This window comes from Electrona antarctica, assembly GCF_951216825.1.
Source record: "Electrona antarctica genome assembly, chromosome: 3".
NCBI classification, from domain to species: Eukaryota; Metazoa; Chordata; class Actinopteri; order Myctophiformes; family Myctophidae; genus Electrona; species Electrona antarctica.
The window spans coordinates 60933634-61077812 of NC_136808.1; the positions used below are offsets into that span (position 1 = coordinate 60933634).

A 144179-nucleotide genomic window follows, 5' to 3' on the forward strand; every position below is an offset into this window, starting at 1 on the left:
CAGCGGGGTCTGCAGGACTCTATTTGGACCCGTGGACCACGAACAGCTGAGCCGGGACCTGAACGCACGGCTCCGGGACATCTCCGAGCAGGACGCGCGCCGCTGGAACTTCGACTTCCAGAGCGACTATCCTCTGGCTCCTCTGCCCGGACAGGGCGGCTTCCAGTGGGAAGAGGCCGAATCTGCCGCTCCGTTCTACCGGGAGACCACGGTGGTCTGTTCCAAGAAGTCCAACCCGGAGGAGGACAGTGTCCGCTGCGGTCGCCAGAAGAACGCGGACGAGCCGGCGGCTCTGTTGTTGTCGGAGGAGATCATCAACCAGGAGAACTGCTCCAGCGTCTCCAATACGCAGAAGGTGATGATGATGATGTCCGCTGCTGAAGTGATGCTGCCTGTCCGGCGGAAGAGGACGTTCTCTCAGGCAGCATCATCCAAGGCGTCAATAAACGGCACCAAAATCACAGGTAGGCAGTGGTTCTTTGAAACATTCTGTCAAACAAATTTAAGACTTCACAATTCAAATATTGTTTGTGTCATGGTAGCCTTTTTTTCTTTTTTTTTTATACAAATGTTTAGGCTATATGTGACATGTTGTGAGCTTGTAGATCTTCTATTTTCGAATAGCCAACGCATAGGGTTAAACTGTCTGTTACTTATTGTTCTGGGAAAGACCCCTGGGGGTCCCCGGACATTAGGCTACTGGGCTTATAGGCTAATTTGACATTTTAAACTTCTAATTTATGTTGTTGTAACAGTAACAAACTGTACATTAAGTGTAACATTAACATTTTTTTTTTGTTCTCCATAGATTTCTTCGTAAAACGGAGAAGAACGTCTGAAACCAAGAACATGAACATCCTCAACCCATCGATGCCAATCAGTGACCAGACTCGTTCCCAGAGGATATAGATGAGCTCGCCTGCAAGCACTTGATCCACATGTTAAATTATTATTATTATTATTATTATTATTTTCTGTAGGCATGTCTGCTGTTGCAAAATGCTGTCATTGTCTTTGTTTTATTTATTTAATTTAAAATATAATTTAATTTCTTCTTAAACTGGCTTTATGTTCATTGTTTGTGTAAACAAGAATGTTTTTTTTCCTCCCTTTTTATATTTTTTGTGATATTGAGACAAAATATACAGTATTTTTCTATGTATGACTGAATAAATATTAATAAATATTTTTCCTATACACGTTTTGCCTGTCATGAATAATCTTCTTTAGTTATTGTTGTTTAGTTTAGCTATAATAATAACTGCTCAACCATCAAGGTTGGTATAGCAGTGTTGTTTTTAGCAGCAAAATTTGATTTTAGTTTTAGTCAGTCTTTTGAATAGTTTTCATTTAGTTTTAGTCACATTTTAGTCACCTGGAATGTTTTAGTGTTAGTCTAGTTTTAGTCGACTAAATGTCATGAAATTGTAGTCGACTAAATCTACAGTTGATTTAGTCGACTAAAATGTATTTTGGCGGGCCTTGATGCTGTCGTAACGACAGTTTTTTCACTTGCTGAAAATAGACGATCTACAAGCCCACAACGCGTCGCACTGCGACACGTGGGCTTGTAGAGCAGCTATTTTCAGCATGCAACTAATTGTAAAATTACTTATACTGGATCTCTTGTCCACTAGTCCCTTCCTATCATTTTAGTCCAGTTTTTATTTGTTGACAAAATTGTCGGTATATTTAGTCTTAGTTTTAGTCATCATAGCTTAGTTTTTAGTTTCCATTTAGTTTTCGTCAGTGAAAAAAGGTTTTTGACGAAAGTAGTAAATAATACTATTGAACACCCTTTACGTCGGTGTGTTGGTTAAAAAAATATGGAATCAATAAAAAGTATTAAAAAGTGCTCCTAACAAAACCAGCTAACTCCATTCTTGGCCCCTCAAACTGTCTGCTAAAGCAGCTGATTAACTCCACCCCCTCTCATGCAAATTTCTGACAATACCAACTTTCATGAGGCAGTAGTATTGTTTTAAAAAAAAATATATAAGCCTAAGGTTTTCTTAATTTCCTGACTAAATATTATTTTTAATTTCCTGGAAAAATGAACTTTTTGGAGTTAGCTTGTTTCAGCACGACAGCAGAGATATATAATTGAAAAAATGTGCCTCCTAAAGACTCTAGAGCCTCAGTTGTTGTCTCCACCAGGCCGAAGGCATGGGGAGAGAGTATGTTTTGCACTCCGTCCGTGTGTCCGTGTGTCCGTCCGTCCGTCTGTGACCAGCTAATCTCCGGCACCGTTAACCCGGTCGATGCCAAATTTTGCACACACACTCCCTGGATGCCAACGATGAACCTCTGCCCCAAAATTTCCAGAACGGCCTGTTATAGCACCACCAGGAGGCCGCTTTGTGCAAAGCAAGTTTTTGGCATGGGGAGAGAGTATGTTTTGCACTCCGTCCGTGTGTCCGTGTGTCCGTCCGTCCGTCTGTGACCAGCTAATCTCCGGCACCGTTAACCCGGTCGATGCCAAATTTTGCACACACACTCCCTGGATGCCAACGATGAACCTCTGCCCCAAAATTTCCAGAACGGCCTGTTATAGCACCACCAGGAGGCCGCTTTGTGCAAAGCAAGTTTTTGGACAGTACATCTACAGATTTTGTCCAAACATCACGCAAATTGGTACACAGTCTCTCTAGAGCCATTCAACGAAACGGGTCTTTCAGATTTCTCAGACTCCATCCTGATTGGCTAAGATTGGCTTCCAAAGTTCGCAGGAGTGCTCAGTTTCAAACTAAATGCTGCAAATCATGAACACATTGTGTGATTTCCGTGAAATTGTGCACGCACATTCCCACTAGGCTGAGGAAGAAATGCCACATGAACATTTTCAACTCAGCCTCATGGTGGCGCTATAACTGGCCGAAAAGTGTTTTTACCTCTAACTGCACGGATCTGTGGATAACTTTGTATGCCAACTCCCTAGAGGTCAAAGAAAAACCTTTTCCTGGAATTTTTCACATCTGCTCTTTATAGCGCCACCAGGAGGCCAACATATGTAAAACACATTTTCTAATATTACTCCTTCAGATTTTATCCAAAGTTCACGCAAATCGGTACACATGCTCTCCATAGTCATGTGATCAAGACAGGTTTGTTTGATTTCTCATAATCCACCCTCATTGGCTACGATTGGCTTCTAAACTTTTCAGGAGTAGCCCGCTTTGTACCCGTTTTGTACAAATCGCCACAACTACTCAACGCAGCGTCCGATTGTGGTGAAACTGTGCATGCATATTCCCACTAGGCTTTGGAAGAAATGCCACTTGACAGTTTTCAAATCAGCCTCATGGTGGCGCTACAACAGGCCAAGCCCGCCATTTCTTCCAGTTAATAAGGGGGAGTTTTTCCGTTGCCACTGTCACAAAATTGCTTTGCTCAGGGTGGGACTGTCGGCTCTGTAAAGCGTCTTGAGAGACAACATGTTGCGATTTGACACTTTAATAAAAATTTAATTTAATTGAAAGAATGTTCTTGTATTTGCAAGCAAGGACTCATGCCTTCTGGCATGGAATATAGTATATTGTCACTGTCGGTGTCGGGTATATATTAATATCTCCATATATATAGTCTAACCTTTTGTGTTTTTCCATAAATTAATGCCCTACTTGATCATACTACAGCCGTACAGCGTCACACACAAAAGCATGAAAAGTAGCAGATCTGCCACTTTTGCTGTTTTTGAAATTGAATCCTGAAAAGTAACAGTTTTGGAGATATGGTATGTTGCAGTTTTAACACAATGCAACACTAGGCGTTTCACGTCTCATTTCCATGTCCAATGTGTGGCCCTTCGCCAGTGGTGGAGAGTCTAAGTCAGGGGTGTCAAACTGGTGATCCGTGGGCCGCATGCGGCCCAGGGAGAGGTCCAATGCGGCCCTCAAGATGATTTTCAAAAAGGAAACAACGCTGCTACTCCCATTCCCCCACCTACCCTGCTAATGGCCCTGCTGTGGACGGCTTTGTCTCTGCCCAGGTGCGGAATGGTGTCACTGATGGGCTCGTTAAAAGTCTATTCAACTACTTACTACTAGTTGAATAGACTTCACACTCTGATACAGCAGGACATGGAGAGGCTAACCATAGTTGTTACAGCTCAGTAGAGTTTAATTTCCCTTACCAAGTGAGGAATATAGTCTACTTACACACGATAGTCAAAGCAAAGAGATGCAAAGTGTCAGATTTCATGATGGCTACATTTTTGCCATTTTGGATATTTTTGATAATATAATGATTGGATTTTTAACTATTTTCGAGTGGTTTATTGGGTATTTTTCCACCTCTCATACCAAACGTCTTGTAGCCTACAACTGTAATACAAATAAAGTCAATTTATGTCAATAAACAGTCTAGAAAACAAAGCCAAGTGACAACTGTGTGAGTCAACCCACGTGAGCTGCAACTGGCTGCGGCCCTCATCAAGTCACCTTTCGCGCAACTTAGAGTGAACATACTCTTAGTGTACACATACTCAACCCATTTTGACCTGATGAAAAAAAATATATATACATTTTTACGATTTTTCAAAAATTGGCACAAGCTCGTAGCGCGCCACTCGGTGGCACGCTATGAGCTTGTAGATCTGCTATTTTTGAAAAATAGCTAAAGTGTAACATAATGCTTAAAACACCAAAAGGGGTTCCCGCCCAGAATGGGTACAATTCAATTTTGAGGTATTTTTTACTTCAATTTCTTCAGTATTTTATTTGAGGAAAATATTGTACTTTTACTCCAATGTTGAAAACTTGAGTTACTAGTTACTTTGTAGATTTTAATTATTTTAAAAAAACACATGCATTAAAAACCTCTGCCCAGTATAACAGTATTTTGGCCATTTAAAAACACATTTATATTGTGTTATAGATTGAATTATGTCGGCATCCCATTGACTGAATGTGCAGATCCTCAGTTAACATTATCTCTGTTGGCTTCTGTTTGTTTGTTATGCTATTCAACAACATTATAAGCTATTATATTATAGGACTTTAGAGCTAAGTCCACTTAACTGGGGTGCACACACACACACACACACACACACACACACACACACACACTTATCCCTTTCTTCTTTTGGGTTTGTTTACCCCCCCCTAAGCCTATAATGGGAGGGGGGGAGTATAGCCAATAAACAAGGCCTTCCTGCTGTGTAGCAACAGCCGGCGTGCTCCCACCACCACACCACTGCCCTTTAAAAGGACAGACCCACACCGAGGAGTGACATTTAAAAAGCCCAGAGGAATCGAGACTCATACAACCTCCTCCCAAACTCTTCCCCCAAGAAAACGGAACTTTGACTGAAAGATCATGACGCTCATTTCGGGGACACCACCGACCACCACCACCGTGCACATCAGCAGAGAAGCTGCCCTGCTTCGCTCCAGCGGGGTGTGCAGGACTCTATTTGGACCCGTGGACCACGAGCAGCTGAGCCGGGACCTGAACGCACGGCTCCGGGACATCTCCGAGCAGGACGCGCGCCGCTGGAACTTCGACTTCCAGAGCGACTATCCTCTGGCTCCTCTGCCCGGACAGGGCGGCTTCCAGTGGGAAGAGGCCGAATCTGCCGCTCCGTTCTACCGGGAGACCACGGTGGTCTGTTCCAAGAAGTCCAACCCGGAGGAGGACAGTGTCCGCTGCGGTCGCATGAAGAACGCGGATGAGCCGGCGGCTCTGTTGTTGTCGGAGGAGATCATCAACCAGGAGAACTGCTCCAGCGTCTCCAATACGCAGAAGATGATGATGTCCGCTGCTGAAGTGATGCTGCCTGTCCGGCGGAAGAGGACGTTCTTACAGTCATCAACATCCAAGGCGTCAATAAACGGCACCAAAATCACAGGTAGGCAGTGGTTCTTTGAAACATTCTGTCAAACAAATGTAATACTTCACAATGAAAATATTGTTTGTGTCATTGTAGCCTATACACTTAACAAGAATTTTATTATTATTATTTTTTTTTTACAAATGTTTCAAAAATATGTGTGACATGTTGTGAGCTTGTAGATCTGCTATTTTCGAATAGCCAACGCATAAAATAAGGGTTAAACTGTCTGTTACTAATTTTTCTGGGAAACCCAGGGGGGGGGGGGGGGGGGTACTACCATAGTAGCTATGCATAGGCTACTATGGGCTTGTTAGGAAGAGACATGGCTATAAATTGACATGACATTTTAAACTTCTAATCTATTTCGTTGTAACAGTAACAAACTGTACATTAAGTTTAACATTAATGGCATTTTTTTGTTCTCCACAGATTTCTTCGTAAAACGGAGAAGAACGTCTGAAACCAAGAACATGAACATCCTCAACCCATCGATGCCAATCAGTGACCAGACTCGTTCCCAGAGGATATAGATGAGCTCGCCTGCAAGCACTTGATCCACATGTTAAATTATTATTATTATTATTTTCTGTAGGCATGTCTGCTGTTGCAAAATGCTCTCATTGTCTTTGTTTTATTTATTTAATTTAAATTTTAATTTAATTTCTTCTTAAACTGGCTTTATGTTCATTGTTTGTGTAAACAAGAATGTTTTTTTCCCCCTTTTTCCCCCTCCCTTTTTTATATTTTTTGTGATATTGAGACAAAATATATACAGTATTTTTCTATGTATGACTGAATAAATATTTTTCCTATACACGTTTTGCCTGTCATGAATAATCTTCTTTAGTTATTGTTGTTTAGTTTAGCTATGCTCAACCATCAAGGTTGGTAGCAGTGTTGTTTTTAGCAGCAAAATTAGATTTTAGTTTTAGTCATATAGTCTTTTCAATAGTTTTCATTTAGTTTTAGTCACATTTTAGTCACCTGGAATGTTTTAGTGTTAGTCTAGTTTTAGTCGACTAAATGTCATGAGATTGTAGTCGACTAAATCTACGGTTGATTTAGTCGACTAAAATGTATTTTGGCGGGCCTTGATGCTGTCGTAACGACTGTTTTTTCACTTGCTGAAAATAGACGATCTACAAGCCCACAACGCGTCACGCTGCGACACGTGGGCTTGTAGAAATTACTTCCACTAGTCCCTTAATTCCTAACATTTTAGTCCAGTTTTTATTTGTCTTAGTTTTAGTCATCATAGCTTAGTTTTTAGTTTCCATTTAGTTTTCGTCAGTGAAAAAAGGTTTTCGACGAAAGTAGTAAATAGTAAATCAATACTATTGAACACCCTTTACGTCGGTGTGTTGGTTAAAAAAATATGTTATCAATAAAAAGTATTAAAAAGTGCTCCTAACAAAACCAGCTAACTCCATTCTTGGACCCTCAAACTGTCTGCTAAAGCAGCTGATTAACTCCACCCCCTCTCATGCAAATTTTCTGACAATACCAACTTTCATGAGGCAGTAGTATTGTTTAAAAAAAAAATATATATATATAAGCCTAAGGTTTTCTTAATTTCCTGAATAAATATTATTTTTCATTTCCTGGAAAAATGAACTTTTTGGAGTTTCTGCACGACAGCAGAGATATAATTGAAACATGTGCCTCCTAAAGACTCTAGAGCCTCAGTTGTTCACATTATATTTCCACTAGTTTGGAACGTTGGGTCCCATGCAGGGAGAGAGTGCAGAGCCGTGTTGATTTCGTCAACTAAAACTAAGACGAAGAATGTTCGTCGACTACCTATTTTCATTGACGGAAACTAAATGGAAACTAAATGAAAACTAAGCTATGGTAAATAAACCTTAGACTAAATATACTGACAATTTCGTCAACAAATAAAAACTAGACTAAAATGTTAGGCAGGGACTCGTGGAGAAGAGATCCAGTATAAGTCATTTTACACTTGGTTGCATGCTGAAAATAGCAAAAACGGTCATTACGACGGCATCAAGGCCCGCCAAAACCCATTAATAATCTTATGATATTTAGTCGACTAAAACTAGACCAACACTAAAACATTCCAGGTGACTAAAATGTGACTGAAACTAAATGAAAACTATTGAAGAGACTAAGGCTAAAAGTAACTCAAAATCTAAATTTGCTGCCAAAAACAACACTGGTGCAGAGAGTGCATGCAACTCAATTCAATTCAATTCAATTCAATTCAAAGGGCTTTATTGGCATGAGAAAACATACGTTTACATTGCCAAAGCAGAAAGCACAATACAACAATACAGCAATACAATCAAAACAAAAAATATGTACATTTGAAAGTCAGAATCTTCAATAGATCAATTTCTATGTACCAAGATCACTGGATGCAGGTATAGTGCAGGAATATACACAATGATTAGTCTTTAGGGTGGTTGTGTTCCGTTTGATATCCTTCTCCTATCACAGCAACTCACAAATCTTGCTGCTGTGTTTGCACATTGTTGTACTTCGCCCAGCAGATATGGGAGTTTTTGTCATTGGTCATGTTTTCAAAATCTCCGTGTGTGGTTTTAATCTGTGGGAAGTATGTGTCTCTGATGTCTTGGTACAATGGACAGATGGTTAGGAAGTGTAGCTCGGTTTCCACTTCATTTTGTGTGCAGTGGGTGCATATAGTCTGTCTTCTCTCGGGATACAGGTCTGCCTATGACGGCCTTTCTCGATCGCAAGACTGTGCTCACTGAGTCTGTACCTAGTTAAGATTTTTCTTTGTTTTGGGTCGGTCACGGTGCTCAGGTATTCTGCCACTGCGTATTCTCTGTTTAGGCATCTCTCTAAGGAACTGAAGAGGCCATCTGGCCCAGTGTCAGGCTGGTTGGTTGGTATCTGGCCCAGTGACCGTCAGGCTGGTTGGTTGGTGGCTAATGGCCACACAACAGAGTGTGCCGTCCTTTTCACCTGCAAATCAGGCTTTGTTCCTAGTTTGAGCTGTCTGACCCCCCTGTGTCTTTTCCTCCATTCATTTCTTTTCATTCGCTATGCCTTTTCATAGGCTAATCAGGATACTATCATCATTAACCCTTTGCCCAAAGCAAAACTACATTATGTGTATTTTGAAGTTTGTTTGCAAACAACCACATGCACTATTGTTTGATTTTATAGGCTGATCTAGCCAGGGGCTGGGGCATTAAAGACAACAAACAACAACATTAAAGGGGAAATTGGATTTATATGCATTTTTTACTCCTCTATATGCCATTGCAATGATATGGAATAAAATTCTGTCTCTTCGTGAGACTAAAACTAAATGGAAGCTATTCAAGAGACTAAAATCAAAACTTCCTGCCAAAAACACAACACTGGTGAACAGCAAGTGCAGCGTAATGAAGGGGACATGCATTACTGCACCGATCACCAACAGATGGTCCCATGAGGAGACTCATGGAGAGACTGATAAATAAATATATTCACTAGCTAAGTGGTTACAATCACTATATTAACTAATCATGCATGGGGACCCATTGGGGGTCCCCATGCAGACCACACTTTGAGAACTATTCACGCACACATATTCAGTACAGTAAAACACTGTGCTGGTGTTCCACGCATTTATCAAATTCTTGTTTTGAGAGAAATAATTGAACAAAATTACTTTTCCTTCCTTCCTAATATTGCTTATTTTTGGATTATATACCAGTTCACTTACTCATACAGTATAGTTTGAGATGCAACAACTTAAGCGGAGACAAAGAGACACCTAAGTCATCGCAATACAGTACATCTGTTGTAACTATAAATATATACAATGCATAGCAAATATGGTCAAAAGGGGATGTGTAGCCTTTATTATTCCTTATAGCACAATAGCACAATAATGCATATAACTTATAACAATGTGTTAGTAATCCAAAAATGTCTTTGTTAACAATGTGTTAGTAATCCAAAAATGTCTTTGTTAAATAACGCAAACAGTGTGTAAATTCATCACAGGCAGTTTACTGTTACAGTCTTTTACTTATAAACTTATTAAACCCATTGTATTTCATTAGCTTGGGTATCCCACAGGGGTTTATACTCGGTCTGTTCCTTTCCCCCCCTCTACAACAAATCTCTTGGCCGAAAACACCAATCTACAAAGTTCCCAACTTGTAGATCTGCTAATTTCGGGGGAATGTTCACCTATTATTTTCTCTTTTTCTAGGGGAGGACTTCTTCGTATATGAGCCCAATAGGGTTTTATATCTCTCCTACACATATACTTTTGTCATTATCTTTGTCTGTATATTTCATCATACACTAACATAATAAACAACAGTATAAAGTCTGACGAAGAGCCTCCCGGCTCCGAACGTTACCAATACATTAACCCACAACGGGAGCAGCATTCTGGTGTGCAGATTTTTATTGTTTTTCATTATTGTTTTCTTTTCTCCAAATAATAAACATATTCATATTATGACATTCTCAGAATATAGGTTGCATTTCCATGACATTTCAGAACCTTCTCTGCTGCAATCGTTTCTTGACACAGTGCCTTGAGACTTTATTTATTTTTGTCATTACATATATACTTAAAGGAGAAGTCCATGCTAGAAGGCTTTCTTACCTTTATTTGTAGTGGTTATTGGGGTGCTAATTTGCTTATTTCCATCGCTCAAAAAACATTTTTTTTAATATATTCTCTCTTCATAATGTAAATAGTATCCCAAGCGGCACACTTTACTACTTATTTCGATGAAAATAAGCGAGTTAGCACAAAAACCCAACCCCCATAGAGGGCTTATATTAGGGGAAATAGCCAATAATGCACTTTTGCACAAAATAACACCTGGACCTCTGGGGATGTAGAAATAAAGGTATAAGGAAGCCTTCTAGCATGAAATTCTCCTGGAAAATGTTTATTTTATTTGAAAGTGAAATATCCATTCAATATGTTGGGCATTAGCATTAGGCTACTTGTGAAGTCTATCCACCACAGATATATGAGTATTCTGTGGACAAAGAAAGCCTTTTGAATCCCTGAACAGCACAAACAGGAGAAACAACCCAAACCCTTTCAATCCCTCGTGACCAGTACGTGTTTCCAGATCATGCAAGAGAAATATGCAACAAACATTATGCATCGGCTATTCGCGACGCATTGTGAGCTTGCAGATCATCTATTCAAAATAAAATAAAAGGGAAAATGTGGAATATTTGGGACGATTTTAATATTTTAACAACACAACTCTGGTATGGGGCTCCCCGGCACAAAACATTTTTTCATTTTTTCATTTTCTCAGATGGGGTATTAGGGACAAATTAATTGGCGGTGCATGACATGTAAATATTTGAGAACTGCTGGTTTAAATAAAAAAAATAAAAAAAGATGTGGCCCACAACTACCAATATTTACAAACAACTTTACAGATAAACAAGCCCAACTTCGCTTATGGTAAATGGTGCATTTATATAGCGCCTTTATCCAAGGCGCTTTACACATAGTTTGTGCATCAATTCACCCATTCACACACACATTCACACGCCGATGGCGGCGGAAACCATGCAAGGCACTAAGCAGCACATCAGGAGCAATCAGGGGTTCAGTGTCTTGGACACTTCGACACTAACTCTGGGGGAGCCCACAGGGTTCAAACTAGCAACCTTGCGGTTACCTAGCCTGGCTAATAAGCCAGACTAATATCACACAACACTGTCGCCGGCAGGCAATTCTTTTTGCCAACGGCTGATTCGGTCTGGCTTATTAGCCAGGCTAGCGGTTACCATCCAGCCACTCTACCCCTGAGCCACCGCCGCCCCCTTATAATAAGAGGACATGGCAACACTGCTCATAACAATGCTCTTCTCCCCCCCAGCTACCTTTATACCGACACAAAGGCCATCCACACTTAGCACACTTAAGGAGGTGGCGCTGCTCCATTGTTGGGGAGACACAAGAGGCAGAAGGCCAGAGTCCAGATGGCTATCTTGGGGTGCTGCTCTGTGGAGGAATGCCAATGGGTCAGTGGGGATGAGGTCACCATCTGCTGCCCCGAGAGGTCACCTGACTAAAGACCACTGCATTAGCTATGCTGTCCCCCCCCCCCCCCCCCCCCCCCCACACACACACACACACACCAAACACCCGCCAAGTCAGCTGTGTGTGGAGAGTCTTATAAACTATCTGCCCCCTAAAATAGATTTATTGGACGCTTCAGGCTGCTCTCACAAGAGAAAAGTTCAACCATTGTTAGAACAATATATTCAGCTCCAGAACAGAGCCTCCCTATTCTGGAGCTGAATATATATCTGTTCAACAGAGCATCCCTATTCTGGAGCGAAGGTCCAGAGAAAATATAGCAGATCTACAAACTCACAATAACGCATTGTAATGCTATGCATTGTGAGCGTGTATAATCTGCTATTTTTGATTAGACAAAACTAAACATACATAGGGCTTGAAGGGATTTTTCATTTTCAAAAAGGTTTGGGGTCATTTTAACGTCTACTTGGGCTTTTGTGAGCAACCCAGACAGTTTTTTTTAAGTTGTTTGATTTAGTATTTATGTTAATTTAATCAGTACCTCAAAATTGTACTCAAGTACAATACTTGAGTAAATAAATGTACTTGCTTTCCACCAGTGCACTGCGCAGTGGTGGAAAAAGTACTTAAGTAAAAGTACCAATACTGCAATTTAGAACTACTTCGTTACAAGTAAAAGTACGGAATTGAAAATGTACTTGAGTAAAAGTACAAAAGCATCGGCATCAAAATGTACTTAAAGTACTAAAAGTGTGTACAAATGTGTACAAAGTCTATTGAAAATAGCAGATCAACAAGCTCTCAATTGTGAGCTTGTAAATCGGCTATTTTCAAATGGCCGAAATGTATAGGGTTGAAGTGGTTAATGTATGTTTTCTAATCAAAATTAAAATCTCCAAAGTAACTAGTAACTAAAGCTTTCAAATAATTGTAGTGGAGTAAAAGTAGAATTTTTGGCTTTGAGATGTAGTGGAGTAGAAGCAAAAGTAGGCCTACTGGAAGTTGGAAATACTCAAGTAAAGTACAAATACCTAAAAATTGTACAGACAGTACAGTACTTAAGTAAAAATACTAAGTTACTTTCCACCAGTGCACTGGGCATGTTTTATGTCAGATTTTCACATTTTCTCTTCACAAAAGAACGACAGATTCAGGTTAAAAATGCAACGTTGTCCTTTTTATTAACCTTGATAAACATGTGTGTTACGTAGCTCTGGTCCATAGCTCTAATGCCTTTGCAAAGGCATTACAGCTATGGACCAGATCTATGTGCTACGAAACATACTGCAATTTCATTTCATTTATTTCAGTTACTATTTCAGAGACTTTACAAAACAATCGATCAATCAATACATCACATCATTTTGATTACGTCTAATTTGAACTCACCTCAAAAACCGTTGACCCCAAAATGAATGCAATACAATTATTGTATCAATTACTTCTAAAACACATCACATACAGTATAGGAGATTGTCACAGTAGCTTTTATGATGTTGTTGTCAATGACAATAACATCTACCTTCATGATGTTGTTGTCAATGACAATAACATCTACCTTCATGAATTATGATGTTGTTGTCAATGACAATAACATCTACCTTCATGAATTATGATGTTGTTGTCAATGACAATAACATCTACCTTCATGATGTTGTTGTCAATGACAATAACATCTACCTTCATGATGTTGTTGTCAATGACAATAACATCTACCTTCATGATGTTGTTGTCAATGACAATAACATCTACCTTCATGAATTATGATGTTGTTGTCAATGACAATAACATCTACCTTCATGAATTATGATGTTGTTGTCAATGACAATAACATCTACCTTCATGAATTATGATGTTGTTGTCAATGACAATAACATCTACCTTCATGATGTTGTTGTCAATGACAATAACATCTACCTTCATGATGTTGGTGTCAATGACAATAACATCTACCTTCATGATGTTGTTGTCAATGACAATAACATCTACCTTCATGATGTTGGTGTCAATGACAATAACATCTACCTTCATGAATTTCAAGTACAATGCAGAGAGAGAAAAAAGACCAAAACAAAATAAAATAAAAATTATGGAAATAATTTCCAGCTAAACCATCGTCTTTCAAACGCAATACAATATAATTACAATACGATAAATAATAGTCAAGAAGAGTAGGTGAAGGGTGGGTGAGAGAGGGGGGTAGGAGTGGGGGAGAAGGGTGGGTGAACCTGGAAGTTATGCGGGAACGCCCACTGAGTGGCAAAAAACTACTTTCTGGCCTCGACAGCCCATTCATCCAAACAGATAAGTCCTGTCTGATTGCATTAAACAATGTTAAACTCACCAACATTGCAGCTGAACGAAAAGCTTGAATTATCCTCTTTCTATCTGCTGAAGTTTTTGTTTCATGAAAATCCACCATAGAAACGTTATGAGCTACTTTCTGTCAAGAAATGCCCTGCATTTGATTATTTTTCTAAGTGTCAGAGTTTGGAAGTGCTTGTTTTCAATAACACAACATTTTGCTGCCTCCTGCATTATGTGACATTTAGAAACAGGTGGATTTCATCTCAGGAGTGATTTCCAACGAGCGCTTCCAAACAGCTGCTCAATGTTTTGCCACTCAGTCTAGGTGAGGGAGGCGTGTCCTGATGGGAAAATCATGCCTGTGCATACTCTCTATTGCGGAGGGGAGGCCTTACAAACAACAACAGACTCTGTCTGGCTCTGGATCGACGGTGGTATTATTATTCTTCGCCGTTAGAAAATGTTCGGGTGTTCTGATCTGATAGCCGCCTCCCCTCCCCTCACGTCAAAACAGTTCTCAATGTTTACATCTTACTTGACGAGAAGACATGTGGACATATGGAACCAGGGAGACAGGGAAAAACACAGGTGATCCGTCAAACATGTGTTCTCTCCGCAGTAAATAAATAATCTGTCTGTATGCGATCTGACCATTATTATTTTGATTACACTGTCATGCTCGTTTGAGGACAGGTACATGTGTTTGGGAATGTTGCTGAAGGTTATGTTATTTTGTCAGCTGACACCCAAATCAAAGAAACCATACAGCGTGTATTTAATTATTTGATATCTCCGACAGTCAACACACTGCAAGGCTATAATGGAAGCATAATTCTGACGGCCCGCGGTGGAATGGACAAGTTAGGGTATCAAGGTTATGTTATTTTGTCATCTGACACCCAAACCATACAGTGTTTATTTAATTATTTTATATCTACAGTGGTATATGTCTCCACAGTGAGGCTGGAAAATGTAGCCTAGCAGCCTACTACTATAGCCTACTGGTAGGCAGGATAATGTAGCCTAGCAGCCTACTACTATAGTCTACTGGTAGGCAGGAAAATGTAGCCTAGCAGCCTACTACTATAGTCTACTGGTAGGCAGGATAATGTAGCCTAGCAGCCTACTACTATAGTCTACTGGTAGGCAGGAAAATGTAGCCTAGCAGCCTACTACTATAGCCTACTGGTAGGCAGGAAAATGTAGCCTAGCAGCCTACTACTATAGCCTACTGGTAGGCAGGAAAATGTAGCCTAGCAGCCTACTACTATAGTCTACTGGTAGGCAGGATAATGTAGCCTAGCAGCCTACTACTATAGTCTACTGGTAGGCAGGATAATGTAGCCTAGGAGCCTACTACTATAGTCTACTGGTAGGCAGGATAATGTAGCCTAGCAGCCTACTACTATAGTCTACTGGTAGGCAGGATAATGTAGCCTAGCAGCCTACTACTATAGTCTACTGGTAGGCAGGATAATGTAGCCTAGCAGCCTACTACTATAGTCTACTGGTAGGCAGGAAAATGGCAACCAGAATAACCCGTTCTGAGCGAAACTCCTCCCTACGCTCTGGCCCTATAAGCTCATAACCCGTCACAAGCTCATATCTGCTGATTTCCCGCTATTTCTGAAAACTTTTCAAAGTATAACTTGGAGCGTTACATTGAAACAACACCAGAGTCTGTGAAATGCATCAAACGGCACAGCCTGTGGTTGCGTTTGCTGCTCGTGGCCAAAAATAACGATTTAATTGAGTGCGCTGCGCGCCGCAACTTTCTGTGCACATGAGTCCCCATAATTTCAGGAGCTCTCGTCCCGGCTGCTCGTGGTGTTGAGGGGAAGCTGTAGGCTGGTTGGGGGGGGGGGGGGGGGTGGATCTGCTGGTGTTAGGAGGGGAGGCGTCGGTAGAGAGCTGCTCATAGCTGGGGAGGCTGTAGGCTGGTTGGGGGGGTGGATCTGCTGGTGTTAGGAGGGGAGGCGTCGGTAGAGAGCTGCTCATAGCTGGGAAGGCGGCGTGGTGTTGAGGGGAGGCTGTAGGCTGTTTGTGGGGGTGGATCTGCTGGTGTTAGGAGGGGAGGCGTCCGTAGAGAGCTGCTCATAGCTGGGGAGGCTGTAGGCTGGTTGGGGGGGTGGATCTGCTGGTGTTAGGAGGGGAGGTGTCCGTAGAGAGCTGCTCATAGCTGGGGAGGCTGTCCTGGCTGGGGAGGACGGTAAAACTCCTCCTCCGTCCTGTGCCCGGTATCACCCTTACTCCTCCCCCTGCGTCCCCCTCCTCCCCTGCCCCCCTCTGGGCAAGAAGGGTGACCAGGTTGTCTGCGATGCGGTTCAGACACTGGTCCATGCGTGTTATCTATGCAAAAAAAATTAAATAAAAAGTAGAAATGCAGTCAAATGAAGCACAGGAGAAAATCTACAAGCTATTGCACGTGCCTTGCTTCGAAAATGCTTTTCCACTTATTAAAATGCATTTGGATGTCTTGTTTCTTTGGATAGATGGCGCCAAATATGGAGATGAGATGCCAAAAGTCTCCCAAGTACATCTCTAGCTGTCATGCAGACACCACGCGACTAACTCCGAAATGTTTCTTTTTCAGGAAATGAAAAATATAGAACCACATTTTTCAGCAAATGATGAAAACCTTATATTTTTTTTAATAAAGCAAAGCGATGAGTGTTACATAATACAATTATGTAACACACATCAAAGTTGATATTGTGACTTTCACTTTATATATATTGGCAATTACTTGGATGAGAGGGGGGAGCGGGTTAGGGTTAGGGAGCGGGTGGAGTTAGCTGCTTTAGTCAACAGTTTGAGGATCCAATTAATGGAGTTAGCTGGTTTTGTCAGAAACACTTTTTAATGCTTTTCCATTGCTTCAATATCACCCCGCGCTTCCAGCTTGCAGATCTGCTACTTTTGATACTTTTGCACGATGCTGTAATATGATCAACTAGAGCAGGGGTGCCCAAAAGGTAGATTGTGATCTACCAGTAGATCACAAAGGCTGTGCAGGTAGACCACATGACATGCTCCTAAAGGCTGTGCAGGTAGACCACATGACATGCCCCTAAAGGATATTTCATTTAAATATAAAAAAATAAATTGCATCTGCCACTTGAATTAAGTTCACTTGATTGATTGACATCAAAAAGGGCCTGTTAGCTCAAACCCATAATGCAATATACTTTGTTTTCAAGAGTGTTGCTGCTCACAAATGTCGGTAGAATTACAAATGAAATGACAGAAAGTCTCTACCCATTCCATTTCCCCCTTTCCCAATCCAAGTGCATTTGTCTTAAATGTAATGCCAGCGCCGCTATTCCAAAGCCATTTTCAGCAATGCTATTATAATGTTTTCAGGTGGGTAGATCTTGTTGAGCTGTCATTTTGAAAGTAGCTCTCAAGTCAAAAAAGAGTGGGCACCCCTGAACTAGAGAATTTACGAGAAAAAAATAAAACAAGAGTTAAAATAGAAAAGAGACAAGAGGTTTGTTTCTGCCCGGCCAGCAACAAATTGGTACTGACATCATAGATGCCCGATGTCATAGACTGGCCTCTGTGTCTGACTGGTTGTATTGGACTTGCCTGAAAAGTAAGTACAGTAAGTAAGCCTTGCCGAGCCATGAGGCCCATGGGGCAGGAGCCATGAGGCCCATGGGGCAGGATCCATGAGGCCCATGGGGCAGGAGCCATGAGGCCCATGGGGCAGGAGCCATGAGGCCCATGGAGCAGGAGCCATGAGGCCCATGGGGCAGGAGCCATGAGGCCCATGGGGCAGGAGCCATGAGGCCCATGGGGCAGGAGCCATGAGGCCCATGGGGCAGGAGCCATGAGGCCCATGGGGCAGGAGCCATGGGGCAGGAGCCTATGGTTCCATTTTCGTCACCACTAAACCCCTTATCCCTAATCCTTTTTTTTTTTTTTTTTTTTTTTTTTTTTACTATTTTGCAAAATATTTTTGGATCGTTAAAATGGCCAGTCGACAAGCTCACAACGTGTCAATGTAGATTGGCTAGTTTAACTATTCAAAAATGTTTTTCAAGATAGTAAAAAAGGCAAAGAAGTTTAGGGATAAGGGGTTTAGCGGTGACGGAAATGGAGCCCCAAATCTCCTGTTTCTGTAGCGTAAGGCAGCTTGATGTATACAGTAAGTACACACCCTGGACATGATATACAAGTACACCCCCTGGACATGACACTAGTATGTCACAGGTACTTACCCCCAATCCAACCCTTGATGCTGAGTCTTTGGTATGACCCGGCCGGCCCAGCGATTGAACCCCGGCCTCCCAGTCACAGGGCGGACACTCTAACCACATACCAGTGGCGTGCACAGATAGACACTAGGGGGTGCTAGAGCCCTTATGGCAATGTGCCCTTTTGAAAAAAGAAAAAAAAGAAAACATTTTTTTTCTTTTTTCTTTTTTCAAAAATAGCAGACCTACAAGCTCGTAGCGCGCCACTCGGTGGCGCGCTATGAGCTTGTAGATCTGCTATTTTTTAAAAGCTAAAGCATAACATAATGCTAACACCAAAAGGGGTTCCCGCCCAAAATAGATTAAGGCAACCGGCCGGTTCCACGCGCTGCACAAGGTGCCCTTTTTTAACTTGAGCACCTGCCCCTCTAAATGTCTGTGCACGCCACTGCCACATACACATACTTTGTGCCCAGTGGCACCCATTTAGACCTGAGGACGATTCTACAAATGCCTTCTAAATCCTGACAGTTTTCTCAAACTATTTCATGTCAAGAAGCCCCAGAATTATCTGTATTTGGCCGCGGACCCCAATCTTAAAATATGTTGTTCCAGGGACGCCCCCAGAAGCACAGATTTGAGTTAAAAACGTTCGCTCTGAAAGAATATATTCAGATATCCACCACATTTTCACGATTTTTCAAAAATAGCAGACCTACAAGCTCGTAGCGCGGCACTCGGTGCCGCGCTACGAGCTTGTAGGTCTGCTATTTTTCAATAGCTAAAGCATAACATAATGCTTAAAACACCAAAAGGGGTTCCCTCCCTGAATGGGTTAACCCACACGGTTACCAGGGATACCGGCTACTGCACTGAGTACTCTGACAATGTGTACAGATGTCTGCATGTAGGCTATGTAGTTTTACCCCAAACAGTGGTTCGGGACCCATTTGTGGGTCACGGAACAATTTGTAGCGGGCCACAACTTGAGTAAAAATCCCATTTTCTTTTCCTACATTAAATATATATTTCAAAAATATGTTTTTTTTAATTAAAACAAATTATAATAATTTATCGGGCTATGATAGCCTGATGAAGTTCGCATACAATGAACAGTAACGTTAATAATAAAGTATTTCACTGCATTTGAAGACAGTGTGAGTTCTTTCCTTTTTTCAGTACGTCGGGCTGATAAATATACTGACAATTTCGTCAACAAATAAAAACTAGACTAAAATGTTAGGAAGGGACTAGTGGACAAGAGATCCAGTATAAGTCATTTCACAATTAGTTGCATGCTGAAAATAGCCGATCTACAAGCTCACAACGCGTCGCGCTGTGACACGACTGTGGCTCAGGAGGTAGAGCAGGTCGTCCAATGATCCATGGGTCGGCGGTTCGAATCCCGGCTCCTCCTGTCTACATGTCGAAGTGTCCTTGGGCAAGACACTGAACCCCAAATTGCTCCCGATGTGCTGGTTGGTAATGGGTGAATGTAATGCACAATCTATGTAAAGCGCCTTGGATAAAGGCGCTATATAAATGCACCATTTACACGTTGTGGGCTTGTAGATCAGCTATTTTCAGCAAGTGAAAAAAACAGTCATTACGACGTCATCAAGGCCCGCCAAAACACATTTTAGTCGACTAAATCAACTGTAGATTTAGTCGACTAAAATCCTACGATATTTAGTCGACTAAAACCAGACTAACACTAAAACATTCCGGGTGACTAAAATGTGACTAAAACTAAATGAAAACTATTCAAGAGACTAATGACTAAAACTAGAATCTAAATTTGCTGCCAAAAACAACACAAGCGTCAATCAACTTCACACTTGGCGTGTGTGGTTGAGGACCCATGGAAGTGCAGGTCAGGTGTGGCCTCTGTCGGCAGTTCTGAGAACCAGTGTGTGGCAGGTTTTTATGCAAATGGTTCAATCATGCCGGGTGTCGCAAATGCCACTGTTGAAATTGACATGACACCAGTGACGTGATGAATAATACCAATGCTGGGAAATAGTGCAAATAACACACAGTTAACACGAATCGCGTGAATTGACGTGAATGACGCAAGTGACGTGTGTGTGTGTGTGTGTGTGTGTGTTTACGTGGTGCTACTGCTAATCTTGAAAACTTGTGCATATAATTTGTTTTTGAGGGGCGCTACATTCAGCTATTAGTGTAGATTTCCGTCTTAAACAAACATTGTTTGTACTGTTATTCCGATGATGTCCAGATCTACATGCCACTCACAGTCAAAAATACTAAACTGCCTTCATGACATAAAAATCTGGATGGCCACACATTTTCTTCACTTAAATGACAGCAAAACCGAAAGAATTATCCTTGGCCATGACACCCCTATCCCGCCCCATACTGTTGGCACTTTCACCCCCAACATCCGTCCCCATGTTAATGGCATAATTGGCATAATTATCGACAGCTCTTTCAAATTCTACAAGCAAATATCCTCTGTCATCAAAACCAGTTTCTTCCAGCTGCGTTTGATTGATAAAGTAAAACCATATCTTCCCCCCGAAGCAACTTGAAACACTAATTCACGCTTTCATTTCCTCTATAGATTAGATTATTGTAATGCTTTATAGTCCTTGGTCAGACGACTGCAGTTAGTACAAAACGCTGCCGCGCGCCATCTCACAGGCACAAAAAAGCTCAACCATATCTCCCCTATATCTTGGCCTCACTCCACTGCCTCCACTGGCAAATTTAGGATTGATTTTAAAATTTTAATGATTGCTTTTAAATCCCTCAATGGGCTGGCCCCCTTTTACTTGGCAGAACATCTTGAACACCATAAGCCAGTCAGAGCCCTGAGGTCAGCGCACCTCTCACTATTGACCCCCAGAACAGCCCTACTTAAAACCAGGGGAGACTGCCCCTGGCCTCTTCACATCAGATCCGTTTTTTCGACCTGGCTTTTAATTCACAGCCTAGTTAAATTCCAACCTTTTATTTGGTCACTTCTTATCTTAGTGTCTTATTATATCCATATGAACCCGCTTGATATTGATGTATTGATCTTATTAGATTGTATTGTTGATGCTATATGTTTTTTTGACTTGTACAGCACTTGTACAGTCACAGGATCGATGACAGTCGTTTTTAAATGTGCTTTATAAATAATGTTTGATTTGATTTGATCTGATTAAATTCCCATTGACAATGAATGGAGAATGTACGTCATATGTGGACGAGCACATCGGTATTTTTGTCCTACACAAAGATTAAATTCCCATTGACAATGAATGGAGAATGTACGTCATATGTGGACGAGCACATCGGTATTTTTGTCCTACACAAAGATTAAATTCCCATTGACAATGAATGGAGAATGTACGTCATATGTGGACGAGCACATCGGTATTTTTGTCCTACACAAAGATTAAATTCCCATTGACAATGAATGGAGAATGTACGTCATATGTGGACGAGGACATCGGTATTTTTGTCCTACACAAAGATTAAATTCCCATTGACAATGAATGGAGAATGTACGTCATATGTGGACGAGCACATCGGTATTTTTGTCCTACACAAAGATTAAATTCCCATTGACAATGAATGGAGAATGTACGTCATATGTGGACGAGCACATCAGTATTTTTGTCCTACACAAAGATTAAATTCCCATTGACAATGAATGGAGAATGTACGTCATATGTGGACGAGCACATCGGTATTTTTGTCCTACACAAAGATTAAATTCCCATTGACAATGAATGGAGAATGTACGTCATATGTGGACGAGCACATCGGTATTTTTGTCCTACACAAAGATTAAATTCCCATTGACAATGAATGGAGAATGTACGTCATATGTGGACGAGGACATCGGTATTTTTGTCCTACACAAAGATTAAATTCCCATTGACAATGAATGGAGAATGTACGTCATATGTCCCTGATGATGTACGATGAGAAGAGCGCCCCTCACTTCACATGGGGGTGATTTTTATATAATTATTTAACTTTCATTTTATTATTATGATGAAATGAAAGTGAATGGATGTCAGATCAAGACAGAAACCTTGAGCAAAATATGGAATCATACTTCATAATTTGATGTCACACACAGTCTGGCCACTTGGGAGTCCAAGATCCACATGTGGTCAAATCAGCCATTAATGATGAATGACATTTGAACTACAGCAATACTGGACAATAATATGTTTCTATCTGTAGTTGGCCTCCTCCAGCTACCAGGCAGTGAGCATGTTATGCACTCACCAGGAAACATGACCATGAATGAATATATATCCATGTATATATTTATTTGCTGTTCCAAACATTTATGATGTAGTATTGAAGTGTAATATTATTTCTGCCTCTTGGCCAGTTCCCACAGAGACGTTCCCACTTGTAAAAGAGTCTCAATGTGTTTTTACTGGTTAAATAAAGGTCAAATAAAAAATAAAAAATATATATTATATACATCGTCGCTGTCGGGCCAAAAACTTGCATCTTTTTAATTATTGTCATACTACATATCAGTTTTCCACCGGACAGAGACCATATCATTTATTGACTTAGACTACAATAGCATATAATGTGATATGAATTCATATGTAGGCTCACACTCTCACAGTAGTTGTCGTGTACGACACTGTGCGTTGCTAGCACTATGAACAGACAACCCGGTATGTATGGAGAGCATCTTTATACTTTAACTATGAACAGACAACCCGGTATGTATGGACTATGGAGAGCATCTTTATACTTTAACTATGAACATTCAACCCGGTATGTATGGACTATGGAGAGCATCTTTATACTTTAACTATGAACAGACAACCCGGTATGTATGGCATTGGAGAGCATCTTTATACTTTAACTATGAACATTCAACCCGGTATGTATGGACTATGGAGAGCATCTTTATACTTTAACTATGAACATTCAACCCGGTATGTATGGACTATGGAGAGCATCTTTGAACACAGAAAACGTACGTAGCTTCATTGTGTTGCCATACCACCAAAACAATTGGTGGTATGGAACTATGGATTTGAGCTTTAAAATTGCATGATTGATCCCACCTTGTCCTCCATGCGGGAGAGCCTGGCTCCAACTGTGTTCGTGCCTTTGTCTTTTGCCCTGTCTTCAGAGGAAGAGGGTAATAATATTAATACAGTGAAATGCTGTTTTCCCGTGGAAACATACTTTAACTTTGGATGTTCGTTCAAAATGTATGGTACCTGTGCCAGACTGGAAGAACGTCAGCTTCCCCAAAGACTGGTCCATTCTAGGAGAAAAGATCACAGCATTCATAACGCATGCATTCAACCACGCATTTCCTACAGCAGTGGTTCCCAAACCTTTTCATGTCAAGGACCCCCAAATTGACACTAATTAGCCCCGCGGGCCCCCATTTGAAAAGATATGCCAGGGACCCCCATAAGAGAAGATTTTTACGGCTCTAGCAGTGATTCTCAACCCGTTTAATTTCAAGGACCCCCAGTTTGAAATGCATTAGTCTACGGACCCCCCATTTAATGACATTTTTATCTCTGGGACCCTCAATGTATATTGTAAAATCAATGTTAGTTTAACTCTGAGAGTGTACAAATGGAACCAAATGGACCCGTTAGGTCCATTTGGTTCCTATCCTACAGTATGTAGGAGAAGGGGGGAGTACAAAAATGGCAAATAAGTTTAGGGATAAGGGATAAGGGTGGCGCAAGATGGAGCCCTATGCCTTTACAAGTCATTCTCAGAGTCTACCCCTGGTGGTCCTCAGACCCCCACGCTCAGAAACACCGGGTTCAGGTGACCATCTCACCTTCTCTGCAGCTCCTTGATTCTCACCATGAGGTTGAGGTGACCTTGCGAGTATTGCTCGATGACATCTCGCACATCATAAGGCTTGCGGGCTTGCTGCATAGAATATGAGCAAAAAGGATATTATGGAAAAACGTTTTTTTTTATTTTTTATTTTTTTATACAAAATCTTTAGCATGATTAACCTTATATATGACCTGCAGTTATCTCCATGAAACGTAATGTGTAATGTTTTGGTGTTAAAACATTCATAAAGGCCTGAGGCATGTATGCAAAGCATCAGACTAATTCTGTTTGTTTAGCAATGGCTGCAGCCACACCTGAGGCGTCAAAACCTGTTGACGACGTCCTCTCAGAGCGCTGTGCTATTCAGGAGCAGCGACGCGTTGGCACAGAGCACCAGAACACAGAGAGGACAGCGTTGGCACAGAGCACCAGAACACAGAGAGGACAGCGTTGGCACAGAGCACCAGAACACAGAGAGGACAGCGTTGGCACAGAGCACCAGAACACAGAGAGGACAGCGTTGGCACAGAGCACCAGAACACAGAGAGGACAGCGTTGGCACAGAGCACCAGAACACAGAGAGGACAGCGTTGGCACAGAGCACCAGAACACAGAGAGGACGCGTTGGCACAGAGCACCAGAACACAGAGAGGACAGCATTGGCACAGAGCACCAGAACACAGAGAGGACAGTGTTGGCACAGAGCACCAGAACACAGAGAGGACAGCGTTGGCACAGAGCACCAGAACACAGAGAGGACGCGTTGGCACAGAGCACCAGAACACAGAGAGGACAGCGTTGGCACAGAGCACCAGAACACAGAGAGGTCAGCGTTGGCACAGAGCACCAGAACACAGAGAGGACGCGTTGGCACAGAGCACCAGAACACAGAGAGGACAGCGTTGGCACAGAGCACCAGAACACAGAGAGGACAGCGTTGACACAGAGCACCAGAACACAGAGCACCAGAACACAGAACACCAGAACACAGAGCACCAGAACACAGAGCACCAGAACACAGAGAGGACAGTGTTGACACAGAGCACCAGAACACAGAGCACCAGAACACAGAACACCAGAACACAGAGCACCAGAACACAGAGAGGACAGCGTTGGCACAGAGCACCAGAACACAGAGCACCAGAACACAGAGCACCAGAACACAGAGCACCAGAACACAGAACACCAGAACACAGAGAGGACAGCGTTGGCACAGAGCACCAGAACACAGAGAGGACGCGTTGGCACAGAGCACCAGAACACAGAGCACCAGAACACAGAGCACCAGAACACAGAGAGGACAACAGAATGACCCACGTATGGAACATCTCCGGGCAGTGTTGTTTTTGGCAGCACATTTCTATTTTAGTTTTAGTCACATTTTAGTCACCTGGAATGTTTTAGCGTTAGTCTAGTTTTAGTCGACTAAATGTCATGTGATTTTAGTCGACTAAATCTACAGTTGATTTAGTCGACTAAAGTGTATCTTGGCGGGCCTTAATGCCGTCGTAATGGCTGATTTTGCACTTGCTGTAAATAGCCAATCTACAAGCTGACAACGGGTCGCAGCGCCACGCGCTGTATTTCCATTCCATATAAGAACTGTGTCTGAAAAATAAACCGATCATCCCGGCCTTTTCACTCAAATGGTTATGAAGCATCGACTGAAGGTGGAAATGTACAAATATACCCAAAGAGTAACACAATAAGCGCTAGAAACGAGTCAAACAACCCAGAGACTACATTTTGCAAGAGACTACAAAAGTACATCTTGCTGACTAATAACATGCAGTATAACTTTGCAAACATCAAGTCATAACTAACAGATTTATCATCCCCAGAGCAGGCCAATGAGTGGAAATCACAGAAGAAGAAGGACTACAGTGATAAGGATTAGAAGACCTTTTTTTTTTTAAATGCTCACCTGAAATCCTTTCTTAGCCACAAAGTATCTCATTCTCTGGATGACACGGATGGCTCTCCTGTGGGACTCGGTCATTCTGTGTGAGAGTGAGATTGTTATTTTGAGCAGTAGTTACACAAGTTGTTACACAAATCTTCCAATTCTAGAGGTCCCTACTAGGACAAAACATTTCCAGATGGGGGTCAGCAGCCAAATATATATACATTTGGGGGTCCTTGACACTAAAAGGTTTGAGAACCACTACTTTAATAGCTATATGTATATTCTAAAGACTGATTTTACACTGTATACTACACCGTGTCGCTTGCCAAAAAGGACGGAACTACAAGCTAGATCCGTTCTTTTTGGCAAGAAGTATAAAGTAAGCTTAAGCGTGATATAATGATCAGCAGTTATATCTGTACTCAAGCACATTCTTCAGTTAGTACCGCCATTAAACTAGATCCACCTCTCTAACATGGACCCACTCACACAACCCATGTCTTTAGTTTGGTAACAGGTACGGTCGCCCCTTTTCCATCTCGCCCCACTACTCAACAAACATAATTCATGTTGGTGATTATATAAAAGGTATTATCATATTAATTTATCATTGTTAAGTTCACTCTGTATATCCATGGGCCTACCATTACAAAACATGGGCTACATATGGAAGAAATGTGTTTAATAAAACAAAATTAACTGCTAGAAGGTCCTCATGTTATTCTTTCTTAATTTTACATCGACTACTATACAATCAAATAAATCTGTATACAAGATCATTTCAGATTTCAGAGAGGGAGGGAAATACTAAATATACTGTTAACTACATTAACACATTTCGTGGGGCGAGTTGGTAAAGGGGCCAGTCGTGCGGTATTCTTTAGTTTATAGTGAACTAGTTTCTCCAGACAGACTTTAAATGCCGAACATTGAAGACAAAAGTGAGGATGCAAATTGTGATAGGCCGGAATGAGCTCTCAAAGGGCACCTACGGATGGCTGCAATTCGAAACTGGCCCCCGTAAAATCTGAATCCCCCACCACCAATGAGATGACGTATGATGATAAGAGCGCGTTTTGATACGGTAGATTCATTCCATGCTTTTGTATGTAGCACTTTTTCCAGTTTTTCATGTGTCTAATTGTCTATGAGGTGACAGTACTTCATTAGACACCATGGAGTCGGTTTTATGTGCAATGGTGTATTAACTTTGTATTTAGGGTTTCTTCATGGAGGCTGAACCCTTGACAGTCAAATGTGCCAATGAAAAAAACTGTAATATAGTGACATCACATTATCAGCCCCTCCCCTAACCCCTCCCCCTTTATCATACAACTACAGCTGAACTACCTTCAGTTCAGGTGGATCACCACCCATCACCACACCCACCAGGCAAACGTAATGAACTGGTGGGGGTGCCCACATAAAAACGACATTTTAACAAATACTGTACACCTTTTTGAAAAAATGTCTTCCTCCTTATATAACAATAAGACCTGATGATCATGTTTAGGGTGGAAAAAATCATGGCACATCTTTAATGAAAAGTGCAATACAAATAAAATTTGACAAAGTACAAGTATGTATACATAGAATTATGTACATACTTTGTACCCTGAACAAATGTATCAAATAAAATAAAATGAAATTCACATGTTAATACATCCTCAATGAGCTAAACTGTCTAGATTGACTTATTCCTAATCAGTGTTGTTTTCGTTGACTAAAACCAAGACGAAAAATGTTCGTCGACTACATTTTTTCACTGACGAAAACTACATGGAAACTAAATAAAAACTAAGCTATGATGACTACAACTAGACTAAATATGTTGACAATTTCGTCAACAGATAAAAACTAGAGTAAAATGTTAGGAAGGGACTAGTGGACAAGAGATCCAGTATAAGTCATTTTACACTTGGTTGCATGCTGAAAATAGCAGATCTAAAAGCTCACAACGCGTCGCGCTGCGACGTGTTGTGAGCTTGCTATTTTCAGCAAGTGTAGAATCAGTCATTACGACGGCATCAAGGCCCGCCAAAACACATTTTAGTCGACTAAATCACCTGTAGATTTAGTTGACTAAAATCCTATGACATTTGGTCAAAACGCGACGATGCGCGTTTTTCATCGCTAGAAAGGCCAAAACGCGACGATGCGCTTTTTTCATCGCTAGAAAGGTCAAAACACGATGATGCGCTTTTTTCATCGCTAGAAAGGTCAAAACGCGACGATGCGCTTTTTTCATCGCTAGAAAGGTCAAAACACGATGATGCGCTTTTTTCATCGCTAGAAAGGTCAAAACGCGACGATGCGCTTTTTTCATCGCTAGAAAGGTCAAAACGCGACGATGCGCTTTTTTCATCGCTAGAAAGGTCAAAAAGCGATGATTCGCGTCAAAGGTCAAAACGCTTAAGGTCAAATCATCGCTAGAGGTCAAAGGTCCAACGCGAAAGGTCAAATCGCTAGAGGTCAAAGGTCAAAACGCGACGATGCGCGTTTTTCATCGCTAGAAAGGTCAAAACGTGACGATGCGCGTCAAAGGTCAAAACGCGAAAGGTCAAATCATCGCTAGAGGTCAAAGGTCAAAACGCGAAAGGTCAAATCGCTAGAGGTCAAAGGTCAAAACGCGACGATGCACGTTTCTCATCGCTAGAAAGGTCAAAACGCGAAAGGTTAAATCGCTAGAGGTCAAAGGTCAAAACGTGAAAGGTCAAATCGCTAGAGGTCAAAGGTCAAAACGCGACGATGCACGTTTTTCATCGCTAGAAAGGTCAAAACGCGAAAGGTCAAATCGCTAGAGGTCAAAGGTCAAAACGCGACGATGCACGTTTTTCATTGCTAGAAAGGTCAAAACACGATGATGCGCTTTTTTCATCGCTAGAAAGGTCAAAACGCGACGATGCGCTTTTTTCATCGCTAGAAAGGTCAAAACACGATGATGCGCTTTTTTCATCGCTAGAAAGGTCAAAACGCGACGATGCGCTTTTTTCATCGCTAGAAAGGTCAAAACGCGACGATGCGCTTTTTTCATCGCTAGAAAGGTCAAAAAGCGATGATTCGCGTCAAAGGTCAAAACGCTTAAGGTCAAATCATCGCTAGAGGTCAAAGGTCCAACGCGAAAGGTCAAATCGCTAGAGGTCAAAGGTCAAAACGCGACGATGCGCGTTTTTCATCGCTAGAAAGGTCAAAACGTGACGATGCGCGTCAAAGGTCAAAACGCGAAAGGTCAAATCATCGCTAGAGGTCAAAGGTCAAAACGCGAAAGGTCAAATCGCTAGAGGTCAAAGGTCAAAACGCGACGATGCGCGTTTCTCATCGCTAGAAAGGTCAAAACGCGAAAGGTTAAATCGCTAGAGGTCAAAGGTCAAAACGTGAAAGGTCAAATCGCTAGAGGTCAAAGGTCAAAACGCGACGATGCACGTTTTTCATCGCTAGAAAGGTCAAAACGCGAAAGGTCAAATCACTTGAGGCCAAAGGTCAAAACGCGAAAGGTCAAATCGCTAGAGGTCATCGCTAGAGGTCAAAGGTCAAAACGCGAAAGGTCAAATCGCTAGAGGTCAAAGGTCAAAACGCGACGGTGCACGTTTTTCATCGCTAGAAAGGTCAAAACGCGACGATGCGCGTCAAAGGTCAAAACGCGAAAGGTCAAATCATCGCTAGAGGTCAAAGGTCAAAACGCGAAAGGTCAAATCGCTAGAGGTCAAAGGTCAAAACGCGACGATGCACGTTTTTCATCGCTAGAAAGGTCAAAACGCGACGATGCGCGTCAAAGGTCAAAACGTGAAAGGTCAAATCATCGCTAGAGGTCAAAGGTCAAAACGTGAAAGGTCAAATCGCTAGAGGTCAAAAGTCAAAACACGACGATGCGCGTTTTTCATCACTAGAAAGGTCAAAACGCGACGATGCACGTCAAAGGTCAAAACGTGAAAGGTCAAATCATCGCTAGAGGTCAAAGGTCAAAACGCGAAAGGTCAAATCGCTAGAGGTCAAAGGTCAAAACGCGACGATGCGCGATTTTCATCGCTAGAAAGGTCAAAACGAACCATGTACAACCCAGATTCGGCACAAACAAGGGACTAAATTCTTTTCGCTCCTATGCCACCAAAATGTGGAACGCCCTACCAACTGTCATTAAGACATGCGAATCCCTTGACTCCTTCAAAACCGCTCTCAAAGGGCACCTACGGATGGCTGCAATTCGAAACTGGCCCCCGTAAAATCTGAATCCCCCCCCACCGCCCCCCCCCTTTTTCCCCTCACTGTATATGTTTCTTTTCCCTTTTTACCTCCTTTATGATGAATTCCTGTTCTGTCTATAGAAGTGTCTATTTGTACGTCTCTAAATGTTTTGATGATTTGAACATGGTGGACCCTATTGGAAACAAGTGTAATGCTTAATTGGGTCGTCCACTCACAGTTAACAGCCTTTGTATTGAGTTTGTGCTTGAAATGTACTTTAATTCTGCAAACTGTTAATACATTCTTCAATCAATCAATCAAAACGCGACGATGCGCGTCAAAGGTCAAAACGTGAAAGGTCAAATCATCGCTAGAGGTCAAAGGTCAAAACGTGAAAGGTCAAATCGCTAGAGGTCAAAAGTCAAAACGCGACGATGCGCGTTTTTCATCGCTAGAAAGGTCAAATCGCTAGAGGTCAAAGGTCAAAACGCGAAAGGTCAAATCGCTAGAGGTCAAAGGTCAAAACGCGAAAGGTCAAATCGCTAGAGGTCAAAGGTCAAAACGTGAAAGGTCAAATCATCGCTACAGGTCAAAGGTCAAAACACGAAAGGTCAAATCGCTAGAGGTCAAAGGTCAAAACGCGACGATGCACGTTTTTCATCGCTAGAAAGGTCGAAACACGACGATGCGCGTCAAAGGTCAAAACGTGAAAGGTCAAATCATCGCTAGAGGTCAAAGGTCAAAACGTGAAAGGTCAAATCGCTAGAGGTCAAAAGTCAAAACGCGACGATGCGCGTTTTTCATCGCTAGAAAGGTCAAAACGCGACGATGCGCTTTTTTCATCGCTAGAAAGGTCAAAACGCGACGATACGCGGTTTTTATCGCTAGAAAGGTCAAAACGCGAAAGGTCAAATCGCTAGAGGTCAAAGGTCAAAACGAGAAAGGTCAAATCGCTAGAGGTCAAAGGTCAAAACGCGACGATGCACGTTTTCATCGCTAGAAAGGTCAAAACGCGACGATGCGCGTCAAAGGTCAAAGCGCGAAAGGTCAAATCATCGCTAGAGGTCAAAGGTCAAAACGTGAAAGGTCAAATCGCTAGAGGTCAAAGGTCAAAACGTGAAAGGTCAAATCGCTAGAGGTCAAAGGTCAAAACGCGACGATGCACGTTTTTCATCGCTAGAAAGGTCAAAACGTGAAAGGTCAAATCGCTAGAGGTCAAAGGTCAAAACGTGAAAGGTCAAATCGCTAGAGGTCAAAGGTAAAAACGCGAAAGGTCAAATCACTAGAGGTCAAAGGTCAAAACGCGACGATGCGCGTTTTTCATCGCTAGAAAGGTCAAAACGCGACGATGCGCGTCAAAGGTCAAAACGTGAAAGGTCAAATCATCGCTAGAGGTCAAAGGTCAAAACGTGAAAGGTCAAATCGCTAGAGGTCAAAGGTCAAAACGCGACGATGCACGTGTTTCATCGCTAGAAAGGTCAAAACGCGACGATGCGCGTCAAAGGTCAAAGCGCGAAAGGTCAAATCATCGCTAGAGGTCAAAGGTCAAAACGTGAAAGGTCAAATCGCTAGAGGTCAAAGGTCAAAACGTGAAAGGTCAAATCGCTAGAGGTCAAAGGTCAAAACGCGACGATGCACGTTTTTCATCGCTAGAAAGGTCAAAACGTGAAAGGTCAAATCGCTAGAGGTCAAAGGTCAAAACGTGAAAGGTCAAATCGCTAGAGGTCAAAGGTAAAAACGCGAAAGGTCAAATCGCTAGAGGTCAAAGGTCAAAACGCGACGATGCGCGTTTTTCATCGCTAGAAAGGTCAAAACGCGACGATGCGCGTCAAAGGTCAAAACGTGAAAGGTCAAATCATCGCTAGAGGTCAAAGGTCAAAACGTAAAAGGTCAAATCGCTAGAGGTCAAAGGTCAAAACGCGACGATGCACGTTTTTCATCGCTAGAAAGGTCAAAACGTGAAAGGTCAAATCGCTAGAGGTCAAAGGTCAAAACGCGAAAGGTCAAATCATCGCTAGAGGTCAAAGGTCAAAACGCGAAAGGTCAAATCGCTAGAGGTCAAAGGTCAAAACGCGACGATGCGCGTTTTTCATCGCTAGAAAGGTCAAAACGCGACGATGCGCGTCAAAGGTCAAAACGTGAAAGGTCAAATCATCGCTAGAGGTCAAAACGTGAAAGGTCAAATCGCTAGAGGTCAAAGGTCAAAACGCGACGATGCGCGTTTTTTATCGCTAGAAGGGTCAAAACGCGAAAGGTCAAATCGCTAGAGGTCAAAGGTCAAAACGCGAAAGGTCAAATCGCTAGAGGTCAAAGGTCAAAACGCGACGATGCACGTTTTTCACCGCTAGAAAGGTCAAAACGCGAAAGGTCAAATCGCTAGAGGTCAAAGGTCAAAACGTGAAAGGTCAAATCGCTAGAGGTCAAAGGTCAAAACGTGAAAGGTCAAATCGCTAGAGGTCAAAGGTCAAAACACGACGATGCACGTTTTTCATCGCTAGAAAGGTCAAAACGCGACGATGCGCGTCAAAGGTCAAAACGTGAAAGGTCAAATCATCGCTAGAGGTCAAAGGTCAAAACGCGAAAGGTCAAATCGCTAGAGGTCAAAGGTCAAAACGCGACGATGCGCGTTTTTCATCGCTAGAAAGGTCAAAACGCGAAAGGTCAAATCGCTAGAGGTCAAAGGTCAAAACGCGAAAGGTCAAATCGCTAGAGGTCAAAGGTCAAAACGCGACGATGCGCGTTTTTCATCGCTACAAAGGTCAAAATTTTCATCGCTAGAAAGGTCAAAACGCGACGATGCGCTTTTTTCATCGCTAGAAAGGTCAAAACGCGACGATGCGCGTTTTTCATCGCTACAAAGGTCAAAATTTTCATCGCTAGAAAGGTCAAAACGCGACGATGCGCTTTTTTCATCGCTAGAAAGGTCAAAACGCGACGATGCGCGTTTTTCATCGCTAGAAAGGTCAAAATTTTCATCGCTAGAAAGGTCAAAACGCGACGATGCGCTTTTTTCATCGCTAGAAAGGTCAAAACGCGACGATGCGCTTTTTTCATCGCTAGAAAGGTCAAAACGCGACGATGCGCGTTTTTCATCGCTAGAAAGGTCAAAACGCGACGATGCGCTTTTTTCATCGCTAGAAAGGTCAAAACGCGACGATGCGCTTTTTTCATCGCTAGAAAGGTCAAAACGTGACGATGCGCGTTTTTCATCGCTAGAAAGGTCAAAACGCGACGATGTGCGTTTTTCATCGCTAGAAAGGTCAAAATTTTCATCGCTAGAAAGGTCAAAACGCGACGATGCGCTTTTTTCATCGCCAGAAAGCTCAAAACACGACGATGCGCTTTTTTCATCGCTAGAAAGGTCAAAACGCGACGATGCGCTTTTTTCATCGCTAGAAAGGTCAAAACGCGACGATGCGCTTTTTTCATCGCTAGAAAGGTCAAAACGCGACGATGCGCGTTTTTCATCGCTAGAAAGGTCAAAACGCGACGATGCGCTTTTTTCATCGCTAGAAAGGTCAAAACGCGACGATGCGCTTTTTTCATCGCTAGAAAGGTCAAAACGCGACGATGCGCGTTTTTCATCGCTAGAAAGGTCAAAACGCGACGATGTGCGTTTTTAATCGCTAGAAAGGTCAAAATTTTCATCGCTAGAAAGGTCAAAACGCGACGATGCGTTTTTTTTCATCGCTAGAAAGGTCAAAACGCGACGATGCGCTTTTTTCATCGCCATAGTCGACTGAAACTAGACTAACACTAATACATTCCAGGTGACTGAAATGTGACTAAAACTAAGTGAAAACTATTCAAGAGACTATGGCTGCGTTCGAATTCATTCCCTATGCCCCATATAGTGCACTACTTTGGGGTTCATTCCCTATGCCCCATATAGTGCACTACTTTGGGGTTCATTCCCTATGCCCCATATAGTGCACTACTTTGGGGTTCATTCCCTATGCCCCATATAGTGCACTACTTTGGGGTTCATTCCCTATGCCCCATATAGTGCACTACTTTGGGGTTCCGCCATTTTGTTATAGTGTCCGAATATGTAGTGAGCATTTTTGCACCCTAATGTAGTGGACTGAAGTATCCCACAATGCACCGGGAATTGTAGGGACCATCCGATGGTCACTACAAAAACACAGCGAAGCAAATCTGCCCCATAATGCATTGCGCAAGCTCGCTCTTGAGCGCACATGCACGCGTTTGCGTGCACGTGCGCTGCTTCTGCATGCATGCGCTTATTGCGCTCCACCTCAGAAGAGGCAGAAGTTGAACCAGCGAAAGAAATCAACACAAATGTACTTTTTAAACTTTCGTTTCCCCTCTCTTTTCTTCCCTGGCGGATCTCGAAGCTACAGATCTCGAGACAAATGATCTGTGCATTTATTTGCAATTGTTTTGTTTTATTTATTTATAATAAAACAATTAATTTGCAATAGTATTACTAATCTGATTAATTGGATCACCCAGGCCCAGCGCATGACGTTAGGAGAGGAATGAGTTGCTTGCTGTAGAACGCCTTATATTTTAATAGTTTTTGGATTAAGGTTGGTGAGGTTGTAAAGCTATGTGCTAAAGTCCAATATATATTTTGTACATGCATGTGAGACACATTCATTGTGTCTCCGAACATAAGTTTTATTAATATTAATTAATTCCTGCCATTAAAAAATATATGTTATCTAACATTATTTCATTGAATTGCGCTAAATACATTAAAACTTCATTATGTAGGCAGTAATTTATTGGACTGCTGTTTCTGTTAACGTCCGTATTGTGAGCAGAGCTTGTAGATCGGCTACTTTGGGTAATTCTTTACCAAAAGTACCCGATCTACAAGCTCACAACACGGACGTCGTGTTGGTTATAGATCGGCTATTTTTGCCGTACCCCCCCCCCCCCCCCCCCCCAGGATTAGCGGGGGTTCATAATCATGCTGCTGATATTTTCATATTGTCAAGGTGGTGCACTGTTTTCATATTGCTGGATAATGGATATAATATTAATTTATTGATAATAAATAAATAATCATAGGCCTATGTTATTTTAAAAGAATAACCTTTTTATCATCATTTCAGCAGCAGCGTTTTGACTGTTTTTTTGTAGTCAGTTGATTCTTCATATCCAAATGAGTGAAACGGCCGGGATGATTTGTTTATTTTTCATACAGTTCTTTATGAGGCGATCTGAAAAAACCCTATGGGGATTACAATGCAAATAAAAAGTACATGAACCTGCGGACCTATAGCGCCCTCTACCGATATTGACGTCAGAGTCGGTGCTCCCCATACAGGGAGTATTGTCCGAATTAATCACTATTTGAGTCCACTGAGTCTGGGTCCCCGTATGGGGAGTAGGGAGTAGGGAACAACCCTAGCAATTCGAACGCAGCCTATGACTAAAACTAAAATAGAAATTTGCTGCCAAAAACAACACTGTACACACCTAATACCTAATACCTAATACCTAATACCTACATACATAATCCCATATGTACTGTATGTACATTTCTCAATCTCTGCCGTCTACCAAACACTGTCAACTGTCTCTTCATGTCCTTCTAATCTTGTCGTAGAGGAGGATTTGACTGCTTTGATCATGGAGGATTTCACTGCTTTGATCATGGAGTGTGTATTGTTTTGTTGTCATGGCAACATGACAGGCGTTAAACCCATTCTGGGCGGGAACCCCTTTTGGTGTTTATAGCATTATGTTATACTTTAGCTATTGAAAAATAGCAGATCTACAAGCTCGTAGCGCGGCACTGAGTGCCGCGCTACGAGCTTGTACATCTGCTATTTTTGAAAAGAATCGTGAAAATGTGGTGCAAATCTTTGAATATATATATTCTTTCAGAGCGAACGTTTTTAACTCATATCTTTGCTTCTTTGAGGTCCCTGGAACAACATATTTTCAGATGGGGTTCGGTGGCCAATTACATATATTTTTGGGGGTCCTTGACATGAAAATGTTTGAGAACCATTGACATAGAATTTTTTTTCAAATGGTACAGAACTCAGCAGCCAGATTACTGACAAACTCCAGAAGGCGGGACCACATTACCCCTGTCCTCGCCTGAGTCGCCTCCCTCCACTGGCTGCCTGTTCATTTTAGGATTGATTTTAAATTTTAAATTACCACTTTTAAGGCACTACATGGCTTGGCCCCCCATCTACATCAAGGACATGCTGGAGCCCCATAGGCCAACGCGTAGCCTTAGATCGGCAAGCAAGGCTCTCCTGGAAGCTACCCAGCTTGTCACCATGGGTGACCGGGCTTCACCTGATTACTTGTTTTAAATGTGTTTATTGTTGTTGTTTTATTCTACTGCACTGCATTTTATTCTGTATTGGAAAGCACTTTGTAACATTGTTTTAAAAGTGCTTTATAAATAAAGTTTATTATTCTCATTATGTTCGTCTATGTTCAAATAATGTCACAATAGTTCTTATTAACCCACATGGGCTTGAGAACCATTGGTCTAACTCACTGTGACACGGAGCTGACCGGTGTCAGGTCGATGTGTTGTTGTTCTCCTTCCAGGTCCAGGTCGTCTGCGAAGCTGCTGTTCCTCTGCAGGGGACCCGGAGGATGCACCTCCAGCAGGCCAGGGTTCCTCTTCACTGCCCAAACACATTGAACCTCATGTAACAATGCTGCTCCTGTACTATACACTGTATACTAGGGAGGCACCGTTTAAGACATGATTCAGGACCCTTTTGGTGTTTTAAGCATTGCGTTTGCTTTAGCTATTGAAAAAATAGCAGATCTCCAAGCTTGTAGCGCGGCACAGAGTGCCGTGCTACGAGCTTGGAGATCTGCTATTCTTTCTGAAAAATCGAGAAAAATGTGGCGCAAATCTTTGAATATAATATTCTTTCAGAGCATACATTTTTTAACTCAAATCTTTGCTTCCGGGAGGTCTCCTGGAACAACATATTTTCAGATGGGGGTCGGTGGCCAATTACATATAATTCTGGGAGTCCTTGACATGAAATAGTTTGAGAACGACTGATATAGCGACATGAGGTTTTCAGAAAACTGTCAGGATTTAGAAGACATTTTTTTAGAATCGGCCTCAGGTCAAAATGGGTTAAAGACATTTTGGCCGATACCGACGTTAGATGTTGTGTTTATGTATGTATACATCTGGATGTTTGTTTACTGGTTGGAGCCTCGCTGAGCAGGTGACTCTAGAACAGTGGTTCTTAAAAAGTGGGGTCCGGGGACGGGGGACCCCCAGGGGTCCTTGGGGGTCCTTCTAGTGTTAATACAGCATCACAGTCAGTTAACCGCTTGATCCATATTTTATACGTTGGCTATTAAAAAATAGCAGATACAAGCTCACAGCACAGTCACTTTGCAATTTACAATTTTACAATTTAGGCATTTAGCAGACGCTCTTAATCCAGAGCGACTTACATTTAGCAAGAACAAAAGCATGGGAATACATCACATATATAAAAAGCATTTATCAAGAAACATGCGTAAGCTAAGAACGTAGCTAGAACATATATATATAATGACACTGTACATATAAACTATACATATATACTATACTATGCTGTACATATATACTATGAAGTGCTATGACTACATACAATGCAATTATTGTGCTGTCTACATAACATGCTATAAGTCTGTATCAAATGCTATCTAAGTCTAAAAAGTGCTGTCTAAGGGGGTAGGTGCTATGGGCCATGATGGAGGTTTTCAGACTACGGCGGAAGATTGGGAGTGATGCTGCAGTTCTGACTACAACGGGGAGTGCATTCCACAGTTTTGGAGCCAGAAGGGAGAAGAGTTTGGGACGAGTTTACGAGCTTGTACATCTGCTATTCTTAAAAAAAGAAACGGGGGTCCAATGTGGCACAAAACCAATCTGATGGGGGTCCGCGGTCAAATAAAAATAAATGTTGTCGTCGTTGACATCAAAATGTTTGAGAGAACCACTGACTCTGGCATTATATCACGTTAGATAATTTGTTGACCTTGGCTTGGAGGGGTGTGTGTGACTTATAGTGGATCTCTTGTCCACTAGTCCCTTCCTAACATTTTAGTCTAGTTTGTATTTGTTGACGAAATTGTCAGTGTATTTAGTCTTAGTTTTAGTCATCATAGCTTAGTTTTCATTAAGTTTCCATTTAGTTTTCGTCAGTGGAAAAAGGTAGTCGACGAACATTTTCTGTCTTAAATTTAGTCGACGAAATCAACACTGCTTTCAGCGGACCCGACACCCGCCGGGGTCCAGCGCAGTGGACCTCGTCTCGGAGCGAAATATGAGCGAATATGAATAATGACGTTCCAAACGGGGCTATAAACGTGAACAGTGTTCTTACCTGGGGGTGGCGAGCAAAACTGAACGGAAGACAATGACGTCCAAGACTGTTGACCATCTGAAGAGACATGAGATGAAGAACACCATCAATCACATCATCATATCATCATCATATCATCATATCAAGACTGTTGACCATCTGAAGAGACATGAGATGAAGAACACCATCAATCACATCATCATATCATCAGACTGTTGACCATCTGAAGAGCATGAGATGAAGAACACCATCAATCACATCATCATATCATCATCATATCATCATATCTTATCATCATATCATCATCAAGACTGTTGACCATCTGAAGAGCATGAGATGAAGAACACCATCAATCACATCATCATATCATATCATCATATCATCAGCATATCATACTATAATTAACTCAATGTCTGAATGAATGTCAGACATTCATGTCGTAGCTGCTCACTGCCTGCACCAATCACTCCCACTTTTCACACAGGCATTGACCATAATAATATGGAGGTCTTAACGAAGCCATTTTTCCCATTTAACAAAGTATACATTCATAACGAATTTATTAGTGAATTAAATATTCCCATCCACTTACATGGGAAAATGTGAAAACTCACATCAAGTATTTTTCTCTCAGAAACCGTCGGAGCTACAGTTGCAACACTTGGAGGGGAGGCTCATAATAATGTTAATGTAATGAATAATTACATCAGTCGGCCTCATGGTGGCGCTATAAGAGCCCACTTTACAATTCGCCTTATAACTCTTGAACCGTAGGTCGTAAAATTTGCCAGGATTCCTTTGGTCATGCCGCATCGCCCCTACAAGTAAGACACGCGAACGCGGGAAGCGAACACAGCTCGTAAATTGCAATAACAGCAATTAGAATAAATTACGTACTTTTTTCTAATGTTTTATTTTTTTTATTTTTTATTTTTTTTACTGTGTGTGTGTGTGTGTCTGTGTGTGTGTGTGTGTGCGCGCGTTTTTTTGTGTGTGATAGCTGCGCCCTCTGGTGGCGGGCGGGTGGTGTCACAGCGTGACAGACAAATCGCTCACTGCATTCGCAACTAGCGCTGTTTGGCTGATTGGCTCTTCCACCTTTTGGTAGATATTAGTTGAAACCGATGACATGTAAACGGGAACATGCAGTACATCTTCTGGCCACCAGATGGGACACTTTCCCAACATTATGTGTGATGATTTGATAGTGTGTAGTAGTAAGTGAAAGATACTATTGTATGTATGCAGCATTGTAGTACGGTATTGTAGTATGGTAGCATTGTAGTACGGTATTGTAGTACGGTATTGTAGTACGGTAGCATTGTAGTACGGTATTGTAGTACGGTTTTGTAGTACGGTAGCATTGTAGTATGGTATTGTAGTACGGTAGCATTGTAGTATGGTATTGTAGTACGGTTTTGTAGTACGGTAGCATTGTAGTACGGTATTGTAGTACGGTTTTGTAGTACGGTAGCATTGTAGTATGGTATTGTAGTACGGTAGCATTGTAGTACGGTATTGTAGTACGGTAGCATTGTAGTACGGTATTGTAGTACGGTTTTGTAGTACGGTAGCATTGTAGTATGGTATTGTAGTACGGTATTGTAGTACGGTAGCATTGTAGTACGGTATTGTAGTACGGTTTTGTAGTACGGTAGCATTGTAGTATGGTATTGTAGTACGGTAGCATTGTAGTATGGTATTGTAGTACGGTATTGTAGTACGGTATTGTAGTACGGTAGCATTGTAGTACGGTAGCATTGTAGTACGGTAAGTGATTTTGGACACAGCCGGTGTTTGGACACTTAGTCCATCAGTTGGACGTTAAAAAAGACAGTGACAGGATGAGAATACGGTGACTGGATGATTGGATGAGAGGTCAGTGATAGTGATTGGATGAGAGGTCGCATGCAGTGGCTGTGATTGGATTAGAGGTCAGTGACAGTGATTGGATGAGAGGTCGCATGCAGTGGCTGTGATTGGATTAGAGGTCAGTGACAGTGATTGGATGAGAGGTCGCATGCAGTGGCTGTGATTGGATTAGAGGTCAGTGACAGTGATTGGATGAGAGGTCGCATGCAGTGGCTGTGATTGGATTAGAGGTCAGTGACAGTGATTGGATGAGAGGTCGCATGCAGTGGCTGTGATTGGATTAGAGGTCAGTGACAGTGATTGGATGAGAGGTTGCATGCAGTGGCTGTGATTGGATTAGAGGTCAGTGACAGTGATTGGACATGTGCAGGACATGTGCAGGAATGAGACAGACAGACAGGGCATTCAGAATGAGACAGACAGACAGGGCATTCAGAATGAGACAGACATGGCATTCAGAATGAGACAGACAGACAGGGCATTCAGAATGAGACAGACAGACAGGGCATTCAGAATGAGACAGACAGACAGGACATTCAGAATGAGACAGACAGGACATTCAGAATGATACAGACAGGACATTCAGAATGAGACAGACAGGACATTCAGAATGAGACAGACAGGGCATTCAGAATGAGACAGACAGGGCATTCAGAATGAGACAGACAGACGGGCATTCAGAATGAGACAGACAGACAGGACATTCAGAATGAGACAGACAGGACATTCAGAATGAGACAGACAGGACATTCAGAATGAGACAGACAGGACATTCAGAATGAGACAGACAGGGCATTCAGAATGAGACAGACAGGGCATTCAGAATGAGACAGACAGGGCATTCAGAATGAGACAGACAGGGCAGTCAGAATGAGACAGACAGACAGGGCATTCAGAATGAGACAGACAGGGCAGTCAGAATGAGACAGACAGACAGGGCATTCAGAATGAGACAGACAGGGCATTCAGAATGAGACAGACAGACAGGGCATTCAGAATGAGACAGACAGGGCATTCAGAATGAGACAGACAGGGCATTCAGAATGAGACAGACAGGGCATTCAGAATGAGACAGACAGGGCATTCAGAATGAGACAGACAGACAGGGCATTCAGAATGAGACGGACAGACAGGACATTCAGAATGAGACAGACAGACAGGACATTCAGAATGAGACAGACAGACAGGACATTCAGAATGAGACAGACAGACAGGGCATTCAGAATGAGACAGACAGACAGGGCCTGTGTGTCTGTGCGTGCGTGTGCCTGTGTGTCTGTGAGGGTGTGTGCCTGTGTGTCTGTGAGGGTGTGTGCCTGTGTGTCTGTGCGTGCGTGTGCCTGTGTGTCTGTGAGTGCGTGTGCCTGTGTGTCTGTGCGTGCGTGTGCCTGTGTGTCTGTGAGGGCGTGTGCCTGTGTGTCTGTGCGTGTGCCTGTGTGTCTGTGCGTGCGTGTGCCTGTGTGTCTGTGCGTGCGTGTGCCTGTGTGTCTGTGCGTGCGTGTGCCTGTGTGTCTGTGAGGGTGTGTGCCTGTGTGTCTGTGCGTGCGTGTGCGTGTGCCTGTGTGTCTGTGCGTGTTTGTGCCTGTGTGTCTGTGCGTGCGTGTGCCTGTGTGTCTGTGCGTGCGTGTGCCTGTGTGTCTGTGCGTGCGTGTGCCTGTGTGTCTGTGCGTGCGTGTGTCTGTGCGTGCCTGTGTGTCTGTGCGTGCGTGTGCCTGTGCGTGCCTGTGCGTGCGTGTGCCTGTGTGTCTGTGCGTGCCTGTGTGTCTGTGCGTGTGTGTGCCTGTGTGTCTGACTGTCTGTCTGTGTCTATGTCTGTGTGTCTGTTTGCAGCTAATCTCACATAATAGCATTGTAGTACGGTAGCATTGTAGTACGGTAAGTGATTTTGGACACAGCCGGTGTTTGGACACTTAGTCCATCAGTTGGACGTTAAAAAAGACAGTGACAGGATGAGAATACGGTGACTGGATGATTGGATGAGAGGTCAGTGATAGTGATTGGATGAGAGGTCGCATGCAGTGGCTGTGATTGGATTAGAGGTCAGTGACAGTGATTGGATGAGAGGTCGCATGCAGTGGCTGTGATTGGATTAGAGGTCAGTGACAGTGATTGGATGAGAGGTCGCATGCAGTGGCTGTGATTGGATTAGAGGTCAGTGACAGTGATTGGATGAGAGGTCGCATGCAGTGGCTGTGATTGGATTAGAGGTCAGTGACAGTGATTGGATGAGAGGTTGCATGCAGTGGCTGTGATTGGATTAGAGGTCAGTGACAGTGATTGGATGAGAGGTCGCATGCAGTGGCTGTGATTGGATTAGAGGTCAGTGACAGTGATTGGATGAGAGGTCGCATGCAGTGGCTGTGATTGGATTAGAGGTCAGTGACAGTGATTGGATGAGAGGTCGCATGCAGTGGCTGTGATTGGATTAGAGGTCAGTGACAGTGATTGGATGAGAGGTTGCATGCAGTGGCTGTGATTGGATTAGAGGTCAGTGACAGTGATTGGATGAGAGGTTGCATGCAGTGGCTGTGATTGGATTAGAGGTCAGTGACAGTGATTGGACATGTGCAGGACATGTGCAGGAATGAGACAGACAGACAGGGCATTCAGAATGAGACAGACAGGGCATTCAGAATGAGACAGACAGACAGGGCATTCAGAATGAGACAGACATGGCATTCAGAATGAGACAGACAGACAGGGCATTCAGAATGAGACAGACAGGGCATTCAGAATGAGACAGACAGACAGGGCATTCAGAATGAGACAGACAGGGCATTCAGAATGAGACAGACAGGGCATTCAGAATGAGACAGACAGACGGGCATTCAGAATGAGACAGACAGACAGGACATTCAGAATGAGACAGACAGGACATTCAGAATGAGACAGACAGGACATTCAGAATGAGACAGACAGGGCATTCAGAATGAGACAGACAGGGCATTCAGAATGAGACAGACAGGGCATTCAGAATGAGACAGACAGGGCAGTCAGAATGAGACAGACAGACAGGGCATTCAGAATGAGACAGACAGGGCAGTCAGAATGAGACAGACAGACAGGGCATTCAGAATGAGACAGACAGGGCATTCAGAATGAGACAGACAGGGCAGTCAGAATGAGACAGACAGACAGGACATTCAGAATGAGACAGACAGGGCATTCAGAATGAGACAGACAGGGCATTCAGAATGAGACAGACAGACAGGGCATTCAGAATGAGACGGACAGACAGGACATTCAGAATGAGACAGACAGACAGGACATTCAGAATGAGACAGACAGACAGGACATTCAGAATGAGACAGACAGACAGGGCATTCAGAATGAGACAGACAGACAGGGCATTCAGAATGAGACAGACAGACAGGACATTCAGAATGAGACAGACAGGACATTCAGAATGAGACAGACAGACAGGACATTCAGAATGAGACAGACAGACAGACAGGGCATTCAGAATGAGACAGACAGACAGGTCATTCAGAATGAGACAGACAGACAGGACATTCAGAATGAGACAGACAGACAGGACATTCAGAATGAGACAGACAGACAGGGCATTCAGAATGAGACAGACAGACAGGACATTCAGAATGAGACAGACAGACAGGGCATTCAGAATGAGACAGACAGACAGGTCATTCAGAATGAGACAGACAGACAGGACATTCAGAATGAGACAGACAGACAGGACATTCAGAATGAGACAGACAGGGCATTCAGAATGAGACAGACAGACAGGGCATTCAGAATGAGACAGACAGACAGGGCATTCAGAATGAGACAGACAGACAGGGCATTCAGAATGAGACAGACAGACAGGGCATTCAGAATGAGACAGACAGACAGGGCATTCAGAATGAGACAGACAGACAGGGCATTCAGAATGAGACAGACAGACAGGGCATTCAGAATGAGACAGACAGACAGGGCATTCAGAAGTAACAGCACCCTATCCCTATTCTGGTAAATGGTAAATGGTAAATGGTGCATTTATATAGCGCCTTTATCCAAGGCGCTTTACATAGATTGTGCATTACATTCACCCATTCATACACACATTCATACACCGATTGCGGCGGAAGCCATGCAAGGCACCAACCAGCACATCGGGAGCAATTTGGGGTTCAGTGTCTTGCCCAAGGACACTTCGACATGTAGCCAGGAGGAGCCGGGATTCGAACCGCCGACCCATGGATCATTGGACGACCTGCTCTACCTCTTGAGCCACAGTCGCCCCTGGGGGCGAACATTTGGCTAAAATAGGGACTGAAGTGGTTAATAGTTACTGCATTTACAAAAGGCATGTTTATGTCTATTAGTTTTTTCTCCATTAAGAAGCAGAAGGTTGTCTCAGCATCTGGCTCAGCACGCGGCCTAATCACAGCAGAAAGCTCATGCATTTCATCAACACAGCAGATGGCTGTAAATGTAAACCATTCCAAGTTACAGAGGAAGACCACATAGGTAGAGACGTCACACTTCAAGTTAACCCATTCAGGCCTGACGTCGAAATTAAAAAAAAAAAGTTTTCTAAATCATGACAATTTTCGGAAAGATTTGAGGCACATTTTAACGATTTTTCAAAAATAGCAGACCTACAAGCTCATAGCGCGCCACTCGGTGGCGCGCTATGAGCTTGTAGATCTGCTATTTTTCAATAGCTAAATTATAACAATGTTTAAAACACCAAAAGGGGTTCCCGCCCCAAAATGGGTTAATGGTTAATGTGGTTAAACGCTAACGTGACATGGATGCGTTCCAGGTCTCAATGGATTAAATACTGCAAGAAAGACATCTGCACAGTTTAAATGGACTGTTTAGGAAACGCACGCACGCATGTGCACACACACACACACGCACGTGCGCACACACACACACACAGACACCCGTCACACACGCAGACAAGGTGCAATATAACAAACTGGAATTGGAATTTGGGGTGAAAAGTGTGCATTTTAACCAATTTAGACCGTACGACGTGTGGAAACATCATAGCTAATCCAACGGATGGATTGCGAGGACGTGTACACACGTCCTAGCGCATTTTTTTCTTTTTGTGGGGGGTTGGCCTCTCCTTCTGCACCATACTCCTTGCTCTTCACGCATGCACGTTGTCGTTCACTTCCCTGTTTACGGCTCAGAAAGAAAGGCTCGTATCTCCTAATCTAGGGAGCTCTCCGTGGTTTTGACCAGATGGATATACTAAGCTCTTCATTTCTGACTTCAACATGCCTCTCGTTTAAAATATGAACGTGAGGGATTATCCAGCGACTTTATCTTTGTTTTTTTTTGGTCGGAACGGGGAGGTGGGGGGTGGGGTAGAGTAAAAGCTGCCATATCTGCGCTGCACCCAGAGCTGCTATTTTGAAAGAAATCCCGGCGCTGCTTGTGTTAAGGATTCATATCCTCCATCTCTCATTCATACTGAATACCACAATGGAAACAAGCCCTCTGAGTCCATCTCTCATTCATACTGAATACCACAATGGAAACATCTCCTCCATCTCTCATTCATACTGAATACCACAATGGAAACAAGCCCTCTGAGTCCATCTCTCATTCATACTGAATACCACAATGGAAACATCTCCTCCATCTCTCATTCATACTGAATACCACAATGGAAACAAGCCCTCTGAGTCCATCTCTCATTCATACTGAATACCACAATGGAAACATCTCCTCCATCTCTCATTCATACTGAATACCACAATGAAAACAAGCCCTCTGAGTCCATCTCTCATTCATACTGAATACCACAATGGAAACATCTCCTCCATCTCTCATTCATACTGAATACCACAATGGAAACAAGCCCTCTGAGTCCATCTCTCATTCATACTGAATACCACAATGGAAACATCTCCTCCATCTCTCATTCATACTGAATACCACAATGGAAACAAGCCCTCTGAGTCCATCTCTCATTCATACTGAATACCACAATGGAAACATCTCCTCCATCTCTCATTCATACTGAATACCACAATGGAAACAAGCCCTCTGAGTCCATCTCTCATTCATACTGAATACCACAATGGAAACATCTCCTCCATCTCTCATTCATACTGAATACCACAATGGAAACAAGCCCTCTGAGTCCATCTCTCATTCATACTGAATACCACAATGGAAACATCTCCTCCATCTCTCATTCATACTGAATACCACAATGGAAACAAGCCCTCTGAGCTTTTCCTGTTATGCTTTTAACATAATTGTATAACTGTACCTTTTGCAAACTGTTAAAGTATTCAATCAATCAATCAAGCAGTGAACAAATGTTTTGTATGGGTGATTTTTTTAACATTTAAATGAACTCCTCCATCCCCCACGTCCCGCCTGGCACCACAGCGCCGGATACGCTGGTACGGCCACGCTGGTACGGCCACGCTGGTACGGCCACGCTGGTACGGCCACGCTGGTACGGCCACGGCAAAATGTATAGGAAAAGCAATGCGTGCATGTTGGCTACATTTCATTATTTTATTTATTCATTCTTTATCTCCTCCAGGAGAGCAGGCCGTCGGCCTGCCCTGTGTGTCAGTCTGTGCGTGCCTGTGTGCCTGTGAGTGCGTGTGCCTGTGTGTCTGTGCGTGTGCGTGCCTGTGTGTCTGTCTGTGCACGTGCCTGTCTGTGGGTGTGCCTGTGTGCCTGTGTGTCTGTGCGTGCCTGTGTGTCTGTGAGTGCGTGTGCCTGTGTGTCTGTGCGTGTCTGTGCGTGTGTGTCTGTGCGTGCGTGTGCCTGTGTGTCTGTGCCTGCGTGTGCCTGTGTGTCTGTGAGGGCGTGTGCCTGTGTGTCTGTGCGTGCCTGTGTGTCTGTGCGTGCGTGTGCCTGTGTGTCTGTGCGTGTGTGTGCCTGTGTGTCTGTGCGTGCGTGTGCCTGTGTGTCTGTGCGTGCGTGTGCCTGTGTGTCTGTGCGTGCCTGTGTGTCTGTGCGTGCCTGTGTGTCTGTGCGTGCATGTGTCTGTGCGTGCCTGTGTGTCTGTGCGTGCGTGTGTCTGTGCGTGCCTGTGTGTCTGTGCGTGCGTGTGCCTGTGTGTCTGTGCGTGCCTGTGTGTCTGTGCGTGCGTGTGTCTGTGTGTCTGTGAGGGCGTGTGCCTGTGTGTCTGTGCGTGCGTGTGCCTGTGTGTCTGTGAGGGTGTGTGCCTGTGTGTCTGTGAGGGTGTGTGCCTGTGTGTCTGTGCGTGCGTGTGCCTGTGTGTCTGTGAGTGCGTGTGCCTGTGTGTCTGTGCGTGCGTGTGCCTGTGTGTCTGTGAGGGCGTGTGCCTGTGTGTCTGTGCGTGCGTGTGCCTGTGTGTCTGTGCGTGCGTGTGCCTGTGTGTCTGTGCGTGCGTGTGCCTGTGTGTCTGTGCGTGCGTGTGCCTGTGTGTCTGTGAGGGTGTGTGCCTGTGTGTCTGTGCGTGCGTGTGCGTGTGCCTGTGTGTCTGTGCGTGTTTGTGCCTGTGTGTCTGTGCGTGCGTGTGCCTGTGTGTCTGTGCGCCTGTGTGTCTGTGCGTGCGTGTGCCTGTGTGTCTGTGCGTGCGTGTGTCTGTGCGTGCCTGTGTGTCTGTGCGTGCGTGTGCCTGTGCGTGCCTGTGCGTGCGTGTGCCTGTGTGTCTGTGCGTGCCTGTGTGTCTGTGCGTGTGTGTGCCTGTGTGTCTGACTGTCTGTCTGTGTCTATGTCTGTGTGTCTGTTTGCAGCTAATCTCACATAATGCCAGGCAGATCAGTGTCATATTTCTCATCTGAGAAGAACAAAGATAATGTGAAATAAAAAGGGATCAAAAGTTGATATTTTCATGGTTTCAATGAAATTCATGGTTAGGAGGATTATTCAAGTATAAAATTAATTATTCAATGAAATGCTAATCTCCTAATCTCCTTCTGCTGCCCGTGGCTCTGTTACCTTAGGGAGAACCTTGGGGCTTAAAAGGGACACATGGAGCTGGTCAATCACACTTGAATCCAAGTATACTTCTACAGATAGTCCCTAATTAGATTGGTTTTTATTAGATTAATCTTACTTGCTCTAATGCGCTAATGCACTTCTCTTCAGTATATACGCCGTATTAAATCCCATTAACAATAAAGAGAATTTAACGTTTGTTTTGACATTGTTTGTTTTTACATCATCATTACATCACCTAATCATAGCAACATGAGTTCTTTATTTCATAAGTTTCAAGCTATACCGAATTCCCTCCTCGATATGGGGTTCCTTGATGTTTGAGAACCACTGTTGTAAAGACTGGTGTTCAGGTACGGTACCTGTTCCCACGGTGCTGTACACGTCGGTGCCGCTGTCGAACACAGAGTCGTAGGTGATGCTGGGGATGGTGGGAGACGTGGGGCTGTCGTCTGCACTCCTCAGTTTCCTCCTGATCTTCACCTGTCCAACACACACACGCACGCACGCACGCACGCACGCACGCACGCACGCACGCACGCACGCACGCACGCACGCACGCACGCACGCACGCAGCACGCACGCATACGCACACACACACACACACACACGCACACGCACACACACACACACACACGCACACGCACACGCACACGCACACGCACACGCACACACGCACGTCACAATTGCTTGCGTGCAGCAATCACAGACATGACAGTTTTCTGAAATACCTATGTTTCTATATCACTGGTGCTCAATATTTCATGTCAAGGACCCCAGAAATGATATGTAATAGGTCGCCGACCCCCATCTGGCTGCTGGAGCGTACCTCAACGTTGCTGCCATATTTACGGGGGAACCTGGCCATAACGCTACTGCGATACAGTCGTTTCTTATCTCCATATTTACACTATTTTGTGGTGGGGGGGGGTTTCATAAAGTAACGCCCTACTTGATCATACTACAGAGTCACAAAAATGTCAGCATCACAAAAACATCAAAAGTAGTAGATCTACAAGCTCGAAGCGCAGCGCAAAAGACACATTTTGAGCTTGTCGATCTACTACTTTGAATTTGAATCCTGAAAAGTTACAGTTTTGGACGAAAAGTTCCTTCAGTTTCACAACAACCATTATTGTTATAATATTCTACAGTGTTTTTGTATGAAAAAAAAAACCCATAGGGCCTATACATGTTCTCACGCACGCACACACGCACACGCACGCACACGCACACATATAGAAGCTGACCGATTTCTTGGGCTTTGGGCTGGACACCGAGGTGCGAGTGGAGGGAAGCAGAGGCCTCTTTCTCAGGAACAGCTTGAAGGTGGCCGAGTCAGGGTTCTCCACGGCAAAACACCTCCACGAGGTCTGCAGGGACAGCAGGGACAGAGGTCAGGGACAGAGGACAGCAGGGACAGAGGTCTGCAGGGACAGCCCAGAGAATACATTCATCAAAACACCTCCACGAGGTCTGCAGGGACAGCCCAGAGAATACATTAATCACCTCCACGAGGTCTGCAGGGACAGCCCAGAGAATACATTAAAACACCTCCACGAGGTCTGCAGGGACAGCCCAGAGAATACATTAAAACACCTCCACGAGGTCTGCAGGGACAGCCCAGAGAATACATTCATCAAAACACCTCCACGAGGTCTGCAGGGACAGCCCAGAGAATACATTCATCAAAACACCTCCACGAGGTCTGCAGGGACAGCAGGGACAGAGGTCAGGGACAGAGGACAGCAGGGACAGAGGTCTGCAGGGACAGAGGTCAGGGACAGAGGACAGCGGGGACAGAGGTCTGCAGGGACAGCCCAGAGAATACATTCATCACCTCCACGAGGTCTGCAGGGACAGCCCAGAGAATACATTAGTCTGCAGGGACAGCCCAGAGAATACATTAAAACACCTCCACGAGGTCTGCAGGGACATCCCAGAGAATACATTAAAACACCTCCACGAGGTCTGCAGGGACAGCCCAGAGAATACATAAAAACACCTCCACGAGGTCTGCAGGGACAGCCCAGAGAATACATTCATCACCTCCACGAGGTCTGCAGGGACAGCCCAGAGAATACATTCATCAAAACACCTCCACGAGGTCTGCAGGGACAGCCCAGAGAATACATTCATCAAAACACCTCCACGAGGTCTGCAGGGACAGCCCAGAGAATACATTAAAACACCTCCACGAGGTCTGCAGGGACAGCCCAGAGAATACATTAAAACACCTCCACGAGGTCTGCAGGGACAGCCCAGAGAATACATTAAAACACCTCCACGAGGTCTGCAGGGACAGCCCAGAGAATACATTAAAACACCTCCACGAGGTCTGCAGGGACAGCCCAGAGAATACATTCATCAAACTAATGAATCATTCCTACTTGTGGAAGTAATCAGGATTAAAATTCAAGTCATTCCGATGATGATAGTTTGGACGGATAGACCTTTATTCTATCCGGTTCAGTTGTCATAGCAGCACCACAGTAGGTAATGGAACAAAGATACAGGTAAGAGTTAGAGAACACGTACATACGGTAATTAGGTTAACTATCCGACCTGGCGCTCTGTGCATAATGTATTCGTAACTTCGTAAGCCGTCAATGCTGTAGATAGAAATAGAAGCATTATGTATCATGTGCATCCTATCGACGATAAAAAAATAACCAGGCTGGAAATTGGCTGCTGTGTTGGACTCCACTATAAAGCTGCCTGTGTGTCCAGTACACTTCTTCATCCTAGCCAGCCTCCAACCACCAGTAGTCTGATCTGTTTTAGAATTACCTTTATGCCTGACGTCGAATTCCAATTTTAAAAATGCCTTCTAAATCATGACATTTTTCTGAAAAGCCTTATGTTTCTATATCAGTGGTTATCAAACATTTTCATGTCAAGGACCCCCGAATATAAGTATTTGGATTCAATATTTATATGTTTGGTTCCCTATGTTAGGTATGAGCTAGCCTGGGCACCATTCCATTTCGGGTTTATGAACCGGTCGGGAGCGGATGATATCGATACGTCATGTTGTAGTATTGTTTTGTAGTCATCAATCTTCCGGAACTTCCTTTTCCCTTAAACCAATTTTTCTCAATAAAAGCTACAGGCTACGTACGAGAGCTTTTATTGTTATTCTTCCGGTTTGAGGGAAAAGGAAGTTCTGTTTGATTGTTCCTGCCTGATGACTACAAAACAATGACTACAACATGACGTAGCGATATCATCCGTTCCAGAACGGTTCACACGGCACTTTTGGAACAGAGACCAAAAGTGGAAAGCCCGGTGAGGCGAGGTTAGGTACGAGCAGGATTTCAGTTTTGTATTTAGGATTTTATGGTCCCACCCTGAGGTGATGTTCATTTTATGGTCCCACCCTGAGGTGATGTTCATTTTACTTAAGTAAATGATGTGAGCACATTTCCCACCCCTCGTTTCCTAGTCCAAGTGTCATTGGACTCACCTGGATCAGGATTAGGGTTAGGGTCAGGGTTAGGGTCCCTAACCCTAGGGTTAGGGTCAGGGACCCTAACCCTAGGGTTAGGGTCAGGGACCTAGGGTCCCTGACCCTAACCCTAGGGTTAGGGTCCCTGACCCTAGGGCTAGGGACTCACCTGGATCAGGATGGCAGCTGCAGGGATCTGTCTGTTGAAATGTTTCTGTCTCTGCTTCTGTTGCACCTTCAGGGCGAACCCTGAGCCCAGGATTCCCTGTGATCAAACAGCACGGTAAGCTTCACTGCATCCTCTATGATCCCAGCACCACAAATACACTCTTTACTCTATTCCACTGCTCTCTGTTTCACTGCTGTGAAACACCAGACATGTACTGAAGCCTGTGTATACACATATTGAAGCTTATCCAAGCCACAATTACCATTACTCATTATCCCAGATTGAGAAGTACAATAGAAGCCAAACCAAAACAACATATACTGTATGTATTATCAACTCATAGGCCAAAATAAGTCACTCATGGTAAAAAAAAAACAACATTTTATTTTTTTACTATTTGTTTGTTAATGAGATGAACACTCGTCTGAAGCACTGTCTTGTACCGTACTTACAGCAGGCAGAGCAAAGAATGAGATGGCAAAGACTGAGAAGCAGGATGCGATGGTTTTGCCGACCCAAGTCTGTGGAACTTTGTCTCCGTATCCTATAGTGGTCACAGTCACCTTCGGAAAGATAATAGCACGTTATGCAATGAAGCCACAGGCCTTGTGGAGTGTAATACATCCTACTGTATGACTGTACAGACAGCAGCATGATACCAGTGGTTCTCTCTAAACCATTATTTAGCCCCATGGTCACTGAACTAAATATTGGACCCAATCACCACAAGCCTAGCCTCGGAAACCCAGACGTTTTTATTTCCAGGGAGAGAAAAAAAAGTCTCTTCAATTCGGCATAGAGTAGTACGTCGATCACTCTCTGCTGATTTCTGATCGTCTGCACCTTTGTTAAATTGACGCACACACGCACACCCGTACACACACACACACACACACACACACACACACACGCTCACCCGTACACACACACACACACACACACACACACACAGGCCCGGTTCTTCCTACAGGCCGACGAAGCAGCGGCTTCGAGCGCCATGGGGGAGGGGCGCAAAAAAACAAACAAAAAAAACATTTTTTTTGGGGGCGCCGCGAAAAATCCTGCTTGGGGCGCCAGATTGCTCAGGACCGGCCCTGCACACACACACTCCTCTCTCTCTGTCGCTCTAATTCAGTATTTCAGCCGTAAGCGCCCGCTCCAGAGATACTTCCGGGTCCTACTTTTGTGTCGCTTTCGTGTCCCTTTATTATAGGGTTATATTATTATTATATATAGGGTTATATTATTATTATAGTTATATTGTGACGCTCCGTCGGACTAAATCTGAGACGAAAACAACCATGAAAGTCTCATTTTACCGCTTTCCTCGCAACAACAAAGCTACTGGTCTCCCAAATCTGGCTGTGACAGGCCGTCTGCCCCACACGGAATACTATCGCCATTTTATTTCATTGTGTCAACTAAATCCTCATTAAATGCAAACTAGATTCAACATACTCAAGCCTGCACACATTCTAAATATGCCCCCGAAATATTGTACTGAGCAAATGGACTGTTACCACCTTCAATAATAATGATAATAATGTTTATAATAATGTCTTTATTGTCTCCACATCATATATTTTCTTTGTCATGGACACTTGCACAGAACATTAATAATTCTACTCGAGTTGGAAGCATTAAGACCCATTATAACCCTCAATTGCTTCCTTTCTGAAAAATAACGTCATTGTAAAAAGATTCACGCGTTTAGATATTCTATTCGAGCCGCAAGTGGAGCCTGCAGTACTACCGTTGCCCAGTGGTGGAGCCTGCAGAACCATTGCGGCTCAAGAATCCACCACTCCTGAATGAAGTGTCTGGTGCTGTGAGTCTGGTGCAACGCACAGGTCCTCGCGGTACTCCTGGTGAGAGCAGGAGTGGACCTGGTGAGACGTAGGAGGGGCCCGGACAGGAGGCAACCCACAGAGCCTAGTCCCTCCACATGCCAGAATTGTACCTCTCAGTCCCGGCATAGTAGTTCCGGAGTGGTTCCAACGGATTGTGTGGCCCTGTCTTTCCCTAGTGGGTCTGATCGAGGGTAGCTACTGGGACGTAAGTCGGGACTTGATCACCCCGGCTGGGTCACCCGAGTGAGGGGTATGATGTTCGCGAGACCCGAAACCCTGATGACCTTGGGATACATCACTGAGGATATACGTCCCAGTTGCATCTATGCGATGTATTTTCGTTCTCTATTTACAATGAGAAGCGGACGGGAGCCGGTGCCACTTAATTGGACCCGGACGTAACGTAACGTAGGACTACAAAATGACGTCGGACTTAAATACAGAATTAATTAGTCTCCTGCCGGGAGCTGCCTATGCCATAGAAAGCATAGGTGGACCTCAGGCTACCACAAGCCACACAATTTTCTGAACATTTTGACACTTACATAGCACAAGTAATTTATAGGGGGACTGCGCTTATTTGTATGCCATTTGTGTACCATTTCGCCACTAGTAACTATAGTACAATACGATGGCTTATTCTTCGCTTGCGAAAATCATAGGAGGAGTTTAGAGTTAGGGGTCCTTCAGCTTTGCTTTGCGACAGGCACGTTCATGTTGGTATAATCCGATCCCACATACATGTACCTACAATTCCCCACCACAGGGCGTCAGCGTAGCTGCCAAACTCCGCAACGCCATTGCTGTCCACGGCGTCCTTCTCTGCCAGGTACACAAAGTAGGAGGAGAAGATCAAACCCAGGAAGCCGATGTACAAGGTCGTAATCAGTTCCTGAAAATGCATGTCCACAAATACATGACACGGGAAGTGTTGCTGTCGGGCAGAAACCTCTTACTGTATCTCCAATTTGCCAACAATCTTCCTATAGATGTAGGATTGAAGGGTGTTAAAAGTTAGCCAGATATTATTTTTTACAGTGTATTAACTCAGTTTGCTGGGGGTGGAAGCTCTAATAATAATAATAATAGCTCAGATTTATATAGCGCTCTGTCAATGATCAGAGGATAAAGCGGATGTGACGCCGCCTGCTCGATTGTCCTAATATAAACCAAAATAATCCATAAGCCTAACCTATATTGGTTGTGCTATAAAAATGGCTAAGATATTTGAACCAAACAAGTGTACAAATGGTGTACAAATGAGTGTACAAAACAAATGGAACCAAATGGACCCTGTTAAATTAACAGTTTGACTCCATAAAACGCGTTACCCACTATTTAATCAAATATTCTACGCTGCCGAGATTGTTTTATTACCTTTAGAGCATACGCTGAAGTATTTGCAGCTTTCAACCACAAACATCCGGAAAAATGGTCCGTCGGCATGTTATGATCATCCACACCAGCGGCCATTACAATGCGCTACAGGATCCGCCTCCATGAGGCGTTGTAGTCCAAACAAACCCCCTGTCCACTTACATTGAGCTCAATTTCCCAGAAGCCCTAGCAGCCCAGATGATGACTTGATTTCCGGTTTCATCATCATAACGCAACGGCCTCGTCATCAGGTCCCGGATAAATCCGCTGTTACTTTTTAATTATTTTAAAACGGCGAATTAAGCGCATTAAACAATTAGCGGCCGTCAAACTGTTAACATTGATTTTACCATTTAAATTGGAGGTCCCAGAGATAGAAATGCGATTAAATGGGGGTCCGTAGACTAATGCATGTCAAACAGGGGGGGTCCTTGAAATTAAACGGGTTGAGAATCTCTGCTAGATCCGTAAAAATCTTCTCTTATGGGGGGTCCCAGGCATAGCTTTTCAAATGGGGGTCCGCGGGGCTAATTAGTGTCAATTTGGGGGTCCTTGACATGAAAAGGTTTGGGAACCTGTGCCGTAGCGTACCTGCCGATGGATGAAGACAACGGAGCCTAGGAGACGTACCTGCCGATGGATGAAGACAACGGAGCCGAGGAGACGTACCTGCCGATGGATGAAGACAACGGAGCCGAGGAGACGTACCTGCCGATGGATGAAGACAACGGAGCCGAGGAGACGTACCTGCCGATGGATGAAGACATTGGAGCCTAGGAGACGTACCTGCCGATGGATGAAGACGACGGAGCCTAGGAGACGTACCTGCCGATGGATGAAGACAACGGAGCCTAGGAGACGTACCTGCCGATGGATGAAGACAACGGAGCCTAGGAGACGTACCTGCCGATGGATGAAGACAACGGAGCCGAGGAGACGTACCTGCCGATGGATGAAGACAACGGAGCCGAGGAGACGTACCTGCCGATGGATGAAGACAACGGAGCCGAGGAGACGTACCTGCCGATGGATGAAGACAACGGAGCCTAGGAGACGTACCTGCCGATGGATGAAGACAACGGAGCCGAGGAGACGTACCTGCCGATGGATGAAGACAACGGAGCCGAGGAGACGTACCTGCCGATGGATGAAGACAACGGAGCCTAGGAGACGTACCTGCCGATGGATGAAGACAACGGAGCCGAGGAGACGTACCTGCCGATGGATGAAGACAACGGAGCCTAGGAGACGTACCTGCCGATGGATGAAGACAACGGAGCCGAGGAGACGTACCTGCCGATGGATGAAGACAACGGAGCCGAGGAGACGTACCTGCCGATGGATGAAGACGACGGAGCCTAGGAGACGTACCTGCCGATGGATGAAGACAACGGAGCCGAGGAGACGTACCTGCCGATGGATGAAGACAACGGAGCCGAGGAGACGTACCTGCCGATGGATGAAGACAACGGAGCCGAGGAGACGTACCTGCCGATGGATGAAGACGACGGAGCCGAGGAGACGCCAGGTTCCTCCTTGTCGGTCCACATGCAGCATACGTAAGATCTGCAGGAAACGAATCCCTCTAGATTTGTGTAAATAAAAAATATATATATCTAAATTATTAAAAAATATATATATTTTTAAAAAATGTTAATGACGTTTAGAAGATTTAGAACACATAAAGATGTTAGATATTTTAAATTTTAGCAGTCTCTGATGTCATGGACACGCGAGGAGGGGATCTTCCGCGGATTCCGTCGTTCTTCCGGGTTCTTGGAAACGCCCCCAGCCACTGCGTTTAGTTTTACTGAGGTTAGCTTTAGGTATAGTTTACTGAGGTTAGGTTTAGGTATAGTTTTACTGAGGTTAAGGTTAGGGTTAGGTTTAGGTATAGTTTTACTGAGGTTAAGGTTAGGGTTAGGTTTAGGTGTAGGCTGTCAATCACAGCGACTGGCCAGTCACAGCGCACCCTCTACGTCACTCTGTACTCAACCCGAGGAAGGAACCATGCTCGCCATGGACACTGGGCTCACTTACTTCCTGGACTACAATTCCCACAATACTTTGGTGCACTGCTCCTCCTTGTGGATAGGGGGAGGGCTGTCTTACTGAGACAACATATAAGTCCAGGAAGTAAGTGTCAACAGTGAGCCCGTGACATCAGAGACACTGGGCTCACTGCTAAAATCAAAAATATCTAAAACCACATATTACACACATAAAGAACCCCAGGAAAGTGTCCCTTTACTACTTTTCCTGGGGATCCCCAGGAACCGCCCCAGCACACACACACACCCGCACGCATGCACGTGTACACGCACGCACGCACGCACGCACGCACGCACGCACGCACGCACGCACGCACGCACGCACACAGTCACAGTGTCTTACCTAACAGCAGAAGTGGCGAACATCTGGCCCTTGGAGCCGACTGTCAGTACAATCATTGAGGCAACAACTACAATCAGGTCTGGATGGAGACAGAGAGAAACACATTAATGGAGCTCCCAGCATAAGTTCAAGTCGCTTCTGATCCCTTCCACCCACCCCGCTACTTTTCCTATTTCTTCTCTTTCCTTTCCGTACAATCCGTAGAGCCCTGGGGCCCCTTCGAAGCATCCCAACTCCACAACTTTGGCATCAGAGGCATCAACGACTGCGCATGGATGACCTTCGCCATTTCTATTCAATTAGGTTTCATCGGTTCTATTCAATAAAAATACTCTTAAACGCTATTGATTTGATTGGTCGTGTGGTCCTTGCTAGTGAATGAGTAGTATTATTGTTTCTGCTGTTGACATGGTTCTGACCTAGCAGGGAATTAGCAGAATGGTATATGTGTTCTGTTTGAACTTCATGTGAATGCCTTGTGTGTACAGCCGCAGCGTACACACGCAGCGTAGGGCTCTTCACGGGTCACCCGATTCCCAAAATACCCGACAGGACCGAGACCTGTACGGGTCAGATCCATATTTTATCAAAATCACTCTGGGTGATATCGGTATCGGTTCTATTACCTTGGAATTCAGGTAATGCCCGAGTGGATTCGAGAAGACCCCTATACTACTGTGTGACTTCACACTCACTGGGTGTGATTTTTTCTTCATTTACAAACCTATAATGGAGATTGGTTTCCTGGCGAAGCGTAGCCTTCCCCAGAAGCCGACATATTTACTCCGGCAGCCTGCTGACCAGAGACGAACAAAGTATTCCACACCGAAGAACACCACCAGGACTATCTCCTGCCAGTGGAACAAAGAACCAATTAGGGAGAACCTGGCGTTCCTGTTTTGGGCATGTCATGTCAGGATTTCCAAATGGCACAAATGACAGATCTATTAATGACAGATCTATGACAGATCTATGACAGATCTATGACAGATCTATTCTACATGCTTGTTTTTTTTTGCTTTTTTGCTTTTTTCTGCCTTTATTGATAGGATGACAGTAGTGTGACAGGAAATGGGGAGAGGTGGGGGGGGGGGGACACGCGGCAAAGGCTGTCGGGATCGGGAGTCGAACCCGCGGCACGCCGTCAGGCTGGCTCAGCAGCCTCTAGGTGCCCAGACGGTTGAGCTAACCGTCTGGGCCTATATTCTATAGGCGTGTTAGCCTGGTAAACCGTCCCGGTCACGTTAATTCACATTATCATGCGTCTTCTAATAATAATAATAATATCTGGGACTTCTATAGCGCTTTTCTAATACCCAAAGACGCTTTACATGTGTGGGGGCGGGGGGGGGGGGGGGGGGAACAAGAGAAAAGGACAACTTTATTAGAAGAAAAAAAGATAAGAATAAAACCAGTAAAACATTACAAGTAACAAGTTAAAAACACATCAGCTGGGGAATGCTAGTCTGAACAGGTGGGTTTTTAGTGCGGTTTTGAAGGTGGGGAGTGAGGGGGCATCCCGGATCTGTTTGGGGAGGGCATTCCAGAGGGTAGGGGCGGCCACAGAGAAGGCCCTGTCGCCCCAGGTTTTGAGCCTGATCTTCTTGGGAATCACCAGGAGGCCGGCATCGCTGGACCTGAGGGAGCGGGATGGTGCGTGTGGTTCGAGGAGGGCGGAGAGGTAGGGGGGAGCCAGGTTGTGCAGAGACTTGTAGGTGGTGAGAAGTACTTTGAAATCAATTCTGTGTTTGATGGGGAGCCAATGGAGGTCACGGAGGACTGACCCCCAAGCACTAGATTGGTGTTTTGCAGAAGCCAAACATTGGAAGTGTCTGTCTGTCAATCAGCAGACCCTGATCTGAGTGCAGACGCTGATTGGCTCTTGCACTTTTTGGCTTTTCTGCAAAACGCCCACCCAGCACTCACACGTTCGCGATGGTTTACCAGACTCCAGGCTTGTGAGCTTGTAGATCTGTTATACGCTAATTACAGATTTACTGGTGTAGAAATGTGGGTACATTCTTCATGGCACATGGTACAAGCTCCCTCAGTGGCATGCACAGATAGACACATGCCCTTTTCCCTCTGGACAAATGTGCCCTTTTGAAAATAATAATAATAATGATTTTATTTTTAGGGTTTTTTTTCCGTACAGTGTACACTGTACAGTATGTGGACCATGGTAACATTGATCAATTCTTGATAAGAAAAAAGCTTCTAATATATTATTTAGGCCCCAAAATCTATAAATCTCACACTATTAAGGCAACCGGCCGGTTCCACGCGCTGCACAAGGTGCCCTTTTTTTCACTTGAGCACCTGCCCCTCTAAATGTCTGTGCACGCCACTGAGCTCCCTTTATTTGCAGGTGGAACGAGATGGAGAAAGAAAGAAAGTGGAAAACAGGTCAGACATCAATATGTGCAGTGGTGCTTTAGGAATAGCAGGGGAATGAGGCAGTTGAAAGTATAACAGGAGCCTTAATCTAGTCTACTGATCATTATGATGATTGTTATTGATAATCTAGTCTACTGATCATTATGATGATTGTTATTGATAAAACTAGAACAAACACAGCACCTAATATCTGTCTGAAGTTATAAACATGGCGGCCTTGGTATAATATGCCCTTATTTCTTTCTCTTGGGAGATTTCCCAAGTGGGCCCTGGGGCCTTTTTCTCTCTAGCCCACACACACACACACACACACACACACACACACACACACACACACACACACACACACACACACACACACACACACACACACACACACACACACACACACACACACACACACACACACACACACACACACACACACACACACACACACACACACACACACACACACACACACACACACACACACACACACACACACACACACACACACACACACACACACACACACACACACACACACACACACACACACACACACACACACGGGACTCGGAGCTGACCAGTAGGCTACAACCACAGTTTTATATTGTTGTACTGGGAGCTGACCAGTACCAACAAACTGGACATATGTATGGAGAATGACTAGAAGCGATGATGGAGGGCTTGTCTGCATGAGAACGACCTAGAGAGTCTCATACACAACATGAACCAATATTGCACATAAATGGAGATTTGAATTCGAACACTGCGTATGTGATTATAGATCTTCAACATGCACTTGTCAGGGTGCGGGGCAGAGAGGTGTAGGACCCAAGCGCAGACAGTGAAGCAGAGCAGGATGGTTCAAATGCAAGGGAGTTTATTAACTCAAAAACAGGGAAACAGGAACAAAGACAGGAACATGAGTAAACTAGGGAACACTAGGAGCAAGAAAATAACACTGACAACAATTTACGAACGAACAAGGAAGTGAAAACACAAGGGCATACTTATAGACATGGGATAACTAGACACAGGTGAACACCACTAACAATCAACACTGGGATAGGCTGGGGAACTAAGGGGACACAGGTGGAACACTGGCAATCACAGGACTAGTGAGACAAGACAGTAACAGAACTACAGGGGAAGACAGGAAGGCACAAAACAAGACTACAAAATAAAGGTTCACAGTGCACAACTGCAACTAAGAAACAAGGAAAATACAATACTTCAAAATCACAGAAAGGTAAAACAATAACAAAAACCAAGAACAGGGTACACAAGAAAACATAACACATCACAGATCGTGACAGCACTGATGTCAGAAACAACAGTACTCCTCTAAACCCTACTGCACTTAATGCTCTGCTCTCTATAGATCCATTTAAGCTTTCAGTCTGGCCTACTGATCCTTGAGCACAAAATGTACCCAGAAAATCAATCTCCTCTCACTGTTACAGAAACATGAGGCCACTAATGAACTGGAGGAATGGAGCCAGTGATCGCCTGCCCATGATCACCTCTCCCTTTAACATTGACGAGTGTTTAAAGATGAAGCCATCCTGATAGCAAATCAATGCATCTGTTTAAAATGGACTCTTAACAGTGATGTGATTCATTTGTGGTGAATGATTAGGAAACATGGAGCAGCAGTCTGGTAGGAAGTAAATGCAACAGATGGTTCAATCCAGCCAGCTGCATGAGGAGGAGGAATGGAACAGATGGTTCAATCCAGCCAGCAGCATGAGGAGGAGGAATGGTTGCATGAGGAGGAGGAATGGTTGGAAATGAAGACTTCCATCTCCAAGTCACAACACGCTGATATTTCATCTATCCTCACTTGAACTGGAAGTTCAACTTGGTCCGCCATATTTATTGACAGGTCTCTCATTCCAATCTAGCGTCAAAGATCACCATGAAGGCCTTGTCTGTTTGAAGGTAGTTCAAAATGTCAAAGGAACTACAAGCTGGTATGGTCCTCTAAACTTAGACGTTTCTATAGACATTTTTGTACACACGGTACTTCAATGATGGGTTGAGAAGTAATAGTCAATAGTTGTGCTAGTAGAGATGTGATTATGAACGAAATAAATGAATAAATTCAAAAAATGAAAGAAACAATTCAGGCTTACGGATTACAATTCCCTGCTTTCATTTCTGTTTTCTGAAAAGCACTTGAGATTTTTTGTCAAGATGCGATTCCTGCCTTATTTCATTTTCAAGTGGGCAGAATAAAAAACTTGGATTGGATGGTTTGTGTATTTAATACATACAATCCCATTCCTTTGAAAATGATGTCCTGTGAAGAATGACTCGTTTCTTGATGAAGTGTTGAAAAGCTTTATCAGAGCATGTAAACAACAGATATGGTCTGTGTGTGTTGTTAACCTTCCCCCTGGAAAGATGTAACACTCCACCAAGCGTCTGTGTCGCAGAGGAGGGAGGTAAGAAAGAACACAATAAGGCTTCACTCACACCTGCACAACAGATTGTTGTATAGCCGATGCATGAGACTTGTTGACTGATGCAAGCTCGCAATTCATTTCCAATGGGAGTTACATGGTTTGACACAACATTTTTGTTGTATGAGGGGGAGGGGGGCAGTCGAAACACAGCCGAAAGCCGTACAACAGCCGTGACTTCCATTGGAAATGCATTGGGGCGGCCATGACACCCTTTGTTTACATCTAGCATGCAACAATGTTGTATGCTAGGTGTGAGTGAAGCCTCAGTCCAAACCCAAACCTACTGGAGATACAAAGCCTACTGGAGGTACAAAGAGAAGTCAATCACGCTTCAGCCAGTTGAAGGTAGGAGGGCACGTCATTTCTCAGCAGGGACAACTTGAATCAGAGAGAATAATATAATATGGGGCATGTCAGGAGAGACTGCTACTACTAAATAAAATACCTGTGCACTCGACTGGTCTGCATGCGTATTTATTATTTAGCAGGGGTGAGTGACGTTTCCACCTGTCTATTTTTCAGAGTTAAACTGTTTGACTCTCTCTCCTGAAGTGCCCGGGAGGGTATTATTATTCTATTGGAGATAGTTTCCCAACCAGTGGTCCAAGGACCATAATTGCAGGTGGCCCATGGGAAAATAAAAGGTGAACGCTTGTGGGAAAAACTCACGCGGCACGCACTTACACTTACGCACAACGCACGCACGCACGCACGCACGCACGCACGCACGCACGCACGCACCTTCGCCCTTCCCCTCATGCCGGAAAATGTTTCCGCAGTCTCAAAGCCACTGGAAACAGACTGCAAAAAAGCTTCTTTCCCCGATCAGATACATGAACAAACTTATAAGAACCAGAGTGAAACAAGGCAAAGGAAAACGCTAGCCCCCCTCATACGCACGCACGCACGCACGCACGCACGCACGCACGCACGCACGCACGCGCATGTTTCAGAGCAAACATTTTTAACTCAAATATGTGCTTCTGGGCGGGTCCCTGGAACTACATATTTTCAGGGTGTCCGCGGCCAAATACAGATAATTCTGGGGGTCCTTGACATGAAAAAGGTTGAGCACCACTGACATAGAAACATAGGTTTTTCAGAAAACTGTTTAGGATTTAGGATTTAGAAGCCATTTTTTTTAGAAATGTCCTCAGGTCTAAAGGGTTAAACATACATGCTGCATTTAAACAAGGCAGTCTACATTTTCCAAAAATAAATGCTTGTATTTCATTCAGTCTGAAGCAGGGATAAAAAAAACCCTCACAAAATGTTGACGGGAAGGGGGGGTTGTATAGCTTTCATTTAGTTTTAGTCACCTGGAATGTTTTAGTGTTTAGTCTAGTTTTAGTCGACTAAATCTACAGTTGATTTAATCGACTAAAATGTATCTTGGCAGGCCTTGATGTAATGACTGATTTTATACTTGCTGAAAATAGCCGCGACACGTTTAGATCTGCTATTCTCAGCATGCAACCAAGTGTAAAATGACTTATACTGGATCTCTTGTCCACTAGTCCCTAAAATTTTAGTCTAGTTTTTATTTGTTGACAAAATTGTCACTATATTTAGTCTTAGTTTTAGTCATCGTAGCTTAGTTTTCATTTAGTTTCCATTTAGTTTGCGTCAGTGAAAAAAGGTAGTCGACGACATTTTTTTGTCATAGTTTTAGTCGACGAAAACAACACTGCTCCCAAGCAATTAGAACCCTAAGAAGGTCACTACATTCTATAGTGGAGCAGATTACTGAAACGATCGTTCACTTGATCATACAAGCACCAAATTTGGCACACAAGTGCTTCAGAACCTACTCTCTCAGAAAAGTACGTTGTCCACTTGAAAAAATTAAATGGCCACCATTTTTCAAGATGGCCGCCTTTCAAAATGGTTTTAAACAGTGTTTGAACTATGGTTTGATTGAATAATCTTATTGTGATGGCCTATACATCAGAATGTATGTTTCTGAGTATGATAAATCCAATTCTGCATTTAGCAAATCAAAATTATTGAATATTATGATGATACAATGGGAATTAAACGAAAAGCTGGGGCAGATTAAGTCAATATTCCATAAGAATCTTTCACTTGGTGGTACAAGCACCACATTTGGCACACATGATGTCCAGGATGTATTTCTATGAAAAGCACCTTATCCAGCTGAAAATCCAAGATGGCTGCCAGTATTCAAGATGGCCGCCTCGTCAAATGCAAGAAAACAAAACAAAGGTTTTCGAAGTAGGATTCAAATGTGTTAATGATCCAAACATCAAAATGAAAGTATTCTGACTGTAAGAACTTAATGGTGTTGGAATTGAATTCCAATATGGCCGCCAGTTTGCAAGATGCAGTTATTACGTGACTCAAAATTAGCGTTTTCGGAAGCTGTATGATTGTTGAAGGGCAACATCATTTGTTGATCATGCATTGAAATGCTGTGATCAAGCCCTATTGGTTTGTAATTTTGTATATAAGAGTGATGTCAAAGCACAACCAGGACACACTGGTGACATCACTGCTGTGAGACTCTGCATGGGGTTCAGTGTCGGCTTGTAGCATAGCTGTAGTTGTGGTTTACTAACTGTTGTAGTGTACTCACTGTAGTTTGTTGTATACTTTAGTGTCCTAAATGCTAATTAGCCCCTGTATGTATATATCTCCACTAGAAGTTTAGTTAGTTGTAGTATTGTAGTTAGATAGCCGCACCTGAATTGACAAGATGTGCCAGCGTGGGAGAGCTGAGACGAGGGTAACGGGGCTTCAGTTACCTGGATGGTGTACAGATCGCACAGGACTTAAATGGCACTGGATGAACGGTCGGGCTAGGTGTAGGGCACCAGATGCTTGAACCTAGATCAAGGTTCAAGGTTGGACTTTATTGTTACATCTTATGTACAGGTATATAAGAGTAAAACTTATTTTTGTTTGGCTTCCTTACAGACAATGCAGCGGCATAGATAGCATAATATTCAAACAACAAAAACAAAGGGATAGAATAAAGAGTGCTAGAAAAATAGTAACATATGTACATGTTTCCCTGTAGTAGCAAAGTTAGGTAAACTCGCCCTGGTTCTTATCAGTTCGTTCATGTATCTGATTGTTTGGGGAAAGAAGCTTATTTGCAGTCTATTTCCAGTGGCTTCGAGACTGCGAAAACGTTTTCCACGTGGCAGCATCTCAAACAGTCTGCGGTTGGGATGGCTTGGGTCCCTCATAATTCCACGACGAGCTTTGCTGACACAACGATCGTCATACAGGGCTTCGATGGGGGGGAGATCACATCCGCTGCACTGCACTCTTTGAATTTTTGCGTGTCCTTCACCAGGATCATTCTGAATTTCAGCTGCTCTCTTAGTGGAACGCTGGAGTTTCAGTTGCTAAACATTTGCCCGACAATTTTGGTGATACTTTGTACTGTTTTGCCTCAATGTATCCTCACTGCCACCTCCATCATCCAATCTGGATGAGTCTAACATGATGGGCAACAGGTGTATTGCCTGAAATACAGGGAGACTTCAACTCCTCTTTCGTATCTGTTTGACACTTCCAATCAGTTTTAGTAGCGGAACATCTTGTGTTATACAGTTAAAGGCCGGGGGCTATATCCTTTTACCACCCAACCGTACAAACATCAAAGCACATTGAAATATGGGATGCATCTAGGTTCAAGCATCTGGTGCCCTACACCTAGCCCGACCATTCATCCAGTGCAAGTCCTGTGCGATCTGTACACCATCCAGGTAACTGAATCCCTGTTACCCTTGTCTCAGCTCTCCCACGCTGACACATCCTGTCAATTCAGGTGCGGCTATCAACTAAAATGCTACAACTAACTAAACTTCTATTTGAGGTATACAGGGGCTTATTAGATAGCATTTAGGACACTAAAGTATACTACAAACTACAGTGAGTACACGACTACAACAGTTAGTAAACCACAACTACAGCTACGTTACAAGCCGACACTGAACCCCATGCGGAGTCTCACAGCAGTGATGTCACCAGTGTGTCCTGGTTGTGCTTTGACATCACTCAATTACAAAACAAAAGAGCTTGATCACAGCATTTCAATGAATGGTGATGTTGCCCTTCAACAATATCTGTGATCAGACGGCTTCCGAAAACGCAAATTTTGAGTTGCGTAATAGCCCCCATCTTGAAAACTGGCGGCCATATTGGAATTAAATTGACAGCATCAGAATACATTAATTTTGATGTTTGAATCAATGTGTGGATCACACATTTCTGTTCACTAAAGTTCTACTTATTAATTTGACGAGGTGGCCATCTTGGACTTTCAGCTGGAAAACATACTTTTCCTAGAAAGTACATCCTGGACATCAAATGTGCCAAATCTGGTGCTTGTACCACCACATGAAGGATTATTATGGAATATGGACTTAATCTGCCCCACTTTATCGTTTAATTCCCATTGTATCATCATAATATTAAATAATTTTGATGTTCTAAATGCAGAATTGGATTTCTCATACTCAAAAACATATATTTTGATGTATAGGCCATCAAAATAGGATTTTATAGCTCAATATAACTCAAACACTGTTTAAAACCACCTCGAATGGCGGCCATCTTGAAAAATGGTGTCCATTTGGTTTTTTCAAGTGGACAACGTACTTTTCTGAGAGAGTAGGTTCCGAAGCACTTGTGTGCCAATTTTGGTGCTTGTATGATCAAGTGAACGATTCTCATGATATATTGACTTAATCTGCTCCACTACTAGCCTGGTTGTTTGAGTAAAAGTCCTTTTGAGGGGTAGTAGTAGATGTGCCTCACTGCTGCCACCTGGTGGAGTAGTTACAAGGTGTGGCACTCATCAAACATGATCCAAAGCACAAAATGAAGAACACAATCTAAATCATTGGAAGACTGATCAATTCAATCAATTAGTCACCGATTTGACAAAACAGGGTTGTGTTATTATTATATATATTATTTTTTGTGCCTTTATTGCTAGTTACAGTGAAGATTGACAGGAAAGAGGGAGAGAGAGAGAAGGGGAGAGGCATGCAGCAAAGGTCGTCATGAACGGGACTCGAACACGTGACGCGCTGTCAGGCCAGAGCCTATATGTGGCATGATGCTCCTGGACCGCTAGGCCAGCGGGCGCCCCAACAGGGTTGTGTTTTAGTGAAGGTGAACATAGCGGGCCAGCGGGCGCCCCAACAGGGTTGTGTTTTAGTGAAGGTGAACATAATAGCATTATATTATCTTCATCTTGCAGGACTATGTGTTTCAGGGATTCCCCAGCTAACTGGTTGATACTCGTGAATAGGGATGGAGCTCGATAACCGATACAATCCGATAACAAGCTTATTGAGTACCCGTTATCAATACGTTTTGGGCTTATCAAGCCTGTTATCGAGCATAGCGGCCCATGACGGCATGTTCAAACAATCATGGCAAGAGGCAATCAAGAAATAAATCTAATCATCCATGCTGGCACAAACATGTCGGTCTAAAAGTGTATTGATACCTGCCAACCAGCGCTGCCAAGGTAAACTGCCAAGGATATACAGTACATTTCTGCAGTGTCCTGGTGTGTACACACAAACAATAGAGCACCGAAGTCTGACGTTAATATCGGTAGAGCTAGGGCGCAAATCCACGGGTTCATGTACTTTTTATTTGCATTATAATCCCCATAGGGGGATTTTAGATCGCCTCAATAAGAACTGTGTTTGAAAAATAAACGTGTCATCCCGGCCGCTTCACTGAATATGGATATGAAGAATCAACTGACTGAGAGAAAACACTATTGTTACTGCTACTGAATTAGTTACATTTTCGCCAGAAACTTATCTTATATGAGTGACTAACTGTCACAAACGATACAGAGACACCTCTCTGACAATAACGCAGAGACAGATTGTTTATATTTGGACCACAATGCTTATAGTACTCAATATTAAGATCACCCCATGTTATTCTCCATAGAGAAATGACTTCCGTGAACCGGGGGAATCGAGGGGATGAGCGAGTGACGTCAGGACTTCGGCGCTCTATTGAGTGACACTAATAACAGGGTGCAGTTTTTACTGAGAGACGAGACATAGGTATTTTGTAGATAGACAACGGGAGAGACAACTGGAGAGAGAGAGACAACAGGAGAGAGGGAGAGAGACAGACTGGGCTCCATTTTCGTCACCGCTAAACCCCTTATCCCTAAACTTCTTTGCCTTTTTTTTACTATTTTGAAAAACATTTTTGAATAGTTCAACTAGCTAATCTACATTGACACGTTGTGAGCTTGAAGACTGGCCATTTTAACTATTAAATAATGTTTTGCAAAATAGTAAAAAAAGGCAAAGAAGTTTAGGGATAAGGGGTTTAGTGGTGACGAAAATGGAGCCATTTCAAGTCGTACTGTTTGCTTGGCTGATGATAAAAACATAACTGACGCAATGATTTAACAATCAGACTTTTACAGATTACAGAGAGACTATGAATGACAGAAATGTGTTTAGTATTACGTGTGGTATCAGACCAGCAACGTCATGTTGTACAAACTTTACAGTGCATTATAAAACATTAACCATGCCAGTGCTGGGGGCACAGTGGCACAGTCGGTAGTGCTGTCGCCTCACAGCTAGAAGGTCCTGGGTTCGATTCCCATACCAGAGGCGGGGTTGGCGAAAGGGCCTTTCTGTGTGGAGTTTGCATGTTCTTCCCGTGTCCCCTAGGGTAGGTACCCTTACAAAAAACATGCAGTAATCCTGGTCTGATGGAGGGGAAGGGAACTGGTCGGAATAACGTGTTCCTTCCATGTCCGACCGGGGAAACTCCCCCCTGTCAGGTGAAAAGAAGCAGCTTGGAGTCCTCATGCATAGAAGGAAGCATGAGGTCAGTCCGCTGCCCCCCCAGGTTGGCAGAGGAATGTAGCGCCCAGGATTACATTGGATATTTGACACTGGGTGAAAAAATGGGTTAAAAAATGGTAAAAAAAAAAAAAAAAAAAAAGAAACATGCCAGTACTGCATAAAAGCAGTTCTATCAAGACCTCTGAATGAAATGCCTGACAGCTAGTCCCGCTTTCGAAGCCCGACGGACCTTTGATGCATGTCACTCCCCAAGTCTCTCTGCCTGTTTCCTGTCTCTCTTCACTGTGTGTGGACTATCAATAAAGGCAGAAAGATCCTCCCAAAATATCCAATCTAGTACAAAATGTGAGTGTGTGGCCTAATGCATATCATACTAGAGGTCCTTGAAATTAAAGAGGTCAAGTATTTCCGTTGTATAGGACGGTGCCACGTCACACCATGCCAAGTTATAGGACGGTGCCACGTCACACCATGCCCGTTGTATAGGACGGTGCCACGTCACACCATGCCACGTCGCATCCACGACATCATGTCTTGGAAATCTGCTATTTTGTCAAGTGAAAATTGTCTCCGTCGGATGGGAACCTCATATGTCCTAATCTTTTACTTTTCAGGATTCAAATTGAAAAATGTGTTCAAAAGAAGAGTGTGGTGTGGGCCAGGGCCTTCTATTGTACTCACCACAGAGAAGAGTGTGGTGTGGGCCAGGGCCTTCTATTGTACTCACCACAGAGAAGAGTGTGGTGTGGGCCAGGGCCTTCTATTGTACTACTCACCACAGAGAAGAGTGTGGTGTGGGCCAGGGCCTTCTATTGTACTCACCACAGAGAAGAGTGTGGTGTGGGCCAGGGCCTGGGATTGTACTACTCACCACAGAGAAGAGTGTGGTGTGGGCCAGGGCCTTCTATTGTACTCACCACAGAGAAGAGTGTGGTGTGGGCCAGGGCCTGGTATTGTACTCACCACAGAGAAGAGTGTGGTGTGGGCCAGGGCCTGGTATTGTACTCACCACAGAGAAGAGTGTGGTGTTGGCCAGTGCCTTCTATTGTACTCACCACAGAGAAGAGTGTGGTGTGGGCCAGGGCCTGGTACTGTACTACTCACCACAGAGAAGAGTGTGGTGTGGGCCAGGGCCTGGTATTGTACTCACCACAGAGAAGAGTGTGGTGTGGGCCAGGGCCTTCTATTGTACTACTCACCACAGAGAAGAGTGTGGTGTGGGCCAGGGCCTTCTATTGTACTACTCACCACAGAGAAGAGTGTGGTGTGGGCCAGGGCCTGCTATTGTACTCACCACAGAGAAGAGTGTGGTGTGGGCCAGGGCCTGGGATTGTACTACTCACCACAGAGAAGAGTGTGGTGTGGGCCAGGGCCTTCTATTGTACTCACCACAGAGAAGAGTGTGGTGTGGGCCAGGGCCTGGTACTGCTCTATGGTGGACAGAACACTCAGGATCAGACAGGAGAGAACAATGAGGAACCTGGGAAAAACAAACACAACAAACAGCAATGCTCATTGAAGGTGCTGGAAGTGAAACTATTGTGGATAAAACACACGTTAGCCCTTGATGTTATAGCAAAAGGCCGATGTGCACACCTCAAAAGGCTGGTGACAGGTGCGTAGAGCAATAGAGCATATCATGAAAAGGGTATCTTTGAAAGAAGAAGAAGAGGTCGCGCACACTGTCAGACACTTGCCAAAAAAATGTTGCTCTTTATTAGGTCGACGTTTCGGTCGCTTAGACCTTCATCAGGACCTCTTCTTTGTCTTCCAAAGATGCCCTTTTCATTCCCTTGATGTTAAACATTTATAGGATTATATACTATATGCTGATAGTAATAATTGCTATATTTTGTTTATTCAGAGGTTTCCCTGTCTCTCTCTTCAATAAACACGAAATACATGTGGGTTGCCAATGTCATTCCTATCAGGAAAGAGTAATGCGCATCACCGCCAACTACTGTAGCATACTGGCTACATACAGTAGCTAGCATACAGATTGGTTAAAATATGGTTGTATTCATTAAAATAAGTTTCAGATTGCAACGTTGACATGCAACCCCAAATGTATTCTCCAAGGTCACCTACTACACACACACACACACACACACACACACACACACACACACACACACACACACACACACACACACACACACACTTCACAAAAAGTTCAGTCATGAACACATGCTGTACCATTCTGCTATAATTCCCTGCAAGGTCACAAGCATTTCAACAGCAGCAACAATCAGTCTGCTGTTGGCCCCTGCTTGCTTCAGATAAAGATATTTGATTTTACAGATAAGGCCAAGTCGTCATTTCCACGGCAACAAAGAACTTTACTGACCTTTAAACAACATTATTTAGTAGTAAAGTAAAAGTAGAACTACCACGAGGTAGAAATACCCGTTTACTTGTTACAAGTAAAATATTCAAAACTTTACTTGAGTAAAAAGTGCAAAAGTACCACTAAAATCTTGAACTATCAACAAAATACACTTAAAGTATCAAAAGTAAATGTACTCAATATGCAGAATGACCGGTTTTACAATGTCTATATTTTGTTAGAAAAAGTGTCTACATTTTATATCAAATAGACTATCCAGAATCTGCAAAGTAACTACTAAATAAAGTTTTCAAAGAATATCGAAAAATGTTCGTCGACTACCTTTTTTCACTGACGAAAACTAAATGGAAACTAAATAAAAACTAAGATGACTAAAACTAAGACTAAATATACTGACAATTTCGTCAACAAATCAAAACTAGACTAAAATGTTAGGAAGGGACTAGTAGACAAGAGATCCAGTATAAGTCATTTTACAATTAGTTTCATGCTGAAAATAGCAGATCTACAAGCTCACAACGCGGCGAGCTGCGACGCGTTGTGGGCTTGTAGATCGGATATTTTCAGCAAGTGACGACGGCATCATTACGACGGCAACAAGGCCCGCTAAAATACATTTTGTTCGACTAAATCAACTGTAGATTTAGTCGACTAAAATCTTATGACATTTAGTCGACTAAAACTAGACTAACACTAAAACATTGCAGGTTACTAAAATGTAACAAAAAAAAATATATACTGTATATATTCAAGAGACGCTCAAGCAGTCCCTCTGGATTCTGTCCTGTGTTTTGTGGGTCCTCACCACGCCAGTATGTGACAGAATCATTGTAAAAAGTGAATACTGTAGAAGAAAGAGATGGGAATAGTGTAACAGAGAGACGCTGCTCATGTAAAACAGGTCATAATTCATATAGGTCATAATTCAATAGTGTAACAGAGAGACGCTGCTCATGTAAAACAGGTCATAATTCATATAGGTCATAATTCAATAGTGTAACAGAGAGACGCTGCTCATGTAAAACAGGTCATAATTCAATTCTCAAACTCATAACATTGTTAGATCAAGAATATACAGCACACCTCCTCAGAGTCTGTGTTTCTACCATATAATAATAGACTTATGGGAATAACATTATTAAGATATTGCTACAGGAACCCGACAGGGACATTGAATAATGTGTTATATGGAGTGTAAGTGTAATTGGAGGAGTGAGGCTCTGTTGGGTGGAAACCTCATATTCCCAAAGCAGAGCCGCTGCTTCTTCGCCTGGAAAGGAGCCAGCTTGGGTGGTTCGGGCATCTGGTTAGGATGCCTCTCGAGCGTCTCCCTAGGGAGGTCCTCGAGGCACGTACCACTGGGAGGAGACCCCGGGGCAGACCAAGGCGCAGTTGGAGGAAACACATCGACTCACAAGTTGAAAAAAAGTGGTTGAAAGACAGGTGTCTGGTACAGCATTTTAGCTCGCTAGCATTGACGCTATTTATTTAGCATCTAAGATGGCCGCCCAAACAGGATGTGAGTCCAGCGTGTGTTACATTACAAACGGCTCGGCAGTCTGCGGTTGGCTCTGCGTGCAGCAGGAGGCAGCAGATGGGTTAACATTGATCCGGTTGCTATGCAACGCCTCCGTCACCACCAGCTATGGGACGTAAAATCTGTGAGTGCAGCCTGAGGCACACTGTTGCTCCATTTAGGCCTTTCATCTGGCAGTGAATGAGTTTTAAGGGTCCCTGGGTGCCATACAGGCACACTGTTTTGTCCAATCCTAAACTGCACACATGAACACTGACCACTGAACACTTCAATAACTTGGTGACCATATTGCTCTGATCAGCGCATTATACAGTAGGACTAGATTTGAAGGCCTAACAAATCATATACTGGCAATGTGCAAAAGACCTTTGGCACTTATCGGTCCAGTTTGTGAGACACGCACGCACGCACGCACGCACGCATGCACATACCCTCTACAGGCAGCTAGCCACAGAGCTATGCTTAAATGCTTGGATTAAAAAAATTCAGTCACAATATGTTGCATGAGCAAACATGTGTTCCCCGAGTACACACACACACACACACACACACACACACACACACACACACACACACACACACGCGCACGCACGCACACACACACACACACACACACACACACACACACACACACACACACACACACACACACACACACACACACACACACACACACACACACACACACACACACACACACACACACACACACACACACACACACACACACACACACACAGGTCTTGGGTCACTGATAAGGCTGCAGTGCTTGTTCCTAATGGCTCCAGACTTCCTCCCACACACAACAGCAAATCTATCCTGGCTGTTAATTTAATCCAGAGTTAAATGACTCACCTTGAGGGTTTTTATGTTGCTTAAATGACTCACCTTTAGGGTTTTAATGTTGCACTCTAACTCACCTTTAGGGTTTTAATGTTGCACTCTAACTCACTCTAACTCACTCTAACTCAGTCTAACTCACTCTAACTCACTTGCAAAAGAAAGAAAGGAGCAAAGCGATCCCAAAGGCATTTAAACCATTTCCGACGGGAACCCTTTTGGTGTTTTAAACATTATGTTATAATTTAGCTATTGAAAAATAGCAGATCTACAAGCTCATAGCACGCCACCGAGTGGCGTGCTATAAGCTTGTAGGTCTGCTATTTTTTTTTTATCGTGAAAATGTGGTGCAAGAATGAATATATATATTCTTTCAGAGTGATCATTTTTAACTCAAATGTTTGCTTCTGGGAGGTGCCTGGAACTACATATTTTCAGATGGGGGTCCGCAGCCAAATACAGATAATTCTGGGGGTCCTTGATATGAAATTGTTGAGCACCAATGACACAGAATTAGGTTTTTTAGAAAACTTTCAGGATTTAGAAGACATTTTGTAGAATCGTCATCAGGTCTAAATGGTTAAACCAGTCTCCCAAAAAATGGGTCATGAGCCATCACAGGGCAGGCCTGAAGAAGGGTCAAGACCCATCACAGGGCAGGCCTGAAGAACCATCACAGAGCAGGCCTGAAGAAGGCCACACGAGTCGACAGAAGCTTGCATTCATCTCTGATATTATCTGCACAATGTTTTGTTCGAGTGTGCGACTGCAGTTTGTTCTCTTATATGGGTCCACAGTAAAAAAAACAAAAGAATTTCCCACAATATTTTACCTTAATTTTGTGTCTTTTTGCGATGCAATGTGTTGTGAGTTTAATGTAGATTAAGGCTATCAGCATGACTATTTTGCACGACACTGCCATAAGTCAGAGTATAAAATAGAGTCATTAAAGAGAAATATTTGTCTGCACAACAGAATCCATATTCAGACACCAATGCAGTGAAACGTGGGAACATTTCAAATTGTTGAAATGTCATTAAACATTGTTGTTTATTTAGTTATTTGTTTGTGTGTTTGTCAGTTAGCTCGTTTATTTTGTTATTTTACTTTTTTTAGCAGGTCTTTACAAGAGAGACAAAGAGAGAGAGCGAGAGAGAGAATTCATATTAAACCACATTCACAACACATCCTTATACGGTGCCTTTCGATGGATAATGAATGTGAATGTATCTAATTTTAGATTTCTTTTGTACATTATTCCATGATGCCCTTAAGGTTGTACCACAGCTTCACTGAATCACTGACACCTGGAGCCTGAACAAACCCAGTTCCTGCCCATCCCCATCTAGCCCCAGAGACCGCAGAAAAGAAAAAGCCTGGGAGAGACTCCCTGCAAATGTGGCATACATACTGTACAACGCTAACGCTCCCCCCCCCCCACCCCCCACTCTCTCTCTCTCTCTCTCTCTCTCTCTGGGCGCGTTCAGAAGTAGTGCACCGAGTGCACTGTGCAATGCAAACTAATAGGCAACACACACACACACACACACACACACACACACACACACACACACACACACACACACACACACACACACACACACACACACACACACACACACACACACACACACACACACACACACACACACTTCAAGGTTGGTGAACCAGCAGGGAGCCGTCCGTTTCCTGCGGTAGATTGACCTGCCCCTCTATGCCCAGAAAAGCATATATGTCTCTTCTAGGCTAATCCCGATCCAACACCACAGGTTCACATGGTGGCAGTGCCAGTCTGCCAGCCAGGACCAGGTTCACATGGTGGCAGTGCCAGTCTGCCAGCCAGGACCAGGTTCACATGGTGGCAGTGCCAGTCTGCCAGACAGGACCAGGTTCACATGGTGGCAGTGCCAGTCTGCCAGACAGGACCAGGTTCACATGGTGGCAGTGCCAGTCTGCCAGACAGGACCAGGTTCACATGGTGGCAGTGCCAGTCTGCCAGACAGGACCAGGTTCACATGGTGGCAGTGCCAGTCTGCCAGACAGGACCAGGTTCACATGGTGGCAGTGCCAGTCTGCCAGCCAGGACCAGGTTCACATGGTGGCAGTGCCAGTCTGCCAGCCAGGACCAGGTTCACATGGTGGCAGTGCCAGTCTGCCAGCCAGGACCAGGTTCACATGGTGGCAGTGCCAGTCTGCCAGCCAGGACCAGGTTCACATGGTGGCAGTGCCAGTCTGCCAGCCAGGACCAGGTTCACATGGTGGCAGTGCCAGTCTGCCAGCCAGGACCTTACTCTTTAGCAGTGGTGGATATTAGTAACTAAGTACATTTACTTACTTAATTATTTCTCTGTCAAGTCCATATCCCCCCCCCCCCCCCCCCCCCATGCAGCTTGGGCCGTTATTTGCTAGGTCCGTATATATACAGACCCCAACGTATAGAGCACCGAAGTCTTCAATATCGGTAGAGGACGCAAATCCACTGGTTCATGTACTTTTTATTTGCATTGTAATCCCCCATCCGCCTCATATAAGAACTGTGTTTGAAAAATAAACAAATCATCCAGGCCGTTACACTCATATGAAGGAAGAATCAACTGACTGAGAGAAAATGCTTAAAGGAGCATTCAGTGATTTGGGTGATTTGGAAAACCACCCAGTCCGCCCCAGTAACAAAATGTGCACATGCACGCTCTACAGTGGGGGAAGTGCAACAGGCCAACAGCATGTGCACCAAGGCCCGCCCCCACTCGATCATGATTGGAGGAAGGCCCCTCTCATCCTGATTGGATGAAGGCTTTGCCACCCGCCACCAAAACTGAAACTAGGGTTTTTTGACCCCAGGGGCTCACTGGGGACAGGGAGAAACTCCTTATATGGTCAGCACACTCTATAGTAGGGAGAATTATCCAGAAAAAAAGAAAAAATAAGTGATATTTGAATTAAGTCAAATCACTGAATATACCTATATTCAGTGATTTGACTTAATTAAAATATCACTTATTTTTTATTTTTTTCTGGATCGGCTAATTGAACTATTTTAAAATGTTTTTTCAAAATAGTCCAATCTCAGTCCATCTGCAGTCTGACTGACAACACATCTGTATGTCCCCATAAGATGTTCTAATAAAAACGGATAAACTGACATTCCCATGGTCAATATTATTATTTTCCATAACTGTCTTGGTTGATTTATGCGGTCTGATTTGGGAATCATTTTGCCATCTGTTATTTCTCCTTTATCAGTGTACAAGTGCAACGACGTTCACATTCACAATAAGGTCATTCACAACACCTGTGGATAAAAGAACAGATTTTCTATATAAAGACAGGTTTGATGGACTATGTCACAATGCCAAACCTGTGTGTGACAGTATGCTAGTAGGTTGTAATAATAAAACATCTGTCCAAGGAGAAGCAAACCACGCCCACTTAGGAGACCAAAGTAATGTGTGCACCATTTCGCCTCATAGTGTCTCCAACCTGGCAACCGGGATCAATTATCTTCAGTATATTAAAGATCTTTGATATAAGCCTTTTACTTTACTCGAGTACGTCCTTTTTCAATCGTTGCTGTCAGGCAGAAACCTCTCATCTCCATATTTGAACTTTTTGTGTTTTCCGTAAATGAATGATCAGACTATTTGGCATTTGGCAATTGCATTTGCATTTGCCAAATTGAAACAGACTTATAGCATGTCATGTAGACAGCACAATAAGTGCATTGTATGTAGTCATAGCACTTCATAGTATATATGTACAGCATAGTATAGCATATATGTATAGTTTATATGTATAGTGTCATTATATAGATATGTTCTAGTTATAGTTTATATGTATAGTGTCATTATATAGATATGTTCTAGTTACGTTCTTAGCTTACGCATGTTTCGCGATAAATGCATTTGACATATGTGATGTATTCCCATACTTTTGTTCTTGCTTAATGTAAATCGCTCTGGATTAAGAGCGTCTGCTAAATGCCTAAATTGTAAATTGTACTACAGCAGGTTTCCCCAATAGGCGGCCCGCGCCCCCTTGTGGCCCCTGGAAGAATTATGTTTTTTTAGGGGGTCCCAGATATAAATGGCATTAAATGGGGGTCAGTAGCCTATCATGCATGTCAAACTGGGCATCCTTTTCAAATGGGGTCTTGCCCTGAAAATGAATTTTCAGGGGAAGACCTCTGACCTCGGCCCCCAGACCTCGGCCCCCAGCCTGGTACCCTAGTCAAAATATGGCCCTTGAGGAAAGTTAATTGGGGAACCCTGTACTGCATCACACACACACACACACACACACACACACACACACACACACACACACGCACACGCACACGCACACGCACACGCACACACACGCACACGCACACACACACACACACACACACACACACGAAATCTGACTTTTACATGATGTAACAGAGTGTTTCTACATGGCAGTATAGATACTTTCCACCACTGACCATAATACTCGGTCCAAAGACACGCAGGCTGTGCCAGGTTTAGCTGCAGCTATCAGTGCCAGTGAGTGGTCCTAGATAGCACACACCATGGGGGCGGGTTGGAATGAGGGAAGATCATAGAGCTAATGTATTCATACCCCACATTCCTACAGCGTACTGCAGCATGCACTCACTCCAGTCTGGAGCTGTTTGTTGTTGTGTAAACTGTAAAGCTCTGCTTCTCAACCTGTGGGTCGGGCCCCCAGGTGGGTCCTCGAATCATTTGGGGGGAGTCCCACGTACAGGTCCCGACCCACAGGTTGAGAACCACTGATCCAACCAGTTTGACCAGCTTATCAACTGGGCTTTGCTGGTCTGTCCACAGTGTTCAACCATCTGACCAGTTAGGTCCAGATGGTATGTTGGTCTTTGCTGGTCTGTCCACAGTGTTCAACCATCTGACCAGTTAGGTCCAGATGGTATGTTGGTCTTTGCTGGTCAGTCCACCCATTTGACCAGCAAAGACCAGCTACCAGCTTGGCTTTGCTGGCCATCCAGCCAGCCAGCTGGCTCACCAGCAAAGACCAGCTGAATCCAGCCTTAGACCAGCTAACCAAATGCACTGACAAACCAGCCAGACCAGCCTGACCACTGACCAGCATGTCCAGCCTGGTATACCATCTAAACCAGCCTAAGACCAGCCTAAGACCAGCTAAAACCAGCAACCATCATAAGCAGGTTTCTGCTGGATTTTTCAGCAGGGTAGCTTAATGTGCAACATCGTTTTGTGAAACAACAAAAACTAACATACAGTGCAATGTGTACAGGGTATCTGCACATTTCCATAGTGACAATTTAAGTACTGTTAAGACCTTTTCAACACCTCTAAAATAACAAACAATTGGCCAAATAGTCAAATATTACTAAAAAAGAAGTTTGCAGAGAAACATATTGAACAAAATGGCACATCTACAAGCTTGTTATGATCATGTAGATCTGCTATTTTCACAATATTACAAATAGCAGATCTGCAAGCTCACAGCATGTTGCGATGTGAAGCATTGTGAGCTTATAGATCCTCTATTTTCGAAAGAATTTGACACATCTTGACAAATATTCTCTTATAAGGGTTTTCTGGCACCAGAACCTTTTCAGATAGGGGTCTGCAGCCAAATACATATCAATTTGGGGCTCCTTCACATGAAGCACTTTGTGGAAAGGCTTCCAACAATAGCAGCCATTTGTATCTTCCACAATGCTTTGGGACGTCAGTATGTTAGTGTACATAGTATTGTATTTCTTGACAAAGTACTCAGCTTTTCAAATAATGTGACAAGACAATCACATTGATTTAAGGATTTGTTCAGCCGATGTACTGAAAAACTGCAAAGCTGCGATATACAGCAACGGCACTTCACCTATAATCAACATTAATCTAATACTCAGGCAACTATAATCAATCATTCAGTGCTATAGCGTATTTTGACATACTAGTCTACTGTACATGCAGGGGTCCAATGCTTACTATATGGTCTGTCGGGTGGAAAGCTCATTTGTCCAAAACTGTTACTTCTGTTAGTTTTCAGGATTGAAATTCCAAAAGTAGCAGATCTACGAGCTCAAAATGCATCGCTTTGCGCCGCGTTTTGAGCTTGTTGGATCTGCTACTTGCTGTAGTATGATCAATTAGGGTGTTAAGGCCTAAATGGGTTCACTTACAACAAAAAAAACACAATAAGTTAAAACATGGAGAAAATAGGTTTCTGCCCGAGAACATGGCTTTATTGTAGTGTAGTTTATCTCTATAGGCCTCCCTATAGCAGAGCCATCTCTATAGGCCTCCCTATAGCAGAGCCATCTCTATAGGCCTCCCTATAGCAGAGCCATCTCTATAGGCCTCCCTATAGCAGAGCCATCTCTATAGGCCTCCCTATAGCAGAGCCCTCTCTATAGGCCTCCCTATAGCAGAGCCCTCTCTATAGGCCTCCCTATAGCAGAGCCCTCTCTATAGGCCTCCCTATAGCAGAGCCATCTCTATAGGCCTCCCTATAGCAGAGCCATCTCTATAGGCCTCCCTATAGCAGAGCCATCTCTATAGGCCTCCCTATAGCAGAGCCATCTCTATAGGCCTCCCTATAGCAGAGCCATCTCTATAGGCCTCCCTATAGCAGAGCCCTCTCTATAGGCCTCCCTATAGCAGAGCCATCTCTATAGGCCTCCCTATAGCAGAGCCATCTCTATAGGCCTCCCTATAGCAGAGCCATCTCTATAGGCCTCCCTATAGCAGAGCCATCTCTATAGGCCTCCCTATAGCAGAGCCATCTCTATAGGCCTCCCTATAGCAGAGCCATCTCTATAGGCCTCCCTATAGCAGAGCCATCTCAGTAATATCATTGTTGTCTGCAGGCAGAAACTTCCATGTTCTCACTTTTTTCGTAAATCAGTGGTTTTCAACCCTTTTCATATCAAGGCCCAATATTTATTTGGCGTTTGAGCCACGGACCACCATTTGATGACATTTAGCCTCTCAGACCCATTTGAGCCACGGACCACCGTTTGATGACATTTAGCCTCTCAGACCCATTTGAGCCACGGACCACCGTTTGATGACATTTAGCCTCTCAGACCCATTTGAGCCACGGACCACCATTTGATGACATTTAGCCTCTCAGACCCATTTGAGCCATGGACCACCGTTTGATGACATTTAGCCTCTCAGACCCATTTGAGCCATGGACCACCGTTTGATGACATTTAGCCTCGCAGACCCAAAACTAAAGAATAATTTGTTATCGTTGGCAAAGACAAAGATTTTGTCCACAATTCAATGCTGTTGGCAAACGTTGATCAAAAACATGGAATTCTTCTACATTCTCTAATTGTGTAGACTTCTTGTAAATTAAGTAATGCAGATGTTTAACAATTATGTAACTCTTGATAATGTAACTCTGTAACAATAATGTAACTCTCAAGAGTTAAAGATCTATAAGGGTCCATTTGGTTACCAACTCTTCATTTAGCATGGGGACCACCTGGAACCCCCTCAAGGACCCCTGGTTGAAAACCACTGTCGTAAATGAACGACATACTTTTATCATACTACAGTACAGTGTCACACAAAAGTATCAAAGTAGCAGATCCGCAGGTTCTAAACGCAGTTCAAGCTTGTAGATCTGCTGCATTTGATTCCTGAAAAGTAACCGTTTTGGACACAGTACAGTATGAGGTTTCCACCCAACAGAGACGACATGTAGATTATCATCAGTGGTCCGAGGACCACCAGTGGTCCCCCGGGGACCTTGAGTGGGTTCCATGTGGTCCAGCTAAATGATGTAAAGTCGGTAAGCAAATATAAAATTATCCATTGGGTTTCATTTTACACTTTCAAGAAGTGTTGTGAAACAACACTTAATTTACAAGAAGTCTACACTTTTTGAGAATGTAAAATAATTATTATTTTTACGTTTGCCTGTTATCTCTCCTATGGTAAACTTTGACAGAAAAAGACTCGCTCACCGTATAAAAAAGAAGGAAAACTCCTTAGACCAAGACTTAAGAAAAAAAAAATCCTTTTATTTTATCATGCTCATAAAGTGCTCTGTGCTCAAAGTGCAATTAAAAAGCAAATGTTTCGGCACTTTATGAGCGTGATCAAATAAAAGGAAAAAATGTTTTCTTAGGTCTCAGTCTAAGGAGTTTTCCTTATTTTATATACGGTGAGCGAGTCTTTTTCTGTTTCCCTTATGTTTTTGAGACCACCGCTACCGTAGTCAAGTTGAGACCACCGCTACCGTAGTCAAGTTTGAAGAAAAAGACGAAGAAAGAAGCAAGTTTTCTCAGTGCTTCAGCATCTCTCCTATGGTACCACACCAATACAGCATCTCTCCTATGGTACCACACCTATGGTACCACACCAATACAGCATCTCTCCTATGGTACCACACCTATGGTACCACACCAATACATCTCTCCTATGGTACCACACCAATACAGCATCTCTCCTATGGTACCACACCAATACAGCATCTCTCCTATGGTACCACACCAATACAGCATCTCTCCTATGGTACCACACCTATGGTACCACACCAATACATCTCTCCTATGGTACCACACCAATACAGCATCTCTCCTATGGTACCACACCAATACAGCATCTCTCCTATGGTACCACACCAATACAGTGCTTCAGCATCTCTCCTATGGTACCACACCAATACAGCATCTCTCCTATGGTACCACACCAATACAGTGCTTCAGCATCTCTCCTATGGTACCACACCAATACAGCATCTCTCCTATGGTACCACACCAATACAGCATCTCTCCTATGGTACCACACCAATACAGCATCTCTCCTATGGTACCACACCAATACAGTGCTTCAGCATCTCTCCTATGGTACCACACCAATACAGCATCTCTCCTATGGTACCACACCAATACAGCATCTCTCCTATGGTACCACACCAATACAGTGCTTCAGCATCTCTCCTATGGTACCACACCAATACAGCATCTCTCCTATGGTACCACACCAATACAGTGCTAATGGAGGTCGGTGGCCCAAATTCAGAATAAACTAGAAAAAGGGCACAGGTCTCCAACCTGGGCAGGTCAGGTTGTGGCCTCCTGGTGGCGCTATAATAACTAAGCCAATGTGAAAAGGGTGCCATTTCTTCTTACGCCTTGGATGGCAATTGGATGATTTGAGGCATTTTGTTCCAAAAATGTGTTTTGCAAAAATCCACCTGTTGGTGGCGCTACAACAGGCCAATGTGAAAAGGGTGGGATAAATCCCTCAGCCTAGTAGGAATGTCTTTGAAAGATTTCACGTAAATTGCACGCTGCGTTCATGATTTGAGGCTTGAGCCAATGCTAGCCAATCAAGATGGAATATGAAATATCGGACAGATCTGTCTTGAGCACATGACTGTATATGGAGGAGTAATAACCAAACATGTGTTTTACAAAAGTCGGCCTCCTGGTGGCGCTATAACAGGCCGTTCTGTCAAATTTGGGGCAGAGGTTCATCGTTGGCATCTAGGACGTTTGTGTGCAAAGTTTGGCATCGACGGGGTTAACAGTGCCGGAGAGCTGCACACAGACGGACGGACGGACGGACAGACACACACACAAACACACACACACACACACACACACACAGACACACACACACACACACACACACACACACACACACACACACACACACACACACGGACAGAGTGCAAAACATACTCTGGTAAAATGGTAAATTTATATAGCGCCTTTATCCAAGGCGCTTTACATTGTGCATTACATTCACACACCGATGGCGGCAGAAACCATGCAAGGCACCAACCAGCACATCAGGAGCAATTATAAGGGGTTCAGTGTCTTGCTCAAGGACACTTCGACACTAACCCTGGGGGAGCCCGGGTTCGAACTGGCAACCTTGCGGTTACCATCCAGCCACTCTACCCCTGAGCCACCGCCACCCGGTACTCTCTCCCCATGCCTTCGGCCTGGTGGAGACAATAATGGATTTTGAAATGGAAATAGGTTGAAAACTACTCCTGTAATGTCTCAATGCTTAATGTTCCATGCAAAGCACTTTGAAGTGTCTTGTTGAAATGTGTTGTACAAATAATAAACCTGCCTTGCTTTGTCTACAACAATAACATCCCTATGAGATATGGAACATCTTCTAAAGTTCACTTGTTATTGACTTTACCTGCAACTTTAACAGAAGTCTGCAATGTGTTGAACTTGACACTACAGGGAGAATGATGCCATGATACAGTGGGCTTGACCCATGTAGGCCTGACGTTGAATTTTGAAATATAAAAAATGTCTTCTAAATCATGACAGTTTTCTGAAAAAGCTATGTTTCTACAGTAATATCAGTGGTGCTCAAACTATTTCATGTCAAGGACCCCAGAAATTATATGTATTTGGCCTCAGACCCTCATCTGAAAATATGTAGTTCCAGGGACCCCCCGGAAGCAAAGATTTTAGTTAAAAACGTTCACTCTAAAAGAATATATATTCAAATTTTTCAAAAAATAGCAGATCTACAAGCTCGTAGCGCGGCACTGAGTGCCGCGCTACGAGCTTGTAGATCTGCTAGTTTCCAATAGCAAAAAATCAGTGTGAAGTGTGAAGTAAGTGGTCCCTTATAAGTGGTGAAGTAAGTGGGGGGGGGTTCCAGACCCAGGGTGCCGGCCCGATTCCGGCGAGCCGCCCCGCGTCCGAAACGGTTGAGAAATGAGAGAGTTACCGTGTGGGGGTCCCTCTACTGTACCCTCCACTGTACTGTACTGTACTGTACTGTACTGTACTGTACTGTACTGTACTGTACTGTACTGTACTGTACTGTACTGTACTGGCACACCCAAAATCACCATATATACAGGTGGTGAAAAACAACAATGCTGTTTTCGTGCTCAGACGCACCCACACACCCACCCAGCCAGCCACCCACACACATAGTCACTTAAGGAAGTGGTTGCACCACTTAAAAAATCAACACCAAAAGGGGTTCCCGTCCAGAATGGGTTAAAGTTACTGTAAGTGATGATAGCTAAAGGTCTACATTATAATACCTAATCAATGGGGTCTCCCCATCACTCAAATTATTTAGTAAACATCACATAGCCTACTTCCAGATGGGCAGCGGCGTGCACAGATAGACACTAGGGGGTGCTAGAGCACGCCCTGCCCCTTTGGAAAAAACTTGTACAGTGTACACTGTACAGTATGTGGACCATGGTGACATTGATCAATTCTTGATAAAAAAAAAGCTTCCAATATATTATTTAGGCCCCAAAATCTCACACTCACATTAAGGCAACCGGCCAAGGTGCCCTTTTTTCACTTGAGCACTGCAGATGGGTTACAAATTGCATCCAATCTGGAAAATGACCCTCACAAAGGTCATTCATTAGCTTGTGCTCCAGTTCCAATTTCGCTTATTTTATCCTGTGTCATGTTATGAGTTCATTCTCCTGATTGGATGGAATTGGTATCTTCTGTTTTTTAACTACCGTAACATATAGCAATAATGCTCAGTCACAATAATGCAATTTAACTAAAATGAATGAATGAATGAATGAATCAATCAATCAATCAATCAATCAATCAATCAATCAATCAATACTGCACATTTAAGCCCACCCCAATGACTGTCATTGACTTAAATAACTTTTGTAACTAAGTAGCCTACATTTACTCAAGTACTGTACAATGTTGAGGTATTTTTGACCTGACTGGAGTATTTCAAATCTTCATACTGTAGGCTACTTTTTACCTGTAGCCTTTCTACTCCACTACATCTCAGAGACAAATAGGCTACTGTAGCCTACTTTTTACTCCACTACAATTATTTTAAAACGTTCTCCTTCTTTTGCCGATTTTGATTATAATTACAAAACATACCACTTCAGGCCTACATTTCATCCATTTGAAAATCCTCACAAAGCCACACATGAGTTTGTAGATCTGCTATTTCCAAAAGATTTGTATTTGAAAACATAATGAGTAGGCCTAGGCATTGATATTACTTCTACTTTTGGTACTTCTAGGCTACATTTTGATATACGTTTTTAGCAATTTTTGTAGTTTGTAGAGTAGGCCTATTTCTACATACATTGCACTGCACTTACGGTAAGTAAAATATGTGAGTAGCCTATGCCTAGCTGCCTACATTTTCCACCACACTGCCCAGACTTCTGAGGTGCCCTTATCCGTTCCAATCATCTCTCAATAAATCAACAGGCTAGGCCTTTATAATGCGCATGATATGATTCTTTAGTAAAGCTGCAGGCTAAGCTACCTCGTAAATCAAATGAAAGTATAGTAAAGGTTCACTTCACAGTAGAGTACTCACACAGTGAAGTGATACACGAAGCATTTCCACCCGGTCGGCCGCTCCAGAAAGTTATAGACGCGTCCCTGGATGAACGCCCGGGTGACGACCGGCCGCACCCCGGCACTGTACACCGACATCCTCACGGACATGCGGGGGTGGGACAGGTAGGGATGGTGCTGGAAGACCGTGAGGTGGATCGTGTTGTTGTTGGTGCCCGGCTGCTCCCCCGCGGTGCCGCTGGTGCGTGTGTTGCTGTCCTCTGCGGTCATGGTGCTGTTGGCCCCGCCGCCGACACGCGCCCCGCCGCCGCCGGGGGCCAGCTGTGCGCCACTCGCCGCTTCTGACATCTTCTCCACACCGGCCGGTTTCTTCTTTTCATCAGACGCAGAGGACCTCCGTACACTGTCCCACTGCTGTCCTGTTTCAAAAGACATTTATATTCCAAAGAGTTTCCCTTGCGGATCCGTTCACTCATAACACTTCCCCAATCCCCAGACCATGCAGTGCTGCACTTGAATTCGGAGTAAACTTAACGCAAACATCAATTAAATTCCTCCTCGCGCTATCAGTAAAAGGTTGATGTCTCGCCGCCGGGAATCATATTTACTTAAACTTGTGTTGCTCCAGATAGCCAGTGTGAGACAACTGCCAAGTTGCCAACCCAAAAACATGACCTGTTATACCTGCTATAGTAGTGGAAAGATAAGTAGGCCTAATAAGTATACGGGCTAGTTTACATTACACATATTCTGCATACTGTTAATAAATACTTCAATCAAAGTTTACATTTACTCAAGTATGGGCTACAATTTTGCATTGAGTATGCTATTTCCATTATTATTATTATTATTATTATTATTATTATTATTATTATTATAATAATAATTATTATTATTATTATTTCAGAGGCAAATTGCAGCTATAGAATACATTTTACTCCACTATAGCCTACTTGCCTTCACTGCAGCTATACTTTGCATTATGAATTACCACTTAAGCCATATTTTATACTTCGAAAATAAATGAGTAGACAGTCTACATGTAAACTTTTATACTTGGTAAGCGTATTGGTAAGTGTTGTATTCTTTGGTTTTTATGCCAATATTGTACTTTTACTCAAGTCAACATTTTAAATACAGGCTTTGTACTTACAGTATAGCCTATAGTATTTTATCAAGCCTACATTGTGGCATTGCTACATTTACTTAAGTATAAATCAGATTACTTCATCCTGGCAGAGGGCCTGTTGCAGTCACAAGTGAACACACTTACTTATCAGTGGTCTGTGGGCTCTCAGCTGGGTCTCATTCTTATCAGTGGTCTGTGGGCTCTCCTCTGGGTCTCATTTGGCGAAACGTGGCCAGCTGTTCAGCATTGCTATGTAGGCTACCTGGATGACTTTCAGACTCCTCAACACCATTTTAATTTAATATTTCCGCAAGGCAACTCCCTCCCACACACAGCACGCACGCACGCACGCACGCACGCACGCACGCACGCACGCACGCACGCACGCACGCGCACGCACGCACGCACGCACGCACACACACACACACACACACACACACACACACACACACACACACACACACACACACACACACACACACACACACACACACACACACACACACACACACACACGCACGCACACGCACACACACACACACACACACACACACACACACACACACACACACAGGCTACAGTATGCATGCACACAAAGACAAGTGCACTTTTGTATTTCATCACAGTTTCTTATCACAGGAGTAATTCATCCAAAACTATTACCCATTTTTTATCAGTTACAAACTCCATGAAGCCTTGGATTCATGGAGATTGTTTTGTTTTTGATGCATTCCTATAAGCCAATAAGGTGACAAAATGACTATGCTGTTTTGTCAGGGCTGACTTTAATGGTTTACGAAATTACGATCACATACTATAAATAACTTTGAAATCATCATTTTACGCCCTTATTGAGCCAGCATATAATATAATATAACATCCTTAGAGGGTCGTGTTCGGGTGCACGGCTGCAACGTGTACTGGATTATCAACATGGGAACCCTGCAGCTCAAAGTTATTTGATTGAATTAAGTCCAGGAGAGCAGAAGGCTCAGCAACAAAATTGTCTTGTGAACTTGTCTCTGTTCCAACTCCTGCTCTGCACTCACTCAACTGCTTCCATTTGCATACAATGCCTGCAGTTAGTCTACTGCCGTTTAAACGTTATAAGCATCGTTCAATGTAGAAATACTATGGTAAAGTAAAAGTCCTGCACTGGGAATTCTTTTTTTATTTTATTTTTATGACTTTATTGAGTCAATCACATGTACAATTCTTTGTAGCAAATACATTTTCTTTTCACATTTGTTTCTACATGTTTCATGTCACTGTTGTTAGCTGACTTTTTTCCGTGCATACATCCCTTCACCTATTTCAACACAAAAACAACACAGAAAAAAAAAGAATTAAAAAAAAAGGAAAAAAAAGAAGAGGGTAGGCCCATGTTAGACTAAACATGCACTGGGAAATTTGAGTAAGGTTGGACATATAAAGTTTCCAACCCGACAGTGATGATAAAGGTCTATTAGGGACCCTTCCCTTCCCCATGGAGACCCTGGTCATCATGACAAAGGCTAGTTTGTGTGACAGTCTTGGTTTGGGCAACAACATGTCACAGTTAATTCTCTCTGTCAAATCCAATGACCTTGGCTCAACCTAGTGCAAAGGGAGGGAGGAGCTAGGGTGCACTGGTGGTTTGCTGCTGGTAGATTATTTTAATTGGAGTCATGTGGCATGTGATTCATGCGATGACAGCTTCTGTTGCCAGGTAGATATTAAACCAGCACAAGCCCCGACCGGCTCGATATACTGCTGCTATAGATGTACTCTGCTGTTAGTATAGCTATGAAGGTCAGGCATGTTTCCACATTTGGTATGGTCAAATGTATGTTTCTCTGTCTCTCCCCCTCTGTCTTTGTGTGTGCGTGCGTGCGTGTGTGCGTTCTGTTCACCAAGGAGGTCCAAACTGATCCAAACTGATACTGGCAGATACAAAAGATATAAAAGCTCCACTCCACTAAGCTTACTGTTACTTTCTAGCTGAATTCGAAACTAGTTCAACTTTTTGTAGCATTGTAAAGTTGTGTAGCTATATTGTAGCAACTATACAAATGTTGGATGTATCTTTGTATCCTAACTTCAGCCTATCTTCATGCTGCATTGAAAATGAACAATATCCAGCATCTTAGTATCTTAGGTTGTGTGTGAAACGCAGCATTATAGGACATGGACCCATAAGAGTTTTTTTACGACTGTCTATTGGAGTTATATGTGAATAGTAATTTTCAAACATTCTCACATTGGGCTAATTACTTATTATACAATTGGCAGTTAAATGACTGTTCTTTATTTTTGCTGGGGACCCCCTGGAACCCCTTCAAGGACCCACAGGGTTCCTGGTCCCCACCCACTGGGGACCCCCTGGAACCCCTTCAAGGACCCACAGGGTTCCTGGTCCCCACACACTTTGAGAACTACTACTGTATATGTTATTGAAGGAGTTTTTGTTTTTATTTTTGGTCGGCATATTTGCAATTGAAACAGCACCTACAATCTACAATTTACGTTTGTCACATATTAAATCCCATATTCTTGACTGTTGTAGGCTACAGAATAATAGCAGAATAATGCTTCAGCTAAAAAAAAAAGATGGCCAGGGATTTTCCTCCCTTTACCTTCCACCAGATGGCACTAATACCTACTGTACTAACGCCAGATGGCAGCTGGACAACTATTGATTACTTACAGTATCACTCCTTCTTGTTAGATGCTGAGAAAATGGAGGAGCTTAGCTTGTCTCTTAACAAGAACCTATTGCATATTAATGGATTCTTTACAGTGAGGTGTTGTGTGCTTATATAGATCTGCAGACATGATGCATGAACTGCAAAGTAGACAAGAAGCATGAACTGATGTGTTTGAATACTTGAAAAGGGCGTATAGGCCTCAGTCTATGATAGGCCTACATATATTTGTATTTTATTTAAATTTAAAAGTTGGTAACCAAATGGACCCTCATAGTTTAGAGCTTTAACTCTTGAGCGTAAAATGTAACCAAATCTCATTTTTACAAGAAGCCTAATATACACAATTAGAGGATGTAGAAGAATTGTTATTTTGATCAATGTTTGCCTGATGTACCACATCAATACAGCATGAACATCTTATTCAACGACAACTAAATATTCTAAGACATTTTGGGTCTGAGTCTGAGAGGCTAAATATCATCAAATGGTGGTCTGTGGCTTAAATGCAGAATAAATAAATAGGCCTAATGGGCCTTGACATGAAAAGGCTTGAAAACCACTATCCTTAGTATATTGGAATAACTCATTGACTATATAATAGTACTGAACAGAAACACCCTGGCATGAAAGTGATTAGTCTTTAGTTAATTGTCTTCTCTATCATTATAACTTCGCTTTAATTGTTTTGGCACACCTTCTAGTTCTATATTTTTTGTTTAGTTTAGTTAAAAGACAGACCTCTTTACATTTATCACTTGTCTTTTGTTGTCTGTGCAAAAAAGTAATAGGGAGAGATTTGTAAAAAAAAAGAAATAAATCAATACACCAGTAAAATCACTGCCCCCTAATTAAGCAGCCTTCACGCAAGCTCTTTAAAATCCTCCGGTAGCCACGCCCCCCCTCCCCCCCCCCCCCACACACACACACACACACTGTGCTGCTGCAAACAAACATACAGACACGAGCCCCTTAGTAAAAAGACAAAGAGTGAAATAAAATAACTTATAATAATCTATAACTTACACCTCATGGAAGTTGAGTGGAGTAGTACTGGGTTGTTTGGCAGTTTGAAAGAGAAGGTATAATTAATCTTCAGAGCTGCTTGGGTCGTTTTGTTTATATTCTGCAGGTGAGTTAGCTACTATGGCTATACTAAGCATTGACGTGTGTGTGTGTGCGCGCGTGCGTGCGTGCGCGCTTGCGTGACAAACGTTAAATGTGGTAAAGTGCTGTGTGCAACTGTGCATGGGTCCTATACATTTATGGAATAAATATACATTACAGACACAATGTTTTGTTTGGGGTGTCACAGCACCAGTCTTAAGTTAACTGTTTACCATAATTTGTTTAATGGTTTAATTGAAAGTGATATTGAACCAATAAGTGTTACAACCTGAATTGCACACTAAAGATTTCTATCTCTCAGTTTATTTCAAGGCAAACCCTAGCTAGCCCCTTTCGGCACCCTCGGTTAAGCTTTTCTGAAGATCGGACACGCTTACCCCAGGGTCCCTGAGTGCTCCATGGGAGACAGATATACATACCCTCCGTTCACGCCGTGCGGCGCTCCGCTTGAGTGTTGGTGAGATGTTTCAAAGAAGCATAAAGCGGCTATAGGAGACAACGGAAACGTGGGAGAAATCGCGTTAAGCGTCGATGCCGTTAAGTATTTTTTTGAAGTTTTGGCTGCTCTGAAATTCCTCACTTCCTTGACTTCCTTATTGACTTCCCATTGTACCGCCTCCCGCACCGAGACTGGCTAGCTGCGCGTCCTAGTTACTGCCTCTGATTGGCCGACCGCGTACATGCAGGATGTTTATAATGCTGTTGTGTCGTGGGAGGCGGGACATGGGAAGTGAGGAAGAGAGAATTTCAGAGCAGCCAAAACTTCAAAAAAAGCGGAGCGCCGCACGGCGTGAACAGAGGGTACAGTATGTACATCTGTCTCCCATGAAGCAGGCAGGGACCCTGGGGTAAGCGTGTCCGAACTTCAGAAAAGCTTAACCGAGGGTGCCGAAAGGGGCTAGGCAAACCCCAGTCCAGGCTAGCCGCAATTTGCAACTCTATATTTTTTACAATGGGATGAATCTAGAGTTGCAATACCCTCCATTGACTCCCCACTCATCCATTTGCGTTTGCGATCTGCTTGTCTTAAACGACGTTAAACTCACCAACATTGCAGCTGTAGTCCAAGCTTGAATTATGCTCTTTCAATCTGCCAAGCTTGTTTTTCATAAAAATCCCCCGTAGACATGTTATGAGCTACTTTCTGTCAAGAAGAAGAAATGTTGGAGTTTGGAAGCGCTCGTTTTTATTAAGGGGTCGCGCTGCTGCCTCCTGCATTATGTGCAAATGCGAAACAGATGCATGCAGGGCCGTTCAGTGACTTACGACGAGCGCTACCAAACTCCAGCACTTAGAAAAAGAATCACTTGCACAGAATCTCTTGACAGAAAGTAGCTCATAACATGTCTACGGCGGATTTTTATGAAAAAGAAGCTCGGCAGATTGAAAGAGGATAATTCAAGCTTGGACTACAGCTGCAATGTTGGTGAGTTTAACGTCGTTTAAGACAAGCAGATCGCAAACGCAAATGGATGAGTGGGGAGTCAATGGAGGGTATTGCAACTCTAGATTCATCCCATTATAAAAAAATCTAGAGTTGCAAATTGCGGCTAGGCAAACCCCAGTCCAGGCATGTTTCCCCACAACTTCTTAAAATGTATTATTGATCTGATGTAAAACTACATTAACGTAAGCGTACAGTACAGCTATAATTAACCTTATTGTACAGGTTGTGTTGTGACAGCATATAACACTCTACTAGGATGTAGGCCTATATGCAGTGAATGTAAATAGGTTTTCAATTGGGGTCCCGGGGGGTCTTTTAGACATTTTATCTGAAAGAAATAAACACAATTCTAAATGACAATTGCAAAGAGTTATGCAAACAACAGTGCAAAGTATATGCAAACATAAAGTAAATTAAATAGCACCAAATTACAGTACAGTAGTACAGTGTGTATGTGTGTCTGCTGTTGCTAGTGAGTGGTGACAGGGTACAGTGTACAGTACAGTATATGTATGTGGCTCTTGGTCAGCTCAGTTTCTTTCTTCCTACCTTAATACTACTTACTTATACTCAAAGCTTGTCTCTCTCAACCTGCTCCACAGGTACACAAGCCATGGTGATGACCCCAGATCCCCAAGCTCAGCTTGACAGCCTTGAGTCCATTCTCCTCCTGTGACATGCTGTGAATGCTCGATCCTATAGAGCCTGCCCTAAATCCCTGATCACTGCACTACACCAGAGGGCTATGAGCAGTACTAAACATCCAAGGCTGACTGAGTGAGAAGATGGCAGCCAGGAGATTGAGGCTGGCCGGTGCCATTGCTACTGGGAGGAAAGTACTTCATGGCCAGCTAGCCAGATGTATGGAGGATGGAGATACAGTCTGGAGACACTGCTGGAGGGCTCATCGTGAACTTGAGAGAAAGAGCCGGAGGCTCTATCTCTATATCCACAGGCTCCACAGTTTGACCCTGGCATCACTTCTTACACAACTAATGAAGTCAAGTAGAAGACGGCTCAACAAGGTAGGAACTTTTGTTTTGCTTCTTTGCTGCTGCTGCTTGTGCTGCATGCTGTGTGAATGCTAGTGTGATTCAAGCTGTTGTACTGTCTATTACTGGCAATGAAACAATATGTTCAGTAACTGTTTTTGACTCTGGAATTTAATGTTGATGTGAATCTACAGTTTGTATGTTGTGTTGTAGGCTATCTGTCGTTGAAGGTGTGAGTTGTAACAGGGGACAGTATATGTGGCTCTTGATCACTCAATAATCCTTTGAGGGAATTTTGCCATTTCCTTCCTTTTGGTTCGAACTAGAGGTTTTGGGCTTCAATCATAAAAGCCTCCAATTCAGTTGTATTGTGGTTGCTGAGGTTTGTTGTGAGTTGTTGTGGCAGGGTGGCTGTATTGGACTGGCATGGTGGTAACAGGGTGGCTGTATTGGACTGGCATGGTGGTAACAGGGTGGCTGTATTGGACTGGCATGGTGGTAACAGGGTGGCTGTATTGGACTGGCATGGTGGTAACAGGGTGGCTGTATTGGACTGGCATGGTGGGGACAAGGTGGTAACAGGGTGGCTGTATTGGACTGGCATGGTGGTAACAGGGTGGTAACAGGGTGGCTGTATTAGACTGGCATGGTGGTAACAGGGTGGCTGTATTGGACTGGCATGGTGGTAACAGGGTGGCTGTATTGGACTGGCATGGTGGTAACAGGGTGGCTGTATTGGACTGGCATGGTGGTAACAGGGTGGCTGTATTGGACTGGCATGGTGGTAACAGGGTGGCTGTATTGGACTGGCATGGTGGTAACAGGGTGGCTGTATTGGACTGGCATGGTGGTAACAAATGTCTCTATGTAGGCCTTGTCGCTATCTAGGTCTGTCTGTCTGTCTGTCTGTCTGTCTGTCTGTCTGTCTGTCTGTCTGTCTGTCTGTCTGTCTGTCTGTCTGTCTGTCTGTCTCTCTCTCTCTCTCTGTCTCTCTCTCTCTCCCTCCCTCTGCAACAGTGAATAGAGTTACAAGCTTTGTGTGACAGTGATGTGAAAAACATTACAACAATTAAACAAAGCTGTGACATGAGATGGAAAGAAAAACTTAATCAACCCATTTCAACTAACTATAACGAGTAAATGATTCAATGATTAAAATGCAATGCAGTAGTTCAGCTTGGGTTGTCTCTCCCAGTATGTCTGTTTTCTCCCCACCAGTTCTGGGTGCCTGCCTGACGCAGTGCCTATAGCTGTATCCAACACAAATGTTATAGTGCCTTTGAAAACTATAGATTTCTTCTGTCCATGGACAGAAGAAATCTATAGTTTTCAAAGGCACAACATTTTTTTATGTAGCTTGTGATAGTTTGATTACTGAGTAACAAGGAAGAATAAAACCTCTAATCTTCTTAACCCATGGAATGGTGCATGAACCCCCACCCCTATTGTGTCAGGTGGTCCCCATGTTGCTCAGGAGGGTGGTCCCTGGGTCAGGTGGTCCCCATGTTGCTCAGGAGGGTGGTCCCTGGGTCAGGTGGTCCCCATGTTGCTCAGGAGGGTGGTCCCCGGGTCAGGTGGTCCCCATGTTGCTCAGGAGGGTGGTCCCTGGGTCAGGTGGTCCCCATGTTGCTCAGGAGGGTGGTCCCTGGTGGTCCCCATGTTGCTCAGGAGGGTGGTCCCCGGGTCAGGTGGTCCCCATGTTGCTCAGGAGGGTGGTCCCTGGGTCAGGTGGTCCCCATGTTGCTCAGGAGGGTGGTCCCTGGGTCAGGTGGTCCCCATGTTGCTCAGGAGGGTGGTCCCTGGGTCAGGTGGTCCCCATGTTGCTCAGGAGGGTGGTCCCCGGGTCAGGTGGTCCCCATGTTGCTCAGGAGGGTGGTCCCTGGGTCAGGTGGTCCCCATGTTGCTCAGGAGGGTGGTCCCTGGGTCAGGTGGTCCCCATGTTGCTCAGGAGGGTGGTCCCTGGGTCAGGTGGTCCCCATGTTGCTCAGGAGGGTGGTCCCTGGGTCAGGTGGTCCCCATGTTGCTCAGGAGGGTGGTCCCTGGGTCAGGTGGTCCCCATGTTGCTCAGGAGGGTGGTCCCTGGGTCAGGTGGTCCCCATGTTGCTCAGGAGGGTGGTCCCTGGGTCAGGTGGTCCCCATGTTGCTCAGGAGGGTGGTCCCTGGTGGTCCCCATGTTGCTCAGGAGGGTGGTCCCTGGTGGTCCCCATGTTGCTCAGGAGGGTGGTCCCCATGTTGCTCAGGAGGGTGGTCCCTGGTGGTCCCCATGTTGCTCAGGAGGGTGGTCCCTGGGTCAGGTGGTCCCCATGTTGCTCAGGAGGGTGGTCCCCATGTTGCTCAGAATCAGTCAAAATCAGTTCTACATGATGTGTACTTTTACTTTTACTAGTAATATTTAAGTAAATCTTTAATATTCTGGACTTTGACTTGTATTACTGTATTTCTAACTTTGCAGATACTTTTACTTGAGTAAAAGTACAAAAGCATTGGTATCAAAACAAGATGACTTAAAAGTGAGGGGAAGGTCACGGTTAAAAATGAGCAGTGTGAAGTGGTGGGAAAAGTACTCAATTGTATTTTTACTTAAGTAAATCTTTAATATTCTGGACTTTGACTTTTAACAGGTGGTCCCCATGTTGCTCAGGAGGGTGGTCCCTGGGTCAAAATCAGTCCCCATGTTGCTCAGGAGGGTGGTCCCTGGGTCAGGTGGTCCCCATGTTGCTCAGGAGGGTGGTCCCTGGGTCAGGTGGTCCCCATGTTGCTCAGGAGGGTGGTCCCTGGGTCAAAATCAGTTGAAAACCCCTGTTCTACTACATGATGTGTACTTTTGTTTTGCTTTTGTATTTTTACTCATGTAAATCTTTAATATTCTGGACTTTGACTTGTAACAGAGTATTACTGTATTTCTAACATTGCAGATACTTTTACTTGAGTAAAAGTACAAAAGCATTGGTATCAAAACAAGACGACTTAAAAGTGAGGGGAAGGTCACGGTTAAAAATGAGCAGTGTGAAGTGGTGGGAAAAGTACTCAATTGTATTTTTATTAGGTAAATCTTTAATATTCTGGACTTTGACTTTTAACGGAGTATTACTGTATTTTGAACATTGCAGATACTTTTACTTAATTAAGTAAAAAACAATTGAGTACTTTTCCCACCACTACACACTGCTCATTTTTAACCGTGACCCCCCCCCCCCCCCCCCCCCCCCCCCCTTCATGTGTGGTGGAGTGGGCTGTGACTCGGGGACGTGCAGAGAGTGTTACAGAGGCAGGGGCTGAAATCCCGCCTTCTTCTTCTTTTCGTGTCTTTGAAGCATGTGGTTAGATGACAGACAGTTTCCCATTTCTTTACACAGTCTTTTGCACAGCTTGCATTAAAACAAATGAACATTTTAGCGTTAGGTGCTTTCTTCCTGACAGCAGAGATACTGCATATATTTACACCTCGGATCCTCACGGCGTACTTTCGGGTAAATGCATTTCAGACTTACCGACCGAGACCCGCGGCAATTTGGAAAGGAACCGACCTTGCCCGAGGGACAAGTCAATATTTTGGTCCTGAAGCGGCTCGGTTCTCGGTTGGGCTCTCGGGTATTGGGTTCCGTGTGGACCAGCGCTATACCCTCTACCCAGCGGTAATTGTGTCGGAATCTATAACCTTCCTGCACTGCGGTTCAATCAGTTGGTCCTGTGGGATACGGGTTGGCTACCGAAGCGCACAATATTGTGGGTTCTCAAAATGCATTGTGTGTTCAAACACACAGATTTATATGAAATACATTTGTGCACAGAATGAGCACAGGGTGATATATGTCTATACAAGTATATGCTACCTTAAAATAGATTTCCAAGGGCCACTAGGGGGTGCTCCCCGTGGGCCGCCATTTGAGTACCACATACCCTAACATGTAACGACACAACGTGACATAGCTCTTTCCCCACAGCGCTGTATCCCCTGTATATAGGCCTACTATACTTTACTGTATCCCCTGTATATAGGCCTACTATACTTTACTGTATCCCCTGTATATAGGCCTACTATACCTTACTGTATCCCCTGTATATAGGCCTACTATACTTTACTGTATCCCCTGTATATAGGCCTACTATACTTTACTGTATCCCCTGTATATAGGCCTACTATACTTTACTGTATCCCCTGTATATAGGCCTACTATACCTTACTGTATCCCCTGTATATAGGCCTACTATACTTTACTGTATCCCCTGTATATAGGCCTACTATACTTTACTGTATCCCCTGTATATAGGCCTACTATACTTTACTGTATCCCCTGTATATAGGCCTACTATACCTTACTGTATCCACTGTATATAGGCCTACTATACTTTACTGTATCCCCTGTATATAGGCCTACTATACTTTACTGTATCCCCTGTATATAGGCCTACTATACTTTACTGTATCCCCTGTATATAGGCCTACTATACTTTACTGTATCCCCTGTATATAGGCCTACTATACTTTACTGTATCCCCTGTATATAGGCCTACTATACTTTACTGTATCCCCTGTATATAGGCCTACTATACTTTACTGTATCCCCTGTATATAGGCCTACTATACTTTACTGTATCCCCTGTATATAGGCCTACTATACGTCACCCATTTTCAACTGTATCTTTTGACACGTTCTTTACTTTTTCACTTTTGTTCATTGTAATGTAAACGTATATCTTCTCAATGCCAATAAATCTTCTTTGAATTGAAATAGAATTGAATGAGATGAGAACCAAGGTGGAGCTCAGCTCTGTGTGCGTGTGTGTGTGTGTTTGTGTTTAACTGAGCTAGGCAGCGGTGGCCTAAGGGTTAGAGGAGCGCCCTTGTTGCCGAAAGGTTGCCGGTTCGATTCCCCGTACGGGCAGGAAAAATCTGGGTGGGGAAGTGATTGTCATCACTCACCCGACACCGCTGAAGTGCCCTTGAGCAAGGCACTGAACCCCCAACTGCTCCCCCTGGAGCTGCTTAGTGGCCAACATTATAAGACTGTGGTTGTACTGGTCAGCTCCCAGGTTTTAATGTGTGTGCGTGTCTGTCTGTGTGTTTCTATGTGCAGGGCGTTGCTGAAAATGAGCACCTGTGCTCAGCTACTTCCCTGGGTAAATAAATAATAATAAAATAATAAAGAGTACAGATCAAGTCAGAGGAACATAACGACTGTCGTCTTATTATACTACTTTGTTTAGGAACGTGTTAAAAATGCAATGCATTCCATGTACAGTACATGACAGTGCCAGCATACAGTATATGCAGTTGGATGCCACCGATATTGTCCCTTATCATTTGACCCATTTAGGCCTGACCTCAAAATTTTAAAAAATCCTTCTAAATCCTCCAGTTTTCTGAAATAAATATTTTCACGATTTTTCAAAAATAGCAGACCTACAAGCTCGTAGCGCGCCACTCGGTGGCGCGCTACGAGCTTGTAGATCTGCTTGTAGAGCTTGTAGATCTGCTATTTTTCAATAGCTAAATTATAACAATGTTTAAAACACCAAAAGGGGTTCCCGCCCAAAATGGGTTAACTGTCCTTTTGCGCAGATCACGCAAACCTCAGCAAAAAGAAAAGGACAATATCGATGGCCTCCAACTGTATCCCCGGCTATGGACTAGTACATTATTATTATTCACCTCAGTTTGAGTGGACATATCCCCGGCTATGGACTAGTACATTATTATTATTCATCTCATTCACCAGGACAGGTCACTTGAGATCAAAGGATGTGCTGTACAAGGTTGAATGGGCCTCTAATTGGGAGCAGGTGTGGTACACAGTGCAGTAATTGCAGTAGTGGAGGAGGTATCCTTACATAAATAAAAGTAGCAATGACAGAATTTAGAAATACTCTGCTTTTGCCTATACTCTTGCCTTTGAGATGTTGTGGAATTGAGTAGAATTATAAAGCAACGGTTCTCAAAGTTAAAAACGCCATGGTCTCAAATGGATTCCTATTTTAGGGTCCATTTGGTTCCATTTGTATACTGTTGGAGTTACGGTCTTGCAAGGGTCCATTTAGACGCCCCCTAAATGAACCCAGAGAGTACTGGAATCCACTTTGAGAACTAAAAATAATTGAAAAATTGACATTTATTTACGCAAGTAAAGTAAAAGTATCTCAAACTTGTATTGAGAAAAATGATGTAGTGAATGTGCTACGGTTGAATAGTGCTCTAATTGGGAGCAGGTGATGTACAGTAATTATCATGAGACACACGATCACTCGGTTCAGTGGTGAGGTAACGAGACATGCATGAGAGAGAGGTTAATTTAGCTCTGAAGAGAGTTCAAATAGACGGTGTTTGGTTCCATTGGGCCACTCTTCACAGCTAAATTAACACTGAGGTCTTTGTAATGTGCCGTTATTAAAATAAAATCACACCCGTGTGAAATGAGTGGTGCAACTCCGCGTGGGGGTCCCCGGGAGGTCCCCGGAAGTTCCAGACCCACAGGACCACGGCCAGGGTGCCGGCCCGGTTCCGGCGAGCCGCCCCACGTCCGAAACGGTAGAGAAATGAGTTACCATGTGGATGTCACTGTACTGTACTGTACTGTACTGTACTGTACTGTACTGTACTGTACTGTACTGTACTGTACTGGCACACCCGAAATAATCATATATACAGTTAATATCTGCGTGTGTGTTTGTGTGTGTGTTAGGTTGTGCACAGGTGGTGAAAAACAACCATGCTAATTTTGTGCTCAGACCCACCCTCCCAGCCACCGACACACATACAGTAGATCCATAAGGGAGTGGTTGCACCACTCAAAAAGGTAACTTTTTAGGAAATTGAAAATGTAGTTATTGATTGATTTCATGATTGATTGATTTGCTGTCATTTGTAGATCTCTGCCTAAAAACCCACTCCCATTCCCATTGAAATGCAATGGCAGAATCAGCCCTCATAGATACAATACAAGTGCGGCGTGACCGTTTCCTGATGTGTGATTCTGACTTTAAAATAGCCTATAAGTTCATTGTACTTTTGACCTGGGCTTTGTCTTATTATTTTGGTATGGCCCTTTGGTGTTCAAGCCAATTTTAAAGGGCAATACCAAAAATGTATTTTGGCAGTACAGGATGGCATTTGGCGGCAGTAGCTCGTGGTAGAGCGTCCGGATGGGAACAGTGAGCTTCCCAGTTCGATCCGGTTGTGTATAATTTATCGTCTCCTAATCATATGCTTTCATTTGGTGACAATTTGGCCGTTTACAGACGCGACCAACAAACCCGTGTTCTCCGTTGCAGATGATCATCCACTAGTGATGAACGTCACAAACGTACATGAAAGCCATTAAAAGAAAAAATCCTATGCAATTTTACACAGCCGGTACCAAATGATTAATTGATTACATCACTAGCAAAAGATGCAAAACTGGGTCAATTCAATTAGAATAAACAAGTTTCAAGCTTGAAAGGCGTCCCGGTGTGAGCTTGTAGATTGGCCAGCACAGGCAGGGGTATATACTTAAATTATGACGATATAGTGTAAAACTCATATACGGTTATAACTACATCTCAACTCATATACAGTTATAACTACATCTCAACTCATATAAGGTTATAACTACATCTCAACTCATATAAGGTTATAACTACATCTCAACTCATAACAAAAATAAAGTGGCACTTGTCACTTGTAGGGCGACTGTGGCTCAAGAGGTAAATGGTAAATGGTGCATTTATATAGCGCCTTTATCCAAGGTGCTTTACATAGATTGTGCATTACATTCACCCATTCACACACACATTCATACACCGATTGCGGCGGAAGCCATGCAAGGTACCAACCAGCACATCGGGAGCAATTTGGGGTTCAGTGTCTTGCCCAAGGACACTTCGACATGTAGACAGGAGGAGCCGGGATTCGAACCGCCGACCCATGGATCATTGGACGACCTGCTCTACCTCTTGAGCCACAGTCGCCGGTAGAGCAGGTCGTCCAATGATCCATGGGTCGGCGGTTCGAATCCCGGCTCCTCCTGTCTACATGTCGAAGTGTCCTTGGGCAAGACACTGAACCCCAAATTGCTCCCGATGTGCTGGTTGGGACCCCCCCCCCCCCCCCCCAACACAAACTGACTTAGAAAATAATCTTAATAATAGAGAAAATATATCAGAAATGAATACTAGTCTGAAACCAGATACAATCATTAAGGAAAGTGTATGCATGTACTAAGTGTACTATGTAAACACTTCATTTCCATTTTCCAGCCATTCAGTTGCCCAAAAAAAAAAAAAAAAAAAAATATATATATATATATATATATATATATATTTTTTTTAAATAATTTGGGGACCCCCCAAAATAATTTGGCGACCCTGCGAGGGGTCGCGACCCACGGGTTGAGAACCCCTGATCTAGTGGATGAATAGTTTATTGCACATTATAGACCAACGCAAGCCTACAATAGCAACGTAACTCACACAGGGACTCTGTAAGGCCTCATTCACACCTAAAAGACAGCCGTCTTGTCCGTGTGCTGTGTTCTGCCACCCCCCCCCCCCCCATTAAACAAAAATGTTTGGTCAAACCATGTGACTTCCATTGGAAATGCATTGGGACGGCCATTAAACACGGACAAGACACAAGACAGACGGACAAGACAGGTGTCTTTTAGGTGTGAATGAGGCCTTAGGACTAAATAACCTTGCGGCAAAACAGACAAAAAGTCGGACTGTTAAAGCCTATTCATAGCACAGTTTTCGGTGAAGAGGTGTCCACCGAAAACGACAACATGACGTAGTGCCGCGGTGGTCACCACCACTCACACAACCATGTAGGTAGTCACCACCACTCACACAACCATGCGGTAGTCACCACCACTCACACAACCATGTGGTAGTCACCACCACTCACACAACCATGGTAGTCACCACCACTCACACAACCATGTGGTAGTCACCACCACTCACACAACCATGTAGGTAGTCACCACCACTCACACAACCATGTAGGTAGTCACCACCACTCACACAACCATGTGGTAGTCACCACCACTCACACAACCATGTAGGTAGTCACCACCACTCACACAACCATGTGGTAGTCACCACCACTCACACAACCATGTGGTAGTCACCACCACTCACACAACCATGGGGTAGTCACCACCACTCACACAACCATGGTAGTCACCACCACTCACACAACCATGGTAGTCACCACCACTCACACAACCATGGTAGTCACCACCACTCACACAACCATGGTAGTCACCACCACTCACACAACCATGGTAGTCACCACCACTCACACAACCATGTAGTCACCACCACTCACACAACCATGGTAGTCACCACCACTCACACAACCATGTAGTCACCACCACTCACACAACCATGTAGTCACCACCACTCACACAACCATGTGGTAGTCACCACCACTCACACAACCATGGTAGTCACCACCACTCACACAACCATGGTAGTCACCACCACTCACACAACCATGGTAGTCACCACCACTCACACAACCATGGTAGTCACCACCACTCACACAACCATGGTAGTCACCACCACTCACACAACCATGTAGTCACCACCACTCACACAACCATGGTAGTCACCACCACTCACACAACCATGTAGTCACCACCACTCACACAACCATGTAGTCACCACCACTCACACAACCATGGTAGTCACCACCACTCACACAACCATGGTAGTCACCACCACTCACACAACCATGTAGTCACCACCACTCACACAACCATGTAGTCACCACCACTCACACAACCATGGTAGTCACCACCACTCACACAACCATGGTAGTCACCACCACTCACACAACCATGGTAGTCACCACCACTCACACAACCATGGTAGTCACCACCACTCACACAACCATGGTAGTCACCACCACTCACACAACCATGCGTTCTTTTCATGGAAACTGTACGAATAGGCCTTTAGTATGTCTAACAAACTGCAGTATGCACCCCCCCCCCCCCCCCGCTCTAGAACAATGGAGTCATTGAGTCACCATGATGGATTCCTCCTTCAGATCTGGTTTCACAGAGGGCTTTGTGGGCCTGGGCCTTTAAGCCAGCATGTCATCGATCTGGAATACCTACCGCTCTCCTGTGGGTGGGAAGTACACTAGAAGTGCATTTACTCCAGTACTGTACTTAAGGGAATATATGAAAAATGAATGAAAAAAGGCCCCACACATTATAATTTATTCCTTCTAATGCAGCTATAATATCGCTTTACGTTTTGAGGTACTTTTACTTCACTTATAGTATTTCTTATATAAACTTTGATTTGAGCATCTCAGAGGAAAATATTGTACCTTTTACTCTACTACAATTATTTAAAAACTTTGCACAGATTTAGATCATTATTACAGAACACACATTAAGCGCTATTTCTTTTCCCAGATATTCAAAGAGAGCCGATCTACAAGTTTACAATGTGTTGCATTATGAGCAATTTTTTGGGCTTTTCTGGCTTCATTGAATTGTACAGTGAAGAATGACATGAAACAGGGAGTGAGAGAGACAGGGAGTGAGAGAGACAGGGAGTGAGAGAGACAGGGAGTGAGAGAGACAGGGAGTGACACACAGCAAAGGCCGTCGGGCTTTTACTTGTAACACTTGTACATTCAAGTAAAAGGAATAAGAGTACTTCCACCACTCCTGTGTGCCTGCTGTGCCTTTAAGAGGGCATAAGAGTACTTCCACCAATCCTGTGTGCCTGCTGTTCCTTTAAGAGGGCATAAGCTAGTGTGTCATCATCGCTCTTTAATACCAATGCTCTCCATCATGGATCCCCCCGGCGGTCGTGAAGTAATGAACGTGATGTTCACCGGCGTACAGCAGAGAATACTGTCATTGCCTATTCATAAAGCAACTTCCATATTTAGCTTTGTGCCGTGGCGGGTGTCCCAAAGTGCTGCGTGTCTCAATGGAACAGAGAGGCAACGGCCTGCAGGGGAAGGAGTTAGAATGTATCGGTACAAATTATACATGAATAGGATATAGTTGAATGTACACTAGCTCTGAGCTCAGTGGCCTTGTGGTTAGTCAGTGTGTCGGCCATGACACTGCGATGTCGGGGTTCCATCACCAGCACTGCATGGTGCCTCGCACGCTGCTTGGCACTCAACATCAGGGGTTGGACTGGATACTAGAGTCATGTCCAGGGTATAGGGGGTTGGACTGGGCCCCTGTGGCATACTAGAGTCATGTCCAGGGTATAGGGGGTTGGACTGGGCCCCTGTGGCATACTAGAGTCATGTCCAGGGTATAGGGGGTTGGACTGGGCCCCTGTGGCATACTAGAGTCATGTCCAGGGTAGTCAGGGGGTTGGACTGGGCCCCTGTGGCATACTAGAGTCATGTCCAGGGTAGTCAGGGGGTTGGACTGGGCCCCTGTGGCATACTAGAGTCATGTCCAGGGTAGTCAGGGGGTTGGACTGGGCCCCTGTGGCATACTAGAGTCATGTCCAGGGGGTTGGACTGGGCCCCTGTGGCATACTAGAGTCATGACCAGGGTAGTCAGGGGGTTGGACTGGGCCCCTGTGGCATACTAGAGTCATGACCAGGGTAGTCAGGGGGTTGGACTGGGCCCCTGTGGCATACTAGAGTCATGTCCAGGGTATAGGGGGTTGGACTGGGCCCCTGTGGCATACTAGAGTCATGTCCAGGGTAGTCAGGGGGTTGGACTGGGCCCCTGTGGCATACTAGAGTCATGTCCAGGGTAGTCAGGGGGTTGGACTGGGCCCCTGTGGCATACTAGAGTCATGTCCAGGGTATAGGGGGTTGGACTGGGCCCCTGTGGCATACTAGAGTCATGACCAGGGGGTTGGACTGGGCCCCTGTGGCATACTAGAGTCATGACCAGGGGGTTGGACTGGGCCCCTGTGGCATACTAGAGTCATGACCAGGGGGTTGGACTGGGCCCCTGTGGCATACTAGAGTCATGACCAGGGGGTTGGACTGGGCCCCTGTGGCATACTAGAGTCATGACCAGGGGGTTGGACTGGGCCCCTGTGGCATACTAGAGTCATGTCCAGGGGTTGGACTGGGCCCCTGTGGCATACTAGAGTCATGTCCAGGGGTTGGACTGGGCCCCTGTGGCATACTAGAGTCATGTCCAGGGGTTGGACTGGGCCCCTGTGGCATACTAGAGTCATGTCCAGGGGGTTGGACTGGGCCCCTGTGGCATACTAGAGTCATGACCAGGGGGTTGGACTGGGCCCCTGTGGCATACTAGAGTCATGACCAGGGGGTTGGACTGGGCCCCTGTGGCATACTAGAGTCATGACCAGGGGGTTGGACTGGGCCCCTGTGGCATACTAGAGTCATGACCAGGGGGTTGGACTGGGCCCCTGTGGCATACTAGAGTCATGTCCAGGGGTTGGACTGGGCCCCTGTGGCATACTAGAGTCATGTCCAGGGGTTGGACTGGGCCCCTGTGGCATACTAGAGTCATGACCAGGGGGTTGGACTGGGCCCCTGTGGCATACTAGAGTCATGACCAGGGGGTTGGACTGGGCCCCTGTGGCATACTAGAGTCATGTCCAGGGGGTTGGACTGGGCCCCTGTGGCATACTAGAGTCATGTCCAGGGTATAGGGGGTTGGACTGGGCCCCTGTGGCATACTAGAGTCATGACCAGGGTATAGGGGGTTGGACTGGGCCCCTGTGGCATACTAGAGTCATGTCCAGGGTATAGGGGGTTGGACTGGGCCCCTGTGGCATACTAGAGTCATGACCAGGGTAGTCAGGGGTTGGACTGGGCCCCTGTGGCATACTAGAGTCATGTCCAGGGTATAGGGGGTTGGACTGGGCCCCTGTGGCATACTAGAGTCATGTCCAGGGTATAGGGGGTTGGACTGGGCCCCTGTGGCATACTAGAGTCATGACCAGGGTAGTCAGGGGTTGGACTGGGCCCCTGTGGCATACTAGAGTCATGTCCAGGGTATAGGGGGTTGGACTGGGCCCCTGTGGCATACTAGAGTCATGTCCAGGGTATAGGGGGTTGGACTGGGCCCCTGTGGCATACTAGAGTCATGTCCAGGGTAGTCAGGGGTTGGACTGGGCCCCTGTGGCATACTAGAGTCATGTCCAGGGTAGTCAGGGGTTGGACTGGGCCCCTGTGGCATACTAGAGTCATGTCCAGGGTATAGGGGGTTGGACTGGGCCCCTGTGGCATACTAGAGTCATGACCAGGGTATAGGGGGTTGGACTGGGCCCCTGTGGCATACTAGAGTCATGACCAGGGTAGTCAGGGGGTTGGACTGGGCCCCTGTGGCATACTAGAGTCTTGTCCAGGGTAGTCAGGGGTTGGACTGGGCCCCTGTGGCATACTAAAGTCTTGTCCAGGGTAGTCAGGGGTTGGACTGGGCCCCTGTGGCATACTAGAGTCATGTCCAGGGTAGTCAGGGGTTGGACTGGGCCCCTGTGGCATACTAGAGTCATGTCCAGGGTATAGGGGGTTGGACTGGGCCCCTGTGGCATACTAGAGTCATGTCCAGGGTAGTCAGGGGTTGGACTGGGCCCCTGTGGCATACTAGAGTCATGTCCAGGGGGTTGGACTGGGCCCCTGTGGCATACTAGAGTCATGTCCAGGGGGTTGGACTGGGCCCCTGTGGCATACTAGAGTCATGTCCAGGGGTTGGACTGGGCCCCTGTGGCATACTAGAGTCATGTCCAGGGTATAGGGGGTTGGACTGGGCCCCTGTGGCATACTAGAGTCATGACCAGGGTAGTCAGGAGGTTGGACTGGGCCCCTGTGGCATACTAGAGTCATGTCCAGGGTATAGGGGGTTGGACTGGGCCCCTGTGGCATACTAGAGTCATGACCAGGGTAGTCAGGGGGTTGGACTGGGCCCCTGTGGCATACTAGAGTCATGACCAGGGTTGGACTGGGCCCCTGTGGCATACTAGAGTCATGTCCAGGGTAGTCAGGGGGTTGGACTGGGCCCCTGTGGCATACTAGAGTCATGTCCAGGGTAGTCAGGGGGTTGGACTGGGCCCCTGTGGCATACTAGAGTCATGTCCAGGGTAGTCAGGGGGTTGGACTGGGCCCCTGTGGCATACTATAGTCATGTCCAGGGTATAGGGGGTTGGACTGGGCCCCTGTGGCATACTAGAGGCATGTCCAGGGGTTGGACTGGGCCCCTGTGGCATACTAGAGTCATGTCCAGGGTAGTCAGGGGTTGGACTGGGCCCCTGTGGCATACTAGAGTCATGTCCAGGGTATAGGGGGTTGGACTGGGCCCCTGTGGCATACTAGAGTCATGTCCAGGGTAGTCAGGGGTTGGACTGGGCCCCTGTGGCATACTAGAGTCATGTCCAGGGTATAGGGGGTTGGACTGGGCCCCTGTGGCATACTAGAGTCATGTCCAGGGTAGTCAGGGGGTTGGACTGGGCCCCTGTGGCATACTAGAGTCATGACCAGGGTAGTCAGGGGTTGGACTGGGCCCCTGTGGCATACTAGAGTCATGTCCAGGGTATAGGGGGTTGGACTGGGCCCCTGTGGCATACTAGAGTCATGTCCAGGGTATAGGGGGTTGGACTGGGCCCCTGTGGCATACTAGAGTCATGTCCAGGGTATAGGGGGTTGGACTGGGCCCCTGTGGCATACTAGAGTCATGTCCAGGGTATAGGGGGTTGGACTGGGCCCCTGTGGCATACTAGAGTCATGTCCAGGGTAGTCAGGGGGTTGGACTGGGCCCCTGTGGCATACTAGAGTCATGACCAGGGGGTTGGACTGGGCCCCTGTGGCATACTAGAGTCATGTCCAGGGTAGTCAGGGGGTTGGACTGGGCCCCTGTGGCATACTAGAGTCATGTCCAGGGGGTTGGACTGGGCCCCTGTGGCATACTAGAGTCATGACCAGGGTATAGGGGGTTGGACTGGGCCCCTGTGGCATACTAGAGTCATGTCCAGGGTATAGGGGGTTGGACTGGGCCCCTGTGGCATACTAGAGTCATGACCAGGGTATAGGGGGTTGGACTGGGCCCCTGTGGCATACTAGAGTCATGTCCAGGGTAGTCAGGGGTTGGACTGGGCCCCTGTGGCATACTAGTGTCATGTCCAGGGTAGTCAGGGGGTTGGACTGGGCCCCTGTGGCATACTAGAGTCATGTCCAGGGTATAGGGGGTTGGACTGGGCCCCTGTGGCTTACTAGAGTCATGTCCAGGGTATAGGGGGTTGGACTGGGCCCCTGTGGCATACTAGAGTCATGTCCAGGGTATAGGGGGTTGGACTGGGCCCCTGTGGCATACTAGAGTCATGTCCAGGGTAGTCAGGGGGTTGGACTGGGCCCCTGTGGCATACTAGAGTCATGTCCAGGGTATAGGGGGTTGTGGGCCCCTGTGGCATACTAGAGTCATGTCCAGGGTATAGGGGGTTGGACTGGGCCCCTGTGGCATACTAGAGTCATGACCAGGGTAGTCAGGGAGTTGGACTGGGCCCCTGTGGCATACTAGAGTCATGTCCAGGGTATAGGGGGTTGGACTGGGCCCCTGTGGCATACTAGAGTCATGTCCAGGGTAGTCAGGGGTTGGACTGGGCCCCTGTGGCATACTAGAGTCATGACCAGGCCCAGGGTAGTCAGGGGGTTGGACTGGGCCCCTGTGGCATACTAGAGTCATGTCCAGGGTATAGGGGGTTGGACTGGGCCCCTGTGGCATACTAGAGTCATGTCCAGGGTAGTCAGGGGGTTGGACTGGGCCCCTGTGGCATACTAGAGTCATGACCAGGCCCAGGGTAGTCAGGGGGTTGGACTGGGCCCCTGTGGCATACTAGAGTCATGACCAGGGTATAGGGGGTTGGACTGGGCCCCTGTGGCATACTAGAGTCATGTCCAGGGTATAGGGGGTTGGACTGGGCCCCTGTGGCATACTAGAGTCATGTCCAGGGTAGTCAGGGTGTTGGACTTGGCCCCTGTAGCATACTAGAGTTATGACCAGGGTAGTCAGGGGGTTGGACTGGCCCCTTGTGGCATACTAGAGTTATGACCAGGGTAGTCAGGGGTTGGACTGGGCCCCTGTGGCATACTAGAGTCATGTCCAGGGTGGTCAGGGGTTGGACTGGGCCCCTGTGGCATACTAGAGTCATGTCCAGGGTAGTCAGGGGGTTGGACTGGGCCCCTGTGGCATACTAGAGTCATGTCCAGGGTAGTCAGGGGGTTGGACTGGGCCCCTGTGGCATACTAGAGTCATGTCCAGGGTAGTCAGGGGGTTGGACTGGGCCCCTGTGGCATACTATAGTCATGTCCAGGGTATAGGGGGTTGGACTGGGCCCCTGTGGCATACTAGAGGCATGTCCAGGGGTTGGACTGGGCCCCTGTGGCATACTAGAGTCATGTCCAGGGTAGTCAGGGGTTGGACTGGGCCCCTGTGGCATACTAGAGTCATGTCCAGGGTATAGGGGGTTGGACTGGGCCCCTGTGGCATACTAGAGTCATGTCCAGGGTAGTCAGGGGTTGGACTGGGCCCCTGTGGCATACTAGAGTCATGTCCAGGGTATAGGGGGTTGGACTGGGCCCCTGTGGCATACTAGAGTCATGTCCAGGGTAGTCAGGGGGTTGGACTGGGCCCCTGTGGCATACTAGAGTCATGACCAGGGTAGTCAGTGGTTGGACTGGGCCCCTGTGGCATACTAGAGTCATGTCCAGGGTATAGGGGGTTGGACTGGGCCCCTGTGGCATACTAGAGTCATGTCCAGGGTATAGGGGGTTGGACTGGGCCCCTGTGGCATACTAGAGTCATGTCCAGGGTATAGGGGGTTGGACTGGGCCCCTGTGGCATACTAGAGTCATGTCCAGGGTATAGGGGGTTGGACTGGGCCCCTGTGGCATACTAGAGTCATGTCCAGGGTAGTCAGGGGGTTGGACTGGGCCCCTGTGGCATACTAGAGTCATGTCCAGGGTAGTCAGGGGGTTGGACTGGGCCCCTGTGGCATACTAGAGTCATGACCAGGGGGTTGGACTGGGCCCCTGTGGCATACTAGAGTCATGTCCAGGGTAGTCAGGGGGTTGGACTGGGCCCCTGTGGCATACTAGAGTCATGTCCAGGGGGTTGGACTGGGCCCCTGTGGCATACTAGAGTCATGACCAGGGTATAGGGGGTTGGACTGGGCCCCTGTGGCATACTAGAGTCATGTCCAGGGTATAGGGGGTTGGACTGGGCCCCTGTGGCATACTAGAGTCATGACCAGGGTATAGGGGGTTGGACTGGGCCCCTGTGGCATACTAGAGTCATGTCCAGGGTAGTCAGGGGTTGGACTGGGCCCCTGTGGCATACTAGTGTCATGTCCAGGGTAGTCAGGGGGTTGGACTGGGCCCCTGTGGCATACTAGAGTCATGTCCAGGGTATAGGGGGTTGGACTGGGCCCCTGTGGCTTACTAGAGTCATGCCCAGGGTATAGGGGGTTGGACTGGGCCCCTGTGGCATACTAGAGTCATGTCCAGGGTATAGGGGGTTGGACTGGGCCCCTGTGGCATACTAGAGTCATGTCCAGGGTAGTCAGGGGGTTGGACTGGGCCCCTGTGGCATACTAGAGTCATGTCCAGGGTATAGGGGGTTGTGGGCCCCTGTGGCATACTAGAGTCATGTCCAGGGTATAGGGGGTTGGACTGGGCCCCTGTGGCATACTAGAGTCATGACCAGGGTAGTCAGGGAGTTGGACTGGGCCCCTGTGGCATACTAGAGTCATGTCCAGGGTATAGGGGGTTGGACTGGGCCCCTGTGGCATACTAGAGTCATGTCCAGGGTAGTCAGGGGTTGGACTGGGCCCCTGTGGCATACTAGAGTCATGACCAGGCCCAGGGTAGTCAGGGGGTTGGACTGGGCCCCTGTGGCATACTAGAGTCATGTCCAGGGTATAGGGGGTTGGACTGGGCCCCTGTGGCATACTAGAGTCATGTCCAGGGTAGTCAGGGGGTTGGACTGGGCCCCTGTGGCATACTAGAGTCATGACCAGGCCCAGGGTAGTCAGGGGGTTGGACTGGGCCCCTGTGGCATACTAGAGTCATGACCAGGGTATAGGGGGTTGGACTGGGCCCCTGTGGCATACTAGAGTCATGTCCAGGGTATAGGGGGTTGGACTGGGCCCCTGTGGCATACTAGAGTCATGTCCAGGGTAGTCAGGGTGTTGGACTGGGCCCCTGTGGCATACTAGAGTTATGACCAGGGTAGTCAGGGGGTTGGACTGGCCCCTTGTGGCATACTAGAGTTATGACCAGGGTAGTCAGGGGTTGGACTGGGCCCCTGTGGCATACTAGAGTCATGTCCAGGGTAGTCAGGGGTTGGACTGGGCCCCTGTGGCATACTAGAGTCATGTCCAGGGTATAGGGTGTTGGACTGGGCCCCTGTGGCATACTAGAGTCATGTCCAGGGTATAGGGGGTTGGACTGGGCCCCTGTGGCATACTAGAGTCATGTCCAGGGTATAGGGGGTTGGACTGGGCCCCTGTGGCATACTAGAGTCATGTCCAGGGTATAGGGTGTTGGACTGGGCCCCTGTGGCATACTAGAGTCATGTCCAGGGTATAGGGGGTTGGACTGGGCCCCTGTGGCATACTAGAGTCATGTCCAGGGTATAGGGGGTTGGACTGGGCCCCTGTGGCATACTAGAGTCATGTCCAGGGTATAGGGGGTTGGACTGGGCCCCTATGGCATACTAGAGTCATGTCCAGGGTATAGGGGGTTGGACTGGGCCCCTGTGGCATACTAGAGTCATGTCCAGGGTAGTCAGGGGTTGGACTGGGCCCCTGTGGCATACTAGAGTCTTGTCCAGGGTAGTCAGGGGTTGGACTGGGCCCCTGTGGCATACTAGAGTCATGACCAGGGTATAGGGGGTTGGACTGGGCCCCTGTGGCATACTAGAGTCATGTCCAGGGTATAGGGGTTTGGACTGGGCCCCTGTGGCATACTAGAGTCATGTCCAGGGTAGTGGTGGATATTGCTTGCAATCTCACAATATATAGATAGGAAATAGCCAATAATGCGCTTTGCACAAAATAACACCTGGACCTCTTTGGTGGGGACGTAACAACTACAAATAAAGGTAAGAAAGCCTTCTAGTATGGAATTCTCCTTTAAGCAACTAGTCGACTAGTAAATCCACCAGTCGACCTTGTTGGTACTAGTTGACTAGTTTTTTTTGTTTTTTTATTTATTTTGTAGGCCTCATTATAGTTATAGTCACCAATGTACACCGTTCTAAAATGTACAAATATATATTTTTACATAAAGGACCTATAACTTAAAAATCAACTTTTTCAATTTCTTGTGTGTTTTTGGGTCTCCCATATAATAACCAGTTTTGAACAGTCTTTCATAATAGGTGCTTTAATGGAAATTGCTCTCAGGAACAGCTCAACTGATTTTGTCCTCATCGTGATGTCATCAATGTCACCCTACTTTGTATAATTCCTCCTCTTCTTCAGTCTTCAGTTCCAAATTTGCATTTCCACTTTATTTACAATGTCCACCATTGTTGATTTTCCAAGCTGGCATGGAATGGAAACAAGCCTGGTTTTATCTAGCATCAGTATTATAATGACTCAAATATTAAATAACCTGCATATCAGCACCCCCACCACCTCAGGACGTTGTGGTACTGCAGCTAAAACTGCTTTTAAAGTCCAGAAAGAAATGACAAGGTCTGGTTATATCAGAGTGGTGATTGAGGCTCAACCCATTAAAAATAACTTTGAGGGACATGATATTAAATATTAAAAACTGTTTTAAAATTCATGTTATTTCTGCTTTAAACAACTAACTAGGCAACTAGTAAAAATTACTAGAAGTGAATGCGCTATGTTGCACAAATACAATAAAACACTTTCAGGTACAGTACATGAATACAAATTGTACATGGATGTTGCGACTAAAAGTCATGGCCAGGTAATATCACTGAGTAGTATTAGTCTGGAATTTGGGAGTGGAAGATCGACTTGTGAGGGGTGGGCAGGCAGGCAGGCGGGCGGACGGACGGACGGACGGACGGACGGACGGACGGACGGACGGACGGACGTCACAGAAACAAACGTAAATAGTGGGCTCTGATTGGTCACCCGCAACTCTGTGTGTGTGAAATGTGATTCAAACCGAGGAGTGCCAGACCAATACGCACAGTTTTGCTGTGGCAGATGTGTCTGCCACTAGTGTTGCAAATTGTGGATAAGGGGTAACCAGATGTTTTATGTGTGGTCAGGGCTCCAGACTAACCAATTTTTCCTTTGCCACGCACGCACGCACGCACGCACGCACGCACGCACGCACGCACGCACGCACGCACGCACGCACATTCACATTGTAGGGCTGTGTTAAAGCTACAACTAATGATGTCCGACTCCTGACCTATGCTTCCTACTTATTGTCTCCACCAGGCCGAAGGCATGGGGAGAGAGTATGTTTTGCACTCCGTCCGTCCGTCCGTCCGTCCGTGTGTCCGTCCGTGTGTCCGTCCGTCCGTGTGTCCGTCTGTGATCAGCTAATCTCTGGCACTGTTAACCCGGGCGATGCCACATTTTGCACACACACTCCCTGGATGCCAGCGATGAACCTCTGCCCCAACATTTCCAGAAAAAAATAATTATACAATAATAAAATAATACTAATATATACTTTTCAACACAAACCTTCCGGTCCGTGACCAAATTCATATCAATGTGGGGGTCCTTGACATGAACGTTAACTTATTACATTTTGTTCGGATTTGCCAAGAATGCACAATGGATGGATGGATGGATGGATGGATGAATGAATGAATGTCAACAAGGAACATTTTGTTCTGTTTCACTTCAGATCTCTGTCCCTTCATTAAACATTTGTTTTGTTTCACTTCAGATCTCTGTCTTCGTTAGACATTTGGTGCAGTTGGAACCGTTGCCAGACGCTGCAGATAAAGTGGCAGAATTTGGCACAAAACGAACACATTGATTTTGTGATTCTGTTAGAAATCTTAATAAAACATAATAATGCCACTGTTCTTTTTACTGCCTGAGTGTCTGAGTGCCAAAATGAAGTCAATTCATCTGCTGGGATTAAAGCAAAGCGACACGTCTCACACCACGGAAGGGTTTTTGTTAGACCAAAGTCCCCCCAATCTACAATTTGTGAACTATTGAAAAATAGCAGATCTACAAGCTCATAGCGCGCCACTCGGTGGCGCGCTATGAGCTTGTAGGTCTGCTATTTTTGAAAAATCGAAGAACGACTGACATAGAAACATAGCTTTTTCAGAAAACTGTCAGGATGTAGAAGACATTTTTAGAATCTGATCTCAGGTCAAAATGGGCTAGACTAAGACCGCAGCGAGCAGCAGTGGAAAGACGGGCATTTGTTTGTTGTTCTCGGCTCCCCCTGTTTGGTCAGTACGCTACTGTGGTGGTGTAGGATGGATGGGGAAAGGATCAAGTCTCCATCACTGATGCTCTGTTTCCTCAACAGGGGGGTCTGGGACACCTAGGGGGGTCCTCAGAGTTACTAGAAGAGGCCACTCAATCTTTTGTATTATTTACGTCTTAAAATACATAATTTTACATAATAGATTTTCACCTTCAGCTGCAAATGTAATCCAGTCAGGAGACTTCACGTCACTTTTATCACTTTCACTCTTTTTTTTAAATCCTGTATCCTGCATGAAGTTGCCTCTCTTGATTGGATAAAATGGGTTTCGATCCCGACCTGAAAAGGCATTTTCTGTTTACCAAAGAGCTGGTTAGATCTATCTGGGGGGATTGTGTGTGTGTGTGTGTGTGTGTGTGCGTGTGTGTGTGTGTGTGCGTGTGTGCGTGTGCACGCGCGCTTAGAGTGCAGGGAGTGTTAGAGGGGCAGGGGCTGAAATCCCGTAAAAGGGGGAACTTTTGGCCAAAAATAGGGAGAATAGCAGATCTACAAGTTCTCAACGCGTCGCAGTAGATCTGCTATTTTCGGGGCGCAACCCAGCACTCTTTAGCTAGTGGAGATGTAGGTGTAACGACATGGATTTCTAAACAAATTTGTTCAACGCAAAATAATGTGTTCCAAGTTCTTCAGAAAAATGTCAATTCTCCTGAACGCTGCCTTCCGATATGTGGCATGGAAAGGAAAGGAGTGGCATTTGCATTTCTTTCACCATGTAGTAAATGCTGCATTCGTGGTCTGGAAAGGGCAGTTGTTTAAAGGACCTTTCAAACGTGAAGCGATATAACGTGCCTATAGTTCATTATCAATGAGACCTGCGTTTTTGCGTGTGTGCTTGTTTCGTGCACACGCCCGCGACTCACCAGACCTGGATACTGTTTAGCTTTTTTTTTTACGCTTGCGTTGTTGCGCCCCTCTTGAGCAGACCTGGAGGAGACCTGTCGTTGATCCAGACCTGGAGGAGACCTGTCGTTGATCCAGACCTGGAGGAGACCTGTCGTTGATCCAGACCTGGAGGAGACCTGTCGTTGATCCAGACCTGGAGGAGACCTGTCGTTGATCCAGACCTGGAGGAGACCTGTCGTTGATCCAGACCTGGAGGAGACCTGTGTTGATCCAGACCTGGAGGAGACCTGTGTTGATCCAGACCTGGAGGAGACCTGTGTTGATCCAGACCTGGAGGAGACCTGTGTTGATCCAGACCTGGAGGAGACCTGTGTTGATCCAGACCTGGAGGAGACCTGTGTTGATCCAGACCTGGAGGAGACCTGTCGTTGATCCAGACCTGGAGGAGACCTGTGTTGATCCAGACCTGGAGGAGACCTGTGTTGATCCAGACCTGGAGGAGACCTGTGTTGATCCAGACCTGGAGGAGACCTGTGTTGATCCAGACCTGGAGGAGACCTGTGTTGATCCAGACCTGGAGGAGACCTGTGTTGATCCAGACCTGGAGGAGACCTGTCGTTGATCCAGACCTGGAGGAGACCTGTGTTGATCCAGACCTGGAGGAGACCTGTGTTGATCCAGACCTGGAGGAGACCTGTGTTGATCCAGACCTGGAGGAGACCTGTGTTGATCCAGACCTGGAGGAGACCTGTGTTGATCCAGACCTGGAGGAGACCTGTGTTGATCCAGACCTGGAGGAGACCTGTGTTGATCCAGACCTGGAGGAGACCTGTGTTGATCCAGACCTGGAGGAGACCTGGTGTTGATCCAGACCTGGAGGAGACCTGTGTTGATCCAGACCTGGAGGAGACCTGTGTTGATCCAGACCTGGAGGAGACCTGTGTTGATCCAGACCTGGAGGAGACCTGTGTTGATCCAGACCTGGAGGAGACCTGTGTTGATCCAGACCTGGAGGAGACCTGTGTTGATCCAGACCTGGAGGAGACCTGTGTTGATCCAGACCTGGAGGAGACCTGTGTTGATCCAGACCTGGAGGAGACCTGTGTTGATCCAGACCTGGAGGAGACCTGTGTTGATCCAGACCTGGAGGAGACCTGTGTTGATCCAGACCTGGAGGAGACCTGTCGTTGATCCAGACCTGGAGGAGACCTGTGTTGATCCAGACCTGGAGGAGACCTGTGTTGATCCAGACCTGGAGGAGACCTGTGTTGATCCAGACCTGGAGGAGACCTGTGTTGATCCAGACCTGGAGGAGACCTGTGTTGATCCAGACCTGGAGGAGACCTGTGTTGATCCAGACCTGGAGGAGACCTGTGTTGATCCAGACCTGGAGGAGACCTGTCGTTGATCCAGACCTGGAGGAGACCTGTGTTGATCCAGACCTGGAGGAGACCTGTGTTGATCCAGACCTGGAGGAGACCTGTGTTGATCCAGACCTGGAGGAGACCTGTGTTGATCCAGACCTGGAGGAGACCTGTGTTGATCCAGACCTGGAGGAGACCTGTGTTGATCCAGACCTGGAGGAGACCTGTGTTGATCCAGACCTGGAGGAGACCTGTGTTGATCCAGACCTGGAGGAGACCTGTCGTTGATCCAGACCTGGAGGAGACCTGTGTTGATCCAGACCTGGAGGAGACCTGTGTTGATCCAGACCTGGAGGAGACCTGTGTTGATCCAGACCTGGAGGAGACCTGTGTTGATCCAGACCTGGAGGAGACCTGTCGTTGATCCAGACCTGGAGGAGACCTGTGTTGATCCAGACCTGGAGGAGACCTGTGTTGATCCAGACCTGGAGGAGACCTGTGTTGATCCAGACCTGGAGGAGACCTGTGTTGATCCAGACCTGGAGGAGACCTGTGTTGATCCAGACCTGGAGGAGACCTGTGTTGATCCAGACCTGGAGGAGACCTGTGTTGATCCAGACCTGGAGAAATACCTGTGTTGATCCAGACCTGGAGGAGACCTGTGTTGATCCAGACCTGGAGGAGACCTGTCGTTGATCCAGACCTGGAGGAGACCTGTGTTGATCCAGACCTGGAGGAGACCTGTCGTTGATCCAGACCTGGAGGAGACCTGTGTTGATCCAGACCTGGAGGAGACCTGTGTTGATCCAGACCCGGAGGAGACCTGTGTTGATCCAGACCTGGAGGAGACCTGTGTTGATCCAGACCTGGAGGAGACCTGTCGTTGATCCAGACCTGGAGGAGACCTGTGTTGATCCAGACCCGGAGGAGACCTGTGTTGATCCAGACAACAACGCCTGCGTTCCTCGCATCCCGTTTGAAAGGCCCTTTACAGACAGGTAAAAGGGCAGGATCCGAAGACCCCTTTGATGTCTGTGTGCACACGTCCCTGCTAGAGTGATGGACAGGTCTCTGCATGCATGGCCCTTGTTGGCCCAGTGTGATCTGTTGGCCCAGTGTGATCTCTGTTGGCCCAGTGTGATCTCTGTTGGCCCAGTGTGGTCTCTGTTGGCCCAGTGTGATCTGTTGGCCCAGTGTGATCTCTGTTGGCCCAGTGTGATCTCTGTTGGCCCAGTGTGATCTCTGTTGGCCCAGTGTGGTCTCTGTTGGCCCAGTGTGATCTCTGTTGGCCCAGTGTGATCTCTGTTGGCCCAGTGTGATCTCTGTTGGCCCAGTGTGATCTGTTGGCCCAGTGTGATCTGTTGGCCCAGTGTGATCTCTGTTGGCCCAGTGTGATCTCTGTTGGCCCAGTGTGATCTGTTGGCCCAGTGTGATCTCTGTTGGCCCAGTGTGATCTCTGTTGGCCCAGTGTGATCTCTGTTGGCCCAGTGTGATCTCTGTTGGCCCAGTGTGATCTGTTGGCCCAGTGTGATCTCTGTTGGCCCAGTGTGATCTCTGTTGGCCCAGTGTGATCTCTGTTGGCCCAGTGTGATCTCTGTTGGCCCAGTGTGATCTCTGTTGGCCCAGTGTGATCTCTGTTGGACCAGTGTGATCTCTGTTGGACCAGTGTGATCTCTGTTGGCCCAGTGTGATCTGTTGGCCCAGTGTGATCTCTGTTGGCCCAGTGTGATCTCTGTTGGCCCAGTGTGATCTCTGTTGGCCCAGTGTGATCTGTTGGCCCAGTGTGATCTGTTGGCCCAGTGTGATCTCTGTTGGCCCAGTGTGATCTGTTGGCCCAGTGTGATCTCTGTTGGCCCAGTGTGATCTGTTGGCCCAGTGTGATCTCTGTTGGCCCAGTGTGATCTGTTGGCCCAGTGTGATCTGTTGGCCCAGTGTGATCTCTGTTGGCCCAGTGTGATCTGTTGGCCCAGTGTGATCTGTTGGCCCAGTGTGATCTGTTGGCCCAGTGTGATCTCTGTTGGCCCAGTGTGATCTCTGTTGGCCCAGTGTGATCTCTGTTGGCCCAGTGTGATCTGTTGGCCCAGTGTGATCTCTGTTGGCCCAGTGTGATCTCTGTTGGCCCAGTGTGATCTGTTGGCCCAGTGTGATCTGTTGGCCCAGTGTGATCTCTGTTGGCCCAGTGTGATCTGTTGGCCCAGTGTGATCTGTTGGCCCAGTGTGATCTCTGTTGGCCCAGTGTGATCTCTGTTGGCCCAGTGTGATCTCTGTTGGCCCAGTGTGATCTGTTGGCCCAGTGTGATCTCTGTTGGCCCAGTGTGATCTCTGTTGGCCCAGTGTGATCTCTGTTGGCCCAGTGTGATCTGTTGGCCCAGTGTGATCTGTTGGCCCAGTGTGATCTCTGTTGGCCCAGTGTGATCTCTGTTGGCCCAGTGTGATCTCTGTTGGCCCAGTGTGATCTGTTGGCCCAGTGTGATCTGTTGGCCCAGTGTGATCTCTGTTGGCCCAGTGTGATCTCTGTTGGCCCAGTGTGATCTGTTGGCCCAGTGTGATCTCGTGGATCACTTGTTGGCCCAGTGTGATCTCTGTTGGCCCAGTGTGATCTGTTGGCCCAGTGTGATCTCGTGGATCACTTGTTGGCCCAGTGTGATCTGTTGGCCCAGTGTGATCTGTTGGCCCAGTGTGATCTGTTGGCCCAGTGTGATCTCGTGGATCACTTGTTGGCCCAGTGTGATCTCTGTTGGCCCAGTGTGATCTCGTGGATCACTTGTTGGCCCAGTGTGATCTCGTGCACCACGCTTGGCCCAGTGTGATCTCGTGCACCACGCTTGCCGTAACACTATTAGTCTGAATACATTCTGGCTTGCAGGAAACATATTTTGCATGTTTCCTTTCTCTCCCATGCACCAGCTTGGTGTCTCCCATGCACCAGCTTGGTGTCTCCCATGCACCAGCTTGGTGTCTCCCATGCACCAGCTTGGTGTCTCCCATGCACCAGCTTGGTGTCTCCCATGCACCAGCTTGGTGTCTCCCATGCACCAGCTTGGTGTCTCCCATGCACCAGCTGGGTGTCTCTCTTATATCTAAATACAAAATCATCTTTAAAAAGACACAAGTGCCACTGACTGTGTGGAGCAGAATAACTCCCACCTGCTCAGACATACTAAACAATACTCTAAAGACCAAGGAATGAGAAACAAGGGCACATTGGGTGGTGATAAAAAACAGTGACAGAGTTCCCGTGGGTCCTGAAAAAGTCTTAATAAAAAAAAAAGGGAATTTAAGGTCTTAATTTGTCTTAAATTTGACCAAATCTGACCGTAGGTATTAAATTTGAAGATGAGGTTTTTAAGGCTCATCAGAAAATGAAAGCCATAAACATCTGTGCATAGTAATTTGATTAGTTTATAATATTAGATGATGAGAGACCGCTTTTATAAACGTTTTATGTTTAACCCATTTTGGGCGGGAACCCCTTTTGGTGTCAGCATTATGTTATGCTTTAGCTATTGAAAAATAGCAGATCTACAAGCTCATAGCACGCCACCGAGTGGCGCCCTACGAGCTTGTAGGTCTGCTATTTTTGAAAAATGACTGACGACTGACATAGAAACATAGCTTTTTCAGAAAACTGTCAGGATGTAGAAGACATTTTTAAAATCTGATCTCAGGTCAAAATGGTCTAGACTAAGGCCGCAGCAGTGGAAAGACGGGCATTTGTTTGTTGTTCTCGGTTCCCCTGTTTTCTCAGTACGCTACTGTGGTGGTGTAGGATGGATGGGGAAAAGGATCAAGGATCACAAATCAAGCCCTCCCTTTCTCCTGCCCTCCCTTTCTCCTGCCCGTGACGTGACCTGCCCAACTGCAGCAGCGCGCACATCACACAGTAAACAGACCTGGTGGTGTTGATAGTGTGGTGGAGTAATGGACTTTCATTTAAAAGTTTTAGATGAAGACAATTTGCTTGCATCGCGTTTCGCAGCCTTGCAGCCTTGCATGATTCTGCATTGATGCATCGGTGACGTGACATCATGACATAATCGATGCGTTTGTTGTTGATTTTCCTCTGAAGACAACGTTGCAACAGTCTGTAATGATACATTTAACTCAGTCAGAGTTAAATTAACATTGACATTTTTACCACGTTTAAATACCTATGCAAAGTATGCCTGTCTAAGACAAGTCTCTAGTATTAGGGTATTCCTATAACTGTATATCTGTAGGCTATATTATTTTTATTGCCTATATTATTTTATAGATAGGATAGGATTTTAGTTCTGCTCATGGAAAAACGGTGTCATATGACTTAAATTAATAATACTAGAGCAGTGCCCATGGAGCCTCTACAGCGCTGCCCGTTGGGAACTGGCCTACTTGGAACGATGCAAGTTGGAAATGCATGCGCCACCCAGATATTGTGTCTGTGTCCCTTTTATGACCATATATGGAGTTCTTTGTCAGGCATGCCCATATGGAGTATACATCAGAATGATGTCAGAATAGGCCAGCTCCATATATGGACCCTGGGCACTGGCCTAGCCCGGGCAGAGGCCTTTTTGGGCGGTTCTGGACAACGGTTGGTCCGACCGACTCGACACCGACCGACACCGGCCACTGCACCCTCTGCGGTGGTGTGGAACGAGCATGTGTGTCGAATTTAAAGTCTGTGGGGCGAACGGTTCTCGAGTTACGTCGATTACACACAGACAGACGTACAGACAGAGACTTGGTGCATAGATATTAATATATATTAAAACATATATATTTATACATTTTTGAGGGGCGCTATACAGGTTTGGTCACCGATGGTGACGGGCCACTGGTCTGCTAGCCCAACCACTGGCCTGATGGTGACGGGCCACAGTGGTCTGCTAGCCCAACCACTGGCCTGATGGTGACGGGCCACAGTGGTCTGCTAGCCCAACCACTGGCCTGATGGTGACGGGCCACTGGTCTGCTAGCCCAACCACTGGCCTGATGGTGACGGGCCACTGGTCTGCTAGCCAACCACTGGCCTGATGGTGACGGGCCACTGGTCTGCTAGCCCAACCACTGGCCTGATGGTGACGGGCCACTGGTCTGCTAGCCCAACCACTGGCCTGATGGTGACGGGCCACTGGTCTGCTAGCCAACCACTGGCCTGATGGTGACGGGCCACTGGTCTGCTAGCCCAACCACTGGCCTGATGGTGACGGGCCACTGGTCTGCTAGCCCAACCACTGGCCTGATGGTGACGGGCCACTGGTCTGCTAGCCCAACCACTGGCCTGATGGTGACGGGCCACTGGTCTGCTAGCCCAACCACTGGCCTGATGGTGACGGGCCACTGGTCTGCTAGCCCAACCACTGGCCCGCCCTCCCATTAGCCAATTTCAATATAGGAAGACGTTGTTGCGACATTCATTTGGGTCTTAAATTGCTTTTGTTGGGGTATTAAAATGGTCTTAAAAAGTCTTACATTATACTTTCAAAATGGTGCAAGAACCCTGAGTGAGAAATAATGGACATCAACGTTCAACATCCATCGACTGTCGTCCAGATCCTAGATGCCACGTCTTTCCATCGGGTCCTGTCGGCCATTGCTGCTCCTCCCAGTTCTTAACACATTGAGAGCCCACGCTTAACTGCCCAAAATCACTTTCACCTAGAAAATCCATTCACATTTTTTATAATTCAGCTGACTGTGGAGACACATGCTGGAACTTTTTACTTTGAAATGTTTTATAGTTTCTGAGTTATTTAATTTAAACGCCAAATGCATTCTCAATGGCGAAAAAAACAAACTTTGGCACCACGTGTTAAAAAAAAAAAAAAAAAAGTGTTTTGATTTTTCTGATTTTTTTAAAATAAAACCCCCCCTTTTTTTTTTTTTTTTTTTTCAAAGACGTCCACAGACGTCTTGGGCTATGCACGTGCGGTAATACCCAGGACGTCCACAGACGTTTTGGGCACAAAATGTGTTAAGTTGGAAGTACTGTTTCCCTGGATATCGTCAGGATATGTATGAGGCCTGGTTCCTCTGGACGATTGGGGGAGCCGCCATAACAGGACATCTGATATTTTCTTGATCCTTGGAGCGGTAGCAGTGGCCACTGGCCAGCAAAGATGGCTCTACGACATGCTGCGGGTTGTTATTGGAGTTTTTGGCTGCAGTTCACCATAGAGGGCGGCGGTGGCTCAGGGGTCGAGTGGCTGGATGGTAACCACAAGGTTACCTGTTCGAACCCGAGCTCCCCCAGAGTCAGTGTCGAAGTGTCCTTGAGCAAGCCACTGAACCCCAAATTGCTCCTGATGTGCTGGTTGGTGCCTTTCATGGTTTCCGCCGCCATCGGTGTGTGAATGTGTGTGTGAATGGGTGAAGGTAATGCACAATGTAATCTATGTAAAGCGCCTTGGATAAAGGCGCTATATAAATGCACCATTTACCATTTAGATCTACTGTTTGGTTGGATGAGTTTTCCAGGAGATGTTTTTTTTAAACACATGAGGAGTTTTGCATAATTATATGGCATCGAGCCGTTTTTGTAATTATTTCTCCATAGAATGAGAATGGTAGAAAGGCTTCTGTGATATTTGAACACCCATACGTTTAAGCGATAATAAAACTATCGAAAGAAAATGGGAGGACGAGAGACTAAGAGAGCCAATAAATATAAGAGACCATAGATGTGATTCAATGCAGCAACACATTCTTTTTATTGCACTGCATCCCTAATGGGATGGAGAGACTGTGAGTCACTGACCTCCACGAGCAGAGCCTCTTCCCTCCTGCACGCCCTGAAGCGACGTGTTGTTAAATGTCCGGAACAATCAATTTTCCAGCTCTTGCAAATGGTGGGTGAGGCGCTCGCACTAAAGCTGCACTTGATCAAACGGTGACGTCTGCGCGCTCAACTGCAAAATGTTCACTCTGTTCAGTTCACCAAAACAAAACATCCAGCCCACACATTATGGTTGAAGACTACAGCAGACTACAGCAGTACAGCAGGGCAACGGAACCATTCCAAACACTGAAAATATGCTAATAATGTGGAGGAGAAGGAAGAAAAACAAACAGTATATCTTTGCTGTTGGGCATAATCCTTTTATCTCTATATTTTAACTTTTTGTGTTTCTTTTTCCCCCGTAAATGTTCTGTAAATGAATGCCATACATCAATGAGCATATATACTATAGCATATATACTATAGCATATATACTATAGCATATATACTATAGCATATATACTATAGCATACATCAATGAGCATACTATAGCATATATACTATAGCATATATACTATAGCATATATACTATAGCATACATCAATGAGCATACTATAGCATATATACTATAGCATATATACTATAGCATATATACTATAGCATATATACTATAGCATACATCAATGAGCGCTTTAGCGTCACAATTAACCCATTTTGACCTGAGATCAGATTCTAAAAATGTCGTTCTTCGATTTTTCAAAAATAGCAGACCTACAAGCTCATAGCGCGCCACTCGGTGGCGCACTATGAGCTTGTAGATCTGCTATTTTTCAATAGCTAAAGCATAACATAATGCTAACACCAAAAGGGGTTTCCCGCCCAAAATGGGTTAAGAAGCATCGAAAGTAGCAGATCGGTCGCGTTTCGATCTTGTTGATCTGCTACTTTTTCTGCTTTTGAGTTTGAAGCCTGAAAACAGTGTTGTTTTTCGCAGCAAATTTTGATTTTAGTTTTAGTCTCTTGAATAGTTTTAATTTAGTTTTAGTCACATTTTAGCTGTGGTGGAAAATAACGAAGTACAATTACTTCGTTACTGTACTTAAGTACACGTTTTGAGAATTTGTACTTTTATTTACTATTTTTATTTTTCTGTATTTTTACTTTTACTTCGTTACATTTACAAGTAAAAAATCGTACTTTTAATCCGCTACATTAAAATTGGACACCTTTCGTTACTCGCTACACATTTCCGCGCAAAATATGCGAAATATCCGGGGATCGCTTGATTTTACAATCTCCGCATTTTCCGCATAAAGTTTATAAAGTCATCACCTCACTCATTCGTCCACATGCACACAGACACTAGCCTGATTATCAGACTGTAGCTTTCTTGAAGCTTCAGTCTGACATTGTCTCCTGTCTGAGCGATTTCAAGGGGGAGGGGATTAGAATTTCCCTCAACCAGTAGCCATTGGTGTTGTTTTTCCCTCCTTCCTCTGTGTGTTGCGCTGCGTGATGACGCTGAAAACGGGACTCGGCGCTGATTGGTTGTTCGTTAGACCCACCCCCACCACCGATTCTCATTGGATAATACATTTTTGTACCGAAGAAATTATAGGTTCACAGTGCAACACCAGACCAAGAGATGCAGTCCACTCAGAGAGTGGGCGGGGTCTTTGGGCTGGATCCAGGCTACACAGACACACCGTCTCCACACCATAGCGCAAAACGGTCTTAAGCTGCGCACTTCTTAAGCTGCGCGCAGCTTAAATTCTGAGTTTTTAGACAGCTGGTGGATGGAAAAGAAGCTCCACCTCCGCCGAAGACTTGAGCGGAGAAGAGCGTTTCCGGGAATCTGGCCGTCGCGCAAGTCTTCGGCGGAGGTGGAGCTTAATTTCCATCCACCAGCTGTCTAAAAACTCAAGCTTTAAGCTGCGCGCAGCCGAGAACGTGCGCAGCTCTTTCGACCGTGTGGCAGCGGCTAGAAGCATGGTGGTGCGGTGCGGTGAAAAAGCTGGACTGAAGTGCCCGTCTCTCTCTCTCTCTCGTGCGGTGAATAAATAACAGCGTGTGTGTGTGTGTGTGTGTGTGTGTGTGTGTGTGTGTGTGTGTGTGTGTGTGTGTGTGTGTGTGTGTGTGTGTGTGTGTGTGTGTGTGTGTGTGTGTGTGTGTGTGTGTGTGTGTGTGTGTGTGTGTGTGTGTGTGTGTGTGTGTGTGTGTGTGTGTGTGTGTCGCGCGCTGCATCTGCTGGTTGCAGTTCTGTTTCCGTAATCATAGCTGTTATTTTGCATGGCTGTGTTGTGGAACATATAAGGAACGTTACACAACTCACCCATCCAGGTGATTGCAATATACTAATCACTGTAGTCTTACCGTGCATTGCATGTAAAGTTGTAAACGTCTGTCGAACGGGATGGTCGTTAAAGTTGATATCGGTTTCAACTTTCTCCCCCAATAATGTAATCCACATTTGTGCATAGGCCTAGCCTACTGTAGGCTTTTTTGACTAGATTTAGAAGACATTTTCAAGCTCTTGCTACTGAAATGATCGATTTTTTATGGAGAAATCATTTAACATGCATCTCAATGGGAGACAGTTTGCCCTCGCAGAGTGGAGTGGGTGGGGCTTAATTAGTGAAGGGCTAATTATAATGCGTGAATTCACGCAATTATAATGTCTGTTTTGCAAATTGCAATGGCTCACCCCATTCTCCCCTAAATTACTATGGACCCCCATCTGAAATATATATATATTTTTTTTAATTTTCATCTCACGATTTTGCAACCCAGTTTTTTCACCCAGTGCCAATTATCTAATGTAATCCTGGGCGCTACACTTCCTCTGCCAACCTGGGGGGGCAGCGGACTGACCTCATGCTTCCTTCTATGCATGAGGAGTCCAAGCTGCTTCTTTTCACCTGACAGGTGAGAGTTTCCCCGGCCGGACGTAGCGTGTGGAAGGAACACGTTATTCCGACCAGTTCCTTTCCCCTCCATCAGGCGCTCCGGCTGGCCAGGGGGAGGCAGTTTAGAGACCAGGATTACTGTTTTTTGTGAGGGTACCTACCATAGAGTATATAAAAGGATAGAGACTGATCTGGTGCGAAGCTCCGCCCCCTCCGCTATTCATGTCAGTGGAAGTTGCTCAGTGGCGTTTTGAAGCACCCGGAAGGACCGTCTCAAAACGTCTACTTCCGCATTGGGTTGCATTGGACCACCAAATGTTGGTGGTCCAATGCAACCGAGCGCTCAATGTTAAAGCCCAGCTGCACGGGGTTTCCCAGTCATGAATCCACGGGTCCGCCTGTAGTCCCTCCTCTTACCACTAGGGCCCAGTGCTTCAATGTTGGAGTGCCTCACTGGCCCATTGGTACCTACCCTAGGGGACACGGGGAGAACATGCAAACTCCACACAGAAAGGCCCTTTGGCCAACCCCGCCTCGGGTATGGGCACTGATGACGTGGAGGAGGGAACACGCCCCCAGCGCCCACAGCGTCCCCAGCGGGAATCGAACCCAGGACCTTCTAGCTGTGAGGCGACAGCACTACCGACTGTGCCGCCGTGCCATTGATTAAATGCCATTGATAACTGTGGAATGCACTTCCCGTTGCAATCAGAACTGCAGCATCACTCCCGATCTTCCGCCGTAGTCTGAAAACCCACCTTTTCAGACTCCATCATGGCCCATAGCACTTACCCTACCCCCCTTAGACAGCACTTCTTAGACTTATATAGCATTTGAAACAGACTTATAGCATGTCATGTAGACAGCACAATAAGTGCATTGTATGTAGTCATAGCACTTCATAGTATATAGTGTATAGTAGTCATAGCACTTCATAGTATATATGTGCAGCATAGTATAGCATATATGTGTAGTTTATATGTATAGTGTCATTATATAGATATGTTCTAGTTATAGTTTATATGTATAGTGTCATTATATAGATATGTTCTAGTCACGTTCTTAGCTTACGCATGTTTCGCGATAAATGCTTTTTACATATGTGATGTATTCCCATGCTTTTGTTCTTGCTTATTGTAAGTCGCTCTGGATTAAGAGCGTCTGCTAAATGCCTAAATTGTAAATTGTAAATTGATAATGAATGGCCAGTTTCGAGACGAGTGTTGAAATAAAGCCACTTTTGGACTTAATTTCTTTGTAGGCATTTTGAAAAACATGTTGTACTTTTTACTTGTACTTGTACTTTGTAATTTTTACTTTTATACTTAAGTACATTTTTACACTGGGTACTTTTTGTACTTAAGTACATTTAATTTGAGGTACTTTTATACTTTTACTTAAGTAACTTTCTTAATGGGTACTTTGTACTTTTACTTAAGTAATTTTCAAGTAGAGAATCAGTACTTCTACTTAAGTAAAATATTTTTGTACTTTTTCCACCACTGCATTTTAGTCACCTGGAATGTTTTAGTGTTAGTCTAGTTTTAGTCGACTAAATATCATAAGATTTTAGTCTACTAAATCTACAGTTGATTTAGTCGACTTAAATGTATTTTGGCGGGCCTTGATGCCGTCGTCGTAATGGCTGATTTTACACTCGCTGAAAATAGCCGATCTACAAGCTCACAATGCGGCGCGGCGCGTTGTGAGCTTGTAGATCTGCTATTTGCAGCATGCAACCAAGTGTAAAATGACTCATACTGGACCTCTTGTCCACTAGTCCCTTCCTAACGTTTTAGTCTAGTTTTTATTTGTTGACGAAATCGTCGCTATATTTAGTCTTTGTTTTGGTCATCATAGCTTAGTTTTCATGTGGTTTCCATTTAGTTTTCGTCAGTGGAAAAAGGTAGTCGACGAACATTTTTCGTCTTAGTTTTAGTCGACGAAAACAACACTGCCTGAAAAGTAACAGTTTTGGACATGTGAGGTTTCCTCCCGACAGACCATAATGATAAATGGTAAATGGTGCATTTATATAGCGCCTTTATCCAAGGCGCTTTACATAGATTGTGCATTACGTTCACCCATTCATACACACATTCATACACCGATTGCGGCAGAAGCCATGCAAGGTACCAACCAGCACATCAGGAGCAATTTGGGGTTCAGTGTCTTGCCCAAGGACACTTCGACATGTAGACAGGAGGAGCCGGGATTCGAACCGCCGACCCATGGATCATTGGACGACCTGCTCTACCTCCTGAGCCACAGCCGCCCAGACCCAGGGATCATTGGACGACCTGCTCTACCTCCTGAGCCACAGTCGCCCGAATCTCTATGATCTCATAGAGATTCAGGAAGTCAGGAATTCGTCTCCGTAGTCGTTACTCACGTCTCAGTGCCTTCGCCAATTGCTCCACATTTCCACATGGGCATTACCTTATGTACACCACTGCAAAGCCAGAGATTAAAATAGGGTGCATTTTGCATCCCAAAACGCAGTTTATAGTTAAAGGAGCATTCAGTGATTTGGGTGATTTGGAAAAAAACCCGGTCCACCCGGTAACAAGATGTGCACATGTACACGCTCTACAGTGGGGGAAGTACAACAGACCAACAGCACATGCACCAATGCCCGCCCCACTCGATCATGATTGGAGGAAGGCCCCTCTCATCCTGATTGGATGAAGGCTTTGCCACCCAAAGCCCAAACCGAAACTAGGGTTTTTTGACCCCAGGGGCTCACTGGGGACAGGGAGGAACTCCTTATATGGTCAGCACACTTTATAGTAGGGAGGATTATCCAAAAAATAAGAAAAAATAAGTGATATTTGAATTAAGTGAAATCACTGAATATACCTTTAAGGGACGCAATAAAACGATGACCTCTGCATCCACGGGATGCACTACTGTACTACTGTACTGTTTTTTATTCTAGTTTAATTTGCTAGCTTTAGTTATAATAGTCATTTCTTCTTCTGTTTTCTACATGAATATAAGTTAACCGTCCTGCCGCCGGGCACGAGGAAAACGAGAACCTACTCTTTCTATGAGTAGGTTGTTGCTACCGCAAACAATAGTCTGGGACACAAAACACACAATGGCCGCAGACATTTTGAAGATTGCGCGTGCATCCACTTCCATTCTAAGCCCTGAATGCTAGATGGTCTGAATGCTAGATGGTCTGAATGCTAGATGGTCTGAATGCTATAGATGGTCTGAATGCTAGATGGTCTGAATGCTAGATGGTCTGAATGCTAGATGGTCTGAATGCTATAGATGGTCTGAATGCTAGATGGTCTGAATGCTAGATGGTCTGAATGCTAGATGGTCTGAATGCTATAGATGGTCTGAATGCTAGATGGTCTGAATGCTAGATGGTCTGAATGCTAGATGGTCTGAATGCTAGGTGGTCTGAATGCTAGATGGTCTGAATGCTAGATGGTCTGAATGCTAGATGGTCTGAATGCTAGATGGTCTGAATGCTAGATGGTCTGAATGCTATAGATGGTCTGAATGCTAGATGGTCTGAATGCTAGATGGTCTGAATGCTAGATGGTCTGAATGCTATAGATGGTCTGAATGCTAGATGGTCTGAATGCTATAGATGGTCTGAATGCTAGATGGTCTGAATGCTAGATGGTCTGAATGCTATAGATGGTCTGAATGCTAGATGGTCTGAATGCTAGATGGTCTGAATGCTATAGATGGTCTGAATGCTAGATGGTCTGAATGATAGATGGTCTGAATGCTATAGATGGTCTGAATGATAGATGGTCTGAATGCTATAGATGGTCTGAATGATAGATGGTCTGAATGCTATAGATGGTCTGAATGATAGATGGTCTGAATGCTATAGATGGTCTGAATGATAGATGGTCTGAATGCTATAGATGGTCTGAATGCTAGATGGTCTGAATGCTATAGATGGTCTGAATGATAGATGGTCTGAATGATAGATGGTCTGAATGCTATAGATGGTCTGAATGATAGATGGTCTGAATGCTATAGATGGTCTGAATGATAGATGGTCTGAATGCTATAGATGGTCTGAATGCTAGATGGTCTGAATGCTATAGATGGTCTGAATGATAGATGGTCTGAATGCTATAGATGGTCTGAATGCTAGATGGTCTGAATGCTATAGATGGTCTGAATGATAGATGGTCTGAATGCTATAGATGGTCTGAATGCTAGATGGTCTGAATGCTATAGATGGTCTGAATGATAGATGGTCTGAATGATAGATGGTCTGAATGCTATAGATGGTCTGAATGCTAGATGGTCTGAATGCTATAGATGGTCTGAATGCTAGATGGTCTGAATGCTATAGATGGTCTGAATGATAGATGGTCTGAATGCTATAGATGGTCTGAATGCTAGATGGTCTGAATGCTAGATGGTGCACTAATAGGACGGTACTGTACCAGGTATGGTGGGGGGGTGGTGTGGGTGTGTGTGTGGGGGGGGGGGGGGTGCATAGCCCGAGGCTAGGGCTTTTTGAGGGTCCTTGTAAAAGTTTGCAACACCTTACTCTAGAGAGATAGGGGGACGTGCCCATAATGACATTGGAATAAAGCTATATCTTCATAATATGCACATATCAAACAAATCTAATTTATTTTAAGAGGACCCTTAAGGGCATACATTTATACAAAACGGATAACATAATTGCACTTCCAAGATAATAAGGAGTTATACAACTCTCTTATTATGGCAATATCCATTCATGGAATTCAGGACATTGTGAGGCCTACATTATGTGAGTCTACTGAGGAATGGCACGCACCACTGAGCACGCACCACTGACTTAATAAGATTTGCAGACTTGCATTGTTGATAAAAGACATGTCATTATGGTAATGTATAATAAGGGGTCATGAATTAACATATTTGTCGCGGTCGGGGGTTGAAACCTTGTACGTCCACAGCCGTTGCTTTTCAGGAAATGACTCGTGTTCCAGACATGTGAATCCCTTGACTCCTTCAAAACCGCTCTCAAAGGGCACCTACGGATGGCTGCAATTTGAAACTGGCCCCCGTAAAATCTGAATCCCCCCCCACCGCCCCCCCTTTTTCCCTCACTGTATATGTTTCTTTTCCCTTTTTACCTCCATTATGATGAATTCCTGTTCTGTTCTTTGTCTATATAGAAGTGTCTATTTGTACGTCTCTCTGTACAAGTGTAATGCTTAATTGGGTTGTCCACTCACAGTTAACAGCCTTTGTATTGAGTTTGTGCTTGAAATGTACTGTAATTCTGCAAACTGTTAATAAATATTTCAATCAATCAATCAATTCCAATGGATTCAATGTTTTTTTTGTTTTTTTTTGTATTGAAATATTTATTAATGTATGTACAGTTCAAGCACAACTCAATACAAATACTGTTAACTGTGAGTGAACAGTCGACCCAATAAAGCATTACACTTGTTTACAAGAGGGTCCACCTTGTTCAATTCATCAAAACATTTAGAGACGTACAAATAGACACTTCTATATAGACAAAGAACAGAACAGGAATTCATCATAATGGAGGTAAAAAGGGAAGAGAAACACATACAGTGAGGGGAAAAAGGGGGGGGGGGGGATTCAGATTTTACGGGGGCCAGTTTCGTATTGTAGATACTATTCAGTCACAAGCTCCATTGGTTCAATAATTCATAAATTCCATCCACACACTGTTTTGTGCATATACTGTGTCGTGATGTGATGCAGTGTGAACCCGTAGATCGGCTATCTTTGCGTACTTTTGTGCAACACTTTCATTTACAAATATCTTTTTTGTTTTTACGTTGAAATAATGGAGATACCAGGTTTCCGCCCGGCGACACAGTAACGATTTGCATATAGGGCACTATGCGGGAATTTGTGGAGGATTAACACATTTTGACCTGAGATCAGATTCTAAAAATGTCTTCTACATGACATGTTTCTATGTCAGTGGTTCTTCGATTTTTCAAAAATAGCAGACCTACAAGCTCGTAGCGCGCCACTCGGTGGCGCGCTATGAGCTTGTAGATCTGCTATTTTTCAATAGCTAAAGCCTGAGGAAGGTCGCAAGACCGAAACGTTGCTTTAATAAAATGCTCTGAACCCAGCAAGTGGCAGTGTGCGGGTGTCCCTCCTTTCACAATAGCTAAAGCATAACATAATGCTAACACCAAAGGGGTTCCCGCCCAGAATGGGTTAAAGACAGCCGTATATATCCTTTTGTTGGCTGACGGCTGCAGCGCTGAATAAACCATTTACTATTATTCCCTGTGGAACCTACCGTACGCCTCTCAGACCAAGAAAGACATTTGCAGCAGATAACAACTTGTGTTTCACATTTGCATGTCATTTGTCCAGCTTGTTCCAGACCCGTGGTGAATATGTCAGCTATTTTCTGTGCCCTCTGTGCGTGAATGTATTAGCGTGCAATGCACTCAATGTCACGGATTGATACATAAACATGTATCTCTGTGTGAATGCATCAGTTCTTGATGTCATGTATTGATCAATGAACCATCCCTCTGCATGGCCTGTATGCTACATAGGTCATAGTCTTTTTTCTTTTTTAGTTGTGCAACCACTCCAAGGAACAGCAATGTCCGTGTTAACCTATGTGTTAACCTATGTGTGTGGCTATGAGTACCAGTAGGGGCAAAAGTGGCGCTGTTGTGCCAGAAACAGAGAGAGAGAGATAGTGTTGCACTGTTGGCTAGTGCTAATTACAGAGAGAGAGAGAGAGAGGCAGGGGGAGAGGGGAGTTGCACCTGTGATTTCTTTTTAATGATTTTTATCCCACGATTTTGCAACCCATTTTTCTTCACCCAGTGTCAATTATCTAATGTAATCCCTGGGCGCTACACTTCCTCTGCTAACCCAAGGGGGTTAGCAGAGGAGTCCAAGCTGCTTCTTTTCACCTGACAGGGGAGAGTTTCCCCGGCTGGACGTACCGCGTGGAAGGGAACACGTTATTCCAACCAGTTCCTTTCCCCTCCATTAGGCGCCCCGGCTGGCCAGGGGGAGGCAGTTTAGAGACCAGGATTACTGCATGTTTTTTGGGAGGGTATACCTACCCTAGGGGGACACGGGGAGAACATGCAAACTCCACACAGAAAGGCCCTTTCGCCAACCCCGCCTCGGGTATGGGCACTGATGACGCGGAGGAGGGAACACGCCCCCAGCACCCACAGCGTCCCCAGCGGGAATCGAACCCAGGACCTTCTAGTTGTAGTGTGACCCCATCCACTTATTGCACTGGCCAGAAGAAAGTCAGAAGAAAGACAAAAGAAGGAGAAAAAGAGAAAAACAGGACAAGACAAAGAAGACTAGACTAGGACAATTCTAAATATTCTAGGTCTGTTGTCTCTCTTCTGTCTCTACCTGTTCACGGGAGGGGCCGTCAGGGAGGGGCCGTCAGGTAGCATCGGCTGTTGGTAGATATTCCACCCTGTGAATAGTAGTGTCTTTTTGTATGCAAGCTACATAGTCCACTAGTCCACAGAAGCTACATAGTCCACAGAAGCTACATAGTCCACATAAGCTACATAGTCCACAGAAGCTACATAGTCCACAGAAGCTACATAGTCCACAGAAGCTACATAGTCCACAGAAGTTGCAAATGCGTCCACTGCACCCCATCCGCTGGTCCACTGCACCTACTACATTGACGATGGGACTTAAAACAGGAGCAGTTTAATGTCATGCCCAGGGCGCGCGCGCACACACACACACACACACACACACACACACACACACACACACACACACACACACACACACACACACACACACACACACACACACACACACACACACACACACACACACACACACCGCAAAAAACAAATGAACCAAGTAGTCCTCTACATTGTGAAGTACATCTTGATGATGTCATCAAGATGTACTTCACAATGTTAATGATCTTTTTCAGACCTACAGTTCAGAATGAGGGGACTTTTTTATTATTTCCACACAACAGCTCTAAGGTATATTAATGACATAGTAAAATGTTGAAATTTATCCATGCTTTGATCCTCAAAGGGAGTCTGTTCCGTGACAACACAGCAAAGGCAGTCGCCGTGCTAGACCGAGGAGTCTTCACTTAAACTACAACTGCCAAATCTGACTGACCTTGAGCTGGGAAGTAGAAGAAGAAGAAGAAGATAGCAACTATGTACTTAGCCGGAGGGGGATTTAGTCTTTTCACGGGCCCATATGTTTACTAATACTAACCTTTGGTCACCATTCTTTCCATGCGAACAACACCGACAGAATGAGCTTGAGAGTATGCCATATATTAGCTAGAGTCGAAGGCTACTGTATATGTGCCTGCAATGCATGGGTCAATCCACTTTCAATCATTTGAGGGGGGACATCCTTATTATACTGAATCTTCGGTCTAATCCACATTTTACTGAGGTCTTATTGGTTGACAGTCTCATGAGTGCTGCCAGCCAGCCGTGCGGCGCTGCCGTGGATCATGAACACAACAATCCAATTAACCACAAATTGGGATCACACACAGTGGTTCCAAGCCTCTTCACATTGGGATCCCACACAGTGGTTCCAAACCTCTTCACATTGGGATCACACACAGTGGTTCCAAACCTCTTCACATTGGGATCACACACAGTGGTTCCAAGCCTCTTCACATTGGGATCCCACACAGTGGTTCCAAACCTCTTCACATTGGGATCACACACAGTGGTTCCAAACCTCTTCACATTGGGATCACACACAGTGGTTCCAAACCTCTTCACATTGGGATCCCACACAGTGGTTCCAAACCTCTTCACATTGGGATCACACACAGTGGGATCACACACATTGGGATCACACACATTGGGATCACACACATTGGGATCACACACAGTGGGATCACACACAGTGGGATCACACACAGTGGGATCACACACATTGGGATCACACACATTGGGATCACACACAGTGGTTCCAAACCTCTTCACATTGGGATCACACACAGTGGGATCACACACATTGGGATCACACACATTGGGATCACACACAGTGGGATCACACACAGTGGGATCACACACATTGGGATCACACACAGTGGTTCCAAACCTCTTCACATTAGGATCACACACAGTGGTTCCAAGCCTCTTCACATTGGGATCACACACAGTGGTTCCAAACCTCTTCACATTGGGATCACACACAGTGGTTCCAAACCTCTTCACATTGGGATCACACAAAGTGGTTCCAAACCTCTTCATATTGGGATCACACACAGTGGTTCCAAACCTCTTCATATTGGGATCACACAAAGTGGTTCCAAACCTCTTCATATTGGGATCACACACAGTGGTTCCAAGCCTCTTCACATAGGGATCACACACAGTGGTTCCAAACCTCTTCACATTGGGATCACACACAGTGGTTCCAAGCCTCTTCACATTGGGATCACACACAGTGGTTCCAAACCTCTTCACATTGGGATCACACAAAGTGGTTCCAAACCTCTTCATATTGGGATCACACACAGTGGTTCCAAACCTCTCTTCACATTGGGATCACACACAGTGGTTCCAAACCTCTTCACATTGGGATCACACAAAGTGGTTCCAAACCTCTTCATATTGGGATCACACACAGTGGTTCCAAACCTATTCACATTGGGATCACACACAGTGGTTCCAAACCTCTTCACATTGGGATCACACAGTGGTTCCAAACCTCTTCACATTGGGATCACACACAGTGGTTCCACACCTCTTCACATTGGGATCACACACAGTGGTTCCAAACCTCTTCACACTGGGATCACACAGTGGTTCCAAACCTCTTCACATTGGGATCACACACAGTGGTTCCAAACCTCTTCACATTGGGATCACACACAGTGGTTCCAAACCTCTTCACATTGGGATCACACAGTGGTTCCAAACCTCTTCACATTGGGATCACACACAGTGGTTCCACACCTCTTCACATTGGGATCACACACAGTGGTTCCACACCTCTTCACATTGGGATCACACACAGTGGTTCTAAACCTCTTCACATTGGGATCACACACAGTGGTTCCAAACCTCTTCACATTGGGATCACACACAGTGGTTCCAAACCTCTTCACATTGGGATCACACACAGTGGTTCCAAACCTCTTCACATTGGGACCACACAGTGGTTCCAAACCTCTTCACATTGGGATCACACACAGTGGTTCCAAACCTCTTCACATTGGGATCACACACAGTGGTTCCAAACCTCTTCACATTGGGATCACACACAGTGGTTCCAAGCCTCTTCACATTGGAGCCCCCGTTTTTATTTCGCTTTGATGACAAGTGACTACTATTATATGACAAATTGGACGCATGAAATTGAGGAACCGGCAGACAATTTGTGACCAAATTTGACTGAGGGACTGCCATTGGATATTTATTTTTTATTTTCGTTTTTTTATGTCATATGAAAGCAGGGAATCGTAGCTTCAAATTGACACATTGGTTGTTCAGTTTGACCCACCAGTTTTGGAGATATGGCTTATAGAGTAATGTCTTGCAGAAAACAGCGAGTTGAGAAAACTTCTGTGGTCTCTTAACATTACACCTAGCTACATGTTTAAGCATTTATTTCACATTTACATGTCGATTTCAGCTCTGACACTTATTTCAGACATGCTCTACTATGTGAAGAGTCTGCCTGTGCTATTAACTCATTTTGAAAAGCTGGTGAAAAGCTGGAATTTGCGCAATGGCAGGCTCTTAGTCAAATCTGGTCACATTTGATGAAATCTCTTTTAGACTCTACCTCCATACAGACAATACCCCCCTTTGATGTTTGGCAACAGCGCCCCCAAGGGGTGCGCACCCCAGTTTGGTAAACACTGCTTTTATAAAAGCAAAACGTTGCACGTACCATATATGTTGTAAAAATGCTATTTCCATCGGCAGCGTTCTGGAACCCTCGGCCTGGCGCCGTAGAGGCAGTATGCGCTCGGCGGAGCACACCCCCTTTTCCATGAAATCGAGGACGGAAAGATCAATGAGAAAAACATCTTTTCATTTCTGAATATTTACTGTGCTTTACAAGAGAGGCAAATTAAATTAGGCCCATGGATTTGGCATCTGTTTATTGATGAGCTTTGACAACCGAAGAATGTGACGGCTTAAGACTCAACGGTTTCTGAAGAGTGATTTATTCCAAGGGGAGAAACGGCAGTAATGTAGCCGTGAACGCCGTGCGTTAACCAATTCTGGGCGGGAACCCCTTTTGGTGTTTTAAATATTATGTTATAATTTAGCTATTGAAAAATAGCAGATCTACAAGCTCGTAGCGCGCCACCGAGTGGCGCGCTACGAGCGGCGCGCTACGAGCTTGTAGATCTGCTATTTTTGAAAAATCGTGAAAATATTTATTTCAGAAAACTGGAGGATTTAGAAGAATTCTTTTAAATGTTGAGGTCAGGCCTGAATGGGTTAAATCACAGCGTAAAGAATGAAGATGATAAAAAAAAGAATGAAGATGATGATGAAAGATACTTCTAAACCCCACATCTGACGACGGCTGCTGGATAAAAATAAAAAATACCCCGTGAAAATGAGACTGAAGATTCTGCACGCCAACTCGTGGCCGTAAGGCAGCCGAGATCTTTTAAATAGCCAACGTATAAAATATGGCTCTAATGGTTCAAATGATTGTGACGCAATATTAACAAAATTCATGTCAACAACAACCCCTAAATGAATATGTATAGGCCACGGATGAAGTCTATCTAGGACAGAGGAGAGACAGACAGACGCGCGGACGGCGTACGTCACGCCACGCCACCCACGCACGCACGCACGCACGCACGCACGCACGCATGCACGCACGCACACCAATGACACCATTAGACATTTCAACAACAAGGCTTTTCCTCAGTTCAGCTTAAATACCCATATTCCCCATTCCAGTGCCATCTGTTGAACATTAATATCAATAACATTATTGTTGCATTATTCTCTATTCCATTTATGTACAACATCTGTTGGACAATATTATGATCAGTCACATTTGAATGAGTCTCATATTACATTATTTGTACACAGATGTATAGGCCGCCGCCACACAGAACAACAATCGGTATCGGAAGGTAAACACAAAAGAATATCTAACAAAGACATAACAAAGAAATTCAGGCATGAAAACACATCTTTTATGGAACAATACCGAATATTTCATAACACAAGCGGTCCAATTAACATCCGTAACATCCGTGGCTTGAAGATAAGAACTTCATTTCGTCTCTGTCTGGGGTGGAATACTCCTACGTATATCCAAAACTTTTTCTTTTCAGGATCCAAATTCAAAAATGGCAAAAGTAGCACATCTACAAGCTCAAACACGTTTCGAGCTTGTAGATGTGCTTTTGTGTGACACTGTAGTATGATCTCTAGTTTAATACTAATATCACTCAGCCTGGGTAAACCCCTCCCAGCAGGGGGAGTGGTTTTACCAGGCTAAATATCACTAGCCCTGGCAGATTCCTCTGGCTTCCAGGCTAGCATGCCCTGTGGTGGGGGTAAATTCGATACACGTGCTCCACACCCCCACGACATACTAGCGTCATGTCCAGGGGGTGTACTTGTACATCAAGCTGCCTCACGCTACAGAAACAGGAGATAGGCTCCTGCCCTATGGGCCTCATGGCTCGGCAAGGCTATACTTTACACCCCCACAGGGAGTGCAGTGCCCGGTGTCGAGTCGGTCGGACCCACGGTTGTCCAGAACCGCCACAAAAGGCCTCTGCCCGGGCTCTGGACAGGGCCCCTGCCCAGTGTCCATATATGGAGCTTTATTATTATTATTATTATTATTATTATTATTTTTAATCCTTTATTTACCCAGGGTAGTAGCTGAGCACAAGTGCTCATTTTCAGCAACGCCCTGCACATAGAGACACACAGACAGATACACACATTCAAACCTGCATGGAGCTGACCAGTACAACCTCAGTCTAATACTGTTGGCCACTAAGCAGCTCCCCTGGAGCAGTTGGGGGTTCAGTGCCTTGCTCAAGGGCACTATAGTGGTGTTGGGTGAGTGATGACAATCACTTCCCAACCCAGATTTTTCCTGCCCGTCCGGGGAATCGAACCGACAACCTTTCCTCTAACCCTTGCAGGCCACCCGCTGCCCCAAAAGCTGGCCTGTTCTGACATCACAACAATATATATTTTTACTTTAACTACACTTCAGTGACTTCAGTGACCGAAACACATTCCTAACAAGTTTATTTACATGTATGGCAATAAGGGCTTCTGATTCTGATTCAAACATATATGGTTTCGGTGGGGTGGAAACCTCATAATAATTATGTCCACAACTATTACTTTTCAGGATTCAACTTCAAAAGCAGCAAAAGTAGCAGATCTACGAGCTCAAAACGCACCTCCTCACTTCGCGTTCCAAGCTTGTAGAAATGCTACTTTATTTATTTTTCTAAATCTTTATCATTTGCAACCCCGTTTTTTCACCCAGTGCCAATTATCTAATGTAATCCTGGGCGCTACACTTCCTCTGCCAACCTGGGGGGGCAGCGGACTGACCTCATGCCTCCTTCTATGCATGAGGAGTCCAAGCTGCTTCTTTTCACCTGACAGGGGGGAATTTCCTTGGCCGGACGTAGAGCGTGGAAGGAACACGTTATTCCGACCAGTTCCTTTCCCCTCCATCAGGCGCCCCGGCTGGCCAGGGGGAGGTAGTTTTAGAGACCAGGATTACTGCATGTTTTTTGAGGGTATACCTACCATAGGGGGACACGGGGAGAACATGCAAACTCCACACAGAAAGGCCCTTTCGCCAACCCAACCTCGGGTATGGGCACTGATGACTCGCAGGAGGGAACGCGCCCACAGCGTCCCCAGCGGAAATCGAACCCAGGACCTTCTAGCTGTGAGGCGACAGCACTACCGACTGTGCCACCGTGCCCCGTAGAAATGCTACTTTTGAAACCTTTGTGTGACGCTGTAGCATGATCAAGTAATAGGGCGTTAAAGGAGCATTCAGTGATTTGGGTGATTTGGAAAAAAACCCGGTCCACCCGGTAACAAGATGTGCACATGCACACGCTCTACAGTGGGGGAAGTACAACAGACCAACAGCACGCACACCAATGCCAGCCACACTCGATCATGATTGGAGGAAGGCACCTCTCATCCTGATTGAATGAAAGCTTTGCCACCCAAAGCCCAAACCGAAACTAGGGTTTTTTGACCCCAGGGGCTCACTGGGGACAGGGAGGAACTCCTTATATGCACACTTTATAGTAGGGAGGATTATCCAAAAAATAAGAAAAAATAAGTGATAGTTCAATTAAGTGAAATCACTGAATGTACCTTTAATTTATGAATAAAAAAAACACAAAAAGTTAGAACATGGAGATAAGAGGTTTCTGCCCGACAACAGCTCTGCTCTACTTATGATTGGAGGACTGTTGGAGGACAGAGTACTGGAGTACAGAGTACAGTAGAGTACTGGAGTACAGAGGACTGGAGTACAGAGTACTGGAGTACAGAGTACAGTAGAGTACTGGAGTACAGAGGACTGGAGTACAGAGTACTGGAGTACAGAGTACAGTAGAGTACTGGAGTACAGAGGACTGGAGTACAGAGTACTGGAGTACAGAGGACTGGAGTACAGAGTACTGGAGTACAGAGGACTGGAGTACAGAGTACTGGAGTACAGAGTACTGGAGTACAGAGTACTGGAGTACAGAGTACTGGAGTACAGAGTACTGGAGTACAGAGTACTGGAGTACAGAGTACTGGAGTACAGAGTACAGAGTACAGAGTACAGAGTACAGAGTACTGGAGTACAGAGTACTGGAGTACAGAGTACTGGAGTACAGAGTACTGGAGTACAGAGTACTGGAGTACAGAGTACTGGAGTACAGAGGACTGGAGTACAGAGTACTGGAGTACAGAGTACTGGAGTACAGAGTACTGGAGTACAGAGTACTGGAGTACAGAGTACTGGAGTACAGAGGACTGGAGTACAGAGTACTGGAGTACAGAGTACTGGAGTACAGAGTACTGGAGTACAGAGTACTGGAGTACAGAGGACTGGAGTACAGAGGACTGGAGTACAGAGGACTGGAGTACAGAGGACTGGAGTACAGAGGACTGGAGTACAGAGTACTGGAGTACAGAGGACTGGAGTACAGAGGACTGGAGTACAGAGTACTGGAGTACTGGAGTACTGGAGTACAGAGTACTGGAGTACAGAGGACTGGAGTACAGAGGACTGGAGTACAGAGGACTGGAGTACAGAGGACTGGAGTACAGAGGACTGGAGTACAGAGGACTGGAGTACAGAGTACTGGAGTACAGAGGACTGGAGTACAGAGGACTGGAGTACAGAGGACTGGAGTACAGAGGACTGGAGTACAGAGGACTGGAGTACAGAGTACTGGAGTACAGAGTACTGGAGTACAGTAGAGTACTGGAGTACAGTAGAGTACTGGAGTACAGTAGAGTACTGGAGTACAGTAGAGTACTGGAGTACAGTAGAGTACTGGAGTACAGAGTACTGGAGTACAGAGTACTGGAGTACAGAGTACTGGAGTACAGAGTACTGGAGTACAGAGGACTGGAGTACAGAGGACTGGAGTACAGAGGACTGGAGTACAGAGTACTGGAGTACAGAGTACTGGAGTACAGAGGACTGGAGTACAGAGTACTGGAGTACAGAGGACAGAGTACTGGAGTACAGAGTACTGGAGTACAGAGGACTGGAGTACAGAGTACTGAAGTACAGAGTACTGGAGTACAGAGTACTGGAGTACAGAGTACTAGAGTACAGAGTACTGGAGTACAGAGTACTGAAGTACAGAGTACTGGAGTACAGAGGACTGGAGTACAGTGGAGTACAGAGTACTGGAGTACAGAGTACTGGAGTACAGAGTACTGAAGTACAGAGTACTGGAGTACAGAGGACTGGAGTACAGTGGAGTACAGAGTACTGGAGTACAGAGTACTGAAGTACAGAGTACTAGAGTACTGGGGTACAGAGTACTGAAGTACAGAGTACTGGAGTACAGAGTACTGGAGTACAGAGTTCCTCCACTGAGACCTGCACTCGTACCAGAGAGAGTTCACCTTTCTAGTTGAGATTAACTATCACTTTTGCAAGAGAGATCTGCCAAAAGATCACAGCTTCTTTGCTCTTTTGTAACTCTCCGGTTTTACGAGCGTGCACACATTGTCAGTAAATGCAGTGCGATGAAGTGCAGCCCCGCTCCGCTCTTTCTATCTTTGACAGATTGTGGTCCAACTGTTATATTTTTATGATAACAGCAAATGCTGAGATTGCAAGTTGACGCCACGCTGAAGGGCTCTCACTATATGACAATTCAGCATTTTCAACCAAATGAATTCCTTTTATGTCAGGAGAAAGAAACAGGCTGGTTGTGTGTATAACTTCATTACACCATCACCTCACCTACTGAAAAAGAGTCTCGACTGTAAAATGGATTCTATTCACAGCATTTCTGATGAGGATTGTGTATAAAGTCATGTTTATTCAGGCGTTCTTCACCGTGTCACACACCAAACCAAACTCAAAACGTCTTGCTTGGTATTCATTATTGTATTGCTGGCTAGCAGTTAGCATTCATGAAGTTCCCAGTGCCACCATACGCGTTCACTTTAAGAGTCGGCATTAGCAGAAAAGAGATTATACACAAATAAATGGCACAGAGAAATACATTCAATACAAACATGTTAAATGTTAGTCGCCCAGGGGTCTGTCCTTTTCTCCCACCTCTACACACAATCTCTTCACTGACATATAATAGGGTATACATGCACACTTGCACAGCAGCCATTTTGGAAAGAACTCTTCCTACTTCCCTTCCCTACTTCCTGGTACTGTAGGTGTTACCGATGATACAAATGAAGGCTCTGTTCCATTTAGTTCTCAAACCTTTTAATTTCAGGATCCCCAGATTTTCAGTACACACCTGTACAGGGCCCTTTGGAACCCTCTCAAAGACACTTTGAGACCCACTGGTGTAGCAGAGTGTTACCAGTGAGCCAACCAACATGCACAATAGCAGCACCATGACTCTGTTTGACCAGAATGGAACAGTCGGAGCCTTCATTAGTATCACCGGGAACACCTAAAGGAAGTATAGGAGGGAAGGGGCCCGGAAGTATGATGAGTTATTCTGTGTGTATATAGAGCGTCGCAGTCCCACCCCCTACCATGGACCAGGAAATGAAACCCAATGCATTTTTCCCATAGACATTTCTTAAAGTATTTATTTAAAGACGGTTACGCCGCGGACAAAGCCAACTCGAGTCGTG

General features: G+C 45.1%; 1 protein-coding gene and 1 long non-coding RNA gene across 2 annotated transcripts; one reads left to right on the forward strand and one right to left on the reverse strand.

Annotated features, from left to right (window-relative positions):
* Window positions 1-16250: 16250 nt before the first annotated feature.
* kcnq1.1 (potassium voltage-gated channel, KQT-like subfamily, member 1.1) lies at window positions 16251-86721 on the reverse strand (the record flags this gene model as incomplete). The annotated part of the gene is made up of 17 exons (XM_079496432.1): window positions 16251-16505; window positions 23416-23477; window positions 23575-23621; window positions 24159-24253; window positions 26088-26163; window positions 36748-36880; window positions 38597-38653; window positions 48706-48826; window positions 49594-49716; window positions 51961-52056; window positions 52413-52523; window positions 54562-54702; window positions 56676-56772; window positions 57582-57660; window positions 58306-58432; window positions 70660-70750; window positions 86306-86721. The coding sequence occupies 17 exons, from the start codon at window positions 86719-86721 to the stop codon at window positions 16251-16253; spliced, it is 2127 nt and encodes a 708-aa protein (XP_079352558.1).
* A 4339-nt stretch (window positions 86722-91060) lies between these two features.
* On the forward strand, window positions 91061-114632 carry LOC306920722. Its single transcript, XR_013789674.1, has 3 exons — window positions 91061-91231; window positions 93277-93699; window positions 114500-114632. It is a non-coding gene; the product is annotated as an uncharacterized lncRNA (long non-coding RNA).
* Window positions 114633-144179: the final 29547 nt, after the last annotated feature.